The sequence below is a fragment of the Euprymna scolopes genome, chromosome 8, assembly GCF_053919585.1.
Source record: "Euprymna scolopes isolate OS-2025 chromosome 8, ASM5391958v1, whole genome shotgun sequence".
Taxonomy (NCBI): Eukaryota; Metazoa; Mollusca; class Cephalopoda; order Sepiida; family Sepiolidae; genus Euprymna; species Euprymna scolopes.
Window position 1 is genome coordinate 170,037,753 of NC_136489.1, and position 144,179 is coordinate 170,181,931.

Sequence of the window (144,179 nt, forward strand, 5' to 3'; positions counted from 1 at the left end):
TTGTCCCCCACGACGTGAGCACCCTCGACAAACCCGACAGCCTGCTAAATCCCACCCCCACACTGTAGAGATCCCTAGATGTAAAAGATCTTTTTACTCCAATAGTTTCTTCCCCAGAACCGCCAGACTCTGGAATTCCATTCCAGGTCCCTACTTCTCCAACAGTACTGACGTGTAGAAGTTCAAGTGTAACGTGAACCGACATCTTGCTGCCCAAATCCCTACATAGTACCCCAGTAGTTGTTGCCCCTGATAGTTGCCCCCTACACCAAAGTGGCAATTTGCCTTGTTTGGGGTGAAAATGTAATAAAAACAAATAAAATAAAATAAAAATGGCACAAAAGTAAAGGAAATAACTAGATTAAGCATTTGGCCGCCTTTTTAATTCTATGGGCAAGCATAAAAATTACATAAAAATAAAGGAATTTTACTGTATGAACTTATTCTGAGTCTTATTAGATTTAGTCTCCTTTTTCATTGTATGAACTGAATCTAAGTCTTACCAGATATAGCCGCCTATTTAAGTCTATGGGTAAGCATAAAAATGGCATAAAAGTAAGCTAAATTACTGCATGAACTTAATCTACGTCTTACTAGATTTCGCCGCCTTTTTTAGTCTATGCGCAAGGATACAATGGCATAAAAGTAAGGGAAATTACTGTATGAACTTAATCTTAGTCTTACTGGATTTAACCGCCTTTTTTATTCCATGGGCAAGCATAAAAATTGCATAAAAGTGTTATGTTGGTTTTGTAGGTTAACTTTGTTGTTACTGTGACATTTTCATACTTCATAAGGCCAGATCCTGAGAGACTTCGTCCTTTACAGGAGCTTCAAGCACCATCAAATGCTAGATCTTTAAAAAGGACACTAAGAATGTTTGCCTACTATGCTAAATGGATTCAAAACTTCTCGCAGAAAATACAACCGTTGGTGAAAGTAAGAAAGTTTCCACTTGATGAAAAAGCACTACAAGTCTTTAATCAGTACACAGAACGGTGAACTAGAGGCGACCACTCTTCACTCTGTGGATGAAAACCTGCCCTTTGAGGTTAAGTGTGATGCATCTGATGTTGCTGTTTCTGCAGTACTCAACCAGGGAGGCAGACCTGTTGCTTTTATATCCAGGACACTACAAGGGAGTGAGCTGCATTACCACATACTCGAAAAGGAGGCTACTGCTATTATTGAAGCAGTAAGGAAATGGAGCCACTTCTTAGCACGTCGTCACTTCAACCTTGTGACTGATCAACGTTCTGTGGTATTCATGTTTGACTGTAGAAAACGTACCAAGATCAAGAATAGCAAGATCCAAGAATGGAGACTGGAGCTTGCAGCCTTCAGTTATACTATAAGATATCGACCAGGGAAGGAAAATGTGGTGCCAGATACTCTCACTCGAGCATTTTGTTGTTCAGCTTTTACATCATCAACCCTCACAGATCTTCATAATGGACTTTGTCATCCAGGGGTAACTAGACTGCTGCATTTTGTGAGAACAAAAAATCTCCCCTTTTCCACAGAGGAAGTGAAGAGGACTTGTGCTTCCTGCAGGATTTGTGTAGACTTAAAACCTCTGTTTTACAATCCTGCATAAGGGAGGCTAATAAAAGCAACACAGCGGCTCAGCATTGACTTCAAGGGACCCTTACCTACTGCTTCACGTAACCCTTATATGCTGACAGTGGTTGATGAGTATTCACACTTCCCCTTCACATTCCCTTGTCCTAATATGAACACTTCGACAGTGATAAAATGTCTGGAGCAGATCTTTACTCTTTGTGGAATGCCACACTACATTCATTCTGACCAAGGGACTTCCTTCATGTCTAAGGACCTAAAAGACTACCTTTCGCAAAAGGGAGTTGCAATCAGTCGCACGACCCCATACCACCCCACAGGCAACTCTCAAGTGGAACGATATAATGGCATAGTTTGGAAATCTGTCAAATCAGCTCTCAAGTCCCGTAACTTGCCTGATATTCACTGGGACCTGGTTTTTCCAGATGTGATGCACTCCTTAAGATCACTCTTATGTACCTCTACCAACACCACACTACATGAAAGGTTCTTTACATTTCAACGACGTTCGACTCATGGAAACTCTCTGCCCTCTTGGTTAATGACACCTGGTACTGTGTTGCTGCGACGGTTTGTAAGAAGCAGCAAGAATGACCCTCTTGTGGATCAGGTTGAACTTCTTGACTGCAATCCCACCTATGCCACCATCAGGTACTCTGACGGGCAAGAGTCTACGCTATTTGTCCGTGATCTAGCCCGGTTTCCTGACACCTCAACTATTCAAGAAACTTACCTTAAGGAACCTGGACAGACTCATTTAATACCTGTGGTACCTAACGTAGAGGATCAGACAACCTCAGTGCAGGAGGAGACTGCTGCTGATGAGGTACAACACTTGAACTGTGAAATGACACTCTATGTGAAACAAGGAAATCTGCTCGTATCTCAAAACCTCCTATACGCCATGGCTGGGACTAAATCAGGTGTATAGATGTCTTTGGCTGAGAGGAGGGGTGATGTGTATATGTGTTTGTGTATATTATTAATTCTGTTCTAGTTTGTCTAAGGTCTGCTGTGTCAGCGCATACCTACAGTGCTATCATTTTCTTTCTAGGAGGGAAGAATGGTATATTGGTTTTGTAGGTTAACTTTGTTGTTACTGTGACATTTTCATACTTCGCTAGCGTTTTCATATTTGTTTATATTTTGGAGACTGGCGGGAAACAAGCTCAGCATCGGTGCAGACATATGGGTGTCTCGCTTTCATTACTTACTTTACCTCTCTATTTATTTATTGTATATGTACATTGTTCATATGTCACTGTCTTTACAATATGTCTCAGGAGCGTTATGTTCTTTTGTATTGCAGGCTGTACCTTGAGTTTAAGTTGAGTAAAGCTTGGTCTGCACAACCAAGTTTCCTTACCCCACAAGAGTTCATACAGTTATTTCCCCGATTTCATGTTATTTTTTGTGAGTTTAATAGAGAAAATAGAGGTGATTGTTTTTTAACATATAGATAAAGTACATACAGTAACGTCCCTCGATTTTATGCGATTTCTGGTGATTTTCATAGCGAAATTGGATGTGATTCTTTTAAGATATAGATGAAGTTCATTCAGTTATTTCCCTTGATTTTATGCCATTTTTCTGAGTTTGATAGAAAAAATTAGAGGTGATTCTTTCAAGATTTAGATTAAGATCATACAATTATTTCCTTTGATTTTATTCCATTTTTTGTGATTTTGATAGAGAAAATAAAGTTGATAATTTAAAAATTTAGATTAATATCATACAGCTATTTTCCTTGATTTTATGACATTTTTTTTAGTTTAATAATTTAATTTAAAAATTAATAATTTAATTTTTTTGTTTAATAGGGAAAAACGAGGTGCTTCGTTCAAGATATAGATAATTTCATACAGTTATTTGCCAAGGTTTTATGCGATTTTTGTTGATTTGAATAAGGAGAATAGAGGTGATTCTTTCAAGATTTAGATAAGTTCATACAGTTATTTCTCTTGATTTTATGTCATTTTTTTTTAGTTTATTATAAAAAAGAGGTGAATCTTTCAAGATTTAGATTAAGATCATCTGTTATTTACCTTGATTTTATCCAATTTTTTGAGATTTATAGAAAAAATAAAATGGTGATTCTTTCAAGATTAAGATTACGATCATACAGTGATTTCCCTTGATTTTATGCCATTTTTTTGTGAGTTACATAGAGAAAATATAGGTGATTCTTTTAAGATATAGATAAAGTTCATACACTTATTTCCCTTGATTTTATGCGATTTTTGGAGATTTTAATAGAGAAAATAAAGGTGATTCGTTCCAGATTTAGATAAGTTTATCCAGATATTTTCCTTGATTTTATGCCATTTATTGTGAGTTTAATAGAGAACTTCGAAGTGATTCTTTCAAGATATAGATTAAGTTCATACAGTGATTTCCCTTGATTTTATGTAATTTCAGTGAGTTTAATAGAAAAAATGGAGGTGATATTTTCAAGATTAAGATCAAGTTTATACAGTTATTTCCCTTGATTTTATATGAGTTTCATAGAGAAAATAAAGGTGATTCTTTCAAGATATAGATAAAGTAAATACAGATATTTCCCTAGGTTTTATGCGATTTTTGGTTAGTTTAATAGAGAAAATACAGGTGATTTGTTTTAGATATAGATAAAGTAATTCAGTTATTTCCCTTGATGTTATGCTATTTTTGTTAGTTTAATAGAAAAAATTAGAGGTGATACTGCCAAGATTTAGATTAAGATAATAAAGTTATTTCCTTGGATTTTATGCCAGTTTAAGTAAGTTTAATAGAAAAAATCGAGGTGATTCTATCAAGATTGAGATTAAGTCCATACAGTTATAAGCCTTAACTTTATGCCATTTTTTGTGAGTTTAATAGTGACAATAGAGGGTATTCTTTAAAGATATAGATTAAGTTCGTACAGTCCCCTTGATTTTATGCCGTTTTAGGTGAGTTAATTAGAGAATATAGAGGTTATTCTTTCCTGATTCAGATTAAGTTAATACAATTATTTTCCTTGATTTCATGCCATTTTTTGTGAGTTGAATTGTAGAAAAAAAAGGGGATTTTTTAAAAATATAGATTAAGTTCATACAATTAGTTCCCTTAATTTTTTCCATTTTTTTAAAGTTTAATACAAAAATAGAGGTGATATTTCAAGATAAAGATTAAGTTACTACAGTTACTTTCTCTGATTTCATATTATTTTTTGTGAGTTTAATAGAGATATTAGAGGTGATTCTGTGAAGATTTACATTAAGTTTATACAGTTTTTTCCTTTTATTTTATGCTATGTTTGGTGAGTTTAATAGAGAAAATAGAGGTCATTCTTTCAAGAGTTAGATTAACTTCATACAGTTATTTCCATTTTGCCATTTTTGTGAGTTTAGTAGAAAAAATAAGACGTTTTTCTTTCAAGATATACATTAAGATCATAGAGGAATAGAGGAAATAGAGGTGATTCTTTCAAGATACGGATTAAGTTAATACAGTTATTTCCCTTGATTTCAGGGAATTTTTGTGAGTTTAATAGAAAAAATCGAGGTAGTTCTTACAAGATTTAGATTAATTTCATACTATTATTTGTCTTGAATTTATGCCATTTTTGTGAGTTTAATAGAGAAAATAAAGTTGATTCTTTCAGGATTTAAATAAAGTTGGTACAGTTATTTGTGATGAGTTTAATAGCAAAAGTAGAGGTGATTCTTTCAAGATATTCAATACGTTCATACTGTTATTTCCCTCGATTTTATTAATTTTTGAGAGTTTAATAGCAAAAACAACAGTAGTTCTTTCAAGATTTAGATTAAGTTCCTACAGTTATTCCCGATTTTAGGACATTTTTGTGAGTTTAATAGAGAAAATAAAGGTAATACTTTCACATTTAGATTAAGTACATACATTAATGTCTCTTGGTTTTATACATATTTTTAGTGGGTGTAATAGAAAAACTAGAGGTTATTCTTTCAAGATTTAGATTAAGTTCATAGTTATTTGCCTTGATCTTATGCCGTTTTTGTGAGTTTAATAGAAAATATAAGAGGTGATTTATTCAAGATTTAGATAAGATCATACAATTATTTTCCTTGATTTCATGCCAAGTTTTTAGTTTGATAGACCAAATCAAGGCGATTCTTTCAAGATTTATATCAAGTTCATACAGTTATTTCCCTTTATTTTATGTATTTTGGGGAGTTTAATAGCAGAAACAACGGTAGTTCTTTCAAGATTTAGATTAAGCTCCTACAGTTATTTTCCGATACTTTAGACCATTTGTTGTGAGTTTAACAGAGAAAATCAATGTGATTCTTTCAAGATTTAGATTAAGTTCATACAGTTGTGTCCCTTGATATTATGCCATTTTTGTGAGTTTAATAGAGAAAATAAAGGTAATGCTTTCACATTTAGATTAAGTTCATACATTAATGTCCCTTTATTTTATACATATTTTTAGTGAATGTAATAGAAAAACTAGAGATTTAGATTAAGTTTATACAGTTATTTCCCTTGATTTTATGCAATTTTTCGTGAGTTTAATAGAGAATGTAAAGGTGATTCTTTCAAGATATAGATTAAATTCATAATGTTATTTCCCTTGATTTTATGCGATTTCTTGTGTGTTTAATAGAAAAATTAGAGGTGATTCTTTTAAGATTACGATTAAGTTCATACAGTTATTTCCCAAAATTTTATGCCATTTTTGTGAGTTAAATATAAAAAGTAAATGTAAATATTTCCAGATTTGGATTAAGTTCATTCAGTTATATCCCTTGATTTTATGCCGTTTTGTGAGTTTAATAGAGAATATAATAGATGATTCTTTCAATATTTAGATTATGATCATACAATTATTTCCCTTGATTTAATGCCAATTTTTTTAGTTTAATAGAGCAAATGGAGATTATTCTTTCAAGATTAAGATTATATTCATACAGTTTTTTCCTTTGATTTTTGACGTTATTTGTGAGATAATAGACAAAATAGAAGCGATTATTTTAAGATTTAGATCAAGTTCATACACTTATTTCCCTTTATTTTATGCTAATTTACGTAGTTTAATAGAGAAAATAGAGGTAAACCTTTCAAGATATAGATCAAGTACATAAACTTATTTCCATTGATTTCATGCGATTTTTAATAGTTCATTAAAAAATAGAGATTATAATTGTAGGAACGTCATCTATATCATAAAACGTTCCTACAATTATTAGCTTGATTTTACCTTTCTTGAGTTCGATAGAAAAACTTGAGGTTATTCTTTCAGGATTTAGATGGAGATAATACCGTAATTCCCTTTGATTTTATGTTATTTTTTTATGAGTTTAATAGACCAAATAGGGAATTCTTTCTAGAGTTAGATTAAGTTTATACAGTTATTTTCATTGATTTTTTTGCCATTTTTGTGACTTTAATAGAAAACATAGACGGGATCCTTTCAATATTTAAATTAAATTAATACACTTATTTCCCTTGATTTTATGCCATTTAGAGAAAATGAGGTGATTATTTCAAGATTTAGATTAAGTTTGTACAGTTATTTTCCATGATTTTTTGTGAGTTTTGTTGAGTTTTATAGAAAAACTTGATGTGATTCTTTCTAGATTTTGATCAAGTGCATGCAGTTATTTCCCTGTATTTAATGCCATTTTTTGTGAGTTAATAAAGAAAATTAATGTGATTTTTTCATGATTAGGCCAAGTTCATACAGTTACTTTCCTTTATTTTATACCATTTTTAGTGAGTTTTTTAGGGAAAATAAAGGTAATTCTTTCAAGATCAGGATTAAGTTCATGCAGTAATGACTCGGTATTTTATGCCATTTTTTGTGAATTAATAACGAAAATTAAGGTGGTCTTTCAAGATTCAGAAAAATTTCATACAGTTACTTTTCTTGATTGTATGCCATTTTGAGTGAATGTAATAGAAAGAGTGGAGGTAATTCTTTCAAGATTAAGATGAAGTTCATACATAAATTTCCCTTGATTTCATACCATTTTAGTGACTATACTAGAAAAACTAGAGGTGGTTCTTTTAAGATTTAGATTAAGTTCATACAGTTTTTTTCTTGATTTTATGTGAATTCTTGTGAGTTTAATAGAAACAATAGAGGTGATATTTTAATGGTTAAGATGAAGTTCATACAGTTATATCTCTCGATTTTATCCAATTTTTTTATGCGTTTAATAGAGGAAATAGAGGTGATTCTTTCAAGATACAGATAAAGTTAATACAGTTATTTCCCTTGATTTTGGGTAATTTTTGTGAGTTTAATAGAAAAAATAGAGATTATTCTTTTAATATTACGATTAAGTTCATACAGTTATTTTCCTTAATTTATGCTATTTTTTGTGAGTTTAACGGAGAAAATAGATTCAAATTTAGAATCAAGATTTACATTAATTGCATACTGTAATTTGTCTTGATTTTACGCCATTCTTTTGTGTTTAATAGACAAAATAAAAGTGATACCTTCAAGATTTAAATAAAATTGGTACTGTTATTTCCTTGATTTAATGCCATTTGTTTAATAGCAAAAATAGAGCTGGTTCTTTCAAGATATTCAATACGTTCATACAGTTATTTCCCTCGATTTTATGCATTTTTGGGAGTTTAATAGCAAAAATAACGGTAGTTCTTTCAAGATTTAGATTTAGTTCCTACAGGTATATCCTGATATTTTAGGCCATTTTTGTGAGTTTAATAGAGAAAATTAAGGTGATTCTTTACACTCGTTTTTTTTTACTTTTTGGTCAAAATCTCGCGCGTTTGTACCGTTTCCGGCTTGACCTTAGACCTTGACCTTGGTTTTTGACCGTGACCTTTACCCCTGGCCTTTGACCTTTAGTTAAACGTGACCTTGACCTCTGGCTGTGAGGGGAGGCGGGTAGCTATTAATGTTTGTCCGCACTCAGTTTTTGACATTTTGAGAGTTCAGGCTTGACCTCTGACCTGGACCTATGTTTTTTACCGTGACGTTGACGCCTGACCTTTTACCTTTAGTTAAACGTGGCCGTGAGGGGGGAAAACAATTAATATTTGTCCGCACTCAGTTTTTTCTTTTTTTTTTAAATCTCACGCTTTTTGACCGTTTTCGGCGTGAGATTTTTTCCGTGACCTTGACTCTTTACCTTTTACCTTTGTGTCTACGTGACCTTGACTCTTTACCTTTTACCTTTGTGTCTACGTGACCTTGATATCTGGCTGTTATGGGGTAGGACTGACGAAGCCATTAATATTTGTCCGCACTCAGTTAGACCTTTGACCTTGAGCTATGTATTTGACCGTGACCTTACCCCTGACCTTTGATATTTAGTTAAACGTGACCATGACCTCTGGACACAAGGGAGGAGGCGGGGCTAAGCCATTAATATTTGTCCACACTCAGTTTTTTTATTTTTTGGTAAAAATCTCACGCTTTTTGACCGTTTCCGGCTTGACCTATAACCTTGACCTTTGTTTTTTTCCGTGACCTGTGACATTTGTGTTTACTTGACCTTCAGTTCTGGCTACGAAGGGGGACGCAGGGAAGCCATTAATGTTTGTATGCACTCAGTTTTTGAGTTTTTGGTCGAAATCTCGCGCTTTTTGACCGTTTTCGGCTTGATTTTATTCCCTGACGTGTGTTTTTGTCGGTGGCATTGACCGCTGACCTTTGACCTTTAATTAAACGTGACCTTGATCTCTGGCCCAGAGGTGGGAGGCGTTGGGAAGCCATTAATGTTTGTCCGTCCTCAGTTTTTGACTTTCTGATAAAAATCTCACGCTTTTTAACGGTTTCTGGCTTGACCTTTGACCATGACGAATTGTTTTGACTGGGACCTTTACCCCTGACCTGTGCCCTTAATGTCTATGTGATCTTTACCTCTAGCCGTAGAATGGAGGCGGGGGAAGCTATTAATGTTTGCCGCACTCAGATTTTTACTTTTTGGAATTTTACTTTTAATTTATATTGATTTTACATTGAATTATCTTGATTGATTTACTTTTTAATTTATTAAAGTCATTTCAGCCCATTTTTCGGGCATTTTAGTTTATCTTAAAGAATTTCAGGTCAAACCTACATTCACGCATTCATTCATTACACAAAAGCATGTGACAAATAGTTATCGGCCTTGTTTGTGAGTTAAATAGAGAAAATAGAGGTGATTCTTTCAAGATTTTGATTAAGTTAATACAGTTATTTCACTTGATTTCATGCCATTTTTTGTGAGTTCAATAGAAAAAATAAGGGTGATTCTTTTAGGATTTACATTAAGTTCATACACTTATTTCCCTTGATTTTATGCCATTTTAAGTAAGTTTAATAGAGAACATAAAGCTGATTCTTTTCTTTTTTTTTTTCATTCAATGTTCATCCCAAACAAGGCCCAGTGCAACTTTGAAGTAGGGGGCTACTATCGGGGACATAATTTGTGGAGGCATTATGAAAGGAGATGAGTAGCAAAATGTTTGTTCACATTACACTTGAACTTCTGCATATCAGTATAGTTGCGAAAGCAGAATCCAGGAATAGAGTTCCTAAGACTTGCAGTTCTGGGGAAGAAACTATTGGAGTAAAAAGCCTTCTTTCACCTAGGGATCTCTACTGTAAAGGGGTGGGACTTAGTTGCTTGTCGGGTTTGTTGGGGGTAGTCACGTCGAGGAGATACTAGTGTTTGCAGTTGGTCAGAGCATTCACCATTAAAGTATTTGAAGAACAAGCAGAGGGATGCAACATATCATCGATGGGACAGAGGCTGAAGCCTAGCTGACAGTTCAGGACCTATCAGGTTGTCAACTCTCTTTTGAACCCTGTCCAGGAGTGAGAGAAAGCAGCGGATGCACCAGTCCAAATGTGACACTAGTACTCCATACATGGGCGAATGGTGGCCTTATAGAGGTACAGGATACATTCAGGCATAAGTAATTTTCTAGATCGGTAGAAAGAGCCTCCCTTCTTTGCAGCAGCCTTGGCAATTCTCTCAATGTATCTATTCCAGTTCATGTTCCTTGTAAACGTTAGACTGAGGAGTACTTTCAGGCAATGTGTTCTTGGCCTTTGCTATTGGTGGTAGAGAAGGTTTCTTGTAGTTATTGAAGGTAACAAGCTTAGTCTTAGCCGCATTGAATGTGACCATCCATTTTTGTTCCCATGCCACAGTAGATAAGAACTCATCCTCTTGTTTTTGTGTCATTTCCTTAGATATGTGTCCATTTGCTTTCTCCTCATGCCTGTTATAGAGAGTGGTGTAATAGGCAACTATACCCATCTCCGAAACATTTTTATCAGGGAGATTTAGATTAAGTTCATACAATTATTTCCCTTGATTTTATGTTATTTTTTGTGAGTTTAACAGAAAAAATAAAAGGTGATTCTTTCAAGATTTAGATTAAGTTCTTACAGTTATTTCCCTTGATTTTATGTGAGTTTTTTTGAGTTTAATAGATTTACTGCCATTTTTGGTGAATTTAATAGATAAAAAAAAGAAGTGATTTTCTTAAGATTTCGATTGAGTTCATACAGTTATCTGCCTTGATTTTATGCCATTTTTAAAAAGTTTAATAGAGAAAATAGAGGTGATTCTTTCAAGATTTAGATCAAGTTCATACAGTCATTTCCCTAGATTTTATGCCATTTTTTGTGAGTTTAATAGAGAAAATAGAGGTGATTCTATCAAGATTTAGATCAAGTTCATACAGTCATTTCCCTAGATTTTATGCCATTTTTGTGAGTTTAATAGAGAAAATAGAGGTGATTCTTTCAAGATTTAGATCAAGTTCATACAGTCATTTCCCTAGATTTTATGCCATTTTTTGTGAGTTTAATAGAGAAAATAGAGGTGATTCTTTCAAGATTTAGATCAAGTTCATACAGTCATTTCCCTAGATTTTATGCCATTTTTTGTGAGTTTAATAGAGAAAATAGAGGTGATACTTTCAAGATTTAGATCAAGTTCATACAGTCATTTCCCTAGATTTTATGCCATTTTTTGTGAGTTTAATAGAGAAAATAGAGGTGATACTTTCAAGATTTAGATCAAGTTCATACAGTCATTTCCCTAGATTTTATGCCATTTTTTGTGAGTTTAATAGAGAAAATAGAGGTGATTCTTTCAAGATAGAGATTAAGATCATACAATTATTTCCCTTGTTTTATGCGATTTTTTGTGTTAGTTTAATAGAGAAAATAGAGGTGATACTTTGAAGATTTAGATTAAGTTCATACAGTCATTTCCCTTGATTTTATTATATTTTTTGTGACTTGAATAGAGAAAGCAGCGGATTCACCAGTCCAAATGTGACAACAGTACTCCATACAAGGGCGAATGGTGGCCTTATAGAGCTTATGGCCTCTGTATTTATAAAAGAATTAGGGGTAGGAAAGGATGCCATAGATGTCACAACTAAGAATACATTAAATGAACAACGTTGGAAGTGTGTAGATTCTGACTCCATATAATTAAAGACAGACGAATATTGAAGGTTGAGAACCGATTTTATTAACTACTAACAACGTATTAGAAGAGGCAAAGTGTTCGTAGCATGGAATGTGATTTAACGAGAAATGGATTGTTCGATGGAGATATTTGAACGTTTGTATTACGGTGAAGTGTTCGTAGAATGTTCGCAGGTATGTACGATTTAACAAGGAATGAATGTTCGTAAACTGTTTGTAGGTATGTATGAATTGACAAGGAATGAATGTTCATAAAATGTAACTTATCTTTTGGACGATCGTGCTGTCGGTGATGCGTGTCCTGGCTTGGAAAGCGGGTGACTTTTTTCATCAGCAGCTAGCAGCCCGGCGTCTTTGTCTTCTTTTTCCTCCTCTCTTCTTTGGTTGTATGGATTAGGCAGTGTTTAGAATTGAAGGCGTTTGGCCCATAACATGAGAGCGTAATCGGCTTCAGTTCACTGGTGCCTTATTTCTTTTTCTTCTTCATTATGTCTCTTCAGGTTTGGTGACAGAATCCATCCATGCAGCGGGGGGAGTTCTCTTCTCTTCATCTCTTTAGGTCGGGTGGGAGAATCTATCTGTGCATTCACTGATGCAGCAGGGCGAATCTCCTCTTCCCTCCTCTTCCCTAAAAACCCTCGTTTTTATAGTGGCAAACTGGCTGCCAGTGACTGTGATATTTGAGGTGTTTATTTTAGGTGCGACACTCTGCCATTGGTCGATAATTATTTCGTGGTTATCTTATTTTTTCTTCCCAAGCGGAAGCGATGCGTGGAACCATGTGCAAAAGACGATTTTTCATTTTCTCTCTCATGGTGGATGCGTTAACATCCGGTTCGCTGCTAATTCTCATCATGTTCCCACAAGCTACAGGATACTTTCAGGCGTCAGTAATTTTCTAGATCGGTAGAGAGAGCCTCCATTCTTGGCAGCAGCCTTGGCAATTCACTAAATGTATCTATTCCAGTTCATGTTCCCTGTAAATGGCAGACCGAGGAATACTTTCAGGCAATGTGTTCTTGGCACTTGCTATTGGTGGTAGAGAGGTTTTCTTGTAGTTATTGAAGGTAACAAGCTTAGTCTTAACCGCATAGAATGTGACCATCCATTTTTGTCCCCATGCCACTATAGATTGGAACTCATCCTCTAGTCTTTCTGCCATTTCCTTAGATATGTGTTCATTTGCTTTCTACTCATGCCTGTAATAGAGAGTAGTGTAATCTACAACTGTACCCATCTCCGAAACAATTTTATCAGGGAGCTTTAGATTAAGTTCATACAGTTATTTCCCTTGATTTTATGTTATTTTTTGTGAGTTTGATCGAAAAAATAAAAGGTGATTCTTTCAAGATTATGATTATGTTCTCTCCCTTGATTTTATGTGAGTGTTGTTGAGTTTTATAGAAAGACCTGAGGTGATTTTTTACAGATTAATATTTATTTAATACACTTATTTCCCTTGATTTTATGCCATTTTTGTGAGTTTAATAGAGAAAATAGAGGTGATTCTTTCAAGATTTAGATCAAGTTCATACAGTCATTTCCCTAGATTTTATGCCATTTTTTGTGAGTTTAATAGAGAAAATAGAGGTGATACTTTCAAGATTTAGATCAAGTTCATACAGTCATTTCCCTAGATTTTATGCCATTTTTTGTGAGTTTAATAGAGAAAATAGAGGTGATTCTTTCAAGATAGAGATTAAGTTTATACAGTTATTTCCTTTGATTTTATGCCATTTTTGGTGAGATTAATAGAGAAAATAGAGGTGATTCTTTCAATATTTAGATTAAGTTCATACAGTCATTTCAATTGATTTTATGGCATTTTTTGTGAGTTTAATAGTAAAACTCGAGGTGATTCTTTCAAGATAAAGATTTAAGTAATGCAGTTATTTCCATTGATTTCATGCCATTGTTTATTAGTTTAATAGAGAAAATAGAGGTGATTCTTTCACGATATAGATTCAGATTATACAGTTATTTCCCTTTATTTTATGCGATTTTGGTGAATTTAATAGAAATCAGAGGTGATTATGTCAAGATTTAGATTAAGATCATGCAGTTATTTCCCTGGATTTTATGCCAGTACATGTAAGTTTAATAATAAAAATAGCGGTGATTCTATCAGGATTAAGATTACGTTCATACAGTAATTAGCCTTCGTTTTATGCCATTTTTTGTGAATTTAATACAGAAAATAGAGGTGATTCTTTCAAGTTATAGATTAAGTTCATACAGTTATTTCCCTTGATTGTATGCCATTTTTGGTGAGTTTAGTAGAAAAAATAGAGGTGATTCTTTAATCATTTAGAAGAAGTTCATACAATTAGTTCTTTTTATTTCATTCCATTTTTAAAGTTTATTAGAGAAAATCAGGGTGATACTTTTAAGATATAGATTAAGTTCATTGTTAATCCCTTGATTTTCTGCGGTTTTCGGTAAGTTTAATAGGAAGAATAGAGGTGACTTCTTTCAAGATTTAGATTAGTTCATACTGTCATTTCCCTTGATTTTATGCAATTTTTTTGTAAGTTTAAAAAAAATTGAGGTAATTCTTTCAAGATATAGATTTAGTTCCTAGAATTAGTTCCCTTGATTTTATGCTATTTTTTTTTTTTAGTTTAATACGAAAAATAGAGGTGAATCTTTAAAGCTTTAGATTAAGTTCATACAGTTATTTCCCCGATTTCATGTTATTTTTTGTGAGTTTAATAGAGACAATAGAGGTGATTCTTTCAAGATTTACATACAGTTAATACAGTTATTTCCCTTGATTTTATGCTAATTTTGTGAGTTTAATAGAAAAAATAGAGGTGATTTTTTTTCAAGATATAGATAAAGTACATACAGTAACGTCCCTCGATTTTATGCGATTTCTGGGGAGTTTAATAACGAAATTGGAGTTGATTCTTTTAAGATATAGATGAAGTTCATTCAGTTATTTCCCTTGATTTTATGCCATTTTTCTGAGTTTGATAGAAAATATAAGAGGTGATTCTTTCAAGATTTAGATTAAGATCATACAATTATTTCCTTTGATTTTATGCTATTTTTTGTGATTTTGATAGAGAAAATAAAGTTGATAATTTAAAAATTTAGATTAATATCATATAGCTATTTTCCTTGATTTTATAACATTTTTTTTTAGTTTGATAGAGAAAATAGAGGTGATTCGTTCAAGATATAGATAAAGTTCATACAGTTATGGCCAAGATTTTATGCGATTTTTGTTGATTTGAATAAGGAGGATAGACTTTATTCTTTCAAGATTTATATAAGTTTATACGGTTATTTCTCTTGATTTTATGCCATATTTTTTAGTTTATTAGAAAAAAAGAGATGAATCTTTCAAGATTTAGATTAAGATCATCTGTTATTTCCCTTGATTTTCTCCAAATTTTTGTGAGATTTATAGAAGAAATAAAAGGTGATTCTTTCAAGATTAAGATTACGATCATACAATGATTTCCCTTGATTTTATGCCATTTTTTTGTGAGTTACATAGAGAAAATAAAGTCGATTCTTTTAAGATATAGATAAAGTTCATACACTTATTTCCCTTGATTTTATGCGATTTTTGGAGATTTTAAGTTGAAAGAATAACCTTTATTTTATCTATAAAACTCACGAATAATGGAATAAAATAAAGGAAAATAACTGTATGAACTTGGCCTAATCTTGAAAAAAAAATCACTTAATTTCCTTTAATAACACACAGAAAATGGCATTAAATACAGGGAAAATTGTATGAACTTGATCAAAATCTAGAAAGAATCACATCAAGTTTTTCTATAAAACTCAACAAAACTCAAAAAATCATGGGAAATAACTGTACGAACTTAATCTAAATCTTAAAATAATCACCTTATTTTCTCTAAATGGCATAAAATCCAGGAAAATAAGTGTATTAACTTAATCTAAATCTTGAAAGAATCGCCTCTATTTTTTCTATTAAATTCATAAAAATGGACAAAAAAATCAAGGGAAAATTTCATTAAAAGTAGTTGGTTTCCTAAATTATGGTGAATTTTTAAATGAAGAGAGGGATCAAAATGTATGCTAAATTTTGCGTGACGTCATAAAAGATGAACAGTAGTCGCCGCAAAACTGTGACAGTTAATGGGAAATGGTTAATTGTACCTATTTACTATGCCTCCCCACGGGACAGAGTTAGACACCGGGGACGTTTTTTAACGTGGAGAAAAGGTACAAAAATAAAAATTGTCTCAGTCGTGAAGGATTTCTCCTCCGCCGAAAGAGAACAAGAAATAGAAGTGCAGCATCTGAAGAACAGATACTACACTTTGATCTTGACCAAAATGTTTGTTTGAAAGCAGCAGCAGTCAGTAAATATATATTAGCAGGACTGTGTATAATGTTGCCCAGTGAAAATATGACATAAAGTCAGAACAGATTTGTTAAAGGATCCCCCCTTCCGAAAATACATTAAAATACAGTTGTTAGTGGGGAAAAGGGATACTGTCAGACCTGAAAAATTGCGGGCTCTGTTGGCCAAAATAAAATCATTTGGCTTGCAGGATCGTTGAACTAAAATTAAATGCTTGAAAATAGAATTTTTGTTTATTTTAACAATTTTAACCATCTCAGCAAAAATAACCTTCTTAGTGACATGGGAGGCTTTATGTTTTGACAAGCTTTTGAGCTTGACTTTTACTCCTGATTTGAAATGGAACACAGACATCAAATCCGTTGCCAAAGCCGCTGGAAAAATGGTCGGATCCTTCTATCGATCCAGTAGATATCTCACTGCTGATGCAATTCTCTATCTATATATGAGCCTGGTATGTCCAAGGATGGAGTACTGCTGCCATATCTGGCCAGGAGCTAATAGAAAGGACATACTGCCTTGATAGAGCTCAAAATAGACTTTGTAGCCTCATAAGGAATGTCCTTTTCTCTTCCCTGAATCCTCTTTCTCACAGAAGAGATGTTGCGAGTCTATCTCTGTTTTATCACTATTTTCATGGCAAGTGCTAGTCTGAGCTCTAGTCTATGGTCCCCCCTCTCCACACTTTCATGAGAAACACTCGTCTATCTGAAACCACTATCAATAATTTCCCCTGCTCTTTATCTGTGCCTAAATCTAAATGTAAATTCCATGAACAAAGTTTCTTTCTTAGAATTGCACGCCTGTAGAACTGTTTTCCGTTTTCCCGCTTTCCAGCTGACTACAATATGGTTGTCTTCAAGTCCAAAGCAAACAAGTTCTTGATAAGCCGTTACACTTAAGTTAACAAATTCACCGAATTTCCATTACTAACAATTATTACGAGGAGCGTGCAATAAGTAATGCCCCTGACCCACTTCCAGTTGTCTGATCGAGCTGAAATTTTGCATGTGCAGTGATTTTATCTCTACGGGTTACGTGGCAAATTACAGCCCTGAACTAATTGTGGTTTCTGTTTTACAGGTGTTTGAACTGAGTCAGGTGTGAAATGGAGCCTGTAGAATGTTGAGCAGTGATCTGGTTTTTGTATTTGAAAGGACGCACACCACAGAAGACTTTTAATAAAATGAAAGAAACTTATGGTGATAATGCCTCATCATATGACCTTGTAAAACGCTGGCATCGTGAATTCAAACATGGCCGGAAGTCTGTGGAAACAGTTCCAAGACCTGGTCGCCCCCTCCCTTCTGCCATTGATGAGGCGTCTGTCCGTCAAGTTGAGGCTGCCATTTTGGAAGATCGACGCATTACTATTCGCCAAATAGTCCAAGATGTCAAGATTAGTACAGGGTCTGTGGAAACTATCATTCATGACCATTTGCATATGCATAAGGTGTCTGCCAGATGGATTCCCAGGTTGCTCACACCATTTCAGAAGCGAGAATGCGTTGAGTGCTCGAGGATGAACTTGGAGATGTGCCAAGAAAAGGATGAACTTGGAGATGTGCCAAGAAAAGTTTTTCAAAAGACTGATTACACAAGATGAAACCTGGGTCCATCACTATGATCCAGAGACCAAAGCCCAGTCAATGCAGTGAAACCACTTGGACTCACCACTTCCAAAGAAAGCAAGGGTGCAGCCCTCCACTTGCAAGGTCATGCTCACAGTCTTCTGGGACCAGGATGGAGTAGTGATGACAGATTTCCTGGCAAAGTGTACCACAATTACAGGAGCCTATTATGCATTTTATCCTCCCTACTCTCCTGACCTTGCACCCTCTAACTTTCACCTCTTTCAAGCCATGAAGGTGTTTTTGAGAGGAAAGCGTTTCCCAGATGATACAGCCTTGATTTCTGAAGTCACGTCGTGGTTGGAGGACCAACCTGGGGTGTTCTACAAAAACGGTCTCCAGAGCTGCATCAAACGATGAGAGAACTGCATAACTCTGGGAGGTAGAGAAAGACTAATAACTGTGCCAAGTTTTGTTGCTCTACTGCTATGGGAAGTGGGTCAGGGGCATTACTTACTCGTATATTGTCCAATTGACTACTATACACTCTTTAACCTTATCCTCGAGTGGCATCTGGGCTTTGATAAGTGGTGATGCCTATGTAAGAAAAAAAACTGAAGGCGCATTTATAACTTGATCCAACGTGTGCATCGCCAATGGCATTCAGTCACCCAACTCTTCATGTCAGCTGTGGATAGAGTCCAAGCTTCAACTGATTAATCTCTCCCTCATTGTGAAAACGAGAGAAAGAAAGAAAAAGCGAGAAAGAAAGAGAGAGAAGAAGGGGCACGCATACCTAACATCGGAACATTGTTTAGTTTTGCAGGCTTCAGATGATGAGTTTGTTTGGTTTAACCTTTGAAGCCAACTCCGAGGGCGTGCGTTTTGTAAACGACTGTCACTCTTGGCTCGGATCATATCTGATTGACAACAGTTACTGAATTTGCCATGATTTTTCAATAAGCAGTTTTCTCGCCTCCCCGCAAGTACAAGTCTGGTACATAGTTTATTAATGCAGAAGCCCCAACTCCATGAAAAGGGATGTTATCGTTGTGCTACATTTGACCCCTTTTGTGATTTTGACTCCATTTGCAAATGTCATAACATCTGTTTGCTGAAACAATGATTAGATTTGGGAAATCTCATTTTCTCTAGATCTTTCTTATTTTAATGTTTCGTTTTTTCTTTTTGTAAAAAAAATATTAATTGTTCACTTTTTATAATAGTCATTTCATTTCCAACTCTTGGGAATATTTCCTGTCATTAAAATGGTCAGTGAAAACGCTAATCTACATTTTGAATATTTTGAATATTTTACAAACTTTCTGAAGAGGACACTTTAAAAAACATGAGAACGACCAAAACGCACTAAATTATTTCCATTATTTAAAAAATGAAAATATCTTCTTCTCTTCTATCTTCTTCTTCTATCTATATAAATAAAATGAACTCATTTTTTCCCGTCTGATTTCGACATTAATAGGATTAAAAATCAAGATATTTCATGCAAATATAATATGCACAAACGGCAGAACAATATCTGAGGTTTGTTATAGGCTTATTATTTCTCAAATTTCTCGATAATATTAGATTTCTATACTTTTCCTGCTGAGAAGTCACGGCCAAAATCGGTTAAGATCAATGGAAGTGGTAAAATATTTTCTCTCTAATAAATTCCTCCTCCCCCTGCCACCACTTAACACCGTTTGGGGATCGTTCACAAGGAACAGTTGAGAAGAGAACACCGGTTTGGCTTCGTAGTTCTTTCATGTCAAGTTATTTAAAATCACTAAACTAAGCTGCAGTGCTCTGTGGCGTAGTGGTTAGCGTGCTGGACAATTCACATTATATTTTCACGTTCGTGCCGACCTACCGTAGTCGTTTTTTTTTTTCCTAAACAACTGGAATGGACTTTTCTTGGTGGCCGAACTGTTAACGTTGCAGATGTTTTGTTTTTTTTCACACTTTATTTTCCTACTTTTACTCATGACTCCGGGTTTGATCCTTCCTACTTACCTACCATAACATTTTTTAAAACTCCCCCACCGTCCCGGAAACAAACACTCGGGCAACGCCGGGTACCCCCGCTAGTGAAATCTTCTATATAAATAAAATGAACTCATTTTTTCCCGTCTGATTTCGACATTAATAGGATTAAAAATCAAGATATTTCATGCAAATATAATATGCACAAACGGCAGAACAATATCTGAGGTTTGTTATAGGCTTATTATTTCTCAAATTTCTCGATAATATTAGATTTCTATACTTTTCCTGCTGAGAAGTCACGGCCAAAATCGGTTAAGATCAATGGAAGTGGTAAAATATTTTCTCTCTAATAAATTCCTCCTCCCCCTGCCACCACTTAACACCGTTTGGGGATCGTTCACAAGGAACAGTTGAGAAGAGAACACCGGTTTGGCTTCGTAGTTCTTTCATGTCAAGTTATTTAAAATCACTAAACTAAGCTGCAGTGCTCTGTGGCGTAGTGGTTAGCGTGCTGGACAATTCACATTATATTTTCACGTTCGTGCCGACCTACCGTAGTCGTTTTTTTTTTTTCCTAAACAACTGGAATGGACTTTTCTTGGTGGCCGAACTGTTAACGTTGCAGATGTTTTTTTTTTTTTCACACTTTATTTTCCTACTTTTACTCATGACTCCGGGTTTGATCCTTCCTACTTACCTACCATAACATTTTTTAAAACTCCCCCACCGTCCCGGAAACAAACACTCGGGCAACGCCGGGTACCCCCGCTAGTGAAATAATAAAATAAGTATCATTGTTGGTGACCCCACTCATTTATACATATATAAAGAAAATTAGACAAAACAAAATATACATTGATGTATATGAATTTATTTGTCAGTTCAATAAGGAAAAACATCCCCTGAAAGTAGGGATTATAAATGCTCTTTCTATGCATTTCGAAGCCTAATACTTCTTATCAGAAGAAGAGAAAGGTTACAGATACAGGGGAAAGCTTCCTAGCTTAGAAAGGGAATGTTACAATAGCCGAGATAAAAAGGAGATAATAGAGTAGAGAAGGAAGCCGATAGATTTATATCGAGGCCATGAAAATAAAATAAATTTTAAATTACAAAAATATATTTTTTATCTTCCATTTTTTTTTTCATTTTATCTTTCATTTTTTTTTTTCATTTTATCTTCCATTTTTTTTTTTCATTTTATCTTCCATTTTTTTTTTCATTTTATCTTTCATTTTTTTTGTATTGTCTGTCTTGGATATTTTTTGCATTTTATTATTATTTTTTTTATGTTTTATTATTTTTGTTTTTGTATTTTTGACAAAAATAGTGGATGACGTATAGGAACTTTGCATACCTAAACAATGTTAAATATAGAGTTAAAGATTTTGACCAAAATTTTAACTTATTGTCTTGAATCGCCTAGTAAGCCCTGAACAGACTTGCGCTGTTAAAGGCCAGATGATCCAAGATAACTTGTGCCTGATCATAGAAAAAGTCGACACTGAAACCATGATGATCAATTTAGATTAGAGATGGATGTACAAACAGAAACGCATTTAAGCAAGAAAACCGAATGTCATAATTGGTAACAAGAAGGAAAATTACTGCCAGATTGCAGATTTCACTGTTCCAGCAGACAACGAGGTGAACAACAAGGAGACATAGAACCAAAGAAAAGACACAGAACTGGTCAGAGAGCTGAAAGGGATATAGAAAATGAAGTCAAGATAATACCAATAATCCTAAGAACACTAGGAACAATGCAAAAAAAACTCGAAAAAAGAATGGAAGAAATTGGAATGAAATTAAAGAGATGGCTGAAAAGATACAATGGATAGCAATAATGAAATCAGCTAAAATATTAAGAAAACCCTTGAATGTGAAAACTAATGCAGATGAGCCAAGAAAACTGAAACTGTATAATCGTAAATTAACTTCTCCCTCCACCAAAAAATAAGAAATTGTAGTGGCGGCATCAACTGGCACCACACCAAACAATTTTGAAGGGTCAGAGAAAGCACTAACCAGACCTCCACTGGATGAGTGCAAATATGATTCAGATCATTCCAGAGAAAGCATATGGCCGTTGCCAACGAGAAATCAATCAAGAGAATTTCGCTTTATGACGTCATCCTAAACGATATTAGCAACGACTGTGTTCCATTGTCATTTGCTTTATATCTTGCGAATAGTACAGACGTGATTTTCAAGTTCTATATAATTAATATTTATACTAAGATTTGAATTTTTCTTGTGAATAGTGATTATCAAGTTGTATATAATTAATATTTATACTAAGATTTGAATTTTTCTTATGAATAGTGATTATCAAGTTGTATATAATTAATATTTATACTAAGATTTGAATTTTTCTTGTGAATAGTGATTATCAAGTTGTATATAATTAATAATTATATTAAGATTTGTTTTTTATCTTGTGTGAATAGTGATTTCCAAGTTCTATATAATTAATATTTATACTAAGATTTGAATTTTTCTTGTGAATAGTGATTATCAAGTTGTATATAATTAATAATTATATTAAGATTTGTTTTTTATCTTGTGTGAATAGTGATTTCCAAGTTCTATATAATTAATAATATTTATATTAAGATGGGTAAAATACATTTAAAAAAAAGAAATCAAAAGCCGTATAGCAGACCGAAGGTAAGTAAATTTGTATATTCCACCATTAACCAACAATTTTCATGATTTAAGAATCAAATATATTGACTTCTTTTATTATAAAATGAGTTTTCTAGATTAAATTATGTTGTTAGTCAGACACCTTGTGTACCATTAATTTCCTTAAAATGTATTAAAAAATATTACTTTCCCCGTTAAAAATAGAAAACAAGCAAACAAGAAAAATAGCACTTATTTAAGTTATGGGCATTTTCTGGCATATCACATAAACTGCTGGGATGTACTGAAATGCTTAGCCAATGAAAGACAAGAGAAAAAAGTAAAACAATGTTTTAATGAGCATAAAAAAGAGAAAAAATGATTTTTTTTCTAGTACTTTATTTAATGTAACAAAGTTTTAACATTGCAAAAAATATGACTAACAATGAATTAAGAAAACGCAACTTCAAAGAATTGTAAGAAAAACGATGCAACTATTTCAAAATACAATGATAATCGTAAATTAAAGAAAATGAAGTAATTGAAAAAAAATCTTCTTACAATTATTTGAATGTTGTTTTAAATAAAAATTACAATATCGTCGCATTTTACTTTTTTCGTTCTTATAAAGTTTTCTTACATTAAATAAAGTAGTTGAAAAAAGATCTCTTTTTTTCTTATAATTCCTCAAAGTTAGATCTTCTTAATGAAAAAAATAGTCGAAAAATAACAATTTCATTTTTTCGTACAATTACTCGAATGTTTTGTTTAATAAAAATTACAATATCTTCACATTTCACATAATTTGTTTAATAGCGTCTCAAATTCTCAGATAAAAAAGAAACACATCTCAGTACTACAGGGTTATCTCCCTCAGCACAATGACACCGATTACAAGAGGGCCAAATATTTATTCTCACTAACCCTTAGTCCAAGTAGCAATGTCATGAAAGATGATGTCGCACTACTTTATAGATGCAAAGAGAAGAGAAAGAGATACATGCAGTTGGGAAAATGTTTATTCCGGTGTTATCTCAAGAAGAATTCATTTAAAGTTTTAGACCGATGTTAAGACCTTTTTGTGCAACAAGAACTTTTCATGTTTCTGAATTTTGGGGATGAGAATTCATATTATTTGGATTATTCACACCAATGCTCTCATAAGTGTTATTTTTTTATTTTTTTTTTTTTACAAAGGCATCACCACATTATCAAGACCCAGAGGCCATTCAAGGATAAGGGTTAAAGAGTGTACAGTAGAAATTGGTCAATATAGTAATCATTAGTAATGAAAATTTGGTAAATTTAATAACTTATATGGAACGGCTCATCAAGAACTTATTTACTTTAGACTTGAACACAACCATATTGTAGTCAGCCGGAAAGCAGGAAAACGGAAGACAATTCCACAGGCGTGCAGTTCTAAGAAAGAAGCTTTGTTCATGGAATCTACGTTTAGGTTTAGGCACAGATAAAGAGTGGGGGAAATTATTGATAGTGTTTACAGCTATAAGTGTTATTCGTACAACGATATAAGTTCCAACCTTTTTCAGGTGTATCTTGTCAAACTCAGAAACCTTCCAATCAGACTTGGGAATCTTCACAAAATATAAAACGAGCCACTTTATTTGGTACTCGTGCATATTAAGAACCAGATATATCTCTGCATCTGCTTGGCTTTTCTTATAACTTGATGTCACCGCTCAGCATTTTTTCCAATAATCTGACCTAAGACACCGATCAGTCAATCACAACATGCAGTAAAGTAGCAGATGTAAAAATTGGAAAGAAAAAAACTAGTTGTTACTTGGAAATTAATGAGAGTAGCAATATGGCTGGATGACGTCATGTTCCGGGCAAAGTTGAGTGAATGCTGATATACGTCCAGTTCTAATATGCACAAATACCCTTTATTTAACCCACGAGAGTAGCATTCTCTTGTTCCGTCAGCTGTGATACGCAAAATACAAAAAAAAAAAAAAATGGTGTTATATAAGGATCACATGATAATCACTAAACTTTGCATGAATGGTAGTCGCCAAAAAAACAGTGTGACGTCATAAAGAATGAATGGTAGTTGTTAAAAGCTGTGGTCGTGAATGCTTGTTTAAAAACAGCAGCAGCAGCAGCCAGTAACTATCGTCATTAACATCCATTGATCATGTGTGATCTAGGTTTTCACCGAAGGGGGAGGCTGGTGGTGGGCGTTGCAGTTGTTCTTTGCATCAGGCTCGCTTCTCGTGCCATGACTGATGAAGTTTATCCTCACCTCTCTTGACACCACTGGTGATTTGGTGCTTCTACAGATCACACTGATCAACAAGTTACTCTCAATTTCCAAGGTCTTTGCCAACCTTTTTCATGTCTCTTTTACACGAGTCTTTGAATTGAGGCCGAGGGTGCCCATTTTTCTCTTGTCAGTTCTCCAAAGTCTTTTGGGATCCTGCAATTTTGCATATAGCAAACATGTCCAAGTTGATGCTGATGCAACAGTATGTACTGGGCACATCGACATGCTCAAGGATCTCCGTGTTGGTGATGAAGTCTGAACATTTGGATCTTCCTCAGGTTGTGCATGTGAAAGATATGAAGGTGCTTTTCCTGATGTGCTTTCAGCATCCAGGACTCACTGCCATACAGCAGCATGCTCAGGATGCAAGTCTTATACACCGCCATTTTGGTATTGATTGTTAATTGTACACACTCTGGGGCCAAGACTGACGAATGTGGAAGTTGCATGGCCTATGCATCGATTGACCTCTAGTCTAATGTCAAGACTGTTACAGTTAACCCCAGCTACGTAAACACTTTCATGGCTTCAAGTTGGTATTTGTTGATGGTGATTAAAGAGGAGAGGGCAATGTCCTGGTTCATGATATTAGTCTTTGTCAAACTGATGGTCAGTTGAAAGAAATCATAGGTCTTGAAGAAGTGATGCATGAGGAGTTGAAGTTCTTCAATGCTATGGACAACCAATTTAATTTTTTTTATTTCCATACTTTGTGGACCAGGCACGTACACAGACCCCACAATTTTAATGAATCATCATTATGCCAGATCAAACATACCCATCCCTGTGTCTCGATATATCTTCTATCGTTATAGGTGATCAGTTTTCTATAATAGTAACCATATAGGAGCCTATTCGTGACCAGACACACACAGACGTTCAGCTTTATCAAAGTTCAAAATGGCGTAATGTAAGCGAACAATAAGATAATTACAGCCTCTCTTTCAATTTTCGGATTTTTAATCATGCCAAAGCACATTTTATTTCCTTTTTGGTAGATTGAGAGTTGCTATTTCTTCTGATGAGTTAAGGGCAAAATAGATTCATTGATTGATGCAATACTTAAGTGAATAATTTTGTGTAATGAAACAGATACTCTCAAAATTGTAAATGTTAACTGAATTAAAGGAATAAATTGTAAGATGATTAACTTCATGAAATTTTGATTATAGACTTTGTCATTTATTCATTATATATATATATATATATATATATATATATATATATATATACTAGCATGGATGCCCGGCGTTGCCCGGGTGTTTGGAGGTGTATGCTGAGCAAAAAAAAAACGGTAATTTTTTTTAAATTTGACCCCTATTATGACCCCTTAACATTTATTGTTTTGGGCTCAAATGTAGTTATTAAGTTAGATCCATGTACAAGGAACCTATATCTAAAATTTCAAGTGTTTGGACACAAAATTGTCGGAGAAGTTGGGTAGAGTTCTCAAAGGTCAAATCGTTGAACTTTGACCCCTTAACAGCCCAATTTCTTACCGAAAACCGATCATAATGATTTTCCCAAATCTCAGTACACTGTACATCAAATTTCGAGTCTGTAGACTGAAAATTGACAGAATTATTGCGAAGGAAAATGTACACAGACACACAGACAGACACACAGACACGTTCACTTTTATAGATATACTAGCATGGGTACCCGGCGTTGCCCAGGTGTTTTGAGGTGTATGCTTAGCAAAACAAAAAAAAAGGTCAATTTTTTTAACTTTGACCCCTATTATGACCCCTTAAAATTTATTGTTTAGGGCTCAAATTAAGTTATTGTTAGATCCATGTCCAAGGAATCTATATTTAAAATTTCACGTGTTTAGACCCAAAATTGTAGGAGGAGTTTGGTAGAGTTCTCAAAGCTCAAATCGTCGAACTTTGACCCCTTAATCGCCAAATGTCTGTCCGAAAACCAATCACATCGATTTTCCTAAATTTCAGTACCCTGTATATCAAATTTCGAATTTGTAGGCTTAAAATTGACAGAGTTATTGCGTATGGAAATGTACACAAACACACACACACACAGACACACACACACACTTTTATATATATATATATATATATATATATATATAGATAGATAGATAGATAGATATATAAGTTAAGAAAATATATTTATAGCAATTAAGCTACACAGAAGCTTCCTGGTTTCATCCTCATAAGGAATCATAGCTGAACGATTCCTTACAGGGGTGTAAATGGGAAGACTCTGTATAGCTTAATTGCCATAAACGTACTTTCATAAATTAATACCTAGCTATACTCATGTACTGAGCACTGTTGAAGTAAATACTGAAAATCAATACATTGATATTATATTTCCTTATAACATTTTATTTAGATACATAAAATAATAATAATAATCATAATAATCATAATAATAATAATAATTCTGATTTCGCTTATGAATGTCTCTCTGGAAAGGGATGGGATTCATTTTCAGAGAATTTCCCTTAATCCCGGCTTCAAACCAGGAGCTTCAAAGATCAAGGGTTTTCCTAAGGATGTTGGTGGTACCTATAATTGCAGAAGTTTGAAGGCTGCCTAAAACATCGGGGATTTGTAGTTTTTTCAAGTGTCCTTCCAGACAACATGATACTACTCCTAGTGTACCAACTACGACCGGGATTATTTGTGTTTTAACCCCGTGTATACGCCTTATCTCCAAGGCCAATGGAGCATAATTGCTCCACTTCTCCTTCTCCTTCTCTCTCACATTCCTGTCCCAGGGTACTGAAAAGTCTACAATCTGCCAGTTTTTTGAGACCTTGTCAATGATGACCAAATCCGGACGATTATGTTCCAATTGCTTGGTCGTTATGACACTTTTGTCCCACCATACCTCTATCTTGCCATCCTCACTTGTTCTCACTTCATCAGGCACCTTCTCAAACCATTTTCCAGCACACTTCACCCCAACACTCTTACACACCTCCCAATATATCCGGAGTCCCATGCGATCGTGTCTTTTGTGGTACTTTCTCTGGGCCAGTCCACTACACCCTGCTGCAAGGTGCGCAATTGACTCTGAGGTCTTACCACAAATCCGGCATTCTGCAGCAATTTCCTCTCCTAGAACCACTTTTTTTAACAATCGTGTTCCTAATGCCTGCTCTTGTGCTGCACAAACAAAAGCTTCAGTACTCTTAACCAGATACCCAGCTCTAAGCCATTACCATGATCTTTCATCGGCCACTTCTGCTATATCCTGGAAGAACCTTCCATGCATTTTCTTCCTAGCCAGTTCCTCTGCCTTTCTCTATCTATAAGTTTCACATAATCAACCTTGGTCTCACATACCTCCACTTCATTGGCCACAACCTTAAGCATCCACTCCCCACTTCTAACCACATGCTCCTTCAACGACATCTCCCCAGTTGTAACACAATCTTTTACACTTTTCAATCCTCTCCCACCATCTTTCCTCTTTTGATACAGCCTTGCTACACTACTTCAAATGTGAAATATACCAAACATTGCTAAAACTTTTCTTGTTTTGATATTCATGGCATGCAAATCCTTGTCAGACCATTCTAAAATTCCTGCACTGTATCTCAAAACACTGACTGCCCATACATTTACTGCTTTCATTAGATTTCCTCCATAAAGTTTCGACTTTGCAATTAGTTTCACTCTTCTAAGATACTCCTTCCTGACTTTTTCTTTCATTTCTCTCTTCATGATGCCTACACCCTCTACCACTCCCATATACTTTATATCCTGTATCTTCTATTTTTTCATGATTTCTCCATTTGGCAGCACTATTCCATTCGAATGAACTTTTACTCCTCTTTTCATCACCAACACTATCCTTCATTTTTCCCTTTTTCTTCTGTAATAAGCCAAGACGATTCGCAATAATGTATGACGCTGCATGCCTGTTAAGTTCCGTAATCAATATGTTCTTTCTTATGATGTTGTGAATTACTCCTTGAATTATTTTTACCTCGTTTTTCACCTTCCGCCTACCACTACTCTTCATACTTGGAATCTCTATGATATCGTCTCTAAGAAGAACCTCTCTTAACTTCTGAAGTACTTATTTTTCTACAGAAGTCAAAGTTCGAACTTCATCACCACTTCTCCATACATCTGCTCCTTTCATTGGCTCCATTATCTCAGAGTCAATGATCTCATCTGCCTTAGATCCTTTAAACTCTTTCTCATTACTTCCCCTAACCATAGGATTCCATACCTCCTCAGTTGTCCGCCTCCCATCATCACTTACATTCCCTTCTGCACTTCCACTCTCTCAGTTATTTCACCAGAGCTAGTTTCATCAATTTTATTTTCGTTATTCATTTCATTCCTAACCATCCATTCAATCTCTTCTTTTGCAATCACTGAAAGTATGTTGTTATTTTTAATTTGTTTTAACTGGGATACCAAACTCGCGACACTTCTAGATCCCCTCCTCTCGATTCCCATTCTTCCTTCATTTTTCGGATATATTCACCAGATTCGGTACTTCCACTTCTTACAAAGCATTCCCACAGTACTCTTCTTTCCTCATCCGTCCATGTTTTTTTACATTTCCTGTTCCAACTCCCTTCGTGTCTTGGTACCCTCTCTGGTCATTCTCACTCTCCCCTATTTCCAGCCACATCCTCAGAATTTCGAACAGTTGTATGATGACGACAGGACCCACCCTATTGACCAGTGGGACACCTACCTGACGTGAGACCATCACAAGATGTTCTAGCCTCATTCACGTCGTTATTTTCAATATTTTGATTTGACATTCTCCCATAAATGGGGTTAGTGAATTTAAGGTTACACTACCACCGATAGTTTTATTGAGACATTATCTCTAGGAGGGTTCCCCACCAAGGTCAAGGATCCTCTCCCGACCTTTTTCTTTCATCACCACCACTATTCCCATTACCACCACCAACAACAATAGAAATAAAAATCTACAAGGATAATAGCAACACTAATATCGGTAGCAATAATATTAACAGCAAAAACAACAATAGCAATGACAGCAAAAAACAACACCTACCATTACAACTACAGTAATAATAAAAACATACCACCACTACAATCACCACTACTACTACTAGTAATAATATTAGTGGTACTAGTAATAACCAATAAAGTAAATTTGTTTATTTTTAAATAATAATAATAATAATAATAATAATAATAATGATAATGATAATAATAATAATAATAATAATGATAATGATAATAATGATAATAATGATGATAATGATAATAACAAAAATAAAAATAATAATAATAACTAGAAGAACAATGACAATAATAATAATAATAATAATAATAATAATAATAATTTCAGTTAGAAAAGCTTACTTTGTTCGTTTTTTTTTGTTTTTTTTAACTCCTCTGCCGATCTTGCTTTTGGTCAAAAAAATGTACACAAAAATAGAAACATAAAACATCCAAATATGTGAAACACAATTCCTCGTTTAACCGTGAATTCAATTTTTAAATACTAATTTCAGTTGGAAACCCTTTTTTTTTCTTCCCCTCTGCTATTTTTATTTTTTAAACTCCGCCGCTGATTTTGCTGACGACCGGAAAAATGTACACAAAGACAGAAACATAAAACATCCGAACATGTGTAAGACAATTCCTTGTTTAACCATAAATTTTAAGTTTAAATTAAAATTTCGGTTAGAAACGCTTTCTAGTTTCGTTTGTTATTTTTTAAACTTCGTCGCTGTTGTCGCTATTGGCCGGAAAAAATATACACAAAGGCAGAAACATAAAACATCCGAACATGTGTAAGACAATTTCTTGTTTAACCATAAATTTCAAGTTTAAATCAAAATTTCGGTTAGAAACGCTTTCTTGTTTCGTTTGTTATTTTTTTTAACTCCGCTGCTGTTGTCCCTTTTGGCCGGGTAAAATGTACACAAAGACAAAAACATAAAACATCCGAACATGTGTAAGACAATTCCTTGTTTAACCATAAATTTCAAGTTTAAATCAAAATTTCGGTTAGAAACGCTTTCTGGTTTCGTTTGTTATTTTTTAACTCCGCTGCTGTTGTTGCTTTTGGCCGGAAAAAAAATGTACACAAAGTCAGAAACATAAAACATCCGAACATGTGTAAGACAATTTCTTGTTTTAATAATAATAATAATAATAATAATAATAATAATAATAATAATAATAATAATAATAATAATAATAATAATAACAATAATATAAATTGTGTGGAAATATGATTTTTTTCAATTATATTTCACCTTTTTTATATACTAATCCTTAATTTATGAAGCTGAATGTAAATACAGACATATAACAAACAAACAAATGACAAGAGTCTATATTCAAAATTTCATTATGGTGACCTTCTTACTATATACATTTATATATTAAGAAGAATTATTAACAAAAGAAAATATATACTGGTGTATATAGATTTAATTATCAGTTCAGATAAGGTAAAGAGAAAGCAAATTTATAGATGTTCTTTATACCTAGGAATTTCAAAGCCCAATTCTTCTCATTAGAAGAAGAGAGAGGGAGATAGGTTACATATAACAGGATGCAACATCTAGCTTAGGCTATATATTAAGGGGAAATTACGAGGGAAAGTTCAAAATATTTTTTTTTAATTAGGCTATACAGATACTTCCGCATTCTATATTTTATCCCTGTAGGTAATTGCAACATGACATGGAGTTTAGTTCAAATACTAATATTTTCCATAAATAATAAATTGGGGGGGGACCAACTTTTAAAAAATAAGCAGAATTTTGACAATTGGTAATGAAAAGATTTTTACTCTCTTTTCCATGTTTCTTAGGAGCCTACCACCAAGTAGGGACCATCCTAATCAACCACCACTAAGAGAGGAAAATCCTGTCAGTAATTGATCACATCATCACTTTTTTCATACATAATTTTTTCTTAACCTTTTATCAATAAAAAATAATAATAATCCAGATAAATATAGGCATTAAATAATATCTCTAATTTCAAGTTATATTAAATAATAGTACACATCAAAAATGTGTGCATGCATAGTATGCATTTTTTGGTAAACTTTATATATATATATATATATATATATATATATATATATATATATATATAGATAGATAGATAGAAAGATAGATAGAGAGAGAGAGCGAGAGAGAGAGAGAGAGAGAGAGAGAGAGATATGCGTATATATATATATGAGGTGCCTTAAATAAGTTTCCAGGTGTTTTCTGTGCAGGAATTTAAAATGATCGTAGATTCTTGAAAATTCAGTATTTTATTGATTATACATTTATGAAATGACTGACCATTTTTATTTGAGGTTCAAATGAATAGCTACAGCAGGAATTGGAATACATGCTATTGACTCTGATTTTATTCGTATATGAACATTACAGGAATTTTGATGCATCAGAATTTAGTTAAAAAACTATTAATAATATATATATATATATATATATATATATATATATATTACTATTTTATTTAATCACATCAATTAATATACAAGGATAATTTTATGCATAAATTTTCAGTATGTACTTCAACAGTGCTCAATACATTAATAGAGCTAGGTAATAAGTTATGAAAATATATATGGCAATTAAGCTACACAGAATACCCCGTATTTCATCATTGTGAGAATTTGTGTGTGTGTGTGTGTGTGTGTGTGTGCATATAATTATTTCCACAGCTCATAAGAGCCATGGCAACCAACAATCCAGAAGTCAAAGATTCAAGGCAGGAAGAGGGTGATCATGTTGACAAACTAAAAAAAAATGTTGCATCAGAGTGAATCCCATGAAAGTATTATATATATATATATATATATATATAAAGTCCGAATATATATATATATATATATATATATATATATATATATATATATATATATATAAAGTCATGAAAGTATTATAGAACAATTAAGTTAAGTTGTAGGGAATCGTAACATGACACAGCGTTTCGTTCAAATACTAATATTTTCAATTAAAATAAAATTCTTTTGTTTTGGAAACCAAGTTACAAAAAAACATCAGAGCTGTAACGATTGGTAATGAAAAGTTTTTTTATTTCGTTTCCACGTTTCTTAGGCTTCTTCAACTAGTGTGATTCAGGCGCTAGCCTCTCTCTCGAACGAGAAGAATCCTGTAAGTAACTGATCATATTTTCACCTCTTTCATAAAGAGTTTGTCCTTAACATTTTATCAATAAAAATTAATGATAATATAGATAAATATAGGCATTAAATCCTGTCTCTAATAATACACGGTCAATAATTTGTGTCTGCAAAGTATGCAATTTTTAGTATATATATATATATATATATATATATATATATATATATATATATATATAATAGCATACTTAAATCCTTCTTAGATAAGAGAAAAATCCAGGTTGTCCTTGACAGTCATAAATCTAAACAATATGATATAAATGCGGGAGTGCCTCAGGGGTCTATCCTTGGACCTCTGTTATTCCTGATATTCATAAATGACCTCGCTGACAAAATTGTCTATAAGATGGATATATATGCTGACGACACCACACTCTATAACAGACACAACAGGAAAACAAATGAGCACATATCTAAAGAAATGGCAGAAAAATTAGAGGATGACCTCCGATCCGTAGTGGAATGGGGATAAAAATGGATGGTCACATTCAATGCTGCCAGAACTAAACTTGTTTTCTTCAATAATTACAAGAAACCTTTTCAACTAAAATCAGAACTTTAACGATTGGTAATGAAATTTTTTTTATATTTCTTTTCTCCGTTTCTTAGACGCCGTCAACTAGTGTGATTCAGCCGATACCCTCTCTCCCGAAGGAGGAGAATCCTGTAAGTAATTGATCATATTTTCACCTTTTTCATACAGATTTTGTCTTTAACATTTTATCAATAAAAATTAATAATAATATAGATAAATATAGGCATTAAATCATGTCTCTAATAATACATTTTAAAAGAGATTAGTGCATGGTCAATAATTTGTGCCTGCAAAGTATGCAATTTATATAACATAATTAAATCCTTCTTAGATAAGAGAAAAATCCAGGTTGTCCTTGACGGTCGTACACCAAACAATATGATATAAATGCGGGAGTGCCTCTGTTATTCCTTATATTCAAAAATGACCTCCCGGACAAAATTGTCTGTGAGATGGGTATATATGTTGATGACACTACACTCTATAACAGACACAACAGGAAAACAGATAAACACATAAAAGAAATGGCAGAAATACTAGAGGATGACCTCTGATCCGTAGTGGAATGGAGCAAAAATGGATGGTCACATTCAATGCTGCCAAGACTAAACTTGTTTCCTTCAATAATTACAAGAAACCTTACCTACCACCAATAACAATGGTCAATGACTCTTTATCTGAAAGTACATCTTTTAAACACCTCCGCCTAACGTTCACAGGAAACATGAGTTGGAACAATTATATTGAGAACATTGCAAGGACCGCTGCGAAAAATGTGGGTTCTCTCTACCGTGCTAGAAAGCTATTAACGACCGAAAGTATCCTATACATCTATAATGCCACCATTCGCCCATGTATGGAGTATTGTTGTCATATTTGGGCTGGTGTATCTGCCACTAGTCTCTCGCTCCTAGACAAAGTTCAAAAGAGAGAGTCGTCAATCTGATAGGTCCTGAACTGTCATCTAAACTTAAGCCTCTGCCCATCGACGAAACGTTGCATCCCTCTGCCTGTTCTACAAGTACTTTTACGGTGAATGCTCTGACGAACAAGTACTATTTTCTAATGTATTGGATGTGGAATTGTGTTCACTAGCAAAAGATCTAGGTAATTTGCATATTCTTATATAAACATTTATTTTAATTAATTTCTTATGACTTTTTTTTCGGTTTTCTTATGGGAGGATCATCTTTATTATGTGTAATTATATTCATGCAGATATTCTATATGATTTATACTTGCATAATATTTGCCTAAAAAGTTTACAGTAAACAAAAAATTGTTTTCATGTATATTTATGTATACGTATATATTTTTGTTTAATCTATCTGTGTGTGTGTGTGTGTGTGTGTCTGTGTGTGTGTGTGTCTACATTTTCCTACGCATTAATTCTTTCAATTTTCAGTCTACAGACTTAAAATTTGATATATATAGTATTGAGATATGGGAAAATCTTTCATCGGTTTTCACACAAAAATTTGGCTGTTAAGGGGTCAACGTTCAACGATTTGACCTTTGATAACTCTACTAAACTACTCCGACACTTCTGTGTCTAAACAATTGAAATTTTAGATATAGGTTCCTTGGACATGGATCTAACTTAATAACTTGATTTGAGCCCAAAACAATAAATGTTAAGAGGTCATAATAGGGGTCAAAGTTAAATAAAAAATTGACCTCTGCAATCTCTACCAAATTACTCAGACAATTTCTGGTCTAAACATTTGAAATTTTACATAAAGGGTATTCAGAGATAGGGTAAGCTTTTAATCGGTTTGGGTCAAAAAGTTTTAGTTACCAATATATAAATACATGTATGTATGTATGTTTGCATGTTTTCCTAAGACTTTGGATTGTCTAGCTTTAATTTAAACGTAAGTCACTTCAGGTTTGGCAGCGGTCGTAACAGCAAAGGCGTTAGGGGTTTTTTCTCTGTTCTTTTCTTCCTTCACGATACGGGTTCCAGCCTGCCTTCCTACTACCACTTTTTTTTTTTTTCTCAACATACACATCCGAACACCCGGGCAACGCTGGGCTTTAATTTTAGTATATATATAAGCCTGAGGAATCCTAGAGTGGATGAAATGCGGAATATTCAGTGTAGCTTAACCGGCATATATATTTTATAACTTACTATATATATTACTAGCCTGGAAAGGCTACAAGGGAGAAAACTATGAAACAAAAACAAGCAAAACTTATCCCAAAGCAGATAAACTAACGCTGGCTTGCTTGGACACTATATATATATTTTATGACAGTTGGTAAAAGTGAACCTATATGGTTCCGTGTGTGTGTGTTTGTGTGTAGATATAATTATTTCCACAGCTCTCAAGAGCCATGACAGCCACCAATCTAGAAGTCAAAGAGTGAAGGAAGGAAAGGGTGATCGGTGACAAACTAAAAAAAATTGTTGCATCGCAGTGAATCCCATAAATAATTATACATATTACTAAATACCATGTACATATATTGGAAATTTACTTTTCAATGTCCGAATATATATATATATATATATATATATATATATATATATATATATATATAATATATATAATATATATATATATAAAGTCCGAATATATATATATAATAAATATAATATATATATATATATATAAAGTCCGAATATATATATATATATATATATATAATAAATATAATATATATATATATATATATATAAAGTCCGAATATATATATATATATATATAAAGTCCGAATATATATATATATATATATATATATATATATATATATATATATATATATATATATTTATAAAGTCATGAAAGTATTATAGAACAATTAAGTTAAGTTGTAGGGAATCTTAACACGACATAGAGTTTCGTTCAAATACTAATATTTTCAACTAAAATAAAATTCTTTTGCTTTGGAAACCATGTTACAAAAAAAATCAGAATTTGAACGATTGGTAATGAAAAGTTTTTTTTATTTCTTTTCCACGTTTCTTAGGCTTCTTCAATTAGTGTGATTCAGGCAGTACCCTCTCTCCCGAACGACGAGAATCCTGTAAGTAACTGATCATATTTTCACCTTTTTCATACAGAGTTTGTCCTTAACATTTTATCAATAAAAATTAATAATAATATAGATAAATATAGGCATTAAATAATGTCTCTAACTTTGAGTTATTTTAATAATAAATATTTAAAGAGATTAGGGCACAGTCAATTATTTGTGCCTGCAAAGTACGCAATTTTTAGTAAACTTTATCTATCTATCGATCGATCGATCTATCCATCTATCTATCTATCTATCTATCTATATATATATATATATATATATATATATATATATATATATATATATATATATATATATTACTGGCTTGGCTAGGCTACAAGAGAAACAACTAAAAACAATTTTTAGTAAACTTTATCTATCTATCGATCGATCGATCGATCGATCTATCCATCTATCTATCTATCTATCTATATATATATATATATATATATATATATATATATATATATATATATATATATTACTGGCTTGGCTAGGCTACAAGAGAAACAACTAAAAACAAGCAAAATTTATCCCAAAGCAGCTAAACTAAAGCTGGCTTGCTTGGACACTATATATATATAAGTATAGGCAAATTTGGGCATATTTTATAAATTTTATGACAATTGGTAAAAGTGAACCTACATGGTTCTCTTTTACTAATTATCATAAAATGTTAACTATAAATAAATAAAATAAGATTATAATAATAAAAATTCTTGCAAATTTTTATGTAGTTTCATCCCATGAATCCCAAAATATGAGCATTTCAATATTCGCTTTTGCTACCAGAATAGATATAATCTATCTATATGTATACATATAGATGAATATACCACTTTTTGAGACTAATTTATGAGTTCAAAATCTCTTGCAACTATTGACCAGAATTAAACATATGAAAGGTCATTGGAAAGCTAATGGCCTTAATTGTGTAATCAGCTATGTGACATTTGCCCTGAGGGTGACACGTTCTTGTTTCAAAAAACAGGGATCACTTTTCTATATCAACTAACATAAAATGACCACCCACTTTATAGTCACCTCTTTGGAGGGTCCTTTTTTGAGGGGATATGTGTAATTACAAAATATCAACTATGTGACATTTGCCCTGAGGGTGACACGTTCTTGTTTCAAAAAGCAGGGATCACTTTTCTATATCAACTAACATAAAATGACCACCCACTTTATGGTCACCTCTTTGGAGGGTCCTTTTTTGAGGGGATATGTGTAATTACAAAATATCAACTATGTGACATTTGCCCTGAGGGTGACACGTTCTTGTTTCAAAAAGCAGGGATCACTTTTCTATATCAACTAACATAAAATGACCACCCACTTTATGGTCACCTCTTTGGAGGGTCCTTTTTTGAGGGGATATGTGTAATTACAAAATATCTAATATTTCCTCAAAACCCCTGGCCTTGATGGAGGAGGGACTAAAACTTGCCGCTATGGTTTCAAATGATCTGAAATAACAGCAAGGGGAGACTTGATTCTAAATATTTTTCATGCTATATCTCCCCTTTTTCTGGTTTAATACATAAAGTAAATTTTACAGTGTATAAAGATTATTTGATACTGGAGATATTCACAATCGTACACTATTTCCAAAAGAGGGTTGGTATAATATATGATAAATATTTCGAATCAAGTTTTGTTTAATGTCAATTGTTGAAATTTAGGAGGTGGTGTCAATTTCCGAAATGTTGGCAATATGGAATACGGACCTTACTGAAATAATATCGTTAATGTTTAGAAAGTTATTCTTAATATAGGGAGAAGAAGGTATTTTTAAAAACTATTTTGTATTTTTTCCTAACAATTTAATAAATAATAAACTGACATTCGGTATACAGACCATGCTGAAATAATGTTTACATATGTATTTAAAATATCTGCTGAGTCCTATTCTAGAAATATTATTTCGCTTGAAATTATAGTGTCGGTGGTGGCTGTAGTGGGAAAAGAAACACAGTAATGACGAATTTTCTGTTGAAGCAAGCGTTGCCTAATAACTAACCAAGACTATGTATTTATTAAGAAATTGTAATGATTCATCTTCTAATAGTGAATTAATTTTTCTTAACATTATGATGGCTATGGTGGGAAGAGAAATTAGTTTATGTTGTACAATGCATGTTGAAAATACATTAAATGTTTCATATATATATATATATATATATATATATATATATATATATATATATATGATTATTTCCACAAAAATATTCATGTGGCCCGATTGTTACATAAGGGAGGGAGAAGAAACGGATTTGGACTTGGACACTTTACTTGAGGGATACTGGTACCCTGGTGATGACGTGTCCATTTTACTAATGAAGAGAAGAAGTTTACGACGATGAGAGAGAGAGAGATATTACAAGTGTTAAGAGACGAGAGAACGGGACCCAAGATCCTTTAAACCGTTTGTCTGGTGGTTAGGACACTTGTGGATGTATGTGTTTATATATAGAAGTTCATACCTGGTTTTGCTGCTCTGGGAGAGTCTTCATCTGGGTTGAGCTCTCTTGCTGTTTTCGCCGGAATACACAAGATGAAGACAGATGTTGGGTTTTCAACCTTTTATTCTCCCAGGCATGATCTGCAGATGTCGCCATCGATGGTCTCCACTGTGGGTACCTACCACGTCCCACGTCTGGGGCGCGCATCTCCCCCTTACTTAGGAGAGAACCATTTTAGACTTCTGCTCGGCTTGGCATTTTCTGAGAGACTCAACGTTTCACCAACCTTGCCACGTAGCATCACATGACATCCGGTTAGATGAAACGTCACTTCCTGCAACGTGGATTTACTACAAAAATATCTCTCTGACCTCCTCCCACCCTCTCCCTCTCTCTCGATCTACTATCTAATAGAGACAGAGAGAGAGAAAATAGAGAGAGTATGAAAGAGCCAGAGAGAGAGAGAGGAGAGATGCTCTTTAACATTCCTCCACCCCTTTTTTATCAAAATGTATGGCAAGCCATACATTTTTAATAACTAACTAACTAAAAAAAATAATTATGTCCGAAGTACATCTTTATTCTTTCACTTTCCGGACTCACCCCTTTTCCAAGAAAGATCAGGCACCAGTACTCTTCTACAACACTATCAACCCTTCTGCTGCTTCTCGAAAGTCCCTCCTCGACATTAACTTGCTTCCAAGTTAGACAAAGATACAGCTTTGCAGATATACATCTTGTCTAGGCGGTCGCATTGTTGGATATTTTCCACTGACTCTGCTCTTTATTTGGACCACTTGGCCAAACAAATGGAGACTCCATTTTCGATCACTTTTTCGAAATGGGGCCAGCATATCGCAATTACGACCAGAACGTCGGATGCTCCATGTTGGTGGTAGTTTTATCGCATGGGGACTCGAACCCCAGACCCTCAGATTAAAAGTCTGATGCTCTACCGACCCAACCATCCCACTCGCGTTCTCGACTTTCAGCATAGGCCTAAGTCCCAGTTTTTTTTCCTTTACTGTAATGCCCTGACGTCTTTCTCTGAGTGGTCCTATTACTGGAGCTTTGTTCTATTCAATCTACTACTTCGGGACTTCACAAAGCTCTTCTACTAACTCCCTTGGTTGGTCTAAGCCAAGATACGCCTTCACACTGATTCACTCGGAGCCTGTTTGAGTTCCTGGAACCCGACAAGATACGGAATCATCACTCTCTAACTAATGCGCCAAAGCTTACTTGCGCATCGATTTCTAACTAAGTAGCTTTCCCTTTGTGATTTTTCCGTATTCCCAGCAAGTCCCAAGATTCCAACCCAGATATCCCTCACACATTCCTCTAAAAAAATAAAAAAAAATAATAAGGCTCTATCTTGTCTCTTACGTAATCTGCATCTTTCCCTTTCTTCTATCTCCCCGTGATTAGGCTTGGTACCGACTGTCCAGTCGCTCCGTACCCTGAGGAATTATCGCGACCTCGCACGCCAGACTTTTGTTGGACAAGACTTATTGCCGTTGCTTGGGCATACGTGGCATCTTCCAACTCACTGGAACCACTAGTATTGTTTTAACAGGGTACTCATTACTCTAAAATAGTATTTCCCCTGCCAAATTTTCTAATTTGTGACAATACCGTGGCTTATAAAAAAAATAAAACAACAGAAAAAACTGCTTTCTACAGCCTAATCGCCTTGTAATTCTCATGAAAAAAATGCAACTACGCGCTAAACGTCCCTAAAATATAACTAAACCAACCAAATCTATTCCAAAATAATTTAATTTAATAATACCAATTAAATTCACCCAGCATGGTTTTTTTTTAAAATTTGGTACCTTTAATTCACAATAGGGTAACATTTTACTTCTAAAATTCTTCCTCCACCCCTTTTTTATCAAAATGTATGGCAAAGCCATACATTTTTAATAACTAACTAACTAAACTAAGGAGGGAATACATACGCTACCCGCTGGCAAGAAGACTGTCCTACGATAAATCGATAAACTCAAAATTAAATAAATACAACAATAAAATTGCCATGTAGCGCTACCCTGCGCTCTTCAAGGTCAAACTCCTTCATGACCCCATGGCTTCTTCGTACCCATCTCGGGACTTCCAGAGCATCCTTTGCTCCCGGTCGACACTACTCGTGGTCGATAATTTCACGGCTCCTAGCCGAACAACAATAAAACACAAAATCGAGGTCCATCTGCCTCCTACTTACATCTCAGGATTTACGGACAATCTTCTTTACTCCTAGGTAGCACAAAAACAAAAACAAAAAAAATCCCATCCCAAACCTTCACCATTTCACATCAAATGTTCTTAATTAATTTACCTCCTCTATGACTATACTTAATTGGTCCAAGAGTAATCAAGTCGGTTTTATTTATTCTACCCCATTTACCCCCCCCCCCGTGTGGTCAACACACAATGGACATGTCCTCCGACTGTCCATATTAGTTACAGAGATCGCCCATTTCTCTATAACTATCTCGTGCTTCCCTGAGCACCTACCAAAATACGGATTTTTTTTTTTAAATTTATTACGAGGACGTTCTGTACCGCCCTCCACCGACTTACGCATCCGGAACAAAAAAAATCTGTCGAAACTACAAGAACAAAACAACAAACAAAAAAAATATGTATACATGACCACCTCGAAACTAGAATAAATACCGACTGACTTCCTGACCTCATTACTCATAATCCAGCAAACCGTCTGCCTGTCCAACTACTGTATTTCGATTAAAAAAAAAATCCTTATTCCTTATTCTTTTGTCTTCCGACATCATCCCATTTTAAAATTCTCATTTATGTTTTCCTTGCATAATCCCGTTATCTCAAAAATTATTATTGATAATTGATATACCTCTATCCTGTCATCATCTTATTTTTAAAAAATTAAATTACATTGACACCACGTGGCAAGACCATCGATGCCCCCATCTGCTATACAAATACAAGATAACAAAAGTACAGAAAAAGAAATACAGAAAAATACACATGGCAACTCAACAATACTTAACAATATTCAATAATACTTAATTAATATATACTTAATTAATTCACTTATAACTAACAACTTTCAGCAAAGTTCAACAAAATTATCACAGATCAAATTGTCCACGTAAGCAAAGTTCAAGGGTTTTCTGAAACTAAAAAAAAATCATTATTCTTTTACAATTAACCACAGAATTAAATTAAAAAGTTCCGCTTCTATTCTATTCATATAATTATAATTTACTTAAAATTAATCCGGAGGGATGCCACATCACCAACCTGATTTTTATTTATCACCTAATACTTTCGACAATAGTATAATTTCTTCTTTTTTTTTTTTTTTCAAATCTAAAATGACATCTTGCTATTCCGAATGCATTTAAAAGTTCACTGTCCCTTATTTTTGTAACGCTTTGCTAAATTCAACAATGTCAAATGACTGACAGGTTTATAAACTGTGGACAAGCTCGATGTCATTTGCTTCAACATTGTTCGTTTGTGTTGTCTTGTCTATTTAAATATATATATACGTTTTTTTTTTCTTTCTCCGTGTTTTCAATTCTTTCTCTGTGTTTTTCAATTTTATTTTTATTTTTAATATGGTAAATTAATTTTCTTTTCTCTTTTGTTTTTCAGTCGTTTTCAAAGCTTACAGCGTATTTTTAATTTTGGAGTTTAATTTTCTTCTAAATGCGTATGGTATTCTTCATGCCTTTGCTATCTTTTTTCCTTCTTCTTCCTTCCTCTCTCTCTCTATCTTTCTCTCTCTCTACCCGTTTTTCACTGTTCTTCATTTATTCTCTTTTTCTCTTCATTTTCACTATTCTTTCTTTTTTTATTCCACTGTCTCTTCTCCGTTTTTTTCTCCTTCCTTTTTCCTCAATTTCTCTTCTTGTCTTTATTTTTCCTCGTTATCTCTTTTTCTCGTTATGTCCGTGGCAATCCAGGTTTCGATATATATGCCCCATGCGAGGGCAAGAAGGTCAACGGCACCAAATAACAGATATGTTACATAAGGGAGGGAGAAGAAACGGATTTGGACTTTGGACACTTTACTTGAAGGATACTGGTACCCTGGTGATGACGTGTCCATTTTACTAATGAAGAGAAAAAGTTTACGACGATGAGAGAGAGATATTACAAGTGTTATTTCTTCTTTTTTTTTGGGGGGGGGTTCAACCTTTTATTCTCCCAGGCATGATCTGCAGATGTCGCCATCGATGGTCTCCACTGTGGGTACCTACCACGTCCCACGTCTGGGGCGCGCATCTCCCCCTTACTTAGGAGAGAACCATTTTAGACTTCTGCTCGGCTTGGCATTTTCTGAGAGACTCAACGTTTCACCAACCTTGCCACGTAGCATCACATGACATCCGGTTAGATGAAACGTCACTTCCTGCAACGTGGATTTACTACAAAAATATCTCTCTGACCTCCTCCCACCCTCTCCCTCTCTCTCTCGATCTACTATCTAATAGAGACAGAGAGAGAGAAAATAGAGAGAGTATGAAAGAGCCAGAGAGAGAGAGAGAGAGAGGAGAGATGCTCTTTAACACGATATCATTTTAAAGACTATCTATTAAACAACCTAAAGGAAATTTTTTTCCATTTCGTCTGGTTAAAAAATGTCAAGTTAAAAAAATAATAAAGGCAGGAAGAGTATGATCATGATGAAAAACTAAAAAGATGTTGCATAAGATTGAATCCCATAAATAAGTATACATTTTTCTAAATACCATGTATATATATTGGAAATTTATTTTTAAATATCCGAATATATATATATATATATATATATATATATATATATATATATATATATATATAAGGGGGTTAGAACAGTAGTCTAAAGAGCAGAGTGTATTTAATTGTGGTAGTAAAATTACTAATTTAATTAAAATACAATAAAAGAACAGTGCTTGTTGTAATTCAAATATATAATAAACTTGATCGGCAAATATCTTAGAGCTACTTTAATATTTAGTAATGTGATTGACAATTTAAAATTTAAATTAGAATTAAAAATTAAAAATCTGTTTCATAAGAAGGAACAACAACAAAGTCAATAATTTGTACGATCGTTTCGGAAACAATGTTTTTAGTGTGATAGACATTAAGCCACACACAATAATTTTGACATATCGTTTTTATTAAACAAAGTCTCCTCATCAGGAAGAATATTGGGTGTTTTTTTTATATATGTAAAAGACACCATAAATAAACCTAGCATTTTTAAGTAAGGCAGATGTATCTTTTAATTGTTCGCCTTTTGAAAACCGTAATTATCGTCGAGGCATTCATTTGGATGCTGATTGTAGCCTATAAACGCATGAAAATAGATTGGGGAATCATAACATAACATGGTGTTTCGTTCAAATACTAATATGTTTTGAAAGAAATAAAAATATATTTTTTTTTAGAAACCATATTAGAAATAACATCTGAATTTTAACGATTGGTAATGAAAAAATTTTTATACTTCTTTTCCACGTTTCTTAGGCGCCTTCAACGAGTGTGATTCAGGTGATACGCTCTCTCTCGAACGAGGAGAATCCTGTAAGTAATTGATCATACTTTCACCATTTTCATACAGAGTTTGTCCTTAACATTTTATCAATAAAAATTAATAATAATATAGATTAATATAGGCATTAAATCATGTCTCTAACTAATAATACATTTTAAAAGAGAGTAGTGCTCGGTCAATAATTTGTGCCTGCAAAGTCTGCAATTTTTAGTGTATATGCATATATATATATATATATATATATATATATATATATATATATATATATATATATATATATTCAAGGAAGACAATTTGTATATAGATCACAATTATTAGAAGTTATTTTTTTTAATTGAAATAAATAAATATATATATATATATATTTGAATATAAAAATAACTTCAAATAATTATATGATCTATATACCAATTGTCTCCCTTGAATATGTATGTATATATATATAGAGAGAGATATATATATATTCAAGGGAGACAATTTGTATATAGATTAATAATTTGTGCCTGCAAAGTCTGCAATTTTTAGTGTATATATATATATATATATATATATATATATATATATATATAATAACAATAATTAAATCCTTCTAAGATAAGAGAAAAATCCAGGTTTTCCTTGACAGTCGTACATCTAAACAATATGATATAAATGCGGAAGTGCCTCAGGGGTCTATCCTTGGACCTCTGTTATTCTTTATATTCATAAATGACCTCATTGACATAATTGTCTATGAGATGGGTATATATGCTGACGACACAACACTCTATAACAGACACGACAGGAAAACAAATAAACACATATCTAAAGAAATGGCAGAAATATTAGAGGATGACCTCCGATCCGTAGTGGAATGGGGACAATAATGGATGGTCACATCCAATGCTGCCAGAACTAAACTTGTTTCCTTCAATAATTACAAGAAACCTTGCCTATCACCAATAGCAATGGCCAATGACTCATTTTCTGAAAGTACATCTTTTAAACTCGTCAGCCTAACATTGACAGGAAACATGAGTAGGAGCAATTACATTGAGAACATTGCCAGGACCGCTGTGAAAATCGTGGGTTCTCTCTACCGTGCTAGAAAGCTATTAACGACCGAAAGTATCCTATACATCTATAATGCCACCATTCGCCCATGTATGGAGTATTGTTGTCATATTTGGGCTGGTGCATCTGCCACTAGTCTCTCGCTCCTAGATAAGGTTCAAAAGAGAGTCGCAAATCTGATAGGTCTTGAACTGGCATCTAAACTTCAGCCTCTATCCCATCAACGGAATGGTGCATCCCTCTGCCTGTTCTACAAGTACTTTTACGGTGAATGCGCCGACGAACTGCAAGCACTTCTACCCCATCGACGTTATATACCCCCGACAAACCCGACAAGCAGCAAAATCCCACCTCTTCACGGTAGAGATCCCTAGATATAAGAGAGCCTTTTACTCCAGTAGTTTCTTCCCCAGAACCACTAGACTTTGAAATTCCATTCCGGGTCCCTGCTTCCCCAACTGTACTGACATGCAGAAGTTTAAGTGTAACGTGAACACACATTTTGTTGCCCAACTCCCTACACAGTACCCCTGATGCTTATGTACCTGATAGTAGGTTCCTACAACAAATTGGCAATACGCCTTGTTTGGAGTGAAAATGCAATAAATATATATATATATATATATATATACTCCTATAAATGTGTTTTTCTTTTGTGTGTATTGATATTCATATTAAAAATCCTCTTTTCTATTTATTTAAAAAGAAAATACAATTTTCTTAAATATGGGATGTTGAATAGCATTCACTAGCAAAAGATCTAGTTAATTTGCATATTCTTTTAAACATTAATCTTAATTCCTTATGAGTTTTTTTTTCGGTTTTCTTATGGGATGATCATCTTTAGTTAACAATTTTGTGTAATTATATTCATGTAGATATTCTACATGATTTATACTTGCATAATATTTGCGTAAAAAGTTTACAGTAAACACAAAATTGTTTCCATATATATTTATCTATACGTATATATTTTTGTTTAATCTATCTATGTGTGTGTGTCTATGTGTGTGTGTGTATGTGTGTGTGTGTGTGTGTGTGTGCATGTGTGTATACATCTTCCTACGCGTTAATTCTGTCTACAGACTTAAAATTGATATATAGGGTATTGAGATTTGGGGAAATCTTTGATCTGTTTTCACACAGGAATTTGACTGTTAAGGCGTCAAAGTTCAACGACTTGACCTTTGAGAACTCTACAAAACTCCTCTGACAGTTTTGTGTCTAAACAATTGAAATTTTAGATATAGGTTCCTTGGACATGGATCTAACTTAATAACTTGATTTGAGCCCAAAACAATAAATGTTATGGAGTCATAATAGGGGTCAAAGTTAAAAAAAATAGACCTCTGCAATCTCTTCCAAATTACTCAGAAAATTTCTGATCTAAACATTTGAAATTTTACATAAAGGGTATTCAGAGATAGGGTAAGCTTTTAATCGGTTTGGGTCGAAAAGTTTTAGTTACCAATTTATAAATATATGTATGTATGTTTGCATGTTTGCCTAAGACTTTTGACAGTGGCGACGGATTTTCCAAGATCAGTATCGTTATGAAGTTCGACCTTTCAGACGACAAATATCGAAATATTGGCTAAAAACATTAATATCTCCACCTTCAACTAGGCATTTTTAATATGTGGCGGCGCCTTTTTCGCCGATATTTTTGAATTTCATCCCGTCCTTTCGATTGTCTAGCCTTAATTTAAACGTAAGTCATTTCAGTTTTGGCAGTAGTCGTAACAACAAAAACGTCAGGTTTTTTTTCTCTGTTCTTTTCCTCCTTCATGATATGGGTTCCAGCCCGCCTTCCTACTACCACTTTTTTTTTGTTTGCTCAACATACACATCCAAACACCCGGGCAACGCCGGGCTTGAATGCTAGTATATATATAAGCCTGAGGAATCCTAGAGTGAACGAAACGCAGATTATTCGCCATATATATTTTATCACTTACTATATATATATATATATGTTTATATATATATATATATATATATATATATATATATATATATATATATATATATATATATATATATGAATAAAAAAGAATGCGAAAAGTATAAAAGCTTATAACTTTTTTTTATTCGTTTTTAATTGGTGACGTGCAGGAATACAAAATAATAATATTATGAAAAAAAATAAAAAAACTTTCTGGGAAGGCCACAGGGGAAAAAACTATGAAAAAAACAAGCAAAATTTATCCCAAAGTAGATAAACTACCACTGGCTTGCTTGGACACTATATATATATATATATATATATATATATATATATATATATATATATATATATATATATATATATATGAGTGTAGGAAAATTTGGGTATATTTTATAAATTTTATGACAATTGGTAAAAGTGAACCTATATGGTTGTGTGTGTGTGTGTGTGTGTGTGTGTGTGTGTGTGTAGATATAATTATTTCCACAGCTCTTAAAAGGTATGACAGCCAAAAATCCAGAAGTCAAAGACTGAAGGCAGGAAGAGGGTGATCGGTGACAAACTAAAAAAATTGTTGCATCACAGTGAATCCCAGAAATAATTATACATTTTACTAAACACCATGTACATATATTAGAAATTTATTTTTAAATGTCCGACTAAAGTCATGAAAGTATTATAGAACAATTAAGTTAAGTTGTAGGGGATTTTAACATTACATAGAGTTTCGTTCAAATACTAATATTTTCAACTAAAATAAAATTCTTTTGTTTTGGAAACCATGTTACAAAAACAAATCAGAATTTTAACGATTGGTAATGAAAAGTTTTTTTATTTCTTTTCTGCGTTTCTTAGGCTCCTTCAATTAGTGTGATTCATGTGGTACCCTCTCTCCCGAACGACGAGAATCCTGTAAGTAACTGATCATATTTTCACCTTTTTCATACAGAGTTTGTCCTTAACATTTTATCAATAAAAATTAATAATAATATAGATAAATATAGGCATTAAATAATGTCTCTAACTTTGAGTTATTTTAATAATAAATATTTAAAGAGATTAGTGCACAGTCAATTATTTGTGCCTGCAAAGTACGCAATTTTTAGTAAACTTTATCTATCTATCGATCGATCTATCTATCCATCTATCTATCTATCTATCTATCTATCTATCTATATATATATATATATATATATATATATATATATATATATATATATATATATATATATATATATATTACTGGCTTGGCTAGGCTACAAGAGAAACAACTAAAAACAATTTTTAGTAAACTTTATCTATCTATCGATCGATCGATCGATCGATCGATCTATCCATCTATCTATATATATATATATATATATATATATATATATATATATATATATATATATATATATATATATATTACTGGCTTGGCTAGGCTACAAGAGAAACAACTAAAAACAAGCAAAATTTATCCCAAAGCAGCTAAACTAAAGCTGGCTTGCTTGGACACTATATATATATAAGTATAGGCAAATTTGGGCATATTTTATAAATTTTATGACAATTGGTAAAAGTGAACCTACATGGTTCTCTTTTACTAATTATCATAAAATGTTAACTATAAATAAATAAAATAAGATTATAATAATAAAAATTCTTGCAAATTTTTATGTAGTTTCATCCCATGAATCCCAAAATAGCATTTCAATATTCGATTTTGCTACCAGAATAGATATAATCTATCTATGTATATACATATACATATAGATACATATATAGATACATATAGATGGATATACTACTTTTTGAGACAAATTTATAAGTTAAAAATCTCTTTCAACTATTGACCAGAATTGAACATATGAAAGGTCATTGGAAAGCTAATGGCCTTAATTGTGTAATCAGCTATGTGACATTTGCCCTGAGGGTGGCACGTTCTTGTTTCAAAAAGCAGGGATCACTTTTCTATATCAACTAACATAAAATGACCACCCACTTTATGGTCACCTCTTTGGAGGGTCCTTTTTTGAGGGGATATGTGTAATTACAAAATATCAACTATGTGACATTTGCCCTGAGGGTGACACGTTCTTGTTTCAAAAAGCAGGGATCACTTTTCTATATCAACTAACATAAAATGACCACCCACTTTATGGTCACCTCTTTGGAGGGTCCTTTTTTGAGGGGATATGTGTAATTACAAAATATCAACTATGTGACATTTGCCCTGAGGGTGACACGTTCTTGTTTCAAAAAGCAGGGATCACTTTTCTATATCAACTAACATAAAATGACCACCCACTTTATGGTCACCTCTTTGGAGGGTCCTTTTTTGAGGGGATATGTGTAATTACAAAATATCAACTATGTGACATTTGCCCTGAGGGTGACACGTTCTTGTTTCAAAAAGCAGGGATCACTTTTCTATATCAACTAACATAAAATGACCACCCACTTTATGGTCACCTCTTTGGAGGGTCCTTTTTTGAGGGGATATGTGTAATTACAAAATATCAACTATGTGACATTTGCCCTGAGGGTGACACGTTCTTGTTTCAAAAAGCAGGGATCACTTTTCTATATCAACTAACATAAAATGACCACCCACTTTATGGTCACCTCTTTGGAGGGTCCTTTTTTGAGGGGATATGTGTAATTACAAAATATCAACTATGTGACATTTGCCCTGAGGGTGACACGTTCTTGTTTCAAAAAGCAGGGATCACTTTTCTGTATCAACTAACATAAAATGACCACCCACTTTATGGTCACCTCTTTGGAGGGTCCTTTTTTGAGGGGATATGTGTAATTACAAAATATCAACTATGTGACATTTGCCCTGAGGGTGACACGTTCTTGTTTCAAAAAGCAGGGATCACTTTTCTATATCAACTAACATAAAATGACCACCCACTTTATGGTCACCTCTTTGGAGGGTCCTTTTTTGAGCGGATATGTGTGATTACAAAATATCAACTATGTGACATTTGCCCTGAGGGTGACACGTTCTTGTTTCAAAAAGCAGGGATCACTTTTCTATATCAACTAACATAAAATGACCACCCACTTTATGGTCACCTCTTTGGAGGGTCCTTTTTTGAGGGGATATGTGTAATTACAAAATATCAACTATGTGACATTTGCCCTGAGGGTGACACGTTCTTGTTTCAAAAAGCAGGGATCACTTTTCTATATCAACTAACATAAAATGACCACCCACTTTATGGTCACCTCTTTGGAGGGTCCTTTTTTGAGGGGATATGTGTAATTACAAAATATCAACTATGTGACATTTGCCCTGAGGGTGACACGTTCTTGTTTCAAAAAGCAGGGATCACTTTTCTATATCAACTAATATAAAATGACCACCCACTTTATGGTCACCTCTTTGGAGGGTCCATTTTTGAGGGGATATGTGTAATTACAAAATATCAACTATGTGACATTTGCCCTGAGGGTGACACGTTCTTGTTTCAAAAAGCAGGGATTACTTTTCTATATCAACTAACATAAAATGACCACCCACTTTATGGTCACCTCTTTGGAGGGTCCTGTTTTGAGGGGATATGTGTAATTACAAAATATCAACTATGTGACATTTGCCCTGAGGGTGACACGTTCTTGTTTCAAAAAGCAGGGATCACTTTTCTGTATCAACTAACATAAAATGACCACCCACTTTATGGTCACCTCTTTGGAGGGTCCTTTTTTGAGGGGATATGTGTAATTACAAAATATCAACTATGTGACATTTGCCCTGAGGGTGACACGTTCTTGTTTCAAAAAGCAGGGATCACTTTTCTATATCAACTAACATAAAATGACCACCCACTTTATGGTCACCTCTTTGGAGGGTCCTTTTTTGAGGGGATATGTGTAATTACAAAATATCAACTATGTGACATTTGCCCTGAGGGTGACACGTTCTTGTTTCAAAAAGCAGGGATCACTTTTCTATATCAACTAACATAAAATGACCACCCACTTTATGGTCACCTCTTTGGAGGGTCCTGTTTTGAGGGGATATGTGTAATTACAAAATATCAACTATGTGACATTTGCCCTGAGGGTGACACGTTCTTGTTTCAAAAAGCAGGGATCACTTTTCTGTATCAACTAACATAAAATGACCACCCACTTTATGGTCACCTCTTTGGAGGGTCCTTTTTTGAGGGGATATGTGTAATTACAAAATATCAACTATGTGACATTTGCCCTGAGGGTGACACGTTCTTGTTTCAAAAAGCAGGGATCACTTTTCTATATCAACTAACATAAAATGACCACCCACTTTATGGTAACCTCTTTGGAGGGTCCTTTTTTGAGGGGATATGTGTAATTACAAAATATCAACTATGTGACATTTGCCCTGAGGGTGACACGTTCTTGTTTCAAAAAGCAGGGATCACTTTTCTATATCAACTAACATAAAATGACCACCCACTTTATGGTCACCTCTTTGGAGGGTCCTTTTTTGAGGGGATATGTGTAATTTCAAAATATCAACTATGTGACATTTGCCCTGAGGGTGACACGTTCTTGTTTCAAAAAGCAGGGATCACTTTTCTATATCAACTAACATAAAATGACCACCCACTTTATGGTCACCTCTTTGGAGGGTCCTTTTTTGAGGGGATATGTGTAATTACAAAATATCAACTATGTGACATTTGCCCTGAGGGTGACACGTCTTGTTTCAAAAAGCAGGGATCACTTTTCTATATCAACTAACATAAAATGACCACCCACTTTATGGTCACCTCTTTGGAGGGTCCTGTTTTGAGGGGATATGTGTAATTACAAAATATCAACTATGTGACATTTGCCCTGAGGGTGACACGTTCTTGTTTCAAAAAGCAGGGATCACTTTTCTGTATCAACTAACATAAAATGACCACCCACTTTATGGTCACCTCTTTGGAGGGTCCTTTTTTGAGGGGATATGTGTAATTACAAAATATCAACTATGTGACATTTGCCCTGAGGGTGACACGTTCTTGTTTCAAAAAGCAGGGATCACTTTTCTATATCAACTAACATAAAATGACCACCCACTTTATGGTCACCTCTTTGGAGGGTCCTTTTTTGAGGGGATATGTGTAATTACAAAATATCAACTATGTGACATTTGCCCTGAGGGTGACACGTTCTTGTTTCAAAAAGCAGGGATCACTTTTCTATATCAACTAACATAAAATGACCACCCACTTTATGGTCACCTCTTTGGAGGGTCCTTTTTTGAGGGGATATGTGTAATTACAAAATATCAACTATGTGACATTTGCCCTGAGGGTGACACGTTCTTGTTTCAAAAAGCAGGGATCACTTTTCTATATCAACTAACATAAAATGACCACCCACTTTATGGTCACCTCTTTGGAGGGTCCTGTTTTGAGGGGATATGTGTAATTACAAAATATCAACTATGTGACATTTGCCCTGAGGGTGACACGTTCTTGTTTCAAAACGCAGGGATCACTTTTCTGTATCAACTAACATAAAATGACCACCCACTTCATGGTCACCTCTTTGGAGGGTCCTTTTTTGAGCGGATATGTGTAATTACAAAATATCAACTATGTGACATTTGCCCTGAGGGTGACACGTTCTTGTTTCAAAAAGCAGGGATCACTTTTCTATATCAACTAACATAAAATGACCACCCACTTTATGGTCACCTCTTTGGAGGGTCCTTTTTTGAGGGGATATGTGTAATTACAAAATATAAACTATGTGACATTTGCCCTGAGGGTGACACGTTCTTGTTTCAAAAAGCAGGGATCACTTTTCTATATCAACTAACATAAAATGACCACCCACTTTATGGTCACCTCTTTGGAGGGTCCTTTTTTGAGCGGATATGTGTAATTACAAAATATCAACTATGTGACATTTGCCCTGAGGGTGACACGTTCTTGTTTCAAAAAGCAGGGATCACTTTTCTATATCAACTAACATAAAATGACCACCCACTTTATGGTCACCTCTTTGGAGGGTCCTTTTTTGAGGGGATATGTGTAATTACAAAATATCAACTATGTGACATTTGCCCTGAGGGTGACACGTCCTTGTTTCAAAAAGCAGGGATCACTTTTCTATATCAACTAACATAAAATGACCACCCACTTTATGGTCACCTCTTTGGAGGGTCCTTTTTTGAGGGGATATGTGTAATTACAAAATATCAACTATGTGACATTTGCCCTGAGGGTGACACGTTCTTGTTTCAAAAAGCAGGGATCACTTTTCTATATCAACTAACATAAAATGACCACCCACTTTATGGTCACCTCTTTGGAGGGTCCTTTTTTGAGGGGATATGTGTAATTACAAAATATCAACTATGTGACATTTGCCCTGAGGGTGACACGTTCTTGTTTCAAAAAGCAGGGATCACTTTTCTATATCAACTAACATAAAATGACCACCCACTTTATGGTCACCTCTTTGGAGGGTCCTTTTTTGAGGGGATATGTGTAATTACAAAATATCAACTATGTTACATTTGCCCTGAGGGTGACACGTTCTTGTTTCAAAAAGCAGGGATCACTTTTCTATATCAACTAACATAAAATGACCACCCACTTTATGGTCACCTCTTTGGAGGGTCCTTTTTTGAGGGGATATGTGTAATTACAAAATATCAACTATGTGACATTTGCCCTGAGGGTGACACGTTCTTGTTTAAAAAAGCAGGGATCACTTTTCTATATCAACTAACATAAAATGACTACCCACTTTATGGTCACCTCTTTGGAGGGTCCTATTTTGAGGGGATGTGTGTAATTACAAAATATCAACTATGTGACATTTGCCCTGAGGGTGACACGTTCTTGTTTCAAAAAGCAGGGATCACTTTTCTATATCAACTAACATAAAATGACCACCCACTTTATGGTCACCTCTTTGGAGGGTCCTGTTTTGAGGGGATATGTGTAATTACAAAATATCAACTATGTGACATTTGCCCTGAGGGTGACACGTTCTTGTTTCAAAAAGCAGGGATCACTTTTCTGTATCAACTAACATAAAATGACCACCCACTTTATGGTCACCTCTTTGGAGGGTCCTTTTTTGAGGGGATATGTGTAATTACAAAATATCAACTATGTGACATTTGCCCTGAGGGTGACACGTTCTTGTTTCAAAAAGCAGGGATCACTTTTCTATATCAACTAACATAAAATGACCACCCACTTTATGGTCACCTCTTTGGAGGGTCCTTTTTTGAGGGGATATGTGTAATTACAAAATATCAACTATGTGACATTTGCCCTGAGGGTGACACGTTCTTGTTTCAAAAAGCAGGGATCACTTTTCTATATCAACTAACATAAAATGACCACCCACTTTATGGTCACCTCTTTGGAGGGTCCTGTTTTGAGGGGATATGTGTAATTACAAAATATCAACTATGTGACATTTGCCCTGAGGGTGACACGTTCTTGTTTCAAAAAGCAGGGATCACTTTTCTGTATCAACTAACATAAAATGACCACCCACTTTATGGTCACCTCTTTGGAGGGTCCTTTTTTGAGGGGATATGTGTAATTACAAAATATCAACTATGTGACATTTGCCCTGAGGGTGACACGTTCTTGTTTCAAAAAGCAGGGATCACTTTTCTATATCAACTAACATAAAATGACCACCCACTTTATGGTCACCTCTTTGGAGGGTCCTTTTTTGAGGGGATATGTGTAATTACAAAATATCAACTATGTGACATTTGCCCTGAGGGTGACACGTTCTTGTTTCAAAAAGCAGGGATCACTTTTCTATATCAACTAACATAAAATGACCACCCACTTTATGGTCACCTCTTTGGAGGGTCCTGTTTTGAGGGGATATGTGTAATTACAAAATATCAACTATGTGACATTTGCCCTGAGGGTGACACGTTCTTGTTTCAAAAAGCAGGGATCACTTTTCTGTATCAACTAACATAAAATGACCACCCACTTTATGGTCACCTCTTTGGAGGGTCCTTTTTTGAGGGGATATGTGTAATTACAAAATATCAACTATGTAACATTTGCCCTGAGGGTGACACGTTCTTGTTTCAAAAAGCAGGGATCACTTTTCTATATCAACTAACATAAAATGACCACCCACTTTATGGTCACCTCTTTGGAGGGTCCTTTTTTGAGGGGATATGTGTAATTACAAAATATCAACTATGTTACATTTGCCCTGAGGGTGACACGTTCTTGTTTCAAAAAGCAGGGATCACTTTTCTATATCAACTAACATAAAATGACCACCCACTTTATGGTCACCTCTTTGGAGGGTCCTTTTTTGAGGGGATATGTGTAATTACAAAATATCAACTATGTGACATTTGCCCTGAGGGTGACACGTTCTTGTTTCAAAAAGCAGGGATCACTTTTCTATATCAACTAACATAAAATGACCACCCACTTTATGGTCACCTCTTTGGAGGGTCCTTTTTTGAGGGGATATGTGTAATTACAAAATATCAACTATGTGACATTTGCCCTGAGGGTGACACGTTCTTGTTTCAAAAAGCAGGGATCACTTTTCTATATCAACTAACATAAAATGACCACCCACTTTATGGTCACCTCTTTGGAGGGTCCTTTTTTGAGGGGATATGTGTAATTACAAAATATCAACTATGTGACATTTGCCCTGAGGGTGACACGTTCTTGTTTCAAAAAGCAGGGATCACTTTTCTATATCAACTAACATAAAATGACCACCCACTTTATGGTCACCTCTTTGGAGGGTCCTGTTTTGAGGGGATATGTGTAATTACAAAATATCAACTATGTGACATTTGCCCTGAGGGTGACACGTTCTTGTTTCAAAAAGCAGGGATCACTTTTCTATATCAACTAACATAAAATGACCACCCACTTTATGGTCACCTCTTTGGAGGGTCCTTTTTTGAGGGGATATGTGTAATTACAAAATATCAACTATGTGACATTTGCCCTGAGGGTGACACGTTCTTGTTTCAAAAAGCAGGGATCACTTTTCTGTATCAACTAACATAAAATGACCACCCACTTTATGGTCACCTCTTTGGAGGGTCCTTTTTTGAGGGGATATGTGTAATTACAAAATATCAACTATGTGACATTTGCCCTGAGGGTGACACGTTCTTGTTTCAAAAAGCAGGGATCACTTTTCTGTATCAACTAACATAAAATGACCACCCACTTTATGGTCACCTCTTTGGAGGGTCCTTTTTTGAGGGGATATGTGTAATTACAAAATATCAACTATGTGACATTTGCCCTGAGGGTGACACGTTCTTGTTTCAAAAAGCAGGGATCACTTTTCTGTATCAACTAACATAAAATGACCACCCACTTTATGGTCACCTCTTTGGAGGGTCCTGTTTTGAGGGGATATGTGTAATTACAAAATATCAACTATGTGACATTTGCCCTGAGGGTGACACGTTCTTGTTTCAAAAAGCAGGGATCACTTTTCTGTATCAACTAACATAAAATGACCACCCACTTTATGGTCACCTCTTTGGAGGGTCCTTTTTTGAGGGGATATGTGTAATTACAAAATATCAACTATGTGACATTTGCCCTGAGGGTGACACGTTCTTGTTTCAAAAAGCAGGGATCACTTTTCTGTATCAACTAACATAAAATGACCACCCACTTTATGGTCACCTCTTTGGAGGGTCCTGTTTTGAGGGGATATGTGTAATTACAAAATATCAACTATGTGACATTTGCCCTGAGGGTGACACGTTCTTGTTTCAAAAAGCAGGGATCACTTTTCTGTATCAACTAACATAAAATGACCACCCACTTTATGGTCACCTCTTTGGAGGGTCCTTTTTTGAGGGGATATGTGTAATTACAAAATATCAACTATGTGACATTTGCCCTGAGGGTGACACGTTCTTGTTTCAAAAAGCAGGGATCACTTTTCTGTATCAACTAACATAAAATGACCACCCACTTTATGGTCACCTCTTTGGAGGGTCCTTTTTTGAGGGGATATGTGTAATTACAAAATATCAACTATGTGACATTTGCCCTGAGGGTGACACGTTCTTGTTTCAAAAAGCAGGGATCACTTTTCTGTATCAACTAACATAAAATGACCACCCACTTTATGGTCACCTCTTTGGAGGGTCCTGTTTTGAGGGGATATGTGTAATTACAAAATATCAACTATGTGACATTTGCCCTGAGGGTGACACGTTCTTGTTTCAAAAAGCAGGGATCACTTTTCTGTATCAACTAACATAAAATGACCACCCACTTTATGGTCACCTCTTTGGAGGGTCCTTTTTTGAGGGGATATGTGTAATTACAAAATATCAACTATGTGACATTTGCCCTGAGGGTGACACGTTCTTGTTTCAAAAAGCAGGGATCACTTTTCTATATCAACTAACATAAAATGACCACCCACTTTATGGTCACCTCTTTGGAGGGTCCTTTTTTGAGGGGATATGTGTAATTACAAAATATCAACTATGTGACATTTGCCCTGAGGGTGACACGTTCTTGTTTCAAAAAGCAGGGATCTCTTTTCTATATCAACTAACATAAAATGACCACCCACTTTATGGTCACCTCTTTGGAGGGTCCTTTTTTGAGGGGATATGTGTAATTACAAAATATCAACTATGTGACATTTGCCCTGAGGGTGACACGTTCTTGTTTCAAAAAGCAGGGATCACTTTTCTATATCAACTAACATAAAATGACCACCCACTTTATGGTCACCTCTTTGGAGGGTCCTTTTTTGAGGGGATATGTGTAATTACAAAATATCAACTATGTGACATTTGCCCTGAGGGTGACACGTTCTTGTTTCAAAAAGCAGGGATCACTTTTCTATATCAACTAACATAAAATGACCACCCACTTTATGGTCACCTCTTTGGAGGGTCCTTTTTTGAGGGGATATGTGTAATTACAAAATATCAACTATGTGACATTTGCCCTGAGGGTGACACGTTCTTGTTTCAAAAAGCAGGGATCACTTTTCTATATCAACTAACATAAAATGACCACCCACTTTATGGTCACCTCTTTGGAGGGTCCTTTTTTGAGGGGATATGTGTAATTACAAAATATCAACTATGTTACATTTGCCCTGAGGGTGACACGTTCTTGTTTCAAAAAGCAGGGATCACTTTTCTATATCAACTAACATAAAATGACCACCCACTTTATGGTCACCTCTTTGGAGGGTCCTTTTTTGAGGGGATATGTGTAATTACAAAATATCAACTATGTTACATTTGCCCTGAGGGTGACACGTTCTTGTTTCAAAAAGCAGGGATCACTTTTCTATATCAACTAACATAAAATGACCACCCACTTTATGGTCACCTCTTTGGAGGGTCCTTTTTTGAGGGGATATGTGTAATTACAAAATATCAACTATGTGACATTTGCCCTGAGGGTGACACGTTCTTGTTTCAAAAAGCAGGGATCACTTTTCTATATCAACTAACATAAAATGACCACCCACTTTATGGTCACCTCTTTGGAGGGTCCTTTTTTGAGGGGATATGTGTAATTACAAAATATCAACTATGTGACATTTGCCCTGAGGGTGACACGTTCTTGTTTCAAAAAGCAGGGATCACTTTTCTATATCAACTAACATAAAATGACCACCCACTTTATGGTCACCTCTTTGGAGGGTCCTTTTTTGAGGGGATATGTGTAATTACAAAATATCAACTATGTGACATTTGCCCTGAGGGTGACACGTTCTTGTTTCAAAAGGCAGGGATCACTTTTCTATATCAACTAACATAAAATGACCACCCACTTTATGGTCACCTCTTTGGAGGGTCCTTTTTTGAGGGGATATGTGTAATTACAAAATATCAACTATGTTACGTTTGCCCTGAGGGTGACACGTTCTTGTTTCAAAAAGCAGGGATCACTTTTCTATATCAACTAACATAAAATGACCACCCACTTTATGGTCACCTCTTTGGAGGGTCCTTTTTTGAGGGGATATGTGTAATTACAAAATATCAACTATGTTACATTTGCCCTGAGGGTGACACGTTCTTGTTTCAAAAAGCAGGGATCACTTTTCTATATCAACTAACATAAAATGACCACCCACTTTATGGTCACCTCTTTGGAGGGTCCTTTTTTGAGGGGATATGTGTAATTACAAAATATCAACTATGTTACATTTGCCCTGAGGGTGACACGTTCTTGTTTCAAAAAGCAGGGATCACTTTTCTATATCAACTAACATAAAATGACCACCCACTTTATGGTCACCTCTTTGGAGGGTCCTTTTTTGAGGGGATATGTGTAATTACAAAATATCAACTATGTGACATTTGCCCTGAGGGTGACACGTTCTTGTTTCAAAAAGCAGGGATCACTTTTCTATATCAACTAACATAAAATGACCACCCACTTTATGGTCACCTCTTTGGAGGGTCCTTTTTTGAGGGGATATGTGTAATTACAAAATATCAACTATGTGACATTTGCCCTGAGGGTGACACGTTCTTGTTTCAAAAAGCAGGGATCACTTTTCTATATCAACTAACATAAAATGACCACCCACTTTATGGTCACCTCTTTGGAGGGTCCTGTTTTGAGGGGATATGTGTAATTACAAAATATCAACTATGTGACATTTGCCCTGAGGGTGACACGTTCTTGTTTCAAAAAGCAGGGATCACTTTTCTATATCAACTAACATAAAATGACCACCCACTTTATGGTCACCTCTTTGGAGGGTCCTTTTTTGAGGGGATATGTGTAATTACAAAATATCAACTATGTGACATTTGCCCTGAGGGTGACACGTTCTTGTTTCAAAAAGCAGGGATCACTTTTCTATATCAACTAACATAAAATGACCACCCACTTTATGGTCACCTCTTTGGAGGGTCCTTTTTTGAGGGGATATGTGTAATTACAAAATATCAACTATGTGACATTTGCCCTGAGGGTGACACGTTCTTGTTTCAAAAAGCAGGGATCACTTTTCTATATCAACTAACATAAAATGACCACCCACTTTATGGTCACCTCTTTGGAGGGTCCTTTTTTGAGGGGATATGTGTAATTACAAAATATCAACTATGTGACATTTGCCCTGAGGGTGACACGTTCTTGTTTCAAAAAGCAGGGATCACTTTTCTATATCAACTAACATAAAATGACCACCCACTTTATGGTCACCTCTTTGGAGGGTCCTTTTTTGAGGGGATATGTGTAATTACAAAATATCAACTATGTGACATTTGCCCTGAGGGTGACACGTTCTTGTTTCAAAAAGCAGGGATCACTTTTCTATATCAACTAACATAAAATGACCACCCACTTTATGGTCACCTCTTTGGAGGGTCCTTTTTTGAGGGGATATGTGTAATTACAAAATATCAACTATGTGACATTTGCCCTGAGGGTGACACGTTCTTGTTTCAAAAAGCAGGGATCACTTTTCTATATCAACTAACATAAAATGACCACCCACTTTATGGTCACCTCTTTGGAGGGTCCTTTTTTGAGGGGATATGTGTAATTACAAAATATCAACTATGTGACATTTGCCCTGAGGGTGACACGTTCTTGTTTCAAAAAGCAGGGATCACTTTTCTATATCAACTAACATAAAATGACCACCCACTTTATGGTCACCTCTTTGGAGGGTCCTTTTTTGAGGGGATATGTGTAATTACAAAATATCAACTATGTGACATTTGCCCTGAGGGTGACACGTTCTTGTTTCAAAAAGCAGGGATCACTTTTCTATATCAACTAACATAAAATGACCACCCACTTTATGGTCACCTCTTTGGAGGGTCCTTTTTTGAGGGGATATGTGTAATTACAAAATATCAACTATGTGACATTTGCCCTGAGGGTGACACGTTCTTGTTTCAAAAAGCAGGGATCACTTTTCTATATCAACTAACATAAAATGACCACCCACTTTATGGTCACCTCTTTGGGGGGTCCTTTTTTGAGGGGATATGTGTAATTACAAAATATCAACTATGTGACATTTGCCCTGAGGGTGACACGTTCTTGTTTCAAAAAGCAGGGATCACTTTTCTATATCAACTAACATAAAATGACCACCCACTTTATGGTCACCTCTTTGGAGGGTCCTTTTTTGAGGGGATATGTGTAATTACAAAATATCAACTATGTGACATTTGCCCTGAGGGTGACACGTTCTTGTTTCAAAAAGCAGGGATCACTTTTCTATATCAACTAACATAAAATGACCACCCACTTTATGGTCACCTCTTTGGAGGGTCCTGTTTTGAGGGGATATGTGTAATTACAAAATATCAACTATGTGACATTTGCCCTGAGGGTGACACGTTCTTGTTTCAAAAAGCAGGGATCACTTTTCTGTATCAACTAACATAAAATGACCACCCACTTTATGGTCACCTCTTTGGAGGGTCCTTTTTTGAGGGGATATGTGTAATTACAAAATATCAACTATGTGACATTTGCCCTGAGGGTGACACGTTCTTGTTTCAAAAAGCAGGGATCACTTTTCTGTATCAACTAACATAAAATGACCACCCACTTTATGGTCACCTCTTTGGAGGGTCCTTTTTTGAGGGGATATGTGTAATTACAAAATATCAACTATGTGACATTTGCCCTGAGGGTGACACGTTCTTGTTTCAAAAAGCAGGGATCACTTTTCTATATCAACTAACATAAAATGACCACCCACTTTATGGTCACCTCTTTGGAGGGTCCTTTTTTGAGGGGATATGTGTAATTACAAAATATCAACTATGTGACATTTGCCCTGAGGGTGACACGTTCTTGTTTCAAAAAGCAGGGATCACTTTTCTATATCAACTAACATAAAATGACCACCCACTTTATGGTCACCTCTTTGGAGGGTTCTTTTTTGAGGGGATATGTGTAATTACAAAATATCAACTATGTGACATTTGCCCTGAGGGTGACACGTTCTTGTTTCAAAAAGCAGGGATCACTTTTCTATATCAACTAACATAAAATGACCACCCACTTTATGGTCACCTCTTTGGAGGGTCCTGTTTTGAGGGGATATGTGTAATTACAAAATATCAACTATGTGACATTTGCCCTGAGGGTGACACGTTCTTGTTTCAAAAAGCAGGGATCACTTTTCTGTATCAACTAACATAAAATGACCACCCACTTTATGGTCACCTCTTTGGAGGGTCCTTTTTTGAGGGGATATGTGTAATTACAAAATATCAACTATGTGACATTTGCCCTGAGGGTGACACGTTCTTGTTTCAAAAAGCAGGGATCACTTTTCTATATCAACTAACATAAAATGACCACCCACTTTATGGTCACCTCTTTGGAGGGTCCTTTTTTGAGGGGATATGTGTAATTACAAAATATCAACTATGTGACATTTGCCCTGAGGGTGACACGTTCTTGTTTCAAAAAGCAGGGATCACTTTTCTATATCAACTTACATAAAATGACCACCCACTTTATGGTCACCTCTTTGGAGGGTCCTTTTTACAGGGGATATGTGTAATTACAAAATATCTAATATTTCTTCAAAACCTCTGGCCTTGATGGAGAGAGGACTAAAACTTGCCGCTATGGTTTCAAATGATCTGAAATAACAGCAAGGGGAGACTTGATTCTAAATATTTTTCATGCTATATCTCCCCTTTTTCTGGTTTAATACATCAAGTAAATTTTACAGTGTATAAAAATTATTTGATACTGCAGATATTCACAATCGTACGCTATTTCCAAAAGAGGGGTGGTATAATATATGATAAATATTTCGAATCAAGTTTTGTTTTGTGTCAATTGTTTAAATTTAGAAGGTGGTGTCAATTTCCGAAATGTTGGCAATATGGAATACGGACCTTACTGAAATAATATCGTTAATGTTTAGAAAGTTATTCTTAATATAGGGAGAAGAAGGTATTTTTAAAAACTATTTTGTATTTTTTCCTAACAATTTAATAAATAATAAACTGACATTCGGTATACAGACCATGCCGAAATAATGTTTACATATGTATTTAAAATATCTGCTGAGTCCTATTCTAGAAATATTATTTCGCTTGAAATTATAGTGTCGGTGGTGGCTGTAGTGGGAAAAGAAACACAGTAATGACGAATTTTCTGTTGAACCAAGACTATGTATTTATTAAGAAATTGTAATGAATCATCTTCTAATAGTGAATTCATTTTTCTTAACATTATGATGGCTATGGTGGGAAGAGAAATTAGTTTATGTTGTACAATACATGTTGAAAATACATTAAATGTTTCATATATATATATATATATATATATATATATATATATATATATATATATATATGTATATATATATGATTATTTACACAAAAATATTCATGAGAGCAAACAAATCAGAAGTAAAAGCCTTGAGTTTTGCCCTCATTTTGAAACATCCGACCTCTGGATTCGAAATCGAAACCTCTTGTATGTTAGCAATCTACCAACTGAGTAAACGTGCCACTCACAAGAAAGTCTCCCAACTATCACAGATCAAGCAAACTGCAGTGAAATCCAAGAATGAAAAGAACCTACTTCTTCTCAAACGAGGGGCATAGTCATCGCAAACAGCTATAACTAAAGCCGATCTCCCAGAAGAAGGAATTTTATACTCGACATGATTATGCCATCACGACAGGCTACCTTAGAAAGCAATCAACAAAAGAAATTTTCAGAATATGAGAGCATATATAATAACTAACCAAGACAATGTATTTATGTGTTAATTTTGAAGGTATTTTTTAAAACTATTCTGTATTTTCACCTAACAATTTATTAAATAATAAACTGACATACGGAATACGGACCGTGCTGAAATATTTACTTATTCATTTAGAAAATCGGCTGAGTCCTGTTCTAGAAATTATGTGATTTGGCGCACAAATTATAGTGTCGGTGGTGGCTGTGGTGGGAAAAGAAACACAGTATTGACGTATTTTCTGTTGAAGCAAGCATTGCCTAATAACTAACCAAGACAATGTATTTATGCGTTAATTTGGAAATTGTAATGAATCATCTTCTAATAGTGAATTCATTTTTCTTAAAATTATGATGGCTTTGGTTGGAAGAGAAATTAGTTCATATATGTTGCACACTACCTGTTGAGAGTACATGAAATGTTTCATATACATGAATATATATATATATATATATATATATATATATATATATATATATATATATGACTATTTCTACAGAAAGAGCCATGACAGCGAACAAACCGGAGGTTAAAGACTCAAGTTTTGCCCTCATTTGGGCTCATCAATTAAACACATCCGAACTGGATTCGAAATCGAAACCTCTTGTATACCAGCACTCTACCTACTGAGCAAACATTCCACACAAACAAGAAAGTCTGCCAACTATCACAGATCAAGCAAACTGCGGAGAAAATCCAACAATGAAAAGAACCTACTTCGTCTCGAATGAGGGACAGTCATCGCAACTAGCTTAACCAAAGCTGAAGTTTCACAAAATGGAATTTTATACTTGCCAGGATGATTCCATCATGACAAGCTTACATAGCGAGCAATCAGCAAAAGAGATTTTCAGAATATAAGAGAATATATAATTATTCCTACAGACAACGTCGCAGCTTACAAAAGCCATGATAGCAAACAAACCATGAGGCAACGTTCAAATCAAAATATTAGATTATAATAATTGAATTTTTAATCTTAAACACTATCTAATGCAAATAAAACTTGTAGTTTAAATTCTAATAATTTAATGAAAAAAATTGTTTAACGTTTAACGATTGGTAATGAAATGTTTTTAGCCTCTTATTCTATTTGTGTCAATAGCCATCATCTGGTCCAAGCCTGAATGAGCCGAGGAACATTCATGCACTAATTTTTAAATCGAATATTCATTCTATTTCAATCCGCCATGACTGGATAAGTACATAGAAAAACTAATTGGCCTTTAAAATAAGAGTTTTCAGTACATAGAAGCATGACTCAAGAAATACCGTTTTGCTCTGAATTTTTTCTTTCTAATAGCTTTATTACTTTTAAGAAAAATAAGTATATGGGGCCAGATATCATTTTAAAGACTATCTATTAAAAAACTCAAAGGAACTTTTTTCCATTTCGTCTGGTTAAAAAATGTCGAGTTAAAAAATGATAAAGGCAGGAACAGTATGATCATGATAAAACACTAAAAAAAATGTTGCATCACAGTGAATCCCATAAATAATTATACATTTTTCTAAATACCATGTATATATATATTAGAAATTTATTTTTAAATGTCCAAATATACATACATATATATATATATATATATATATATATATTTATATATATGTAAATATATATATATGTAAATATATATTCATATATATACATATGTATATATATGTAAATATATATACATATATGTATGTAAATATATATGCATATATATATGTAAATATATATACATATCTATATACATATGTATAAATATATACATATATATATGTAAATATATATACATAAATATATATATATATGTAAATATATATACATATATATATACATATGTATAAATATATGCACATATATATGTAAATAAATATATGCATATATATACATATTTATAAATATATACATATATATATATATGTAAATATATACATATATTTACATATGTATAAATATATACATATATATATACATATGTATACATATATACATATATATATGTATATATATATATATATATAAGGGGGTTAGAACAGTAGTCTAAAGAGCAGAGTGTATTTAATTGTGGTAGTAAAATTACTAATTTAATGAAAATACAATAAAAGAACAGTGCTTGTTGTAATTCAGATATATAATAAACTCGATAGGCAAATATCCTAGAGCTACTTTAATATTTAATAATGTGATTGACAATTTAAAATTCAAATTAGAATTAAAAATTAAAAATCTGTTTCATAAGAAGGAACAACAACAAAGTCAATAATTTGTACGATCGTTTCGGAAAACAATGTTTTTATTGTTATATACATTAAGCCATGGACAATAATTTTGACATATAGTTTTTTTTTTTTAAAGTCTCATCAGAAAAAATATTGGGTGTTTTTTTTTTATATATGTAAAAGACACCATAAATCAACCTAGAATTTTATAGTAAGGCAGATGTATCTTTTAATTGGTCGCCTTTTGAAAACCATAATCATCGTCAAAGCATCCATTTGGATGTTGATTGTAGGTTATAAACGCATGAAAATAGATAGGGGAATCATAACATGACATGGTATTTCGTTAAAATACTAATATTTTTTGAAAGAAATTAAAATTCTTTTCTTTTTTTTTTTGGAAACTAAATTAAAAATAACATCAGAATTTTAACAATTGGTAATGAAAATTTTGTATACTTCTTTTCCACGTTTCTTAGGCGCCTTCGACTAGTGTGATTCAGGCGCTAGCCTCTCTCTTGAACGAGGAGAATCCTGTAAGTAATTGATCATATTTTCACCTTTTTCATCTTTTATATATATATATATATATATATATATGAGTGTAGGCAAATTTTGGTATATTTTATAAATTTTATGACAATTGGTAAAAGTGAACCTATATGGTTCCGCGTGTGTGTCTGTGTGTGTGGGTGTGTGTGTGGGTGTGTGTAGATATAATTATTTCCACAGCTCTCAAGAGCCATGACAGCCAACAATCCAGAAGTCAAAGTCTCAAGGCAGGAAGAGGGTGATCGGTGACAAACTAAAAAAAATGTTGCATCACAGTGAATCCCATGGATAATTATACATTTTACTAAATACCATGTACATATATTGAACATTTATTTTTAAATGTCCGAACATATATATATATATATATATATATATATATATATATATATAAAGTCATGAAAGTATTATAGAACAATTAAGTTAAGTTGTAGGGAATCGTAACATGACATAGAGTTTCGTTCAAATACTAATATTTTCAATTAAAATAAAATTCTTTTGTTTTGGAAACCAAGTTACAAAAAAACATCAGAGCTGTAACGATTGGTAATGAAAAGTTTTTTTATTTCTTTTCCACGTTTCTTAGGCTTCTTCAACTAGTGTGATTCAGGCGCTAGCCTCTCTCTCGAACGAGAAGAATCCTGTAAGTAATTGATCATATTTTCACCTCTTTCATAAAGAGTTTGTCCTTAACATTTTATCAATAAAAATTAATGATAATATAGATAAATATAGGCATTAAATCCTGTCTCTAATAATACACGGTCAATAATTTGTGTCTGCAAAGTATGCAATTTTTAGTATATATATATATATATATATATATATATATATATATATATATAATAGCATACTTAAATCCTTCTTAGATAAGAGAAAAATTCAGGTTGTCCTTGACAGTCATAAATCTAAACAATATGATATAAATGCGGAAGTGCCTCAGGGGTCTATCCTTGGACCTCTGTTATTCCTTATATTCATAAATGACCTCCCTGGCAAAATTGTTTGTGAGATGGATATATATGCTGACGACACCTCACCCTATAACAGACACGACAGGAAAACAAATGAGCACATATCTAAAGAAATGGCAGAAACATTAGAGGATGACCTCCGATCCGTAGTGGAATGGGGATAAAAATGGATGGTCACATTCAATGCTGCCAAGACTAAACTTGTTTTCTTCAATAATTACAAGAAACCTTACCTACCACCAATAACAATGGCCAATGACTCTTTATCTGAAAGTACATCTTTTAAACTCCTCCGCCTAACGTTCACAGGAACATGAGTTGGAACAATTATATTGAGAACATTGCAAGGACCGCTGCGAAAAATGTGGGTTCTCTCTACCGTGCTAGAAAGCTATTAACGACCGAAAGTATCCTATACATCTATAATGCCACCATTCGCCCATGTATGGAGTATTGTTGTCATATTTGGGCTGGTGCATCTGCCACTAGTCTCTCGCTCCTAGATAAGGTTCAAAAGAGAGTCGCAAATCTGATAGGTCTTGAACTGGCATCTAAACTTCAGCCTCTGTCCCATCAACGAAATGTTGCATCCCTCTGCCTGTTCTACAAGTACTTTTACGGTGAATGCTCTGACGAACTGCAAGCACTTGTACCCCCTCGACGTAAATACCCCCGACAAACCCAACAAGCCGCAAAATCCCACCCCACATATGTGTCTTTTACATATATAAAAATAAAAAAATCCAATATTTTTTCTGATAAGGAGACTTTTTAAAAAAAAAAACTATATGTTAAAATAAATGTTGGGTCATAATAGGGGTCAAAGTTAAAAAAAATAAATTGACCTCTGCAATCTCTTCCAAATTACTCAGAAAATTTCTGATCTAAACATTTGAAATTTTACATAAAGGGTATTCAGAGATAGGGTAAGCTTTTAATCGGTTTGGGTCGAAAAGTTTTAGCTACCAATATATAAATATATGTTTGCATGTTTGCATGTTTGCCTAAGACTTTCAACAGTGGCGACGGATTTTCCAAGATCAGTATCGTTATGAAGATCGACCTTTCAAACGACAAATATCGAAAAATTGGCTGAAAACATTAATATCTTCACCTTCAACTGAGCTCTTTTCAACATGTGGGGGCGCCTTTTTGGCCGATATTTTTGAATTTTATCCTGTCCTTTCGATTGTCTAGCCTTAATTTAAACGTAAGTTACTTCAGGTTTCGTGGTGGTCGTAACAGCAAAGACGTCAGGTTTTTTTTTCTCTGTTCTTTTCCTCCTTCGCGGTATGGGTTCCAGCCTGCCTTCCTACTACCACTTTGCTCAACATACACATCCAACCACCTGGGTAACGCCGGGCTTAAATGCTAGTATATATATATATATATATATATATATATATATATATATATATATATATATATATATATATATTTCTAACCTTGCAAGGCCACAAGGGAGAAAACTAAGAAAAAAAAGCAAGCAAAATTTATCTCAAAGCAGATAAACTAACGCTGGTTAGCTTGGACACTATATATATGAGTGTAGGCAAATTTGGGCATATTTTATAAATTTTATGACAATTGGTAAAAGTGAACCTATATGGTTCTCTTTTGCTGATTATCATAAAATGTTAACCATAGAATAAAATTATAATTTTAAAAATGCTTGCAAATTTTCATGTAGTTTCTTCACATAAAACCCAAAATATGTACATTTCAATATTTGATTTGGCTAACTGTATAGATATATCTATCTATATGTATACATATAAATGGATATACCACTTTTTGAGACAATTTAATAAGTTCAAAATCTCTTGTAACTATTGATCAGAATTGAACAATTGAAAGGTCACATTTGCCCTGAGGGTGACACGTTCTTGTTTCAAAAATCGGGGATCACTTTTCTATATTAACTAACATAAAATGACCATCCACTTTATGGCCACCTCTTTGGGGGTCTGTTTTTGAAGGGATGTGTGCATATATATATATATATATATATATATATATATATATATATATATTGCTTATATATATATATACATATATATATATACATATATATATATATATATATATATATATATATATATATATATATATATATATATATATGAATATCAAAAATATCTGATATTTCTTCAAAACCTCTGGCCTTGATAGAGGAGGGACTAAAACTTGCCGCCATGGTTTCAAAAGATCTGAAATAACAGCAAGGGGAGACTTGATTCTAAATATTTTTCATGTTATATCTCCCCTTTTTTGGTTTTAATACATCAAGTAAATTTTACAGTGTATAAAGATTATTTGATACTGGAGATATTTATAATCGTACACTATTTCCAAAAAGGGGGTGGTATAATGTATGATTAATATTTCGAATCAAGTTTTGTTTTGTGTCAATTGTTTAAATTTAGAAGGTGGTGTCAATTTCCGAAATGTTGGCAATATGGAATACAGATCTTACTGAAATAATAACGTTAATGTTTAGAAAGTTAGTCTTAATATAGGGAGAAGAAGGTATTTTTTAAAACTATTTTGTATTTTTTCCTAACAATTTAATAAATAATAAATTGACATTCGGTATACAGACCATGCTGAAATAATGTTTACATATGTATTTAAAATATCTGCTGAGTCCTATTCTAGAAATATTATTTCGCTTGAAATTATAGTGTCGGTAGTGGCTGTAGTGGGAAAAGAAACACAGTAATGACGAATATTCTGTTGAAGCAAGCGTTGCCTAATAACTAACCAAGACTATGTATTTATTTGGAAATTGTAATGATTCATCTTCTAATAGTGAATTCATTTTTCTTAAAATTATGATGGCTTTGGTTGGAAGAGAAATTAGTTCATATATGTTGTACACTGTACACTACCTTTTGAGAGTACATGAAATGTTTCATATATATATGTATATATATATATATATATATATATATATATAGTAATTTATAAAATATATATGGCGATTAAGCTACACTGAATATTCTGGTTTTCATCCACCATAGGATTCGTCAGGCTTATATAAGCCTGACGAATCCTATGGTGGATGAAACGCAGAATATTCAGTGTAGCTTAATCGCCATATATATTTTATAAATTACTAACTAGCTCTACCTACGTATTGAGCACTTTTGAAGTAAATACGTAAAGTTTACGCATAAATCTATACTTTCGTATATTAGGTTTATGTGAGTAAATGAAGTAGTTATATATATATATATATATATATATATATATATATATGTATATATATATATATATATATATATATATATATATATATATATATATATATATATATATATATATATATATATGGCAAGTCATGAAAGTATTTTAGAACAATTAAGTTATAAAAAGGTTTTGTAGCTATAAAATTTTCCGCGTAGGGAATCATAAAATGACATGGTGTTTCGTTGAAATACTAATATTTTCAACTAAAATAAAATTCTTTTTTTCTTTTTTTTTTGTTTTGGTTACCAAGTTAAAAAAAAAAACATCAGAACTTTAACGATATGTAACGAAAAAAATTTTTTTGACATTTTTTCAACATTTCTTAGGAGCCATCAACTAGCCAGGATCAGGCGATACCGCTTCCGTTCAATCAGGAATGTATTGTAAGTTATTGATCATATTATCACCTTTTTATGGAGTTTGTTCTTAACCTTTTATCAATAAAAATTAATAATAATATAGATAAATGTAGGCATTAAATAATGTCTCTGTTTGATTTATTTTAGTAATACATCGTGTACGTCAATAATTTGTATGCAATTTTTGGTAAAGAAGGTATTATTTAAAACTATTCTGTACTTTCACCTTACTATTTTGTAAATAAAAAACTGACATACGGAATACAGACCATACTGAAATAATAATATTAATGCTTAGAAAGTTATTTTGAATATGGGGAGAAGAAGGTATTTTTTAAAACTATTCTGTATTTTCACCTAACAATTTATTAAATAATAAACTGACATACGGAATACGGACCGTGCTGAAATATTTACTTATTCATTTAGAAAATCGGCTGAGTCCTGTTCTAGAAATTATGTGATTTGGCGCACAAATTATAGTGTCGGTGGTGGCTGTGGTGGGAAAAGAAACACAGTATTGACGTATTTTCTGTTGAAGCAAGCATTGCCTAATAACTAACCAAGACAATGTATTTATGCGTTAATTTGGAAATTGTAATGAATCATCTTCTAATAGTGAATTCATTTTTCTTAAAATTATGATGGCTTTGGTGGGTAGAGAAATTAGTTCATATATGTTGCACACTACCTGTTGAGAGTACATGAAATGTTTCATATACATGAATATATATATATATATATATATATATATATATATATATATATATATATATATATATATGACTATTTCTACAGAAAGAGCCATGACAGCGAACAAACCGGAGGTTAAAGACTCAAGTTTTGCCCTCATTTGGGCTCATCAATTAAACACATCCGAACTGGATTCGAATTCGAAACCTCTTGTATACCAGCACTCTACCTACTGAGCAAACATTCCACACAAACAAGAACGTCTGCCAACTATTACAGATCAAGCAAACTGCGGAAAAATCCAACAATGAAAAGAACCTACTTCGTCTCGAATGAGGGACAGTCATCGCAACTAGCTTAACCAAAGCTGAAGTTTCACAAAATGGAATTTTATACTTGCCAGGATGATACCATCATGACAAGCTTACATAGCGAGCAATCAGCAAAAGAGATTTTCAAAATATAAGAGAATATATAATTATTTCTACAGACAACGTCGCAGCTTACAAAAGCCATGATAGCAAACAAACCACGAGGCAACGTTCAAATCAAAATATTAGATTATAATAATCGAATTTTTAATCTTAAACACTATCTAATGCAAATATAACGTGTAGTTTAAATTCTAATAATTTACTAAAAAAAATTGTTTAACATTTAACGATTGGTAATGAAATGTTTTTTAGCCTCTTATTCTATTTGTGTCAATAGCCATCATCTGGTCCAAGCCTGAATGAGCTGAGGAACATTCATGCACTAATTTTTAAATCGAATATTCATTCTATTTCAATCCGCCATGACTGGAAAAGTATATAGAAAAACAAATTGGCCTTTAAAATAAGAGTTTTCAGTACATAGAAGCATGACTCAAGAAATACAGTTTTGCTCTAAATTTTTTCTTTCTAATAGTTTTATTATTTTTAAGGAAAATAAAAATAGGTTAAATAAATAGATTAAATAATATATATATATATATATATATATATATATATGGCAAGTCGTGAAAGTATTATAGAATAATTAAGTTATACAAAGTTTTCCGCGTTTAATCCTTGTAGGGAATCATAACATGACATGTTGTTTCGTTCAAATACTAATATTCTCAACTATAATAAAATTCTTTTTTTTCTTTTTGAAAACAAATTAAAAAAAACATCAGAACTTTCACGATTGGTAATGAAAATTTTTTTTACCTTTTTTCCACGTTTCTTAGGAGCCATCAACTAGTGACTGTCAGGTGATGCCCCCTGTAAATAATTGATCATATTATAATCTTTTTATACAGAATTTGTTCTTAATCTTTTATCTATAAAAATTAATAATAATAAAAATAATAAAAAGATAAATGTAGGCATTCAATAATGTCTGTAACTTTGAGTTATTTTAATAATACATTTTTAAAGAGATTAGTGCACAGTCAATTATTTGTGCCTGCAAAGTACGCAATTTTTAGTAAACTTTATCTATCTATCGATCGATCGATCGATCTATCCATCTATCTATCTATCTATCTATATATATATATATATATATATATATATATATATATATATATATATATATATATATATATATATTACTGGCTTGGCTAGGCTACAAGAGAAGCAACTAAAAAACAAGCAAAATTTATCCCAAAGCAGCTAAACTAAAGCTGGCTTGCTTGGACACTATATATATATAAGTATAGGCAAATTTGGGCATATTTTGTAAATTTTATGACAATTGGTAAAAGTGAACCTACATGGTTCTCTTTTACTAATTATCATAAAATGTTAACTATAAATAAATAAAATAAGATTATAATAATAAAAATTCTTGCAAATTTTTATGTAGTTTCATCCCATGAATCCCAAAATATGAGCATTTCAATATTCGATTTTGCTACCAGAATAGATATAATCTATCTATGTATACATATAGATGAATATACCACTTTTTGAGACTAATTTATGAGTTCAAAATCTCTTGCAACTATTGACCAGAATTTGGTTAAAATTATATAGATTAGTGCACAGTCAATTATTTGTGCCTGCAAAGTATCCAATTTTTGGTTAAAATTTTATATATATATATATATATATATATATATATATATATATATATATATATATATATATACATATATTACTAGACTGACAAGGCCACAGAGGAGACAACTAAGCAACAAAAAAAAACGGAGCAAAATTTATCCCAAGGTAGCTGAACTAAAGCTGGTTTGCTAAGACACTATGTATAGAAATGTAGGCAAATTTGGACATATTTTATAAATTTTTTGACAATTGGTAAAAGTGAAGCTATATGGTTCTTCTTTTGTTAAACTTTATATATATAAAATAATCTGTATACACTGTAAAATATATATATATAAAGACAATTTCTGGTTTTAACATTTGAAATTTAACATAAAGGGTATTTAGGCATGCAGCAGGAATTTTTATCTGTTTTAGGGCGAAAGTTTCGCTGCCAGAAGTCAACGTTGAAAGAGTTGACCTTTACAGATTCTACGAAACTCCTCTGCCAATTTTGGGTCTAAACACTGGCAATTGTAGATGTAGATAAGTTGGACATAGGTAAAACGTTTTATTTTGATTTGAGACCAAAACAATAAATGTGAAGGGTTAAAATTGGGGTCAAATTTTTAAAGAATTTACCTCTACGGTCTCTACCAAATTACTCAGACAATTTTTGGTCTAAACATTTGAAATTTTGCATAAAGGGTATTCACACATAGGGCAAGTTATGAACAGTATATTGGGTCTGAGCAAAGCGATACTGAACTGCTAGTATGTATATATAATATATATATATATATATATATAGTAGTAATAATAGTATCCACTTATCATAATGTAAGAGCATTAAGTTCTATAATAAATGTAAGCCAATAAAAAGTCAAGGTATTAAATTTCTATAAAATTTCAATCCGCCATTGCTGGACAGGTATATAGAAAAACTATGACGCCTATGTAAAAAAAAAATGGCTTTTAAAATAAAGAGTTTTCAGTAGATAGAAACATGACTCCAGAAATATAGTTTTGTTTCAAAAGTTTTCTTTCTTCCAGTTTTTCTTGAGAAAAATAAAAATACAGACCAGAAATCATTTTAAAGACAATATCTATAAAAAATCTGAAACAATTTTTTTTCTCATTTCTAATTTCGTCAGGTAAAAAAAAGGAAAAGGCATACAACAGAGGGTGGCGAGTCAGTATTATGTAAGAAACTGTGCTTTAGAGAGAATCTTGTGAGTAGCTGTACATTTTTTTAAATTCCATTTTCTTTGAAGTGAAGAACTTTTAAGATGCCTTTTGCACACACACACACACACACACACACACACACACACATATATATATATATATATATATATATATATAGAGAGAGAGAGAGAGAGAGAGAGAGAGATAGATATGATATATCTATCTATCTATCTATCTATATCTTCTATCTATCTATCTATCTATATATCTATCTATAAAAACAGAGATGTGTGTGCCACAGACGATTTCTGATTGGTTAATCCAATAATCACATCTCCTAAAAAACAATCGTTTCTACGCGCTTACCTTTACCATAAAATATTATGGCTTTATTTATTGTCCATCTTGGAAGGGTTTAATTTTTTAATAACTTGTTATTTACAAATTAAAAAAATACGAAACTATTATACGAAACTAAACTACACGAAATACGCGCACACACGCACACACACACGTTCACTACCGTCACGTTGTTATGGCAACCAAACCCGCTGACTTACATAAACAGTAAACACACACAGTAAATGTGATTTTCTTCATTTTCTCATTTCACTCGTGGTCTTAAATTCATTTCGGGTTTGTATTACTGTACACATAGATTCGATTAAGTTGCCAAAAAACAAATATATAACAAATAAATGTTATCAAAGGCAAATTTTTCGTGTTTTTATTCAATTTAACATGTTTATTCAGCTCGAAAAGCATACAGTGTTTACCGACGTATTGGAAAATTCAAGATGGCGGCCGATTCTCTCTTTAACACGGTAAGTTTGAAAAAAGGTGTAATAAATAAAAACCGGTTAAGATACTGTTAAAAACTCGCTCAATATATGTTACCGTGACATAGGTTGACATATATTCGGCGGGTTTTTAATAGTATTTTGTATAGTTTTTTATTTATAACACCTTTTCCCAAACTTACGGTGTTAAAGAATGTGTGAGACGCCATCTTGAATTTTCCAACACATCGGTAAACACTGTATTCTTTTCGAGCTGAATAAACATGTTAAATTGAATAAAAACACGAAAAATATATCCAGTTTTTATCGTTTTTTTACCTTCTCTGCAGAAGTACAAAAAAAAACAAAAAAAAAACGGAAGGTACTTTTACAGAATGTTAAACTAACCCTAACCGATGTTTTATGTTTAGTTTAGGAAAAGTCAGAAGAAATAAAAGTCATTATTGCATGACATATACGTATTTAGTTGAAGTATTGTTTATGTCAATTCTTTCGAAGAAATTTAGCAAGAATACCTGTAAACCAGGAAATACATTAGTTTATCATTTAAGCCGATAAAAAGCCCTTTTTTTTCCGAGTCATAAAAGGATTTGGAGTTTCCTAATCAACCTTTCGGGTGCAGTTGCACGCTCTCAAAATAACTAAAGTGTTGGCTTTAAAAAAATTGGTTCATTAAAACTAAACAGGTTTAGTTTTAATAAAAAAAAAAAAATTAAAAAAAAATCGCTTTGGTAATTAGATATGTCGTATGGTTATCCCTAATCGCTGAATAAAACCGCTAACGAGTTGAATGATTACGACATAAAATTAAACTCGGGTTCCTGAAACGGAAACTTCGTTTGTTTTTGTTTTTTTCTTATCAATATATTTACATTGTTATTTTGTTTTCATTTTCAATCATTCGAACAGTTTTCTTTTTCAAGTAATCCAAGTTACAAAATTCCCACTGTTTACTATGCTAAAATCACAATGACTAATGTATACCTATTAACCCTTATCCTTGAGTGGCCTCTGGGCCTTGATAAGTGGTGACACCCATGTAAAAAAAAAAAAAAAAAATCACTCGAACAGTTTTCTTTTTATAATGTACAGTTTTAAAAGTTTAAAAACTATATAGTTTTTACTTCAGGAAAATTAATGGGTCAGTTTTTACGATGTGCCCTGTTAAAATACTGTTAAAAACTCGCTCAATATATGTTACCGTGACATAGGTTGACATATATTCGGCGGGTTTTTAATAGTATTTTGTATAGTTTTTTATTTATAACACCTTTTCCCAAACTTACGGTGTTAAAGAGGGTGTGAGACGCCATCTTGAATTTTCCAACACATCGGTAAACACTGTATGTTTTTCGAGCTGAATAAATATATTACATTGAATAAAAACACAAAAAAGATATCCAGTTAGGTAGAAAAGTAACTTATCTTGCCTTTGATAACATTTATTTATATATTTGTTTTTGACTATTTTTTCGAATCTATGTGTACAGTAATCTTGCCAGGATGCGGAGGAAAATGAATGAAGGGGGAGGGGAATAAAATAAAAACATTTTGGAAACAGAGTAAGTTTGAAAGAATTGCTTTGCACAGAAAGAAATTAATGAAAAAATAAAATTAAATTTCTTTTCTTTCTTGATTTTTTTTTTTAGTTTTTTATGAAAAAGGAAGTCAAAATTAAGACTATAAAAAACAATTTTTATTAAGAGCGAACCTCAGTCGTCAGGTCTGTAAAAAAAGACGTGGAATAATAAATGTTTTCTAATACAAATTGTTTTTACTTATGTGTTCATTTGTCTCTTTGAAGTTCGTTTGTTTAATATATCGGTTTGCAATATAATTTTGTCATTCTGTCAGACTCAAATTTTAAATCTATATATCTATAAAAGTGAAAGTGTGTGTGTGTGTATGTGTGTGTGTCTGTGTACATTTCCCTACGAAATAACTCTGTCAATTTTTAGTCTACAGACTCGAAATTTGATATACAGGGTACTGAGATTTGGAAAAATCTATGTGATCGGTTTTTAGCCAGAAATTTGGCGATTAAGGGGTCAAAGTTCAACGATTTGAGCTTTGAGAACTCTACCAAACTTCTCCGACAATTTTGGGTCTACACACTTTAAATTTTAGATATAGCTTCCGTGGACATGGATCTAACTTAATAATTTGATTTGAGCCCAAAACAATAAATTTTCAGGGGTCATAATAGGGGTCAAAGTTTAAAAAATTACCCCCTTTTTTTTTGCTCAGCATACACCTCCAAACACCCGGGCAACGCCGGGCACCCATGCTAGTATATATATATATATATATATATATATATATATATATATATATATATATATAGAGAGAGAGAGAGAGAGAGAGAGAGAGAGAGAGATAGATATGATATATATATATATATATATACATATATATATATATACATATATATATATATATACATATATATATATATATATATATATATATATATATATATATATATATGTATACTAAGCATACTAAGCAATTCGAAAAACCTAACGACTCTTATTATGTGGACTCCAGCCAGTGGACGAAACCTGGACATAGATCAATATGCTAAAACAGCTAGAATACATCTAGATGAATTTCTTCACAATAAAGAACATCTCTCAACAAAAACCAAAACCTTTCTCTTCAAGAACGACAAGCTATTCACACCCTAAAAAATAATTATAATATCACAATCAAATCAGCAGACAAAGGACGAGCCATAACCATCATGGACACCGTTAAATATATTGAGGAAGCGGAAACCCAACTCAAAGACACAAATTTCTGCAAAACACCCCCGGAAGACCCAACATTCATCTATAAAATAGAACTCACGAATCTTATCAAAAATCTTACTCCTTGTATCTCCCAGATAATTACTTCCCTCATTCCCACAAATCTTAAAGCAGCTAACTTTTACCCTACTCCTAAACTGCACAAACTTCACAAACTCATAACAAAGACGGACACTACCACCGCTACACCTCAAACTTTGGCCCTCAACCCTGACAATATTTATGAACTAGCGAAATCTCTTAACATCTCACCCCCTGGTAGACCCATAATATCAGGTGTTGGCACCCTAACAGAATATATCTCTGGATATATAGATAAAACTCCAACCCCCTTATTACCCAACATCCCTAGCTATATTAAGGACACCACACATTTCCTCAACACTATTGGACAAATTGACAATTTTTCACAAGAAATTATTTTAGTCACATTAGACGTATCAGCTCTATACACTAACATCTCTCATGACGAGGGAGTAGAAGCCTGTAGAACATTCCTCATTCACAATAATTTCCCCAACGACAAAATAGAAGGCATTTGTAAGCTTATATACTTCATCATCACACATAACAATTTTAAATTTAACAATCAAAATTATCTTCAAATAAAAGGAACCGCCATGGGCACTAAAATGGCCCCTAGCTATGCCAACATTTTTATGCATATGCTAGAAACCAAACTTGAAAGCTTCCCCCTCAAACCGTCCCATTATTGCCGATATATTGATGATATTTTTTTCATATGGCCACATGGACTAACCAACCTAAAGAATTTCCACGAATACATCAATAATTCACAATAACAATATAAAATTTACCATGGAACACTCATACAACTCCATCCCATTCTTAGGCGTCACTATCATATCCCATAACAATAGACTATCTACGTCCCTCTATATTAAACCCACTCAATTCCTCAATTTCTATAGCAACCATCCATTAAACCTAAAAAAAATATATCATTTACAGTTCATGCATACGAATAAAACGCATCTGCTCCGACCCCCTAGACTACATACACCATACCACAAAGCTTACGCAAAAATTCATCAATAATCAATATCCCATTAAGTATATTAAACAAGCCATAAAAAAACTTATAAAATTGACAGATCCCGTCTTCTCCAGTACAAACAAAACAACATTAACAAACGCATCCCAATGGTTTTCAACCACAGCCAACACATGCATAAAATTACAACGCACCTAAAAAAATCTTACAACAACCTAAAAAATAACCACACTATTAAGTCTATATTTCACCTTCCACCAATGCTATCAAACAACCACCCAATCTCTCAACCATACTCACTTGCAAACACACACAGGACACACAACAAAATGGCAATTATAGATGCAATAAACCGTGATGCCTTATATGCATACACCTAAATACCACACCACTATTCAATATACGTGAATGTAACACTCACATAAAACCGCCGCGTCTAACATGTGACAGTTCTAATGTGATATATTACATATACTGCTCCATTTGCAACAATGGAGGGTATATTGGCGAAACTCTGACACGTTTTCGAATCCGCCTAAACAATCATAAGACGACAATCAGACAAAAATCCCCCACCCCACTAGCAAACCACTTCAATTTACCTGGACACACTATAGATGCCTTCTAATAGACTCAAATTTCCCATCAACAAAAATACGAAAACAAAAAAAATACAATGGATCATCCGACTAAACACTCATAAGACACGTCTTAACACAGACCTTGGCCAACTTAAATTCTACAAAAACGTTAAAAAATAATTAAATAATACAATCACCTACTCATACATATGTGCTTATATGTATGTATTAACCTGTTCTTGTTCTATATTGATTTCAATATGTATATTACATCTTTTCGTTTTATAGCTAATACATGCATTATTCTCTTGTTAATCTTATTATTACTTTATTTATCTTCATTATTATTATTATTATTATTATTATTATTATTATTATTATTATTATTTTCGTTATACCTAACCTTCTATTTGCACCATTTTTCTATATATATACAACAGTTTCCTATGTTTATATGTTTACATCTATGTTTACATCGTTAACTTCATATCCTTACTTATTCACTCACATTATTTTATACATGTCTTTAAATAGTAATTGATATTTGTGTTTGATTATATAAGTATGTGCGTATGCGCCTATATATGTAGGTATGTGTATACATATATCTGTATATATATGGTTGTATATTGTTTATATGTACATGTTTATATGTATGTGTATGTACATTCCTGTCCATGTAATGCATAATTATGTTGATGTGCACATCTCTGTGCTGCCTTACATACTCTTATATTTTGTTTTATGCTTATATATTTGTATATGTATGTATGTGTATTTGTATATTTTATGTGTGTATATATATATATGTGTGTGTGTGTGTGTATGTGCTTATGTGTATATATGGTATGTGCGTACATGTGCGCATATGGGTATGTGTGCATGCATGTATGTATGCGTATGGGTGCACATGTGCATGCCTGGATCCGTACATGTCATTTTATGCTTATACATGTGCATGGATATATGTGCGTGTATGTGTGTGCATGCGTGCATTTCTGTTTATGCATATGATTATTTATATATGCATTATATGTATAGGGGGTGCATATATTATATAAATATGGTCGTTGAATATGACTGTGTATTGGTATGTATGCGTATTAATGGGTGTTAATTGTGCATGCATATGTATATCTGTACCCTTATGCACATGTTTTTTATGTAAAAGCTAATATTGGTCTATGGTGTAAATATAAATGCTATTATTTATGCTATTATTATAATTATTATTATTAATATTATTAATATTTTATAAATATTGTCATTATTATCAATACACACAGCGACTTTCGAGCCATAGCACATACATTTAAGTAAAATAAATATATAATTAAATAAAAAATAAGTAAATATATAATTAATAAATATATATAATTAATAAATATATAAATAAATATATATATAAAAATAAATAAACATAAATTTAAAAAAATATATATAAATAAATATATATAAATAACTATAAATATAAAAATATATAAAAATATATATATAAATATTGATAAATATATATAAATGAATATATATTAATAATATATAAATATATATATGTACATATATATAAATAAATATATATATAAATAATATATATAAATATATATATAAATATATATAAATAAATACATATACATATATATAAATATGTATATATAAATATATATACATATATATATATAAATATATATATAAATATATATATATATATCAATATATATATATAAATATATATATATATATATAAATATATATGTATAAATAAATATATATATAAATAATATATATAAATATATATATAAATATATATATAAATAAATATATATACATATATATAAATATGTATATATAAATATATATGCATACATATATATATAAATATATATATAAATATATATATATCAATATATATATATATATAAATATATATATATATAAATATATATGTATATAAATAAATATACATAAATATATAGAGAGAATAAATAACAAAAAGTAATATTCTTAAAATTCATGATGTTGACCATCTTATAATTTATTCCTTTAATTCAGTTGACTTATTCAAATAAATTATAAGATGGTCAACATCATGAATTTTGGAATATTGCTTTTTGTCATTTATTATCTATATTGCTGTGTAATTACATTGAGCGTAAATAATGATTGATAAATATTATAATAAAATATATTTCCACAGAAATATATATGTATAGATATATATATAAATATATATATATATATATAAATAAACACATATGTATATATAAGTAAATATACATAAAATATATATTAATATAAATATATATATAAGTAAATATATATGTGAATAAATATATACATATATAAATATATATTAATAAGTATATATATATAAATACATATATGTGTAAATAAATATATATATAAATAAATAAATATATACATATATCAGTATATATTAATAATATATATATATAATTATATATATAAATATGTATATATATATTTATGTATATATAAATATATATAAATATATATATTATAATATGTATATATAAATATATATATATTATAATATATGTAAATATTAATATATATATATATATATTATAATATATATAAATATTTATACTGCCATTACTTGACAGTAGACACAAATATATATTAATATAAATATATATATATAAGTAAATATATATGTAAATAAGTATATACATATATAAATATATATTAATAAGTATATATATAAATACATATATGTGTAAATAAATATATATATAAATAAATAAATACATACATATATCAGTATATATAAATAATATATATATAATTATATATATAAATATATATATATTTATGTATATATAAATATATATATAAATATATATATTATAATATGTATATATAAATATATATATATTATAATATATGTAAATATTAATATATATATTATAATATATATAAATATTAATACTGCCATTACTTGACAGTAGACACAAATGTTGAGTTATTTTTGTCTATTGTTAAATTCTTATCAAGAAAAAAGCATACACATCTTACTGCTTTTATTTTTAGTATATACTAAGAATTGCTATGTCGTAACACAACAGTAAAAGAAGAAAATCAAGTCGAGGTTGGTTTAACAAACGAAGTGTATTAACATCACAGGTACAAAGGTAGGAATACGGGTATAACTGACTAGCGCTCAGCTAGGCAGTGGAGTGTTGCTCCTTTCACTAATTAAAAATGATAAATTCTCTTGAATACAAATAGAACCTGTAGTTTTATTTCTAATAATATCTACTACTAATAATATAAGAACATTAAGTTTTTTTAATAAATGTACTTAATGCAAATAAAACTTGTTTAAATTATAATAATTTAATAAAAAAAAAATTGTTTTGAAACCAAGTTAAAAGATCAGCAGATGTTTAAAGATTGGTAATGAAAAGTTTTCTTAAACCTCTTTTTTTACTTGCGTTAGTGGCCATCACCTGGAAACATTCATGCACCAATTTTAAATCGAATATTCATTCTTTCTCTATCAAATTTCAATCCGCTATTACTGGACACGTACATAGAAAAACTGATTGGCTTTTAAAATGAAGAGTTTTCAGTACACTGAAGTATGACTCATGAAATATAGTTTTGTTCCAAAGGTTTTCTTTCTTCCAGTTTTTTGGGAGAAAAGTAAAAATAGGGCCAAATATTTTCAAGACAATATCTATTAAAAATCTAAAACAAACTTTTTTTTTTCATTTCTATGTTCGCCAGGTAAAAAAAAGAAAAAGAATAAATGAGAAGGATGAACAAATAAGTAAAAAAATTTGTTTGGAAAGTAATCCTGTAAGTAATTATACATTTTCAAAATTACATTTACATGTTAAGTGAACAACTTTTAAGCTCCCTTTTGCATATTTTCAAGCAAAAATCATAATTACCCATATCTTTTTTGCTAACAACTTTTCCTCTGATGAGATGAGTCAGTTATTGAAAATCCATGGGTTAGGGAAACGACTTTAACCATACCAGACCTTGGCTACTGAACCTAATTTGCCCCTTTGCCTGACCTCCTGGGCAACATTGTGAAAAAAAATTAAATATGTTCGTAATTTTTTTGCCTTTCATCTACCAGCTGTATTCAGCCTTCGTGTGCCAGTCCACCCTAGAAATTCCTGTTTCTTTACTAAAAGAGAAAAGGAGAAATTGTAAATAAAATTATATATTGTGTATATTTAGACAGCAAGTTTTCATTTCAACATGTAGCAGAGAAAAGATCTCCCTGCGAGACCGAGCAAGAGTTAAGCTAATTTACATATAAATCGACTCGCACAAAGGGCAAAGAGCATAAAACCAGTTGACGTCTAAAAGGAAAACAACACTGAGTATCCACCGCGACGTTTACTTTACCGGAAATATAATAGTTACCCTCTTCTTCGACGAACATATTATTCGTGTACAAAATAAAAAACACAATTTGATCTAACATCGATTTAAACATCCTATTGGAATTACAAAAGAGCAACTGGCTCAAACAAACAAAAATTTGCTTCAGACAAACAGATTATTTGTTGTAAGTTTTAACTTAAACTACACTAAATATTTCGCTTTAGTTTTGGTAACATTTTTTTCCTTAAATTAAAAAATTACTACAAACTAGTACTACAAACGAACAAAAGAATTTTTGTCCTCTTGTGTTAGGCTGTTGAAACTTTATTATTTATTCAAATAAAGTTTTGAACATCTGAAAGTTTCCTTTTATTTTTATACACACACACACACACACACACACACACACACACACACACACACACCAAAAAAGACGATTTTTCCTTTTAGTATTATTTATTATTTATGACATTTTATATTTTGAAAAAAAATAAACTTTTTTCTTTGTGTACAAATTTCTCTTGGACAGCTAGTCCATAAATTTTTCTTTTGTTCATTTGGTCTGTTTGTTTTTTTTTTTTTGTTTTTTTTTTCACTGCAAAAAAAAAATGAGTCTGAAGATGCAAAATTATGGTTTGCACAAGTGGACGCCTTTTTTTTAAATTCACTACCCCCCCCCCCCCACATAATCAGCTATGCATTTTGGGTTGTGGCATATCGGTACCATTAGCTAAAATAGTTTGGGCTATAATAACTCAACCCATCTTCAGGAGTGACATACGAAAACTTAAAAACAGAGGTGCTAAAACAAAACACTGCTTCAGAGGAGAGAAAATTCCGAACACTAATGCAAAATGAACACTTGGGTGACAGGCATCCAACTGAGTTTCTGAGGCACTTAAAGGAACTCTCAGGCTCCTCGGCCAGAGACTCAGCAATTATTTAAAAAAAAAAAATTTTTTGTTTGTCTCCCAAAGTCCAGGCAATATTGGCCCTGAACTTGGAAATAAAAGCTGCCGAACAACTAGCAGCCATGGCATAGAAAATATTGAAATTCTCATCAAAACCCAATCAACAACCCTTGCAAGGCCTTTCAAACATTCTCCGACAACTGATTCAACAAACCCGGACCCTCACGAATATTTGTCAAGCACATAAAGTCCACGGACATCAATAACAACGACGATGGAAGAAAGTCGCACCAACGAGTTAAACTGTAACATATGCACAACAACAAAAAAAAAAAAACTCGACGACTGGATGTTATGGAAGAAGTCACCATTTTAAAACGAGTTAGCTACAACACGCACATTGAAAAATTTGACGACTGGGCGTTCGTAAATTCAACCAACACATAGGGAACTTGATCAACACGAACGACGCACATCGACATCGGTACAGACTCGTTTGTCACTGTAGACCCGCTTGCAAGCTCTTGCGTAACTGATTTGAACTACAACACAACATTAATCTCGACAAATATCTCCACAACGCAGACTCACTCGCACTCATCATTCTACGATCACCTTCTGCTACAGAGTATGTCAAATGGTGTGATATTTCCAGAATCATTCTTGGTAGCAGAGAAGAGTTTTCCCTGCGAGACTGAGCGAGAGTAGAGCTAATTTACATATAAATTGATTCACTCAAAGAGCAAAGAGCATAAAACCGGTTGACATCTAAAGGCAAATAACACATGCTATCTGAGTATCCACCGTGCGGAACGGACCTTGCTAAAAACATATATTGTTGAAAGCACGGAGAGCTTCTGTTTAGTGACGTTCTTTTCATTTTTTTCAATTTACGTATTATTTTTATATATACATATATATAAACTCATTATATTATATATATATGATATTATATATTTTTACAATGATAAACCAATTATATATATATATATATGTGTGTGTATATATACACATATGTGTGTGTTTGTGTGTGTGTGTGTGTGTGTGCCTGTATGTGTGTGGATTGGTGTTGATTGAAAAACACCGGTCAGTACTCAGTGACCATAGCAAATGTTTTTAATTTACAGACTGTAAGACAAAAATACTAAATTCTCAAGTACCTTATGCCATAAAAACCAAAAGATGGGATAGATAGAGAGAAAGGGAAATGAAAAAGAAGATGTTTATTATCTTCAAAGACCTCACTTGTCCTCTCACCGAGTTATGACTCCCACTCAGGTTACATTCTAACTTTACAAACGAAATAGGAAAATGTTTTTTGATTGAAATATCAGTTTTCGACGGTAATTCTTGGCCTGAAGACGTAATCCCCCAACGCGGGTGATTACAGAAAAATGTATGCATATATGTAGCCATTAATATTTGTATAAATAAATTTAATATACCTGCTCTGTTCACTCATTGAGCACTCTTTGGTAGACACATGTTGTTTCATTGGATGTACTTCTAGGAAACTAAACTCTACTGGCTATATATATATATATATATATATATATATATATATATAATATTATCTAATTTTACAATGATAAACCCTCTCCAATGCAGAAAAAACTGTTCATTTTCTGGTAATTTCCACTAATAAAAAAAATCTGTCGTTTGAAACAAATTTAATATACCTGCTCTGTTCACTCATTGAGCACTCTTTGGTAGACACATGTTGTTTCATTGGATGTACTTCTAGGAAACTAAACTCTACTGGCTATATATATATATATATATATATATATATATATATATATATATATATATATATATATATAATATATTATCTAATTTTACAATGATAAACCCTCTCCAATGCAGAAAAAACTGTTCATCTTCTGGTAATTTCCACTAATAAAAAAAATCTGTCGTTTGAAACAAATTTAATATACCTGCTCTGTTCACTCATTGAGCACTCTTTGGTAGACACATGTTGTTTCATTGGATGTACTTCTAGGAAACTAAACTCTACTGGCTATATATATATATATATATATATATATATATATATATATATATATATATAATATTATCTAATTTTACAATGATAAACCCTCTCCAATGCAGAAAAAACTGTTCATGTTCTGGTAATTTCCACTAATAAAAAATCTGTCGTTTGTAACAAATTTACAGAAAAATAGCTGAACTTTAAAGATTTGTAATGAAAATTTTTTCCCTCTTTTAATCCTTTCTTAGGAACCCTCAAGCATTGATGATGAAGAAGAAAGTTCTGTAAGTAAATTGATTATATCATCACTAGGTCTGTGACAACAGCATATTCTTTTCATTGATTTGAATCTTGAGTATATATACGTTAATATCTTATATGTTTTTATATAGACTGATGTTGTACTCGATTGATTGACTGTGTCTTACTGTGTCGTATATATACCTGAGAGTCAAAAGAATGAAAAGAATATTTTGTCGCCACAGCCCTAATCATCACCTTTTTTCATATAGAGTTTTTTCTTAATCTTTTATCAATAAAAGTAAATTATAATAAACATAAATATAGACATTAAATAATGTCTATTAGTTTGAGTTTTATTAAAGAATATATTTTTAAAGAGATTAGTGCATATCAACAATTTGTGCATATTATGCAGTTTTTGATAGACTTTAACAAGTTATGAAACTATTTTCATAGTTATAAAGCTATGCAAAGGCTTCTGCGTCTCATGCCCGTGAGTAATCCTAATATGATGTGCAGTTTGGTTTAAATTCTGATATTTTTCACTAATAATAAATTCCTTATTTGGAAACAAATAACAGAAATTCAAAGATTCATTTACGAGAGCATTAGATTTAAAAGAAAATGTTTAACTTAAAATAAATTTCTGATAATTGACAACGTCGAATATTAATCCCATTTCCATCAAATTTTAATCTGCAATTACTGGACAATAGACACAAATGGCATGCATATTGGATGTTATGTACAAGCTACTTTGTCATTTATTTTCTTGTTAAATTGTTACAGAGAAAATAAGTGTACATTTCTTACTGATTTTATTTTTCTAATACACACATATACACTTAGAATAAAATATTTGATTATAAAATATACTCTAATTTTCAAATGATAAACTCCCTTGAATTCAATTACAATCTATAGTTTCAATTTTAATAACATCCACTAATAATAATGTAAAGGCATTAAGTTCTAATGAAAGCTAATGAAAGTTCAACATAATAAAATGCACCTTTCAAATAAAACTATTAGATTATAAGACAATGTAATTTTAAAATAATCCCTCTCCGATGCAAATAAAACTTATAGTTTAAAATCTATTAATTTCCTCTAATAATAAAATGTATTTGAAACAAAGCGAAATTACTAAGATTGACAATGAAAAGTTTTTTACTCTCTTCTTTATGTTTTTTAGGAACGATCTAGTGAAACATGGGAAACCCCGTAAGTAATTTATCATATAATCACTTTTTCCTTGCAGAGTTTTAAATCTACCTCTTATCAATGAAAATAAATAAAAATAGAGATCATTGCACTTCAGCAATTTGTGCATGCATGGTATGCAGTTTTTAGCAAACTATGTGCGTGATGTTGTCAAGCTAATCAAAAACCTTGATTCCAGTAGAGCAACTGGTCCTGATTGCATTCCAATTATAATGCTAAAAACTTCGACCAGAACAAGCTCCCATACTTACAAAGCTGTTTAAGCATTATCATTGAGAATTGCTTCCCAACACTCTGGAAATCTCATTTGTATTTAAGAATTCAGGTGATCGCTCATCTCCCTCTCAGTACCGCCCAAAAGACTTCTGTGCGTCATGAGTAAGTATCTGGAATCTGTGTTAAATATAGATCTACTTAACCACCTCAGTAAAAATAAGCTTCTTTGTGACATGCAATATGGTTTTTGTTCTGCTAGATCTACATCACGTGTGCTTACAGTTATATCTCATAGGATTAATAAATCTCTCTATGGAGGCTTTTGATAGGGTATGGCATAAAAGTCTACTCCACAAGCTCTCCAGCTACGGTATAGCTGAATACGTCTTTTCAATTAATAAATCATTTCTCTCTGATTGGTTCATAAGAGTAGTGGTTGATGGGCAGAAATCAGAAGCTCACAGTATTAATGCTGGAGTCCCTCAGGGGTCCATCCTTTACCCAATCTTTTCCTGATCTACATCAATGATCTCTCAAATCACATTCTAAGATCATTTGGCTGACAACACTACGATCTATGATGGTAACACATCGAAAGTTGTAAATGACCAAATTCTCTTTTCTCTGATCAATTAAACATGCTTGTGTTCAATACATTGTTCAATTAAACATACTTGTGTTCAATACATTGTTCAATTAAACATACTTGTGTTCAATACATTGTTCAATTAAACATACTTGTGTTCAATACATTGTTCAATTAAACATACTTGTGTTCAATACATTGTTCAATTAAACATACTTGTGTTCAATACATTGTTCAATTAAACATACTTGTGTTCAATACATTGTTCAATTAAAAATACTTGTGTTCAATACATTGTTCAATTAAACATACTTGTGTTCAATACATTGTTCAATTAAACATACTTGTGTTCAATACATTGTTCAATTAAACATACTTGTGTTCAATACATTGTTCAATTAAAAATACTTGTGTTCAATACATTGTTCAATTAAAATACTTGTGTTCAATACATTGTTCAATTAAACATACTTGGGTTCAATATATTGTTCAATTAAAAATACTTGTGTTCAATACATTGTTCAATTAAACATACTTGTGCTCAATACATTGCTCAAGTAAACATACTTGTGTTCAATATATTGCTCAATTAAACATACTTATGTTCAATACATTGTTCAATTAAACATACTTGTGTTACATACATTGTTCAATTAAAAATACTTGTGTTCAATACATTGTTCAATTAAAGATACTTGTGTTTAATACATTGTTCAATTAAAAATACTTGTCTTCAATACATTGTTCAATTAAACATACTTGTGTTCAATACATTGTTCAATTAAACATACTTGTGTCCAATACATTGTTCAATTAAAAATACTTGTGTTTAATACATTGTTCAATTAAACATACTTGTGTTCAATACATTGTTCAATTAAAAATACATGTGTTCAATACATTGTTCGATGAAGGTACTTGTGTTCAATACATTGTTCAATTGAACATACTTGTGTTCAATACATTGTTTAATAAAAGCACAAAATAAACAAGTAGAAATGTAATTTATCTTGACTTTGATAAAATTTTAAGGGGAGAAATGGGTAAGATACTAAAATTTTTCCTTTTTTTAGGGGGGTAATGATTTGTGAGTTTAATTTTTTTTGTCAGTAGTTGTGTTCATTAGTTTGTTAGATGAAAATACAGAATATTTAATTAGCCTCACCCACTCCATCTGCCCTATGTTTAGAATGGGTTTTAAAAAAATAACATAATTATTTTAACATAGTCCTTACCTCCGCAAAAAGACCAAATTTTGACACAAGGTCGGTTTTTAATGTGGGATAGATCCAGATGCCCCCAAAACTATTTTGACCTTATAATCCAGGGACAAAATAAACTAAGTGTGGCATCAGAACAGAAAAATTATTTTCTGTTTTATATGGATTTATTTATCTACTATGACCAAGGGAATACATCACAAGGTGTAGGGTTTAAAACTTTTTACGCCAAATACCAGTTCCCTAAACTGATTTGATGTCTCTACTGTCAACCCCTGTTGAAATCCCAGTATATCCTATTTCAAAGTTCCACATCCGTCTCCATAATGCCCTGGACGCCTCTCCCACCCCCTCTAATGTTCGCCCCTAAACAAGATTTCCTCATGCGCCGATTGCAAAATGTCACATCCTTATTTTGTTACCTAGCAAATCCCCTCTTCTTCTTAAGAGAAGCATTAGGTTTCAGAATGCCTGGCATAAAAAGCTTAAATAACCCCTTCACTCTGTAATGTATTTCCTTGTTTATAATTGATAAATAAATCTATATGCAACGGTATATATTTTTCTATTGTCGAACTTTTCCTTATATAGTGCAGTAAAATAAGGGAAAAATCATTATTTTTTTAGATGGAGCAAAGGAAATATTATGGTGTGTGTATAAGTATATGAGCCAGAAAATTAGGGTGAACCCCCATATATTACCATAATGCAGAAACTTCCTGGTGTCGCATGGTAATGGAAGTAGTACTTTTTTTAGTGGGGAAGAAACAGCTATTTTCATTATCTATCTGTGCGGTTGTGACGATGTCACTACTAGAGTTAATTATAAGGTTTTATTTTAACAAATTAATGTGTCAAAAATGCCGTTCTATAGTTACATAATATAGTTCCTAATAGTGTAGACATAATGAATTTGTATGTGGCATCTGTTGTTGTAAACCTACGGTATTTTGGTCCAGAGGGGAAAAACTTCACCTCTTTTTTTATATATAGGGATGATCTAATTTTTAAATAATAAACCCTCTCCAATGCAAAACAAAAGTTGTTGTTTCAATTCTAGTGATCCCCACAAATATAAAAATTGTTTTTTTAAACCAAGTTATTTTAAATTCTACGTTTTTAACAATTTTAATCCTACATTTTTTTTTATTTTAAATTCTATGTGATTTTAATTTTTAATTTTATATTTTTTGATTTCTACATTTTTTAATTTTAAATTCTATGTTTTTTAATTTTAAATTCTATCTTTTTAATTTTAAATTCTATTTTTTTAATTTTAAATTCTATTTTTGTAATCTTTAACTTTTACATCTTAATTTTAAATTCCATTTTTTTTTTTAATTTCTAAGATCTACATCTTAATTTTAAATTCTATATTTTTATTGTAAATTCTACATTTATTAATTTTTAAATTCTGTATTTTTTTATTTTTAAATTCTATATTTTTTTCATTTTAAATTGTATATTTTGTCGAACTATTTTATCGAACAGATTAAAAAAAAAAAAAAAAACGACATCTTAGAATCATCTATAGAAAAAAAAACAGTTTTTAAAATTTAACTTTTTTTTACGCAAACGACTGAATTCATTAAAAAAAAACATATGCGATTTTTATTGTAAAATAACAGCCAAACTTCAAGTGAACAGTTTTTTATCCTCTTTTCCTCGTTTTTTAGGATCCATCACAGACACCGCAACAGTGAAATACGGGGCCTAATGAGGGAGACAAAGTAAGTAATCAATCATACCATCATCTTTTTTATAGAGAGTTTTTACTTATCATTTCATCAATAAAAATAAATTATGATAGAGATAAATATATGAATTATTAATGTCTTAAACTTTGAGTTATATTAAACTAGCAGGACCTATTACCCAACGTTGCCTGGTGGAAGCATGATCCCCGCTCGGTAAAATAATAAACTGCAGTTGTTGTTGGTGGCCACTGCAATCTCTGGCCAAGTGCGGACAGTGACGGCCATGCCTGAAATATAAAAAAAGCAAGTAAGGGGGTGTGTAAATGCAGAGGTAAAACTAATGTAAAAATTTACCTACCCGGCCCCAACAAACCAGTTAAAACAAATTTAAAAAAAAATAAAATACAAAGTTAGCATGTGTGCAGTCTAGCAAAAGTGATAAAAACACAAATTTCTGTAGCCAATGTAATTTACGTTAAAACTCAAGCCTGGGTAATGGGTGAATAATATAAAAGAAAATGAAATAGTCTTCAGCAAAAGGAAATGCCAACGAAGAAAAACTAAAGACAGCAAAAGTAATATAACATCCGGTAAGGTGTTACAAGAAAAGGTCCCCTTTTCTTGTAAGTAAGAAAAACATTAAATAAGTTAAAATGAAATAGGATAGACCGAGAATTGAACTTGGTGAGCTAGGTTCGGAAATAGGTTCAGAAAGGAGATTCCGAACGAATTCGATTGTTTAGAGATGTCATTGTAAAAAGAAATTTTGATTGTTGAATTCTTTTTATGAAAATAGAATTAAAACAAGGTCAGTTAGAAAAACAAACAATAGCAAATTAAAATATGCTGAAAAATAAGTCAGGTCGAGAGATAGGTTAGAAGAATTCTTGTCTGCAGACATGTGAGGATCATGCATGTTCAGGCCACGGGATCGATCGAGCACGTTTTTGGCCATGAAATGACGTCATAGCTGAGAAATGAATTCTCAATATAGTTGGCTAGTTTTAGTGAGACAGGGGGAGGCAGAGTCGGACAGAGAGTCAGAGAGAGACAGGCGGGAGACAGAGCTGACAGTGGTCAGAAGGCAGTCCCCTCCTTAGGAAGCGAAGGGTTATAAAGGTGTAATCATGTAATGACTTTGAATTTCTGGATGTCATCAATCATTGACCGGTCGAATGAATAAACGAACATCATCATAATTTTGTAACTGCATCTTCGTGTTGGTCATTCTTTAACAACCAAAAGTAATGTGAAACACATCTTTATATGAACATTGTGTCCACTCATCGTTATTAATGAACATATATGTCTCTCCATCTTAAGAAATGTGTCTCTTCTTTTGTGTTATAAGAACTGTGTATTACCTGGTCCCTTCCTCTCTCTAATATATGTGATAAAAGAACTGATAACCCTCCTCTCTAAAATTTGTGTTAAGAAGAAACATATAAGGAACTGTAAAATTTATTAATGTAAATCTCCTATCTCTCTTCTCTCCCCCCCTCTCATCTTGTATTACATGTCCCCGTCACTCCACACTATGAACACACAGCTATACGATATATGTCTCTATCTCTAAATATGTCCCAATGGGTCGAAAACAGTTTCCAACCCTCAAGATAAATATTGCTACCCATATATAAAAAAATGTGTTTTATCAGGGCGTGTTATTTGGGGGAGGGTAGATAGGGTGGAAAGTGGATATATGTATATTTCAACCATCGAGAAAAATCATTTAACTTACCACTTTCCTAGGTTTTCAGTGGCGCTGAAAAGAAAGTAATGTTTACAATTACTGCCAACGCGTAGTACCTAAGATACGAGGAAATGTTAGTTTTAAGAAAGTAGGGGATCACTTTCCTTTAATAATTTTATGTAAAATGAGTGCCCACTTTACGGCCACCTGTTTTGTTGGGTGGGGCACCTACAATGAACTCAACTTAATGTAAACCGAACACCCACACGATGACCACTCCCCCCCCCGAAAAAAAAAACAAATATTAGATGTTTACATTTGTGGAAATCGATCAAGTAGTTTTTTTTTAAGAAACTCAGTCTCATGTGTATATATTTCAACCAAATGAGGTAACGTTGTAAACACACACACCCAAGAAGGTGCGTAAGTTTTTCTACCGAATAGGTTAACTTTGTAAACACATACACATACACACACACACGAAGTTGTGAGTCGATCGAGTAGGTCGAAGGTTTAATTGGTATAAAATAATATGGATAATATTTTTTTATCAATATAATTTCCAAAGGAAATGTTGTAAGGGTTTATAATCGAAGGTAAGCACACAAACAAACGAACGTACGAATAAGGTGTGTATCTGGTGTGAGATTCACAAACAGAATATTAGATGACATAATCTATTTTAAAATAATAAACCCTATAGATATTCTGATATATATATATATATATATATATATATATATATATATAAAGTAATGTGATTTATAATTTAAAAGTTTTAAAATTTTTAAAATTTAAAATTCAAAATTTAATTAATTAAAATTAAAAATCAGTTTCATAAGAAGGAACAACAACAAAGTCAATTATCTAGGTTTATTTTTGGTGTCTTTTCAATTCAATAGAAATCCTCCTAAATTTGCTGATGAGGAGACCGTGCTTACCAAAAAAACTATGTATAATTATTCTACGTGACTTCATGTATACCACAAATAAAAAGCACGGATTTCCGAAACGATCGTACAGATAATTGACTTTGTTGTTGTTCCTTCTTATGAAACTGATTTTTAATTTAATTAAATTTTGATTTTTAAATTTTAAAAATTTTAAAACTTTTAAATTATAAATCACATTACTTAATATTGAATTAGCTCTAGGACATTTAACTATCGAGCTTATTATATATCTAAATTACAACGAGCATTTCCTGTATTTTAATTAAACTAGTAATTTCACTATTACATTAAAATACACTTAGCTCTTTAGACTATTATTCTAATCTCCTTTAAATTATATATATATATATATATATATTAACAATCTATTTTAAAATAATAAACCCTCTCTCCAATGTAAATGAAACTTGTTTTAATTCTAGTAATTTCCACTAATATTAAAATCAGTTTTTGAAACTTAGTTAAAATTACATATGACCTTCAGAGATTGGAAATGAACAGTTTGTTTTTCTCCTCTTTTCCTTGTTTTTTAGGGTCCGTCTCAAAAAAGGAAATAGCGAAAAATGTGGCGTGATGAGGGAGATTTAGTAAGTAATTGATTATATCATAACCTTTTTTATACAGTTTTTACTTACCATTTTATCAATACAGAAATAAATTATAACATCAATAAATATATGAATTAAATAATGTCTCTAACTTTGAATTATATCAGATAATACATTTTTGATGAGATTGGAGTGTATGAACTATTTGAGCTTGCATAGTATGCAATTTTGAGCAAGCATAATATATATATATATATATATTTATATATATATATATATATTGTTCATGGCAATTAAGCTAAACAATGGACAGAAGTGGTTGACATTTTGGGTGTGATATACATGCTGTTTGTGATCTATTTTTATTGTTAAATTGTTGCAGAGAAAATGAGCGTACACTCCTTACTGTTTCATTGGTTTTTTTTTCAATGTATATATGTATATAAAAAATTTAGTATAAGCTATGTAAAATAGAAATTACAACAATTTATTATTTGACAAACAGTACAAATTTTTTGTAATTATCCTTATTCCATGGAGTTTCAAAAAATGGCTCTCATTCTCAGAGAAAATTAGTTATGTGAAATCATTACTTATCGATTCATGAAATCTCCCAAATTCTTTATTAATCGAAAAGCCAGTACTCTCGTGAATATTGGATACTCTACTGATATCTAACTGACGAGAAAGACTGGTTTACATCACCACTTTTCTCTATTTTGTTACTTCAATATATCTTTAAAGCAAAATTTCACTTTATCAGAATTAAAAGAATCCCTCACTAAAGCATACAATACAGTAGAAGAATCTGACAAAATTCCATACGATTTTATGAAGAACCTATCAAAAGTATGAATTAAATATTTACTTAAGATATACAATGAAATATGTCAGACTGGAAATGTACCCAAAATCTGGAAACACGTCTCGATAATTCCAATCGCCAAACACAATTCTCCAAACCAAAATGATACTAAGTCATCAAACTTTAGATCAATAGCATTAACAAGTTGCGTTGGGATATCATTGGAAAGAATAAATACCAGAAGGACAAAATAAACTCAATAATATTTCATGTGGAATTCCAAAACGTAAGATGTAATCACCCCAACTATCTACCTATATAAACTAGCGGCTGTAAGAGTCAAAATAAAGTAGGGAGTGCTGTTATATCCTGTGAAGGAAAACCAAGCAAAAGGTTAATAAATGCAGCATAAATAGATAGTGCTGAAATTACTCTTAATTTGTTTCTCGACCTAATCACTAAAAGTAAACACAAAAAATTATCATATTCACAAACTCTATAGTTGCCTCAAAAGCACTAAGAACCCAAAACAATTGTGATCACAAACAAATAGCAAGAGGAATGGAATCAATGTGTGAACAATAAACTACAAAATATTAAATAATTCACTGGAGAATAGCATACTAAAAACAGTCTTAATAGAAATAAAGAAGTTATACTAAATCGATTTCACATAGGCCACATTCGTATAAAACACTTGCCGACCCCCCATTATGAACAGCATGCCAGGAGAAACTCACTGCCAAGCATATATTTCTAGAGTGGGTTGACTTTATTCCATATCGAAAGAAATACTATCATAAGTCCAACTTTATAAACCCACCTCCTAAACTTGATGCACACAATAACACACCAAAACCACAATATAGAATAAGAACAATCAAATCAAGAACATAACAATACTGAATCCAATAAACTACAACAAACCGTATACTACCTTCCAGCAGATGCAGCACTATATAAGACAACCGACTCACTCAATGCACTAAAAATATTAGAATTTGGAAACATATATAAAATAGCTTCCTACAAGATCTGCATGACCTTAAATGACCATAGAACGGTTGATAGGTTGTTAAGCATTCTGTATGATATGTACAAGCTATTTTGTCATTTATTTTTATCGTTAAATTGTTACCAAGAAAATGAGCGTACAAGTCGTACTGCTTTAATTTTATTCAATAAATCTAATTCTTGGTTCGTTAGTTATTCATAAAACGATATTTCTACATTACCAATTTAACTGAAATTCTCAGACAATCTATCCTTAGAGCCGAGAAATGTTTTTATGTTATTAAAATAGATTAAAATTGCAAATTATAAAATTAAATAAAATAGAAATATTGTTCGCAGGTCGAGTCTGTGAGAGTCTTCTCAGTTTTACTTCCGGTAGAACTGAACTTCCGTTTCAATTCATACACCACGATTTGACGACTCTCGAATTAAAAGATTTCATTTTCTGTTTAATCGATAAGTAAAAAAAATCATCCCCTATTTTTTAAATTTAAATTCATTTGTTTATCTTCCCAATTTTTTAATTTTAAATTCATTTGTTTATCTTAAGCCTGTTCACCCATCAAACATTACGTTTTAATTGTTTAGTTTCTTTCACGACATCTTGAATTCCAAGAATCTCTTTTTTTTATTTAAATTCATTTGTTTTTCTTAAATCTTCCCTCTCCAAGCCTACCTAAGTCTAAATATATTTATCGATTACACAAAAATAGCATCCATTTTTTTTTCAATCGAATTTATTTGCTTTAAAGCAAACTTTCCCCCTCCCTCCGATTTTTTTCTGGCGTTCGCGCGCTTTTACACAATTATTTTATCATTACCCAAAAAGTTTTATTCATTACAGTTTCCAGGTGTTTATTTCCGTTTATTTGGGGCACTACAACATTTTTTGCTTCCTACAGATTTTTTTAACGAATTATTACTGATTCTTTAAAATTATCATCTTCTAATAATTCCTTGATAATTTTCTTACAGTAAATCTGTCTAAATAACTTCATATTGAACTTCATTTGATATTTAATCTTGAATTTTTTTTTTCAGACATATATTTTTTATTTTTCCTGTTATTATTTTTTCTTTTTTATTTGTATACATTTGGGGGTTTTTCCAGAGTTTTTTTAAACAAATGCTTCGCAGTCGTTATTCATAAATTTCGGTTCGTTAGCAATTCAATTGAAATTTTCAGACAGCCTATCCTTAAAATAAAAATTTTTGCGATATTCATTCAATGTAATTATTTCCCCAAATTGAACCACAGTAACGTGTGGCTGGGTACAGCTATGCAGCAGCCTCCAATAGCATAGTGGTTAGGAGCCTTTACTGTCGTACAGGTTTCAATCCTGGCTTGAGTTAGTTGCCTGTCTAACCGCACTGGATGAGCTGTGAAACAGCGAAACAGTACTGTATGTGGATGAGTGTGTGTGTGTGTGTGTGTGTGTGTGTGTGTGTGTGTGTGTGTGTGTGTGTGTGTGTGCGTGCGTGCGTGCGCGCTTTAATGTCACACATAAAAGATCGAACATTGATTAAAAAAGAAAAAAGTATGTTAATATTATTAACTATGATTAATATTTTTGTTATAAAAATGTTTTCTTCTTTTCCATAGCTTCTGCCAATCATCTAATTCTCCCAAACAAAGAGAAGAAAACAATACAGGTAAGTGTAAAAATGATTTAGCCTCGTTCCAATCCAAATTAGTAGTCATTTTTAAACAAAATCAACCGAATGTGTGTCCATGATAATTGTTTTCTAGTTGCCTTTCTCAGTGAAATAATTTTGATGCATAGCAAAAATACTCTTAAAATCAAAATATATAATGATTGTTATTTTTTTGTGAGAGAGTAAATTAGACAATCATATAATTTTCAATGTTTCAATTACTTTGTGTAACAAATTTGCCATATTAGAAAATAGGACAAGACAGGATTAATTATGATCAACAAAAGATAAAAGAACTCTTCTAAAAAGTCTCTCCACTAGCAGGGCTTTCTGACTTTGCCCGGGCAAAAGTGTAACAATTTGTACTACCTCTCTTTCCCCTCCCCCACCCCTAGTTCTTTTCTCAATCCTATCTTTGGACATACACACACATAACTCGAGTCAGCATAAGGGGTAATATTATACATCTAGGGTTATGCTGATTTAACAAATACCACTTTTGGTTGATTGCTGTGTATTTTTCAAGTGTTAGTTGGGCGTACTATTAAACATTTGTGCTTTATGTAATAGATGATTTGAGTGGTTCTTTAGTAAAATTTCCTTCAAATGTATGTTTAGCAAAATAAAATTCTGCTGAACTTCATCTTGAATAGACAATAGCAAGTGCACAGGCTGGTCTGAAGGTTTGGTTGTTATGCTTTGTAGGGTCCATAATAACACAGTAATACAAGACGTATGTACTGGATTCAGTTTATGTGCTATTATTGATTCTTTCACGCATGGAGAAGGTCTGCATCAAAAGATAAAAACACTCATAATTGGTGCTAGCAACTTTTAATTTAAAAACGAGTTTTGCGGCGATTTCAGTCAGCATTTTCCAAACAATTTGAGCCATTATTCTGTCATTTTGCCCTCGATTTGTGTAATGATCTAGTGACTTCAGATCTCCTTATTACGGATAGGATTGTGCAGAGTAATTCCTGACATCCAGCAGAGAATTTTGGTTTTTATTACGACCAATTTTAAAAGAAGAGAAATACATAACACTATATTTTGAAAGAAGTTGCATATATAATTTTTAATTTAGAACTTTTAATTAAAAATGATAAAATAGGATCTAAATTAAACAGATCAATTAAACATTGGGATAATTCAGGACATTCATATTCTATGCAAACGATGAAATTAATTTGGATAAAATCAAAGTTTGAAAATTTTCTAGCACATTCTGACTAATCTTCCCATGTAGAAATATATAAAGGTCGCTAATCATTCTAAATAATAATACATAAACTCTAAAAGATGGAATTGATGATCTCCCATGCTCACCAACGTTTTTTTTAATTCTGATCTGTTTCTGTTTTTTTTATTTTTTCTTGCTTTTCTTCCATTCCAACGCTAAGACAAATGCTAGTTTTAATACTTGAAACATTATAAAATCTTCTTGATGCCATTTTCAATCTTTTTTTAATTCTGAAACTATGTACATAAGAAGTTAATAAAATACCAGTTTCCTTTTTTCACCTGATATTGCAAAAGGACTTTTCCACAAGTTAAACATTTCTAATTTAAAAAAATCATTCATTTCGTATGAATCAGATGATGCTACTGTTTGCATTTGTTTCCCTAATATCTTTCAAAGCAGAATCCTTTCTAGAAATACACCAACTACATATGGAAGGGATCGCATAATAATTAATCTTTTTTTTTTTTTTAATTTTAGATATCATATATCCGGGGTTGTGCCGATTAAAAAATACTAACTTTGTGGGTGATTATTGTTTAAATTCCAAGTTTAATAATTGTCTAGCACAGTCAGACCAACCTCATCACAAAGGTCGCTAATTATCTTAAGTAATCATTTTCTTTGTAATTCTTAATTCTCAATCTAACAGATTCTAAAAAATGGAATTAAGCCCCCCCCCTGCACATCATGTTTTTTTTTTAAATTCTTATTTCTTTTAGTTCCTTATTTTTTCTTTCTTTTCTATTTCAGGGACAGAGGTGGACACCCGAAAAATTATTGTAAATGCTATCTTGTTGTTGTGGTGGTTGCTGTTGTTGTATAGTTTTCTTTCAGATACATTTTCATTCATTGCTCGATATCTTTTTTAATCTAATTTCATAAAATTTTAGTTCCCGTCCATCAGGGAGAACATCACTTTTTCCACTCCAGCATATCTATAATCTTTTGTCTCGCATTTCTAATTTAAAAAATTCATACATTTCGTATGAATCAGATGATTCTACTGTTTGCATTGGTTTCCCTGATCTTTCGAGACAGAATTCTTTTTAGAAATGAACCAACTACATACGAGAGGGACCAGATGAAGGTTGCCAATATCTTAAGTGCAAGAGTTTCTGTGGAACAAGCTAAATACTAAGTAATTGTCAGCCCATGAAAAGTTGTATATTCATTTCATGAATAATTTGCAGCTGATGTATACCAATAGATAACAATTGTATTTAGACTGGAAGGTCGATTTAACGGTTCAGAATAACACTTAGTCTGAACATAAAGGTGGGGATAAAATGATGCTAAAACAAATGTTTCAGCATAACATAAGACTAAGTAGAAAAGCTGAAAATTCCATTAAAAATCAAACACTGGAATCAGAGCAATGTGTTAAGGATGTTGAAACAAAAGGAGGAAGAATCCAGTGACATATAGTAAATAAACTAATGGCATATTTGAAATTAAGAATGATGTATATAAAATATGTTTGGAAAGCAAGAAAACAACGCATATATATTTTTTTATAAACAAATTTATTTGATTATTCAGATATTTTGATCGTATACATACTTGTCAATGAAAGTCTGTTTTTTTTTCTCTGCATGGTGGAATCCACGTGTAAGAACGTTAATCTGTAGGTCTTATAATGGTATGATATTTATCGCGTTTCTGTGATGAATAGTTAGAAAAATCTGTGTGGATTATTGAATTTTTCAACTTGCTCTGCAATCAATGCTTTTAAACGTTTTTATCAAATAGACAACATTTTGTATGAGCGCTTTAGTGAGGAGATTCTCACAATTGCATAGAAATGGGAAGATTAATTTGCCTTATGTTTAGAACATCAACAAAATTTTGGTGGCAAATCATGGGTCATAACAACAGGTAGCAAACATTAGTTTACTTGAGTAAAATCATGGTAATAATTTCTACAAAGTTTCCTTTGAGAATTAGCAGAGCTTCTTGTAGTTCAATCAGTTAACTAAGGTGGATCTAAATGGGAGTTAATTGTGTATGCAATTTCCTGTTTATTTTTCTCGGTAGCTGTAATAAGTCCCGGTTTACAACTAGTGTTTCTGCTGATATTGTCCATCAGGATTGCCTTAACACCATACACACTGTTGTTCTCTTCTGGAACAGACACAACATCTTCTGCTAGAAGAATTTCCATCTAACCGACGTTGGATATCTTGCCGTGAATGAGATATTTACCATCAGTGCTTTTTTCTTTGCTGTATGTTTCGCAGTCTTTGGTCCCTTGATGTTCTCAATCATTTTGTCACCATTTTCTTTCGTAACCTTTTGTATTGCAACATGTCCTTGTCGGTTATGCAATAAATATCCAATGCAAATAAGATTATCATAGTTCTAGGTCTGTTTACGATTGTTAGTTACCTTCATTTGCCGTTTCCCTATCGATTTCTGACTTATCTATAATTCTCTTTTAAATTCATGTTTGGATCAAGGAGGCACATATGCTGTAGTCGTAATAGAAAAGCATTAGCAGAATATGCACAACTGTTGAATGATACATCACCTCTAATAAGTTCCATAGAATATCTAAGGATTTTTCAAATACTGAAACTTAGTGAGAGTTAAGTGAAAATGTGTATTTTACCCTTCTCATTCTTATATATTTTAAAATATCCCATCTCTTTAATTTATTCTTAAACTAGCTCAAATTATACAAAGCCAAATACAACAATCATATAATCAACATTACCTCACTCTTACATTAGTTTGAATTATGCATAGCCAAACACAACAACAACTATATAATTAATATTATCTTATTCTTAAATTTGTTCAAATTATGCAAAACACAAAAGCAACCATACAATTGACAGTACCTTTTTCTTTAACTTGTTTGAATTATGCCAAACCAAACACAACAAAAACCATATAATTATTATTACCTTATTCTTAATCTAGTTTGAATTATTCAATTCTAAAAAAATAACCATATAAATTAATGAATAATTAAATGAATTATACAATGCTAAAATAACAAGCATATAAATTAATGAATTATACCATGCCGAAATAACAAGTATATAAATAAAAAAACATATAATTAATATTACCTTATCCTTAAACTAGTTCGAATGATGTGAAGTCAAACACAATAACTACATAATAAACATTAGCTTATTCTTAAACTGTTTTGAATGCTGCAGATCTAAGGACACCAACCATATAATTGGCATTACTTATTCTTAAACATGACTAAGGGCATTTAGTTGAATCAAAGATATTAGATGATAGTTTGGAGCCAGAGAGATAGTCTAATGTTAGATATTACAGTGTTCTAAAAATCCATAGATATTCTAAACAATTTATTTAAGTGTGGCAACAGAGATGAAAATGAATGCTTAACTGCTTTGCATCTATAACAACAGTTTTCCAGAGACAATAGAACTCATTTTTATATTGGCAGATATTTATAGTTAAATGTAATTTGCAGTGTTGTTTGAACAGGAGTTTCTTCAGAAATTTGTACCATCATTGTAAATTTATTACAGTTAAAGGAAATTTACAAACATCATTTTTATTGATCATAGTATTTGAATTCTTTGGACTAGTGTTTTCATCTTTAGTATTATTTGCAAAACGTTTTGGTTGATATAACTTCCAACATTCATAAGGTGTATATTGGCAAACTCTAGAATCTTCACGGAATTTAACCAACAGGGGCAACACACTTTCACTCCGTCAGCCATGAATGGAGAGAAGTCTCGAGTACGAATTTAGGAACCTTAAACCTATTTTGGTTTCTGGATGTAAGTATCACTATTTTGATAAGCACCTACTCCCCCAAAAAAATTGGAACAAAAGTATGTTGCCCCCATTGGTTGAATGATAGATTCCGTCCAAAATTTCTGAGTTTTCACATGAAAAAGGCCAGAGGTTACATCAACTGAAATTGCTTCATTAATTTATACGTGGATGGCAATAGATAAAAGATAATACAGCACGCGCAGAGCATCTGATCGCATGACTTCTTTATTCAAAGGCAAAATACAGTTAAAGGGTGGCGTAAAACCTAATTAGTCCATCGTGTAACATCTTCCCTTTTCTGAAAAACAAAAAATAAGAAAAAAAAGAAATCTAATAAAGGCAACAGACAAAAATAAAATAGTGACCTAGGCAGTCATTGGGCTAACTACCCTCTTGCCTAACAGGGATTATTATGCCTTTTTCACTTTGGACTCCATTTAAAATGCATAGTCCTTGAACCTAGCAAGATTTCTTACTTATCATCATCCTTACCCTAGAGATTGGTTTTGTTGACAGTGGTGTTAGGCTCACTTTGAAGGTTACAAGTCTCTTTTGTACCCGATCCCATATTCACTGGTATGTTACTATGCAATTGGTATAGCTGATAGATGATATGACATCTCATTCAGTCTCCACCAAACAATAGCTTTCTTCCACTCGTTTGACATTTTATGTGTGGTTGCATCTAGACCATCTTTCCAGGGTGCAATGGTTGAAGTGGTTTTACCATTGTTTTTATTCCTCGTGCACACAAATTAAAACAAAATAATTTAAATGTTACTTATCTCAGTTCGGCTTCCTAAAATACATTTCCTATTACCTTCTTTTTACACAAAAGTCTTTTAATCGCATGACTGTCACTACGTTTTATTAACGTTTATGTATGGATGGCAATATATAAAATACAAAACATGCAGAGCGTCCAATTGCGTGTTCTTTTTATGCAGGGGCCAACTACAGCGACACCATTAAAGGTGGTGTAAAACCTTATTAGTTTCTCAAACAACAGAACATTGTGCAAATAACACTCAAGATGAGAACAGTAATTTGAAGAGTCCAAATAATATGATCAATCATCCCTCACCTAAAAGATTTAGAACTCTAATTATTTTTATTGAAGTAATATTCACATAAATGTTATGTCCGTCTGTCCCGGCAGTGCCTACTATGTCTATGTACTTCACACAGCTACGATTTTGCCTCAGATTACGTGACTCCTACATTGGGAACCCAAAAATCAAGCAAACAGTATATTTATATTAATATTATTACAAAACACAATGTATGTAAATTTCCTGTAGCTGCAAGGATGTCAAAATTTCAGAAGAAACTTCCATTCGAACAACACCGTAATAAACACTGACAAATTTCAAACAACAACACTTTCTTTCCCCTGTCCTAAATCTGATTCATCGTATATTTTTAATCTGTTTCTTAACATGACCTTTTTCCTGCATGCAAAGCTATTAAGTTGTCGTTTTTGTCTCTATTGCACCATGGAGGTGATGCATCATTCAACATTGAAGCTTGTTCAGTTAATGTCTCTCTATCACTTCTACAACGTATAGACCTTCGTTCATTCAAACATGAATTTAAAAGAAAGTATTATAGATTTGTTTAAATAGATAGGAAAAAGGCAAGCGTGAAGGTAACTAGCCATCAGACACATTCCTAGGAGTATGATCGTCTTATTTGCATTGGAGTTTATTGCACAGCTGATACGGATATTTTGCAATAACGGAGGTTACGAAAGAAAATGGTGAAAAATGATTAGGAAATCAAAGGTCCAAAGTGCCACTTAACATTCAGCAGAGAACTAAGCACTGGTAGTGGGTATCTCACCCACAGTATGATGTCCAACATCGGTGCAACACGGAGATTCTTCGAGTTGAGGATGTTGCTATTGTTCTAGATGAGTGCAGCAGTGTAAATGGTGCTGAGGGAGTTTTGATGGACATTATCAGCACAAACACTAATCGGGATTATTGCAACTCACGAGAAAAATAAACAGGAAATTATATACGATTGGCTACTTACGTCATCAATGGAAACTGCCATTTAGGGCCATCTTGAAGTTAATTGATTGAACTACAAAAAGTCATACAACTTTTATTAATTCTTTAGGGAAGCCTTATGGAAATTATTAAAAGAAATTAATGTATCCTTATGCAATAAAATAGTTGCCTGTTATTAACTGCGTCTAGAGATTATATGAAAAACTAGCGGTACCCGGCATTGCCCGCTTGTTTGGAGGTGTGTGTGTAAGGGGAGGGGGTGATTTAAAGTAAAGAATAAGCGAAATAATTACCCTGTTAAAAAAAAAAAATGATGGTAAACTTCTGTACAAAACCGGCGAAAGCAAAACAAAAAAAAAACAAAAAAACAGCGAACAAACGTAAAACTTCTTTAAAAAAGAAATCGGAAAAACAAAAAGGAAAAATCAGGGGAAAAAAATGATGAACCTGTTCGGAAAAACTAAAACTAAAAAAAAAATTGTGTTCGTTACAACTCTACTTTCAACCGAGTCATTGTTTGTTTCGTTCACAACACTCTTTTCTTCTTCCTCTTCTTTTACACACGTCTGTTCGCTTTAGTGACTAAAAATCGTCTGTCCTCCCGCTTTCCGTTCCTCGTTATTTATGGAACCAGGGTACGAGATTCCCCGAGATTCCACGAGACTTTTTTCCACATAAAAGCCTGCGGGCGCCATCTTGATTCTTAATTTGTGCTCTGCAGGCACAAACGCGCAACCCCTTTAATGGTAAGCTACTTCTTTCTCCACACTCCCCTCTGATCTCATGATCACAGAGACGGCAGGGGGGTGGCGATCGCTGCCGGCGAGTGCTTCTGCGAAGGAGGACAGTGCTGCTCTCGTCTTCGCGTGCGCTCTCATCCACCGCCTGATGGTCAGGGAAGGCTTCATCTCCGTGGAGGCTACTGATATCAGAGTCACTGCTTGATAGGGATGGTGCAAACCAAAGCGATGGCCCACTCGTCTCAGAGTCAGAGTCACTCTCATCGTCCACTGGAGGTGGTACATGTGTCGCCGGCCGTAGGTCCCTAATGTGACGGGGTACGCCATCAACCTGGACACACTGCTGACTCACCACATCGGTCACTGTGCCCCATTTATACTTGTCAGTACATCGGTTTCCTGGCGGCTTCACCCAGACAGCATCCCCTTTGGCATATCGATTCCGTTCTATCTCAGTGGCCACAGTTGTATCAGGGTGGATTCCTTTTTCTCGGACACGGTACTGATAGATTGCGTTTGCAGGCGCCATTCCTGGAGAGACGCCATCCTTTGGCATGAGATTATACCAGTACACAGCTTCTGCGATGGTGCACTGCTTCCTGGCTGCAATTGTTTTGATGCTGCGATGGCTTCTCTCAGCTATACCATTGCCAGAAGGCGCATCTAATCCGCAGCCGCACACCTCATTCTTGTAAGAACTGCCTCATCTGATGGCTGCAAAAGGCTGGGTCATTGTCCGTCAGCACTTCATCAGGCGCACCTCTTTCACAGAACACGGATGACAGCTGGCGAATAATGTTGCAAGAGTCCTGGCGCCCGAAAAGTCTCCAGACCGTGAAACGTGTAGGCCCACAATCAATGAGGGTAAGGAAGTGGTTGCCACCGTAGTGTGTGATGTCCATGCCCACTCTCTGCCACTTACCACTCACTCCCAACTCCCCTTTCTTCCATCGTGCTGGAGCTGGGTCGATGGATTGGCAGGCCTCGCAACGTTCCACCACTCTTCGGATATCTTTTTTTCCTACTCCTGGATCAATCATCTTGACAAAGTACAGTGTCCACTTGATGCCAGGATGTCCACACTGTCGATGAATGTCCATGATGCGTGCTGCATCCACATTACACACAACTGCTACACATGTGTTTTGCAGATTATCAGAATCTCTCCGAGCACCAGCCAGAAGCCATCGTTGAGGGACTCTTGTCAGAGCATCTGCTCTGTTGAGCGCAGACCTGAACAACACTACGTCCACGGTCAGGTCGTACTCTGTGATGGTGTCGACCAAGGTGGCAAGCCGTCTTTGAATTAACATCTCACTTGATGCTTGTGTCGTCAGCCGTGCTCTTCCACTTAATGCATCATTTAACCACCGATGAGTGCATGCCGAGTCAGTCATGATATGTAGAACCTTGGCTTGCTATTGAAGCGCCAAGTTAACGCCCTTCAATGTGGCATCAAGTTCGGCCAGGTTTATGTGCCTCGAATCATTCTCTGGCCGAAGCCAACAGGCATCTTCAATAATGGAATCATTAACTGCAAGGGCAACTCCAAGGCCAGTGAACTAGCATCCACCCAGACCGTGAACTCATTCCCGCTGACGCACCACTTTCCCTGAACGGGGTCATCACTGGTCACCCTGGACACAGTTTCTGTCAGCATGCTCCTTAGGGTGACATCGTGTACTGCATCGTCCCATCCCAACGACACGGCTGTTGCATGTCTTTTTACGGCCACCCTGAGCCAACCGCACACAGGGAAATGGCCTACCATCTTTCCACAAAGCAAAAACAGTGTTCGTCGAGTGATGTTTCATGGGACCTTGGGGACGTGACTTCCTCTTCTCCAGCAAAGTCCCTCCTTGTTATTATTCACGTGCAGGCCAAGAACTTTTGCTCCATCGCACAGACGCTCTGGTTCCTTACATGTCAGTCCAAAGCTCTCAAAGTGCATTCTAACCGATTGCGCTGACATGAGGCTCTCATTGACGAATATATCATTGATGTATGAGGATGTTGCCTGTTGCACTGCCTCATCTTGCTGCCGGATAGCATGCATGATTGCTGTCATAATGCCTGGTGCCACATTTAGACCGAACCCTAGCCTGGTTAGACAATATCGGGTTCTTCCAATTTCCACAGTCTGAAATGGCCACAATTTCCTCTCAATGCGTATTTGCAGATAGGCCCTGCGTAGGTCCAGAGTTGCCACATTCGATCCCTGCTGTCGCCACTCCCTTAATTTGAGTGCACACACATTAGCCCTTGCCGTATATGATTCGACATGCTCATTGAGCTCACGGTAATCTAGGACGGGGCAGACCTTTTGTTTGGTCTCTTGTACGACGGCCATCAAGGCAATCAGCCCTTGTGGGGGGGCCAAATTCATTCTCTGGGTATGGGAGAAGCCAGCCATTGTCGATCCACGTCTGCAGTTATTCTTCATACTGTTCCCTTAGCCACATGGGTGGGGGATATTCCGATAACCGGTTCCGCAAGGATATTGGTGGTTGATCGTTTGACCACTTCCAAGACGCCATCCATGCATTGGTGTTTCTATCATACTCTGCACGACTCGTCGAGAGTTATGGCAGCACAAACGTGTTCCTCACATCGTACCTTGAACTGTACCTTGCCAGTTCTGTCCACAGTAATTCCACCCAGTTGTGTAATCAAGTCCATACCCAGGAGTAGGTCGTACCCGACAAGCTCTCCCTCCACAACCAGGGCTCGCACGGCTACTGCAGCCCCATCGTTGATGCTTGCGCGGATAATGCTCACCCCACAAGATGCTAGTGAACCTCTCCCTACAGTTAGTACCGGAATTCTCTCTGCTTTCCAAGTGGCACAGCATATCTTGCTCATGAGAGTCTGGGTGCACCCAGTGTCCACAAGCGCAAGGCGCTCGCTTCCATTAATGTGTATGCTTACAGTGGGTAGCGCCCTGCTCAATGACGATCTGGGGAGAAGACTGGTGCTGTAGCTTCTTCCCCTTGCCCATTTCCCGGACAGGTGTGGGCCAGGTGTCCGCGTTTTTTGCAATTGTAGCACTGCGGCCCGTCAAGTTTCCGAGTTGGTTGACATGACGAAAGAAAATCACGGGCCAAATAGTTGGGTCCTCCACACTTATAGCAGGTTGTAGCTGCGCCCAGGTCCTGCAATCCAACCTGTGATGGTTGTACAGCTGCCGTTTGGTCTATAGTGTTAGGGCTTTTCTTTAGTATTGCTCGTGCCCGCGCCAATACTTCCAATATGTCCATCTCGTCCACTTGGGATGAGGCATAGAGAAGATCTTCCACACTCTTAGGTAATCCTGCAACAAAGGCGCACACCAAGCCTTTGTCTGACATCCCTCCAAAAAGGACTGATAGCTTTTTTAGTTCAGCCAGATACACATCTACCGTTTCCCCGGGATGTAATTTTCGGGCCATGAATTCCTTCCATGCAGTAACTGGATCTAACGCAAATGCTGTAAAAAGGGCGCACTTGATGCAGGCGAAATCTGTTTTCTTCTCATCAGCCAACTGCTGGTATACTGCATATGCTCCCCCAGTGAGGCGCATTGGGACCACGCATTCCATACGCTTCACCCCACTGAGCTGACACATTAATTCTGCTTTTTCCACCCATTCCTGCACTGAGTGATCAGTGCTACTGCCATCAAACAGGGGAATTAGCTTGGGGTCAAATCCTGACGTCATGCCGAAATAGCTTGTGTTCGTTACAACTCTACTTTCAACCAAGTCGTTGTTTGTTTCGTTCACCACACTCTTTTCTTCTGCCTCTTCTTTTACACACGTCCGTTTGCTTTAGTGACTAAAAATCGTCTGTCCTCCCGCTTTCCGTTCCTCGTTATTTATGGAACCAGGGTACGAGATTCTCCAAGATTCCCCGAGATTCCACGAGACTTTTTTCCACATAAAAGCCTGCGGGCTCCATCTTTATTCTAAATTTGTGCTCTGCAGGCACAAACGCGCAGCCGCTTTAACATAAGCCACTTCTTTCTCCACAAAAATGGCATAAATAACCCTTTGATTCGGTTAAGTCCATTCCCGGTTTTTTAAGCAACTACGAAGTAAAGAAAACCCAAACCGGTGTTCTTTCGTAACTGTCCCTTGTGAATGATCCCGCAATGGTGTAAAGTGGTGATGGGGGAAGGAGGAATTTATCAGAGAGAAAAGATTTTACTACCTCCATTGATTTTAACCGATTTTGGCAGTGAGCTCTCAGCAGAAAAAATATAGGAATCTACGATTATCGAGGATGTGGAGATGTAATAGGCCTATAACAAACCTCAGATATTGTGTTGCAGTTTGTGCATATTACATTCGCATGAAATATCTCGATGTTTAATCCTACTGAGGTCAAAATCAGAGGGGGAAAAATGAGTTCATTTTATAGGGAAAAAAGGGATAGGTATTGCCACATATTTTATGTACAATTCATGGATAAGTGTTATCAAATTAAATAATTTGTACTATTACCATATATACTTATGTATAATTTCTGGGAGACGATTTTAAGGTTATTTTTTGGGGGTCGACTTATACATAGGTAATGTTTTGTGAAATGTTGGTATAAAGTAACTCGGTGCTCGATCATAACATAGAAAATGCCACTTTGTTTGTGCACTGTATATACCGGTAATCCTAGTAATTATTACACTCTTTCAGAAACCTCACTGCATTGTTTGCCAGCATGTAAGCACATGCATGGTTTTTCAGTGGGAGGCTTAATAATTTGAATTGCTCTCACAATGTTCACTCTCTAGACGTGGCTATAGGCCTAAGTTCGATATGATGTATTCAGGGAAGATATTGTTTCATGTATGAGGATGCCCATGGATAAAATATAACATAAAACCAGTCGTTGTGTTTACTCGGCAACCATCTTTATTTAGTACTCTTCTTACACCGGTCACCTCCAGGGGCATTACTCCAAACGGTGTAACACCTGTTGCTGTTCATACAACATCTTCCCTTTTCTCAAAGAAAGGAGAAAACAAAAAACAAAAAGAACGTCTGAACGGAATTAAAATAAAATATATATAAAAAAGTGACCTAGGCATTCATTGGGCAGACTACCCTCCTGCGTAACAGGGATTATTCTGCCCTTCCCTACTTTATTTCGCGTAGTCCCTGAATCTCACAGGATCTCTCACTATTCTTCCCGACCGTGTTGTCCGTAGGCTTGCTGTTGTTTGTTCGGGGCTTGATATCATTGGGGGTGGTGTCGGGTTAAGTCCCTCTCCTAATTCACTTTCATACCCAGGTTGGCCTGTGTCATCTCTCTCTTCTATGACGTTACCTTCATTCCTGACTATTTCGCTCTGCACTCCGCATGGCTGGTGAATCAACGATGTAAGTGGGGGTGCTTCTGCAGTTTTTTTCAAGTCGACCCTATTCCATCGATATAGCTCCCCATTCACTTTTACATTGCATGACCGCTCATCCAGTCTCTCCCATACCATTGCCTTCTTCCACTCTCTCTCTGACCCTTTATGTGGGGTTTCATCCATACTACATCTCCAGGGTGTAACGGTTGAAGTGGTTTCACTTTGTGGTTAAAAAAACTGTTCTTGTCTCCTGCTGTCTCGTTTGACACACTTTTAGAGGTTTTTGTCCAATTCTGGTCTGAGTAACTCCTCTCTAGTTAGGAGAAGCGTTTTTGATCTCCTTCACATCAGCTTCTGAGCTGGTGATAAGAGACCCTTAGATTGTGTATTCCTATGATCCAACATTGCTAAATATGGATCAGCCTTATCCTCCATCGCTTTCCGGAAAAGGTTCTTTGCCATTTTTACTGCAGATTCCACTTTCCCATTCGCCTTGCTATTGTATAGACTGACAGGTGTATATATAAAACACCACTTTTTAGCAAAGGTGGAAAATTCCTGGCTGCTAAACTGTGGCTCATTATCAATTACCACCTGATCTGGTATTCCATGTCGTGCAAAATGATGTTTCAGTTTGGTTACTACTGTCTTAGCTTCTGTATTTTGAAGATGATCAATTTTCCAGAAGTTGCTCATGTAATCCACAGTACAAAGATAGTCTATCTGTAAACTTAAACAGGTCCACTCCCACTTTCACCCAGGGTCTGTCAGGAACTTCATGAGCCATTAATGGTTCGGTTGGATTGGCTACTTCGTATTTTCTGCATGTGGGGCATTTTGAAACATAGTCTCTGATCTCACTGTTCATATTTGGCCAATACAAACATTTTCTTGCCCTTCTGCAACATCCTTCTATTCCTAGGTGTGTATAATACAGTTTCTCCTTCAGTATAGCCCACTGGGTAATTGGAACCACTACACGATTACCCCTGAAAATTAACCCATCTTGTACAGTAATTTCATTTCGTATACCAAAAAACAGTCTCACCTCTGGGTCAAGATGTATTTTTTCGTCTGGCCATCCCTCCACAATTACTTGCTGCAACTGCTGCATGCTTCGGTCTTCTTTTGTGGCTGAGCGCAGTTCAAGCAGCCTCCTCTCTGTTACAGGAATGTATTCAGCTTCCTTGACATCATCTTCATTGTCCATATCTTCGTTGTTCACTCCGTGGATATATGCTCTTGATAGCGTGTCTGCAAGGAACATCTTCCTACTTGGATGGTACAGAACGGTAGCATCATAAGCCTGTAATCGCATCAGCATGTTTTGCAGTCGTTTGGGGCATTTTCCCAACTCTTTTTTCATGATAGCTTCTAATGGCCTATGATCGGTCAGTACCGTTATCTGTCGACCAAACATATATTGATGAAACCGTTTGGTAGCATAGACTACTGCTAGCAGTTCTTTTTCAATTTGCGCATATCGGGTTTCTGTTTCAGTCAGCGCACGGCTGATATAAGCTAGAGGTTGACCTTCCTACAGCCCCCATGCCCTTCTCACTTGCATCACATTGAATGACCAAAGGTTTGTTGGGTTCATAGTATCTCAATACTGGTGCCTCACTCACTAACCTTTTACTTTTTTCAAAAGCTCTTTCATGAATTTGGGACCACGTCCATGGCACATCTGCCTTCACTAAATTCCGAATTGGGGCTATCACGTCGGAAATATGTGGCAGAAACTTTGCCAAGTAGTTCACAAATCCAGCCAATCTTTGCACGCCTTTAACATCTGTTGGGCATGGCATCTCTTTTATAGCTTTTACCTTCCCAGGATCAGGAAGTAACCCATCACTAGTTATCGTGTGACCTAGGAAAGATATAGATGTTTATCGTAGGTTCAATTTTCTAGCAGTCAATCGAATCCCACGATCACGGCATCTCTGCAACAGTTTTCTCAGTTTTTGTCATGATCAGCTGTTGCTTCCTCCATTGTTTTACCTTTCCCAATCACCAGAAGATCATTTGCTTTGTTGATCACACCCTCTAAATCCTATACATTGTTAAAGAGGGCCTTTTGAAATATCTCTGGAGCTGGAGTAATCCCAAATGGTAAAACCTTCCACCGAAACCGACCAAATGGCGTGGTAAATGTAGTCAAACGACTGCTGACTTCATCCAATTTCAAATGCCAAAATCCATCTTGTAAATCCAGGGTGGAAAATACTTTGCTGTCAGCCAGTTCTGGCAGTAAATCATCCAATGTAGGTAGTTGGAAATGTTCCCTTTTCAAAGCCTTATTTAGTGGTCTTGGGTCTATGCAAATCCTTAGATTTCCATTTTTCTTCATCACCAATGCCAATGCACTTACCCATGGAGTTGGCTCACTTACTGGTTCAATAACTTTTTTTTTAACCAGTTTCTCCAATTCAACTTTTAATTTGTCTTTCAGTGCAACTGGCACTCTTTGTGCTGCAGCTACATTTGGTGTTACTGCTGTAGCCACCTCCAAATGTACCGCTCCAGGTAACTGACCCAATTCCTCCTTAAATACATCTCTGAACTCGTTTAATGCTGTCAGAGTTCTGGCTGCTGGATTCATCCACTTGGGAAATTTCATGATTCACAGCATTAATTTTTTCTTTTATTGTTACACTGTCTACCTGCCCATAGTCTGAAGAACTACTACTGTCATCTTGATCATCGTATTGTTGCGTTTTGACAGTCTGCACCTTCTTTTTCCTTGCTAGTCTGCATTTTGCAGAAAAATGATTTTTTCCATTACAGTTGTAGCATGTTTTGCCAAATGCAGGACATACTTCCTTGTTCGGTCCATGTTGCAGTGTACACGCTCTGCATTCTCTCACAGTTTTTTCCCCTGGCTTTTTCTTGTGTCTGAACACCACTCGGTTCACTCTCTCAGGCCTTAGGATACTGGCTTGTAACATAGCATTTTCAGACAACTTACAAATGTCTATACATCTTTGTAAATCCAGCTGTCTTATTTTAAGTAACTCAGCTTGTGTCTGAGGGTTACGTATTCCCAGCACTACTTGATCTCTGAGTACTGAAGAAACGCAATTGTCACAAAAATTGCACGTTTTTACTAACGTCCGAAGTGCCGTAATAAAAGATTCCACGGCCTCCGTTTCTCCTTGCTTTCTCGTGTGAAAAACATAACGCTCGTAAGTTTCATTTGTTTCCCCTATAGCATATTTATCAAACGCCTGAATAATTTCCGTAGGCATTCTTTCATCTTCGGGCGTTGAAAAGTGAAACCCGTAGTACACTTTCAAAGCATCATCCCCTAACGTATGGAGCAAAAGTGCAGTTTGATATTGTATCGACTGGGTTGTCAGATACGTAATAATAGCATAATTATGCCATTTCAGCTTAAATAGCTTCCAATTCTCTGTCAAATTCTGCTCCATACAAAGAGGTGGTGGTGGTCTTATGCCAGCTACCGGTCTGTTTATTGCACTCATGTCTCCTTCCGACATTTTTTTTTTCCTCACTACCTCGTGGCGTCGTAATTTTCACACCGAAAAATTAAACGTTACTTATCTGGATTTTTTTTTCTTTTTCTGCTACCTTTCCACCGTTTTGTTTTTTCTTCTCTTTATTGTACATCCCACCGCTATCACCATGTTTCATGTGTGAGGATGCCCACGGATAAAATATAACATAACACCAGTCGTTGTGTTTACTCTGTAACCATCTTTATTTAGTACTCTTCTTACACCGGTCACCTCCAAGGGGCATTACTCCAAACGGTGTAACACCTGTTGCTGTTCATGCAACAGATATGACGTTCTTTTTTTTAAGCAGGTTAGGAAATGTAGTGTTTACGATCTGTTGTTCACGTTTAATATTAAAAATCCTATAAATACCAATATTAATGTTACGGCCCACCATTCTTACCCTATTCTTCTTTTGAATAAAATACATACCTACACATGCGTTCACATTATTACAGTATAATATGGCTTGTGCAATGTATACGTTTACGTTATTATGGTACATAACATAAATTATGTCTAAAAATAGTAACTGCACCTGGAATCTACAGCATGTCATTGATCAGAATGTCTGATTAGCAACATTCGTTTCATGTAAGTGTGCAGCAGGTTGGTTCTATATATGAAAAATCGAATAGACCACACTTGCGTAAATGCACATATTATCAGCTGTGGATGCCGAGAAACAATTTATAATATATCTTACAAAAAAAGAAGCATCAAAAAGGAAATTACCTGTGCAATAAAGAGCCATGAGACGGACCATTTAACTTGTTTAGAATCTACAGTTGACTTATACAAGGTAATACCTAAAATGACACAATTTTTGGCCTTAAAATGTACATCGTCTTATACACAAGTATATACGATATGTATAGTGAGTAAGCAATATGAACGGAAACAATTTTTTTAAATGCCAACAAGGCGACAATGGAATTATGATATGGGCTGAGATTATTGATAATGAGCTTGTGGGTCCATTTAAAATGAAATACAGGGTTAAAATGAATTTCAAAAGTTACTGTCATTTTTTAGAGCAATATTTCTTTGAATTGCTTACATAACACACCAAGTTGTGCATCAAAGTTTACTAAATCCTAATTGAAAGAAAATGGATTTGCTGAAGATTCTCTTATGGACTGGCTATTTAGCTGTGACTTGAATCTCATTAAGAACCTCGGGAGCTACCTGAAGAAAGAGATTTATTCTAATGGAAGGCAATTTAACAGCAACTTTAACCTCTTATAAGCAGCTGCTGCAGAAAACTTACCACTCATTAAAATTGCAAATTTAACATCAAATGTTTATAATAGGCTGCTACGTGTTATTAAAAAGACATGAGCATTTGTGTAATTGTTATACCGGCCTTCCTTGAACAGAGGAATTTACACCGGTTAGCACTATAAATAGTGCTAGTAATTCCAACACCGGTGAGAGAGATGCGACTGCGCTTCAACTGCTAGCCGAGTGCCCAGCAGATATACATGCTTTCTTATCTTTATACATTATTGTTAATGCACTTGTTCCTTAACCGAACCTCGACTTGATTGTTCTTATTTTCACTGTTGTTCCACGACACAACAGCAATAAATTTTGAAAGGCTTTGTAATTTTTTTTTAAATAAAAATTTTTCTTTCATATTTTTCCTGCAAGAAATGAATATATTTGTTTTAAAATCTTTTCATATCATGTTTTTACATTAGTTTTACAAGGTATAATAATGTGAAATTATCAAAATAAATAGTTGCAAATAAACTACTGACAGTAAAATTAGTCTACAAAAACTTACATTTTTCCAAACAAAAACAGCAATGTGCTCTCTCACAATACATCGCAATGATATTGAGTCGAATCTAAGCAACGTCATAATAGGAATTTTAATATTAAAGACACAACTCTATATACCAATTCACAACTTGCATATAATCTCTGGGCGCAGTTTATTTTTTTTTATTGCATTTTCACCCCAAACAAGGCACAGTGCCACTTTGATGCAGGTGGCTACTATCTGGGAGATAATTTGCAGAGAGTTGAGCAGGAAGATGTCTGTTTACATTACACTTGGACTTCTGCATGTCAGTACAGTCAAGAAAGCAGGAATTCAGAATGGAATTCCAAAGTCCTAGGACAGAAACTATTAGAGTAGAAGGTTTTCTTACATCTGGAGATTTCTATTGCATAAAGGAAGGATTTTGTTTCTTGTCGGGTTTGTTGGGGATATTTACGTCGAGGGTGGTACAAGGTTTTGTAGTTCATTTGAGCATCTATCATTTAAATACTTGTAAAACAGGCAGCAACAGGATGCAAAATTTTGTTGATAGGACAGCGACTGAAGCCTAGCTGACAGTGTCGGACCTATTAGGTTGGCGACTCTCTTTTGAACCCTGTCTAAAAGTGAGAGACTAGTAGCAGGCGCACCAGCCCAAATCTGGCAGCAATACTTCATACACGGGCGAATGGTGGCTTGTAGATGTACAGGATACTCTCAGCATGATAGAGAGAGCCCACCTTCTTTGCAACAATGCCCTCAGTGTATTTGTTCTCATGCTTTCCGTGAACGTTAAGCCGAGGAGTTTGAACGAAGTACTTTCAGGTCATGTATCATTAGCCATGGCTGTTGGTGGTTGAAAAGATTTCTTGTTGTTACTAACCAGTTTTGACCCCTTAAAAACATTTTAATCAGCTAAATACCCATAAAAGAACGATCTGTAAAAAAAATCCAATCATTTGAAGTCCCTAGTACTGCCCTGTGACTTTTAGTTTTGGAGGAAATAGTTTACAATATGGAGACAGACAGACAAACAGGCATATAGCCGTTTATATATTAGATTAGCATGGATACCCGACGTTACCCGGGTGGATATGAAGTTCGGTTTGGACACAGCTACTTACTCCATCGTTATCCCCCCCAACAATTTCAAAAATAAAAGAACGTATAAAAACACGAAAACGTAATCGACCAAAAGAAGAAGTATGTGAAAACTTCCACACCAGATATTTTGACAGAAGGGATACAAAGATAAGAAACTATTCTCCGGATATTGAGCACTTTTTGATGACTATATACCAGTTTAAGTGAACTTCTTTAATGCTGCCTCAGTCTAGAAAGATTTCTCGTTACAGTCAGTCTGTTGCAACGAAAATAAACTGAAAATAATTCAGTTTTAAAAATAACAACGTTGAATTTGTTTTAACCGAAATAACCGTTATAAAAATGATTAGTTTTTTGGGTTTCTTTTTTTTTTACACAGTGATCACCACTTATCAAGGCCCGGAAGCCACTCAGGGATAAGGGTTATTGCAAGTTCATTACGTTAGTGTGGAGATTTGATGAAGTGTTTACTTAAGGGGGCGGTTCATTAGGAATTTGTTAACGTTGGACTTGAAGACATCCAAGTTGTAGTCCGGTGGGAAGCAGGAAGACGGAACAGAGTTCCACAGTTCTAAGAAAGAAGCTTTGTTCATGGAATCCACGTTTTGATTTAGGCACAGATAAAGAGTGGGGGAAAGTTTTCACAGTGAATTCAGCTAGACGGGTGTTTTTCGTGAAAGATTGGCGAGGGGGGACCAAAGATTGGAGTTCAGACGAGCACCTGCCATGGAAATAACGATAAAACAAGGATAGGCTCGCAACGTCTCTTCTGTGGGAGAGAGGTTGAAGGGTAGAGAAAAGGGCATCCCCACTAAGCCACGAAGTCTCTATGACTTAAAAATAAATAACGCTGTTAACCGCTGATAACCCTGTTTAAATGTTAAAACTAAAAAAAAATGTAAATGATAGAAACTTTGTTTATTGTCATTGGATTTGGAATTTTTTTTTCTTTTAAATAAAAACTTAACCTTCAGATTACTTAAACCTCTGATAAAAAAATCGAAATAAGGAAATTGTTTTTTTGTTTTAATATAATTACAAAACAACTCTGTTTAAATGCCAACAAAGAAATGACTGCCGTTATCTGTTCAAAGATTACAGTTAGGATATCTGCATGAGAATGAGCTTGCCTAAATCAATACTGTTGGTTGGAAAGAAGTTTAGTATCTATGAGGTGATGGACTAATGTTTGATTAATTGACTCAAAGATTTTGGCAAAAAGAAGGAGAAGGCTAATAGGGCGATAATTTAATGGCTCAGTTTTCACCAGAATTCTTGTAAACTGGTACCACAGAAGTAGTTTTTCGAGCAGTCAGGAAAGCAAAATTCGTTTATACATTTGTTGAAAAGTTTGGAGAGAACTGAAACCACCTCAGCAGAGCATTTTTTTAGTAGTACAGTATCTTTTATTAGCCCATTTCATCACTGTATTAGTTATGTGTATGTGTTAGGCCATTTCATCACTGTATGTGGAAGCAGAATTTTCCAGATCTCTTCAGGGTACACAGGATTCACAGACCTCTTCATCCATAAAATATAAGGCTACATTAACCAACTGAAAAAATTCAGGAAAATCAATGCCAATAATAGAATCTTCGGATTCATACAATGTGATGATGATGATGATGATGATGATGATGATGATGATGATGATGATGATGATGATGATTATAGTGATGGTGATGATGATGATGATGCGGGATAAAAGATTGTTTATTGTTGTGAAACGTATCATCGTTTCTCAATGTTCTGCCTATGGATCTGTTTGATGATCAGGAACTAATTTTATCTATTGATTTTATTTTGTTACAACTTTGAAATAAAAATAAAAAATCACAAAAAATTAATCTTCTGTTTTCTTTATTTACTCAAAATTTCTTCATGCATTTCTGATTTTTAATCACAATTTATGTTGTCTAATTTTTTTCTTTACATTTAGAAAGAGAATAAAGAATCTTTTTGTAATCAGCAAAAAAAATTTGACAGAATCTGAGTGTAATCCTAACCAACAAAATAGTATAAAAAAAAAGGTAAAACTATACAAACACCGTGACAGCGAATTAACCCTAACCCTAACCCTAACCCCTAACCCTAACCCTAACCCTAACCCTAAACCTAACCCTAACCCTAACCCTAACCCTAAACCCTAACCCTAACCCTAACCCTAACCCTAATCCTAACCCTAACCCTAACGCTGTCACGGTGTTTGTATAATAATACCAAAAAAAAGTAGTTACCTCCCTTTGTTCAAACTAATCGACCACTTCTCCTTTCTGAAAGCCCTATTTTGATTGGCTAGGATGAAGCTCCTTGGCCAATCAACAAACATTTAATATAAGCAGAATTCTGGAAAAACAGATTCGCCCTCTTTTTGAATCAATCGTCGGCCTATAGACAACTATGGAAAATCTCTCCTAAATTTGCCGCCGAATTTTGATTGAACTTTTTCAGGGAGCCGTCCAAGACTTTTGGACGATAAAGAACTTTTTATTGGACTTCTAAAGCCGCAAACACAATTAGTTTTGCAAGAACCTTTTCTTTGTAATATTTTCAATTTAATATACATAATTTTCTCCAATTCTTGTGAGTTCAGCAATCTTTATTTCTGTATTTCCCACTTCCTACTTCAACAAGACACCAGCTCCCGGCAATCGCCATAATAGGTAACAAATCTGCCCCCATCTCTCGCTGGCATAGAAGTAAAAATTGGGTAAAATGCAACAATTTATCTCCAACAATCTGTAAATATGTCGGGTGAGGAAGCCATTTCGGTGATAGTCAATGCTTATTGGAAGGGAGAATCACAATATAAAACTATCTTCCATTAAACATAACCAAGATTTTCACAGATGACTCCGCCATCCAGACTGTAATCATTAATGAGGGAGTACAGACAGAAAAGGAGAGAGTTCAAGTCATTGGAAGTCAATATTTCTGTTTATGTATTAAATAAAACAAGAACTTACTCCCCCCTCCAAAAAACACTAAAGGTTAAGATACATGTTAATTATTAGGAATCAAAAACGTTGTATGAAATATAAAAGTAAGAGTTGGAAAAAAAAAGAGTTTTATTTTATTGGGGTTAAGGGTAATTTTTGTAAACAAACGACAAAAGGCTAGGGTCAGAGTTGTACTCCTTACTCCTCCTCTTGATACCTATAAAGTTGGCCGTTCCTCGTTTCTGGTTGGTCACTTGGTACCTGCCTGCAAAAGATTACCACTCTGATAAAGGCTGCAGATCTGTAACAGTCCAGGTCTGCCAAATTATCACTCTCTTCATGTTGTCATCATCATTTGATCATCAAAGATCAAGAGGGCGGTCAGGTTGGGGTTAGAATTAATCTTATAAACAAAAAACAACAATTTTTCTTCTATTGAAAAAAGTCAAAGACAGCAACTAAATTGATTTTCAGGTAGCAAATCCAGCTTTATTATAAGGTTTCTTGTAATTATTAAAGGAAACAAGCTTAGTCTGGGCAGTATCGAATGTGACCATCCGTTTTTGTCCCCATTCCACTACAGCCTCTAGGGTTCCCGCCATTGCCTTAGATATGTGTTAATTCATTCTCCCCTCCCCCATACCTGTTATAGAGCATGGTCTCATCAGCAAATATACTCATCTAAAAGACAATTTTATCAGGGAGGTCATTTATGAATATCAGGAATAATAAAGGTTCAAGGATCGACCGCTGATGGTACACCCACATTTATATAATATTGTTTTGACGTACAACCATTGAGGATAACCTGGATTCGTCTCTTATTTAAGAAAGAGTGATACCATATGCTCAGATTTTCCTGAGAAGACCATCGTGCCACACCTTGTCAAAAGTTTTAGATATATCTAGGGCTACTGCCCTACCCTAACCTGCTTATATCAAATATGCTTCCCTCAAATAGAAATGAATCACTTTTTTTTTACAACAAAAGTAAATATAAACTATGCTAGATAAATTAACTGACATTAATGTAAATGTAGCGGGTTGGAGCGATGCCAGATAATCCTGGTCGATTATTATTAGTAGTGTTGTTGAATGTTATGTAGAGGAAAATATTTTGAGAAAATGTTTCAAAAGAAAGGAATGTTATAAAGCAAAATATGTCAGGAATTTTAGCTGACACTTAATTCTTAGATAAACAATGCCAGACAATTTGCATGGTGATTTTGATTCGTTGGTGACGTAATGAGATAGAGAAAGGGTTTATGTACCCCTTTCTCTCCAACGATGTCCAGTGAGTGATTGTCTGCTTTGGATCTCATTTGGTCGTTGGGACTGGGCTTTTTCTTTGACGAGGGTTTGGTTGATGTATGGTACAATATCTTCATAACACACACGAGTGGGAGTGATTGTGGATGACTGGTGGAATAAAGTTTTCTTAGAAAATCTTAATTGCAATTAGGCAGCGTCAATGATAGAGAATCAGATTTAGTTCTTTGAGCAGCAAGAAAAAGACGAATGAATCTTGCATAGAAACAAGCACAAAACAAACTACGGAAACAAAAAATCAATCACTAGACAAATCAAAATCTAGAGAAACACAACCCAAGAAATTCATTGAAAACAACAGCAGTCAACCACTTGACAAAAAAAAACAAAAAAAACCTTAAACAAATAAAAATCCACGGAAATGCAACAACACAAGAACTCAACTCTAAAACAGCCACTTCAACCCAGCATCTACAGAGGAAAAAGAAGACACCAGAAAACTGAAATTTGATCTGACCACAGAGGATGTGGTCAGTGTAAACATAATACCGAGTTATGTACCCTTGACCCGAGCTATACTATACATGGTGTCAGGAGTTAGATATAAACAAAAAACCCAATCTAAATAAGAAACATGAAAATACATATGAACGACAAAGAACGCACCCTCATCACATGGTAAACTTTATTTGTTTCGTTGTTTGTTTTTTAATATCCACTTATTTGATATCCAGTCACTATACATATTCTATACACTTTGACACTCTAGTTAAACACAAAAATGTCTAACCCAAACGAAACTTCATCAAAACACACAAATTAACTCAATGTCTTTCATGTTAAAATGCAACAACAACACCTTGCCATACAAGGACAGATGACGAACCTCATGGCATGCCTTCTGCCCACCGAGCAACACGCCCCCACCCAATTGTCATGCCATTCACGGGTGAAACCCGAGCGACCAGTGATAGAACCTGACTCATCAGACAACAAATGGGTCATTTTTAAGGATGCATGGCTTCGTTATAAAGAAATGACGCAACTTACCAACCCCACAGAAATCCAAAATGAGCTACGGTCTGCATGCAGTTCATCTGTCAACGAAATGTTCTTCAACTTCATTGGTCCGAATGCCCTGAATAATACCACAGAGGAACAACTGCTTGAATGTATTAAATCTGTTGCAGTGAAAACCGTCCATCCTGAGGTATACCGTCAGCAATTCTTTGTAATGAAGCAAAGTGATGGGGAGACTATCACATCCTTTATTTCCCGGTTGAAATCACAAGCGATGCTCTCTGCTTTCAATTGTGGCAACCAGCAATGTCAATGTCATTTTCTGAGGACATGATCAAATCTTAAATCATTGCCGAATTACGGGACACCGGCTAACAGAGCAAAATTTTAGCAGAGATTACGTCCCTGCCAACTCTAAATGACTTAACTAGATGTCTCTTGACTCTGAAATCTACCACCAGAGCATGAAATCACTTCCGACCAGCAGAGATCGCACAAGTGGCCCAATTTAAATCTGCATCATCAAAAAGTTTCAACCACCAAGTAAGACGAAACATAATGATGGAAAATGCAAAGGTGGTGGACACAAGACACACCCAAAAGGACGAAGACAGTGTCCCGCTTGGGGAAAATCATGCTACAAATGTGGCAAAGAGAACCACTTTTCAACTACATGCCACAGCACAGCATCGTCAAATGCAATAATGGGAGACTACCCAAATGACAGCCAGGATGAAGATTCTTCATTCATATCGACAATGATTGTGCAACCTGAATGACTAAAGGAAGAAGAGGAGATCCTGCATGGTGCATGAGCCAACAGCAAATTCACACCAGGCTGACCAGAGCCACCTCCATTTTCAATATTACCATCACATTAGATACAAAGGCCCACTAACACCTCGGACGATTTAGACATACAAATATGGTACCAACCTGCCCAATTGCCCGTTTTTGGCAGACACAGGAGTTTAGACAAGTACAGCTGGTGTGGACTTATTAAACAATCTTAGGTGCACTTCCAAACATCTGCTGCGCACTAGGCACCGATTACATTCCGTTAATGATGACAACCTGCCCATCATGGGGGTCTTAATTGCCACAATGTCACTCGGTAAGGCAGCATGTTTGGAGGTGATATACATCAGCTCAAGGGTTAAGGGTCTCTATATATCACAAACGGCCCTAAAAAAACTAAAAATTATCAACAACGACTTTCCAGCACAACTTAGTAGTCTGGTAGCCACAACTAAGATGGACCGCAAACCAACTGACCAAATGTTAGCCCCTTGCGGATGCCCATACAGATCACCATGCCCACCGCTGTCAGACAAGCCGCCATTTCCCACCACACCTGAATATTGAGGAGAGATAGAAAGCTGGATCAAATGCTATTTTGCCAGCAGTGCGTTTAATACATGTATGCACCAGAAATTGCAGATGATGACCGGAGAACCGCTTACTATCACATTCCTCGACAACCACCAACCTAAGCCTGTTCACAAACCAATCCCAGTCCCCCACGCCTGGAAAGAAGCTGTCAAATCCCAGCTTGATGCAAATGTAGCACTGAACATCATTGAACCAGTGCCAGCAGGGACACCAACGGCATGGTGTTCAAGAATGATCACAGTGCCCCAAAAAGAAGGCAGCCCACATAGAACGGTCGACCTCCAAAATTTAAATGCAGCAACAAGACAAGACACACACCACACACCCTCTCCATTCAATCTTGTCAACACGATACCCCCGGGAAAAAAAGAAAACTATTCTGGATGCCTGGAACGGATATCACATTGTTCCTCTGGCTGTGAAAGCATGGGATGCTACCACTTTCATAACAGAATAGGGCAGATACAGGTATTTGCGAGCACCCCCCCCAAGGTTTCCAAGCATCCAATGATGGCTAAACAAAGAGATTCGACACCATTACAGAAGGTTTTTTTGTATGGCTCACTGTGTGGGCGACTCTATCTTGTGGGATTATGATATGGCACTGTCCTTTTGGTACACCATTAGATACATCATACTATGTGCTGAAAATGAAATACTACCTCCGGTCGGAAATAGTTGGTGCAGAATTAAAACTGTCTACGTTTTAGATTTTGTCACGCACCATTTCAATGTTTTAGGGGGTAACTGGTAGTACTTTAGAGCGTGCTTAATTGAAAAAGAACAGTTTTCGTTCTAAAAGTCATTTAGAGTTTAATCCATGCACATTACTTTGTGGACTGTAATATAATCTATTTTTAAAAATACCTGCAGTGGCTATATAAATATGGAAAATGTAGTTGATGCCAATGTGGAAGGTAAAAGCAGAAGTGATAAGAGAGAATTGACAAATTCAAGACGAACAGCAGTTCTGCAAGCATTGCTACAAAGATCTAAAGGGCGCATCCTAGAACGAGGTGCAATCAAAGATGTTGCCACAAAATTCGGTATAGGAAGAAATAGTGTAGGCAGAATTTGGTCACGAGCACTAGACAGTTCGTCCGATATATCGGTGCTAATGGATTTTTGAGCCATAAGTTTCTCTGTGGCTGAAAAAAGAACGACTATAGTTCACAGTTGGCAAAAATAAACACCATTCCCTTGAGAAAAAGAACCACTTTGAGGTTTACTGCTCAAGCATGCGGAATACCTAAGACAACGTTGATTGCAAGGATGAAAGATGGCGAAATTCGGGCTCATTCAAATGATGTAAAACCTCTTCTCACGATAGAAAACATGAAATGTCACGTTGATTTTTGCTGTTCGCAATTGGATTTAAATCGAGGAACTTTTAGAGAAATGTTTGATGTCATAATATTGATGAGAAATGGTTTTACATGACGCAAAATGCAAGGAAATTTTATTTAGGCAAAGACGAACATGACCCTTCAAGAACCACTAAAAGCAAGCGTTTCATTACAAAAGTAATGTTTCTTGTTGCCATGGCTTGACCCCGTTGGGATCCACATCGCAAATGTTACTTTGACAGGAAGATTGGAATTTGACCATTTGTCAAACAAGAGGCGGCTAAACGTAACAGCAGAAACAGGCCTGGTGGAACAATGGTAACTAAAGTCATGGATACAATCACGAAAATTCAGATTCCTAAATTCCTTGTTGAAAAGGTCTTTGTTTCTACACGGAACAAATGACCAAGTGGATCCATTGTACAACGAATCATAATTCAACACGAGAATGCTAACCCAGACGTACATCCAACAGACTTGGTGTTCAAAGAATCGGAGAGATTAGGGCTGAACATTGAACTAGTTAACCAGCCTGCAAACAGTCCGGGTCTGAATGTGTTTGACCTAGGTTACTTCAATATAATACAATCCATTCAACACCAAAAGGCTCCAAAGAATATTGATGAATTAACTGAAGCAGTTGAAACCAGCTTTCAAGAATTAGAAAAATCAAAGTTGAACAACATTTTCCTAACATTGCAGGAGACAATGGAACAAATAATTTTGGCTGATGGTGGCAACAATTACAGTCTTCAGCATATGTCACAATCACAGCTAGAAAGAAAAAGAAAAACTTCCCACTTCAATTTTGATATCAGAAGAATTGAAAAGTAAATTAACACAATCGAATAAAAAGTTAGATGTTTTAGCTTTCTGCATTATTTTTTTGTATATTTATTTAATCATACATTGTAAGAATGTACGTACAATCAATTGCCAATTTAATTAAGTATAATTATTTGGTTAACCTGTATTTCTTTTCAAAAGTACTGCCTTATAAAACTTGAAACTTGTATGCACCAAGAATTTTCGACCAAACTGAAAATTTTTGTGCACCAACTATTTCCGACCGGAGTATTTAACCCAGAAAAATTCCAATTTCCAAAAGACAATATAGAGTTTGCTGGCTTCGACATCAGTCTAACAGGGTACAAACCATCTCAAAAATTACTTGAGGGCATCAGAAACTTCCCATCACCGACAAACATTACAGGAGTTAGATCTTTCTATGGTTTTATTAACCAAGTTTCATATGCGTTTGCCCAAGCACCCATCATGTCGCCATTCAGAGAACTACTGAAACATAACAGCAGGTTTTACTGGGGCGATACATTGGAACAACTCTTCCAGCAATCCAAGGAAACAATCCTAGAAAGCATCCGGGATGGTGTTCGAACATTTGAAATAAATCTCCCAACATGTTTGACTACGGACTGGTGTCAAGCAGGAATAGGATTTACCCTACTCCAAAAACATTTTGCATGCCCGTCCACAACGAACCACCGTTGTGGGCTAGGACATTGGAAAGTTGTATATGCTGGCTCCCGATTCACTAGACCTGCTGAAAACCACTATGCACCAATTGAAGGGGAAGCTTTAACTATAAAGTTTGGATTGGAAAGCTGCAAAATGTTTGTTTCAGGCTGCCCCCACCTGATACTTGCTATTGACCACAAACCCCTTGTGCCGATACTCAATGATCGTAGCTTGGATGAAATAAAAAATCACAGGGTTTTATATATCAGAGAGCAGACCCTGATGTACCAGTTCAGGGCCATATCAATACTAGGCAATGCCAATGGTGGAGCAAATGGCATGTCCCGTATCCCTACACCTACCACCAAAGTCGCAGCAGCTGAATCGAACAGCATTGAAGAAGCGTTGCAAGCGGGAATAGAATCCCGATACAACCAAGAAACATCTCCTATCAAGATGGCACGCATACAGCAAGAAGCCACGATGGATCACCAATACCTGAACCTCGTAGAAACAATAGAAAAGAACAAGGATCTTCTACAGCTAAGTGTTAAAGAATTCTGGAATATGCAAAGCGACTAATACACGGTTCAGTCTCTAGTATTCAATGAAGGCCGCATATTAATTCCAAAAAGCCTACGTCGCAAACTCATCGACCAACTCCATGTTGGCCACCAGGGGGTTAACATTATGGGAAGCAATGCCAGACAACGTTTTTGGGGCCTAATATGGGAGTACAATTGCAAGAAAAGTGCAATCAGTGCAAGCGCTGTAACGAAATTGCCCCATCAAACCATAAAGAACCCACAATAGAGCAATTAAGGTATGACCCCTCCTATCCACACCACAGGTATCTGTGAACCGTAAAAGCCTCAGAAAAATTGTCAGCTTTGAAAGGAATTTTCTTTCGGGAAAATCAGGGACTTTTAATGACTAATTCGTTCACACAAAAATCCAAGAACTCTCGAATTCATAGAGAATATCTGGACAACCCACAACTTTACCCCTCTCGAACATATTAAGTAGTTGCCGACTACAAAACAAAAAACTTTTGAAAACAGCCAAGAAATTTAAAAAAAATAAACAGGAGCAAAAAGAGATTGTCACCAACACACACACACACACACATACACACACACACACACACACACACAAAATGTTGAGAGATTCAAAACAAGTAAAGCTTTACAAAAAGTCACTAGAATCGAATGACAAAAAAAAAAATTAAATAAATAAAAATAATAATAATAAATAATAATAAGCGTCGAACACATAAGAACGATTAATATGATTTGTAAAGAGAGATGAAGAACAATGAAATATGAAAGTCAATAAAAAAAATCAAATGACTAAAAAACGAAAAAATTACTAAAATATTATATTAAAAAAAAATTGATCAAAAGAATTAATGTTTTAAAAAGGAAAAAAAGAGTGAATATAATTAAGAATAATTGAGAGAAGAGAAAAAAGATTTTTAAAAAATAACCATTTTGCCAACGATCCGACGATGGATAATATCCCTTCAAAGTGTATTGTGGTTATATGAGAAAATAAAGCTCTGTACGCATTATAAATGTTTCTTTTCTGTGTCATTAGTATATTAGGGGTCATTTCGAGTTAAAAGTTTATTTACTGCACCCATCTGAACTAGAGAAAGTCATTATTAAAATGTGTATGTCTCGTGTGCAGGATAGAGCTTGGGCTCGTTGGTCTGTAATCTTTGGGGTCTTCTTTGTCATCTTTTTTTTTAAGATAGGGCAGATTGTGGTCACCCGCAAATCAGTAGGAACAACTGCAATATTCAGTGAAAGGTTGAAAAGGGCTGCTTCAGTCTTCAGTAAAATTAGTTCTATGGGTTTCTTTCTAATTGATGATTTTCAAGTGAGCATCTGTTGTGATGTTGTATGCTAACGTGATTACGTTCAGAGCAAGTGGAAATTTCAAAAAGATTGTTTTATTAACGGTTAAAAATTTGTTAATCTGATGCTAGACACCTTAAACTTTTCATGGAAAATGAACGAATACGCTTCTTTCTGATATCTTCAATTCCTCTGATATCTCACAGAACTTTTAATCATCAATAAACGTGTACATGAGAGAACCGGTTTAATAGCTGGAAGTGTTCTTGTGTGTAAAGGTAGATTTAATATCATGTCGGCTGGTTGAAGGAGAGAATAGTCCAGTTTACAAGTGTTAGTAGCCAGTAGTCGTCAGGACAAAGGAGGCCGGTTAAAGGAGAAAGAAAGGGAAAGGTATTCAGTGTGTTTACATGCTAGTGTGTGTGTGTGTGTGTGTGTGTGTGTGTGTGTGTGTGTGTGTGTGTGTGTGTGTGTGTGTCGGTGTATCGACAAGAGCAGTTTTGTAGCATGATAAATAAAGTTTGTGTGAGTATATGTGTAGCATAAATAAAGTTTGTGTGTGTATATGTGTAGCATAAAGAAAGTTTGTGTGGGTATATGTGTAGCATAAAGAAAGTTTGTGTGGGTATATGTGTAGCATGATACAGAAAGTTTGTGTGGGTATATGTGTAGCATAAAGAAAGTTTGTGTGGGTATATGTGTAGCATAAAGAAAGTTTGTGTGGGTACTGCATGTGGAAATAAGTGGGAGTTTGAAGAGAGCTATGTTGGCTTGTTATACTCATTTTGTCCGGTGATGTGTGCTGCTGAGCAGAAGCAGGGAGAAAGAGAAGGAGAAGTTTCAGATTTCGCCTTTTAGGTACTCGGTCATGTGATTGAGAGCTGGCTTGTGATTGGATAAGCCATGAGGAAAATGGATTTCAAATCTCGAGCCCCGAGAATTAACTCCTGCTACTGTGCTTGTTGCAAGTTCCTCTACTACAGTCTCTTAACTGTTTCCAACGATACTATCTCTTAACTATTTCCAACAAAGCAGAATCCAAATAACACTTTGCTTGAACCATATTTTACCCAATCCAAAAAACATGCTTTATCAGGACACGGAATCCAGATTTTTCTATTGTTTGAGTAATTGACAATAGCTTAAGCCTCACTTCTAGACCTATTTCTGACCATAGTTCCAGAAGATTGTGTAACAAATGCCCATTGCCATCTTGAGAATGCTAATCATTGTGATAATGCTAGACATCACCTTCAACTCTCGACCTTGGGGTTGAAGAGCCATTACTCAAAATGACAAGGTACTACAATAAGGCTGACTAGGAAACCATCAGAGATCACATCATAGAAGCTCCATGGGGAAATATCTTTTCTCTTCTATACACAAATGAGACCACTGACTGGTTTAAAGTGACAATTAAAGCACATATTCCTACATGGACATCTGTAGCAAACCTCATTCTCCCTAATAGTTCATGCATACTTATATAGCTGACATTGTGGTATGCGTGCATACTGCAGATTTGTCCAGCATAAGTCTAGTACAAATGGACAAAAGTTTTTAGAAGCTATAAATAATTGTAAGAGTGAAATAGCCGCAGTTAAGAGAAGATACACCAAAACTACCAGAACACACATTGAGGCATAGAAATTAAGAATTTGTGATTTCTGGAAAATCTATAACAGTGTACTAAATAATGTGTAATCAACAATTCCCCAATTATTAAGCACCCTAAGGTTGCTTGTATGGTAACTGAGAAGGTTAATCTGTTTGCTCAATGGTTTACCTCCAACTCTACTTTGGACCTAACGAACGAATCATGTAAGAAAACATTAATGTAGCATAAACAAAGGCGGTGAAATGGCACAAAATAGTCCCAGGGTCCAGGGGTTAATACCATGCAAACAGTAAATTTGCAATGGGTTTGATTATCAGATTTGTTGTCAGCAACCTCAAATACCCCTAAAAAAAACAAATTAATGGCCAGTGTTCTGTTGTAACGTAAGGTAATATTTACCTTTTAATTTATTTTAATAAATATTGCTTTAAACATTACATTTTTCCTTTCGGCTCAAGATTTCTTGGAATTCCCCTCTCCTCTCTCCAATAAATCTTACCTTTTTTGCGCCAACGCCGATGGTGGGGAGAGGGAATTCCAGTTACATGTGGCATTTTTGGCCTTTTTTCATTATTGAAAACAAGATGGCCGCCAGTAAAAACGATAGTGATTACATTGGATAGAATGTCTTCAAATATGGATAACTACTTGTTTGCACAAAAGTAAATGTGATATTCGTTCTCTGCATACCTGAAAACCGATAGAAATCGACAAATTACAGGTGAATGCCAAAGAGTCAGTAAACTAAAAATTTACCAAACAAACAACGGTGCTTATGCATTTATGTTACCGTGCTATTTTTTTTTTTTTTTGTAAATACTATTTTCAAGTTAAATTAAAGTTTTATGGTATTTTTTTCTCAAATTGTTAGGTGGAAGTATAGAATAATTACACAACACCCTCTCCTCCCCATGTTAAGAATGGCTTTCTAAATAATAACGCTATTATTTAAGCACAGTCATCATCATCATATCTTATCGCAATAGAAATTGACCCATCGCATGGCGGTGCTGTTTGCCTCCTTAAGGTCTTGGTTTGAGCAATGAGGGTCCAATCGGCAGTTTTCCCTAAGATGGTGCATCGTTTGTACCTCTCCACATGGACATAAAGGTGAGGTGTCTAGGCCCCACTTGTGGAGATTGTCTTTTGTTTTGCCTACTTTAGCTCTGGCTCTATTTAGAGTCACCCAGTTTTTTCTACCAAGGTTTGAACCCTAGGGGAGTGTTTCTTTTGGGTCTGGTAGGGCTTCATTTTTATTCCTGCTGTTATAGTCTCGCCATCGTTCCATCCTATAGGAGGCAACTTGCCTGGGATCGATTTCCTCTGTATTGATGAAGCTACTGGGAGATTTTAGTCTTGTCTCACCGATTGGTGGCCAAACAGTGAGTGCCTGTGCTCATTAAGCTGTTTGTACCGTTCTATTCTGGTGATGACTTCTTGCCTGATATGTGGTGGTGGAATACCAGTTAAGCAGTATAGAGCTGGCAAGGGAGTTGGTCTTAGGGCATCAGTTATGGTCCGGTATATCTTGTTCAGCTCTACATCAATTTTATGGGTATGGCATGATCTTGCCCATACTGTGGAATGGCACAGTGTGAGAGCTGTTTGCCTCAGTGTTTTGAGGTCGGCACCCCAATTGCTGGTGGCAAACTTACTGAGAAGGCTGTTTCGTGATGAGAGCTTGCCTTTCAATTTGGTAATGTGTTTTCTAAGAGAGAGTGTTCTATCCAGAGTTACCCCCAGATAGACTGGGAAAGGTTCATGTGTAAGCACATGACTCTTAGTCTCCAATTTGCTTGGTGATTATTAAGATGAAAGGTGAAAACCTGGGTCTTGTTTGGTTTTGCTTTTAAGTACCACTTTTTGTAGTACCTAGAGAGAGTGGCTTGGGCATCAGAGAGTCTTTCTTCTATGATGTCAAAACTATTTGTCTGGGTGGCGATGCATAGGTCATCAGCATATATATATATATATATATATATATATATATATATATATATATATATATATATATATCTTTGTATACTTGGGTATTGTGGTTGGTCGTTAGTGTAGATATTGAATAGGGTTGGAGCCAAAACTGAACCTTGTGAGAGGCCATTCTTTTGGATAAACCATCTACTCTTTTTGCATCCATCTCAACATGGAAACGCCGATTACTAAGTAGAAATCCAATTATGCTCACCAATGCTGAGTTTTGTATCATTTGGGCTACTTTTAGTATGAGTGCCCTATGGTTGACAGTGTCATAGGCTGCTGTAAGGTCTACAAACACAGTGCCTGTTATTTTTTTGGTCTCAAATCCATCCTCAATGAATTGGGTCAGGTTTAAAATCTGGCTACAACATGACTGACCTGGTCTAAAGCCAGCTTGGTCAGCTGAGAGTTGTTCATCCACTGTTTCCGTTATTCTGGCAAGTATCATGTGCTCATATAGTTTATAGAGAATGAACAGTAGGGAGATAGGTCGGTAGCTCTTAGGTGACGTGGGGTCTTTTCCAGGTTTTAGAATGGCTACTACTCTTGCCTTTTTCCAGATTATAGGGAGTTTGAGGGATGATGCACAGTTATTTATTAGGGCCAGTAACCACTTTCTTACAATTGTTCCAAAGTGTATTACAATCTCTGTGGTTATTCCATCAAGGCCTGATGCCTTTTTATTTTTTAGTTGAGATATTGCAGCGGTTATTTCGGCTTTTGAGAATGGTTCTAGATGGGCATTGCTGTTATGCATGACGTGGCTAAGTTCGGCTTTCATTCTCTTTTTCTGTCCTCTTTCTTTTTGTTACGGTTTGCCATTCAGTAGCAGCTGATGGGCTACTTGGTTGGGTGTCATGGCTGCAATCCGAGACTGAGGAGCTTTTTCTGAGTTTAACTTTTTTATTGTCATCCAGGCTTTTTTTGCTATTGTGTGTCATATCGATGTTTATGACTTCTTGCCAGCGCTCTTTGTGTTCACTACTGATGGAAGCAAGCAAATTCTCTCCGAGCTCTAACGTGTTTTCAGCAAATGGGTCTTCATTATAAGCTTGGATACTGTGCTTTATTTGGTTCCATGAGACCAGGGATGTACGTTTTCCTGCACCCTCTTGGAATGTTTTTCCTGGCTACTTTCCAAATCAGGGATTGGAAGTTGTTGTATTCACCTGGTAGTGGGGTGATTGTGTTGATGGCTTGTTCTAGGTCAGAGGTATAGCCTTCCCAGTTGGCCTTACGGAAATTGAACCGTGGCCTAGTTTGGGGTTTCTGTGGCCTAATGATAGGTCTTATATCAATAAATATGGGTCGGTATTGGGTTTTTGGCACTGGGCTTCCCACAGTTTTTTCTAGGTTTCCATAGTGCTTTGATGAAATAAATGCTAGATCAGGGTTATATCCCCGTCTCCAACAGGCACTTTGGAAAGATTTGGGATCCTTTGCATCGTGGAGAAGTTTGAGTTCATTTGCAGCAGCCCATGCCTCTACTTCTTCCCCATCACTGTTTGTCTCATTGTATCCCCAAGTGGTGCTATGGCTGTTAAAGTCACCAATGTATAGGCTCATGTTGTTGGAACTCTTGCATGTTAGCGGCCATGAAAAAGGGGTTGCTGGTGGTTTATACACAGATGTGATGTTGAAGTGTTCCATGCCCACCTGAAGTATCTCAAGGTCTCCTCCTGAGAAGTCAGTACTGGTTTTGATTATTGACTTGTCTCGTGTGAAGATCGCGCTTCCATATACTGTACTTGGGTGGTGGATAATAAGGTGCATCCCTGGTATTTTGGGGAGCACTCTGTCTTTATGTGTCTCTTGGAGGCATATAATATCAGCATCGAGGCTGGCTATGATTTCTGATTTAGATGCAGATATTCCTTCAGCATTTAAGCTGAGAATTCTGAATTTCTTCATGGTTACTTCCAGTGGCCGAGGGTTAATCCTTTTTACCACCTCTGGTAATAGGTATATTTCTATGCAAGATGTAGCAATCAGTCTCCAAAGATTAACAGGGGCACCATGTGAAGGTTGGCTACTTTCCCCCATTTAAGCACAGTAACATAAGTGCATGAAGTGCCCAACAATTTTCTCTTATTATCTTCTTCCTTAAAAAACAAAAACAAAGATTATTCAACTAAAAATTGTTATGGTCAGCAAAGAAAAAGCACAACACATTTTTCATGCCAAAAACTTTACGAGTTAACAAGAAAAACAAAATTTAAAAAAGCACACAAATGCAGAGCCGCCGTGGTATAGAGAGAAATGAATGGTGTTTCTCGCGATCCTAGCCGTAGCCAGAATGGTGATATGGAGTTCAAGAGTGCATGAGAAGCGCGGGGTGGAATCTTTTGCTGATCAGGATCTTGTCCCCTTCTTCAAGCACTAGCTAAAGGTAAAGATCAGATGAGATGGGAAGAAATTACACTGCCTGTGACAGAAGATGGATAGCGATAGCGAGTCTGTGCGTGCATAGAGGTGCCAAGTTGGAGTTCATGTTCTCCGTCTAAGCATGGCACACACGGACCAGTTTCCCTGGGTAAAGACTTTTAACCAAGAAATGTACCATCCTCTTTGTACCCCTATATATTGGAAACCTTTATAAAACATCATCAATCCTAAAGTCTCGTCGCACTTAATTATAACCCAATGTCTTCTTTTCCACAACCGTTATTTTTCAGCACTCTTGTTCTTTCTCTAATTTCAGAGGTGCCCCAAAAAGGGGACCAACCGAAATGGTGACCCTTTTTCAAAATATTAGTATCTGTTATAGGAGGATTACGTGGGAGCTCAGTAATTGTGCATGAATATATAACATCTTTATGAATGCAATCATTATTGAGTGGGCAGTGATGTTCTTTTTATTACAATTACAGTTAGTTTTGGGTTTAATTGGGAAAGGGATTTTTTGGGCTGATTTAATTTTTTTGTTATTAGATGTTAAGATTCTTTCTGCTAAATTAGGCATTGTTGAATAAGAAATCCTTATTGAATTTTTATTGATAATAGAACTATATCTGTGTGGGTATTTGAAAGAGTTGTACAAAACTCTTTTAACAACTATAATTCTAATAATAACCAACGAACTTCTCTAACCACTTTAATCAAAAAACTTTTATAATACCCCCTTCTCAATCAAATGGACCATCATAAAAAAAAAGTTAAGTCTTATACTCCAGGCTCTAAGTCATGTCGCCTCTGCACAACCGAAGCTATAACTATAATTACTTCCCCTCAAAGTAACAATATAACAAATTTTAAAAATGAACTGATCTCTTTCTGTAAACATAAGTCCAAATTTAATTATGGCAATTTTGAAAATACATAGTTATTACTTTTACCTTTTCGATAGATATATAATTTTTTCTTTAACTTTATCGTTTTTCTACATACTTTCTTAATACTTTATAACTTAATAATCCTTTATTTTAATTCTTTATTTCTTCTTTGCTTGGCCGGTTTTTTATCTGCAATTTCCGTTTTAGTCTTTAAATATTCCTATCTATCTAATATATCAATCTACCCACACTTTCATATCTTGTATTCACTTATATTTTACTATATGCATTTGCTTACTTTTTTTCTTGCTTTTTCCTGAATTTGCAATTACCGGCCATCCTCTCCCCTTAAATAATGTTTATTTTTTATTTTATATTTTATTTTTTTTTTTTTTTTAATTTATTTATTTATTGTTTATTTAATATTTATTTTCTATTTATTTACTAATTTATTTATTTATTTTCCATTTAGTGTCTTTTAACAACTCTTGCTGACATTTTCTTAAGTAATAACCTGTACATTTCAGTTGACCTGTATTATTTTGGCCTATATATTTTTTTCGCGCCTTTTAACATTTCCTGTCTGGGTCATTTTGACATTTGTTTTCCTATTTTATATTTAATTCTATCACCATTTAATTTTTTTCCCTCTTCTTCTTCCCTGATCTTTCTTATTTATTTTTATGTCTCGGCAGCAGTGTGAAAAGCATATCTTATTTTTCTTTTATTAATATTATTGGAATTTTTCCCCTTTTCCCTTGTACATATTTGTGAATTATTCCATGGATTTCGGCCTTTGGATTATTTTGGACCATCTTCCAATTACGGGATTTCCTTAGATTTTACTTGTACAAATGGAAATTCAATTAACTTTCTTGAAGTTATATTTTTGGATTTTACCATCATTGGATTATTTATCTTTCACCAGACTATCCATTCATGTGTAATCACCTTTTTCTTCATCATATTCCCTCTGCTTCACTTTTGTTGTTATCAAGTAAGATCTTTGACTTACTTGTTGTTTCATCAAATACTTTTGTATGCAAAATCCGATTCCGCATTTTGCTAATTCCTACTCTCTGATTATAAGGAAAGTATTTCTTCGAAACTCCGCGGATTAAGGACTATCCACTTATAAAGTGTTTCCTTTTCAGATTAAATATGTTTTTAACTCTTTTTCAAAGTGTTTTTTTAACATGTTTTATTAACTGTTTGCTTGTATTATAAGCTCAATATCCTATTTGGTTTTATCGAGCTTTTACATCTGGATAAGTTTATAAATATTAATTCTTTAATATTTATAATATACTTTGGTTTTTCCATCTTGAATAATTTTGGTAAATTTAATTGTAATTTTTATTTTATATATATATATATATATATATATATATATATATATCACAAATTGAAGATAAAAGATCAATAAACTAAATATTCTGATTTAAAACAAAAAAACGAATAGTTTTTTTGAAATTTACCTGTAAAGTCCAAAGTGTAAAACCTTTTTTTTTTAAAACCACATTGATTTTTTTTTTAATGAAAGCTCATGTTATGCTTACATCGTCAAGTAAATACCAGACGCTGACGGCAAATTTTCTATTTCATTGAATGTTTTCTTTTTTTAGATAGTTTTTTAAAAAAAATTAGTCGATAAAGTATTAAAATATATCAATTAAAAACTCGTGTATTTCATTAAAAGAATTTAAAAAAAATATATATCGATGAAGCGGATTTTTTGTTCTAGGGGAAAAACTTATAAGCGAAATGTGCGTTTCCTTTTAACTACGGAGGATGAAAAATACTAATTTTGGTTAACACACACAATAAGAAAGAGACATTATTTATGTCCATTGGACGAATCCATATTTTATAAATTTCATAGTAGCAAGAGGATCTCTTTTAAGCTTGGCGCAAACACATTACGAAAATGCAATTTTCTACGACCCTTGCTTTAAAAAATCCTTTTATTTAAAAAATACATGGAATTTAAAATATAAATATGGATAAATTCTTTACAATGAATAATGGAACTACCCATTTGATAGTATTTTTTTAGGTAAGTGCTTTTGGGGCATTTTTATATATACATATATTTATAAGCAAGTCAAAATATGTTGATTTTCTTTATTTTTTTTTTTTTTTTAAAACCGCTTTAAAAAACAATTTGCTATTAAACCTGTTATTTTTTTTTAATTTGGTCTTTGCTCCTTTAATTGAAAAAAAATTAGGGTTTGAATTACATTTTTCAAGTAGTTATAAGCTTCGAAAAATACTGAGTTGAATTATTAAAGTTCTGATCATCATTTTTAATGGCCACTTTCTGATACACTTAGCCTACTGGTCTCGAATTTAAAAATTTTTTTTTTTTTCATGAAATTCTCACCATACTTTTATTCTTAACCAAAAAGACGTTTGGGGTTTGTATTACTATACACATAAATTCGAAAAAGTTGTGAAAAAAACAAATATATAACAAATAAATGTTATCAAAGGCAAGATAAGTGACTTTTCTACCTAACTGGATAATTTTCTAGTGTTTTTATTTAATGTAACTGTTTCATTATCTTTACATGCGGATTCCCATTAATGAAAACAACACAACGCGTACATTTGGTTTACTGGCATTTTATTTTATTCTCGCACCATTATTTACAATACAAGTCTGTCACTGCCAAGGGACGTTACTCTAGCAGTGTAACCTGAGATTAGTTCCTCATGCAACATCTTCCCCCTTAAACAACAAAGAAAAAAACATCCACTAACAAAAATACAAAATAACTAAAATACAAAAACAAAACAATGCTTTGTCCTTGTGACCTAGGCCTTCACTGGGCTGACTACCCTCCGACCTAACAGGGATTATTCTGCCCTTTTCACTTGGACTCAATTAGTTTGTATAGTCTTTGAATCTAGCCGGTTTCCTTACTAGTCTCCCTGAACGTCTCATCCTCATTCCTTCAGTATTTTGGTTTGCTGGGGATGGTGTCGCCGGCCTCATTCCTTCTCTTCTATTACTTTCAAGACAAGGTGTTTGTGAATTACAAACCCCTTCTGTACTTGGCAGTTCAGTTATTGGTGCCTCCTCACTAGGCCTTTGGTATGACTGAGGGGTCAATGATGGTGATGGGAGTGCTTCTGCTGTTTTTTTAAAATCCACCCTATTACGTCGGAGCAACTCCCCACCACTTTTGACATGGTATGACCTCTCATCCAGTCTCTGCCACACAACTGCCTTCTTCCACTCTCGCTGACCTTTTGTGTGTGGTTTAATACATACCACATCTCCATGTTGCACTGAAGTAGTTTTACTTTCTGGTTAAAATAATGCTTTTGCTTTCTGCTGTCCCACTTAACTGTTTTTCTTAGATTTTTGTGTAGTTCTGGTCTGAGTAGGTCCTCTCTGGTTGGAAGAAGTGTCTTTGTTTTTCTTGACATTAGCTTCTGCGCAGGTGATAAGTGACTCTTGGCTGGCATATTCCTGTGATCCAGCATCGCTAGGTATGGATCAGCCTTATCTTCCATTGATTTCCGGAAAAGGTTCTTTGCCATCTTTACAGCAGATTCTACTTTTTCATTTGCCTTGTAAGTAAGGACTGATAGGTGTATGTGCAAAACACCACATTTTTGCAAAGGTGGAGAATTCTTGACTACTAAACTGTGGTCCATTATCAGTGACCACCTAATCTGGTATCCCATGTCATGCAAAATAGTGCTTAAGCTTAGTGATCACTGTTCTAGCTTGTGTAATCGGGAGATGGTAAATTTCCCAGAAATTACTCATATAATCAATGGTGCAGAGATAGTCCCTATCTGCAAAGCTAAAGAGATCTACAACTACTTTTGCCCAGGTTCTCTCCGGAATTTCATGAACCATTAAAGGCTCTGCAGGATTGGCTACTTCATATTTCCTGCATGTTGGGCATTTTGAGACAAAGTCTCTGATGTCACTATTCATATTTGGCCAGTACAAGCATTCTCTTGCTCTTCTGCAGCATCCTTCGACCCCTAAGTGTGTGGAATGCAATTTTTCTTTTAACACTGCTCGCTGTGTTGTTGGTACTACTACTCGGTTTCCTCTGAATATTAATCCATCTTGTACCGTCATTTTATTCCGCATGCTGAAATATGGTCTCACCTCCGAGTCAAGATGTACTTTGTCTTCTGGCAATCCTTCCACAATTACTTGCTGTAACATCTGCATACATCTGTCTTCTTTTGTGGCTGAGCGCAATTCAAGCAACCTTCCCTCTGTCACTGGAATATATTCTGTTTCCTGGACATCATCATCATCATCATCATCATCATCATCATCATCATCATCGATACATTCATTGCTCACTCCATGAATGTATGCCCTTGATAATGTGTCTGCTAGAAACATCTTCTTATCAGGATGGTATAGAACAATCACATTGTAAACTTGCAACCGCATTAACATATTTTGCAGTCGCTTTGGGCATTTCCCCAATTCCTTTTTCATTATTGCTTCTAATGGTTTATGGTCAGTCAGTACTGTAACCTGTTGACCAAATGTGTATTGGTGAAACCATTAACAGGCATAAACCACTGCTAATAGTTCTTTCTCAATCTGTGCATATCGGGTTTCCATGTCTGTAAGTGCTCGGCTAATATATGCTAAGGGTTGACCTTCTTGTAGCAATGCAGCCCCCATTCCTTTCTCACTTGCATCAAATTGAACGACCAATGGTTTGTTGGGATCATAGTATCTCAATACTGGTGCTTCACTCACCAACTTTTTGATTTTCTCAAAAGCTTCTTCATGGATCTGAGATCACGTCCATGGTACATCCACCTTTGTTAAGTTGTGAATTGGAACCATCATATCAGAGATGTGGGGCAGAAACTTTGCCAAATAATTCATGAATCCTCCTAATCGTTGCACTCCCTGTTAGCCGTGGCATATCTTTTATGGCTTTTATTTTCTCAGGATCTGGAAGTAAACCCTCACTGGTTATCCTGTGACCCAGGAATGATACAGATGTTTGCCGTAAATTCATTTTCTCAGTATTCAATTGCATCCCACGATCACGACATCTTTGCAACAGTCTCCTGAGTTTTCTATCATGGTCCTCTGTTGCTTCTTCCATCGTTTTACCAATCCCGACCACCAGAAGATTGTCTGCTTTGTTGATGATTCCTTTTAAATCGGCCACATTATTATATAGTTCTCTTTGAAATATTTCCAGAGCTGGATCAATTCCAAATGGTAAAACCTTCCATCAAAATCAACCATATGGAGTGGCAAAAGTGGTCAAGCGACTGCTGGCTTCATCTAACTTCAGGTGCCAAAATCCATCTCTTAGATCAAGAGTTGAGAAAACTTTGCTATCAGCAAGTTCTGAGAGGAGATCGTCCAGTACCGGTAACTGGAAGTGCTCCCATTTAAGAGCCTTATTTAATGGTCTGGGGTCAATACATATCCGTAACTTTCCATTTTTTTTATTACCAGTGATAAGGCACTTACCCATGGTGTTGGCTCGTTCACTGGTTCAATTACGTTCTTTTTTATCAGTCTTTCTAATTCGGCTTTCACTTTTACCTTGATAGCCACTGGTAATCTTCGAACTGCTGCAACATGTGGTGTTACGTTGGAGTTCACCTCCAGATGAACCTCTCAAGGTAATGTACCCAATTCTTCCTGGAATACATCCTGAAATTCGGATATGATGCTCTCCGGGTGCTGGTTGCTGTCTTTTTGAGATATGTTTGCAACCCTCTTAAATTTGTTATTGTTCACACTAATGAGTGCCATTTGCTGGATGCCATTCGCTCCAAGTAGTGGATGGAAGTCTTCCTTTACAATGACAAACTTCACTGCATACTTGAGTCTGCTTTTTGGGTTTATCATTTTTATTCAACCTTCTCCTAACGGTTTCATTTGTGACCCATTTCACATGACAAGGGTCTTATTGGACTGCTCAAGGGTTTTTCCCGCCACATGTTTCTCATTCAGGATGTTCACTGAGGCTCCACTATCTAGCTGAAAAACAACTGGCTTTCCTTTGACCATTATTTCTGCCTTTATCACTTCAGGTCTGATGGAATTGATTCCTTCTTTCATGGTCACACTGTCCACGTGTCCATAGTCTGAACCATCACTACTGCTATCGCTATCATCTTGTTTTCCAACAAACCGAATATTCTTTTTTCTTGATTTGCATCTTTTTGCAAAGTGGGGCTTTCCATTGCATTGAAACACGTCTTCCCAAAAGCTGGACAAAACTCTTTTCCGGGTTCATGTCGCAATGCACACGCCCTACACCCTCTGTTACTTTCTGTGGTTGTTGGCCTTCCCTTAGGTTTCAAGTCCACTCTGTTAACTGCCTCGGGTCTCAGAATTCTAGACTGTAGCATTGCAGTTTTCAATAGTTTGCATATGTCTATGCATCTCTGTAAGTCCAACTGTCTCATTTTAAGCAGTTGTGGGGGTTGTATACTCCAAGAATTATCTGGTCTCGTAGTGCGGAAGAGATGCAATTCTCACAGAAATTGCATGTCTTTATCAACGTATGGAGTGCCGTGATAAATGCTTCCACTGTTTCACCTTCTCCCTGTTTTCTTGTGTGGAAGATTTATCGTTCGTATGTCTCATTAATTTCTCCAATGGCATACTTATCGAACACTTGGAGAATTTCATTGGGTGTTCTCTCTTCTTTCGGAGTCCGAAATTGAAACTTATAATATACTTTTAACGCTTCGTCTCCAAGTG

General features: G+C 34.3%; 2 protein-coding genes across 2 annotated transcripts; one reads left to right on the forward strand and one right to left on the reverse strand.

Annotated features, from left to right (window-relative positions):
* Positions 1-32,818: 32,818 nt before the first annotated feature.
* Positions 32,819-103,098, forward strand: LOC145284021 (uncharacterized). Its single transcript, XM_080133110.1, has 17 exons — positions 32,819-32,943; positions 33,582-33,638; positions 36,484-36,540; positions 44,502-44,558; positions 48,386-48,442; positions 66,913-66,969; positions 67,572-67,628; positions 71,538-71,594; positions 73,477-73,512; positions 75,427-75,504; positions 84,417-84,488; positions 88,184-88,219; positions 89,374-89,402; positions 93,101-93,154; positions 96,301-96,354; positions 99,738-99,787; positions 101,787-103,098. The coding sequence occupies exons 9-17, from the start codon at positions 73,504-73,506 to the stop codon at positions 101,903-101,905; spliced, it is 501 nt and encodes a 166-aa protein (XP_079989236.1). The 5' UTR covers positions 32,819-32,943; positions 33,582-33,638; positions 36,484-36,540; positions 44,502-44,558; positions 48,386-48,442; positions 66,913-66,969; positions 67,572-67,628; positions 71,538-71,594; positions 73,477-73,503; the 3' UTR covers positions 101,906-103,098.
* A 32,123-nt stretch (positions 103,099-135,221) lies between these two features.
* Positions 135,222-136,220, reverse strand: LOC145284002 (uncharacterized). The gene has a single exon (XM_080133095.1). It carries the CDS (start codon positions 136,218-136,220, stop codon positions 135,222-135,224), a length of 999 nt encoding a protein of 332 aa, XP_079989221.1.
* Positions 136,221-144,179: the final 7,959 nt, after the last annotated feature.

Bases quoted from the DNA above. Each gene is read 5' to 3' on its own strand.
- LOC145284021 (XM_080133110.1), top strand. The intron at 89,403-93,100 runs GTAAGTAATTTA...CTCGTTTTTTAG, and splicing joins AGTGAAACATGGGAAACCCC to GATCCATCACAGACACCGCA. The intron at 93,155-96,300 runs GTAAGTAATCAA...CTTGTTTTTTAG, and splicing joins GGCCTAATGAGGGAGACAAA to GGTCCGTCTCAAAAAAGGAA.
- LOC145284002 (XM_080133095.1), bottom strand. From the start codon at position 136,220: ATGGGGGAAAGTAGCCAACCTTCACATGGTGCCCCTGTTAATCTTTGG.